Consider the following 144,179-nt stretch of genomic DNA (forward strand, 5'->3'; position numbering starts at 1 on the left):
CAATAGATCACACATAATAAAAGTTGAAAAGATATTCACTTCGGTTATTTAAAGTCATTAATAATGACTCGTTACGGTACATAATTTGTGCATACGCGATACTTTGCGCGTACGACTCTTTGATCATAGACACTGTGGCCATCCTGCAGAAATTTCCGGCTACTTTCGACGTACCGTGTGGTGCTTCCGCATTTGTCTTGATTCCCGGCTTGCCGATCCGTTCGCTGCTACTGTGCCGCGATAAGGACGGAGTGGACGTCGTCGAGGAGAGACCGTGGACCTCGCTGCTCATGGTTCGACGATTCGCTGGCGCTGCTGGATCGACTGTATCGCCTGTCGGTTTTTGCGAGAACGACTGAACGACTGAAACGGTCAGAGACGGTTCTATCGATGTGTTTCGCGAATCCACGAATCGAGTTAAGTTTAATCTACGCGCGATTAAGTACCTGGCGCGCGATCGCTTATCTGCGAGATAAATGACGGGCGAGAAAAATAGCGATACGATGTTGTTTCCCCGAACGCGCCCACGAACAGTCATCTCTTAACGATTATAAAGACAATTTCGATCGTAACAGGATTACACACTGTTCCACTTGTTGATACGTCGCTTGATATTGCTTACCTTCGTGGTCGCTTTTATAGTGCCTGATATTTTGTTGTGCTGCGCTCATCAGAATCTCTTTTTAGAAGCTTGACGTGTAATTCGTGGTATCGCGAGAACGCTTTAATGTCTACTTGAGTTAACAAATTCATTTTGCCATGACAAATTTTTACACGTTGACTAACTTTTATAAAACAGATGTCTAATAAACACATATGATCCGTATCTTTTCTGAAAAGTTTCTTTTATTCTACAATTTTATATATTATTTTAATATTATTTTACGTTTTAGGGACGCGTATCCGTTTTGGAACGATTGATTCAGTTAAAAGCTTTACAATGAATTTCTTTTTTAAAAACTTGAGAAAATTGATTATTTTATAATTGAGAGAATTAATTAAATTAATTCTTCCAATTTTAGGAGATTAGGTCAGATGTTTTGGACTAAACCCTTTTGATCTCGCTCGCGAAATTGCTCGAATCGCGTTACCTGCTGTCGGAGGCATTGTCCGCCGGCTTCTTGCGCGACGACGAACGCACGCTGCTCGTTTCCTCCTATCTCACGCAGATCTGCTCATAAGCATGATCCGAGGACTCCCTCGCGATCTCGGAGCGCGCCGCATGTCCGTTGCCGGTATGCGGCCGGCCGACGAATCCGCCGCCGGTGTTGATGTGCACGTCCACTTTCACTGAAAGCCAAAGCCCCGCTCGGAATATTACGTATCGCACACGAGAAAACTGCCTTCCACAAGAAAACATCACGCTCGAGAAGTTTTCCAGAAAACATCTTGAGCTAAACTCAAACTAAACGATTCGCAAACTTGCGACTAGTAAAAGTTGCCGACAGCTTTGTAGAAATTTATAATTTCTATAGCGCCGCGCGCGAGAGAGAGATCGGAGTTCGACGTTTTATAAAATTTAAATTTCTTTTTTATTTCGATTCTCGCGCTGTGTCGGCGACTTTTACGCGTTTCGCTGGAACTCGCTCGATCCATCGATCGCTGTTTTTATTGCTCTTGCTTATTAAGAGCCAGTGCACAGTAACGGCTTAACGGTATCCGCGGTAAATCGCGCGCGAGTCTTTAACCCGGTTTCGCAGAGCGCGCGTGTTGTTCGCGACGTGTGTGGCTTTTTTCGCTCCCTTGACAATTATCCAAGTATCTCTCTTTCTTCGAGATCAATCTTGCGACAGTCTATCATGCACTAGTCACGTGTCGTTCGTAAAACGAACGATTAAACTTACTGCTTGCAAAGTAAAACGAATAAGCAGTTTCCCATTGTAAAATTAATGCCGATTATCGGGAATCTTATTAAAATTGACGAAGGCTCGCTTAATAGCTGTGATAAATAAGCGGAGAGAATAATTGGCATTTTGTTATCGGCGAATATCGAAAGTGTGTACATATACATATATATGCGTTTATTATGAAGGAAATATATATATTTATTCCGTAATTATTCTGAAATCGATGGAAAACGGCTACGAAAACGTGACTAAAAATTGTATTCTTGTGAGACACTTTTATTACTTTCTATAAAAGTATTTCATGAAATAAAATTCAATGATAATTGGTTAAAGATAACTTCTCTTTAATCTTAATTTTATATGAGTAATTTTATGAGTAAAGATTTCTAATATAGATTTTCTATTATTTATACTTCTATTAATTTCATACTTCTTACTTAATTCTTTAATCCAGTTAATTCACTTCGTATTTAGTTCTATTTCATTTTTCTTATTTTCAATATTTCTAGAACACTGGAATTTAATTAATATAATAGTTCAATTAAGGGGCTACATCTACCTAGAGGCCCGAAAATAGGTCGAAATTCAGAAATTTTTTTTTCAGAAACGATAGTGGGAATAAAACGAATTTTTTTGTACTTAAAGATACATGTTTTGAGAGCTTTAAAAAAAATTTTTATTAAAAAATGTCCAAAAACAAAAAAGTTATGGCCGCCGGCAGATGATAAGTTTTTTTTCGGACACGTTCGGGCGGTGGACACTGTCCAGTTAAAACGGTTGATCTGAAATAAAAAAACCAAAAAGGTTATTCAAGTTAACAATAAAGACGAGTCGTTGACGATCGCCGATTTTTAAAATCGATTTTTTAAACAAAATGGCAACAAATTGAAACTCAGGTATGGAAAATCTATGAAAAAATGTCGTCATTCTTACGTAATTATTAAAAAATAAAGATCAATTTAAAAAAAGTAAGATCGTCAACGACCTTTAAATGTTTCTCAGCGTATTTTGTGTAAATTTTAAAACGATCCATCGAGCGGTTTTCCAGATATGATGTCCACCGGCTTCGAAAACAGAGTTTTGAGAAAAACGCGTTTAAAGTTTCAAGTATGGTTCTACTATTGTTAAGTGAAGAATTTTTAACTTTACCTCTAGTCGTCAATTCCAGGACCATATAAAGTACCCTCAGCAGCAATTGCAGCTTCATGCGAAGAGGATTGTTTTTGTCTGCGAGCAATTCTCCCTTCGCGCGTCGCCTCCTGCACTCGAATTTCAGCTGAATTGATGCGCTCTCGGTCTTGGTTCTCGCAGTGTGTAGCGCAATTTCGGCCAACATCGATATTCAATACCTGCATTATCAGTAAATATATACTAGCACTTTCGTTGAAAGTGCATGCGGCAATATTTGCAGCAATTTGAACGATCGATGCACTGCTGTTCTGAATTTTCGGAGCCATTCGCCAAATAATGTTGTTCAAACTTTCGTTTACATTTTGAGTGAATCCACCGACGCATCTCTCCAATAAATTGTCATCCGAAAGATTTCATATATCGGACGAATTGCTTTGATAACATCGTCGTGAAGTGGCGTTTTATGCTCATAATGCTGAAGAGTTCCTGCGGCTTTCGTTTGCTGCCACGAGCACCACGATTCCGGTCCTTGAGGGCAATTATTTTCTTCGATCTGTCTCGTCTAAACGAAGTAGAAGCTCTTGTTTCTCGAGAAATTTTCATTTTCGATGCCATTATTATCACTTTACGTACGCTTTGAAACTCGAATACAGAACAGAAGAGCAAGTGCGTAAAGTCTACTAGTACGTCTACTCGCTAGCTCAATGGCTTTCGTACTGAATTCTAACGGTCCTCAGCTGAAGGACACAGGTGGGGTCGCTTCCCTAGGCCCCTAAAAGGGACTCTTTTGTCATGAGCAACAATACACAAGATCGAGAAGACAACTGAACCCAAAATACCGCTAGAGCGATATTTTCCATGCGCGCCACCCCTGGCGAAAATTTTTAGTGAGAGAATGTGTTTATATTTGTTTATAAAGAGTTTTATCAATGGTTACACTATTTATGAAGAGTTTTATTGATGTTTACACTGTTTGGAAGCAAGTTGCAAACACTTGGTTAACTCTCTGCTGACAAAACATTTTATAAATACTTAGAAACTATAATGGAAACGTTTGACACTATGTTATTAAACACCACTTAAACATTTTATCCCTGGCAAAAATTATTAGTGAGAGATTGTGTTTATATTTGTTTATGAAGAGTTTTATCAATGGTTACACACTATTTATGAAGAGTTTTATTGATGTTTACACTGTTTCGAAGCACGTTGCAAACCGTCTGCTAACAAACATTTTATAAATATTTAGAAAACTATAATGGAAACGTTTGAGACTATGTTATTAAATGCCACTTAAACACTTTATAAGAAACGCTTTGAAACCATTTACGTTTCTAAATCATAGATGGCATTCAATGGGATCAGTTTCTCTTATTTAAAATACGACGAACGATGTTATAAGAACGATAGATAAATCACGGAACTGCACAACGTGTATTAGTTGTATCGTGGAGTCCACTTTCATAGTAAAGTGTGGCACACTTTTGGATTGATATAACGTTCATATAACCTTATTGTATCTTTATTTTTGAAGACTGATAATAATTAAATAAACATAAAATGTATCTCTAGCGAAAATAATAGATATGTTTATTGAGAGTTTATAAGAAGTTTGAAGGTGTTTTAAGCAGCAGTTCACAGCGCTGCTTAAAACACCTCGTGAACATTTGTAACACTCGAAAAACACCACACAACACTTTCCGAACGCGTATTAAACATAGCCGTGAACATCTCATAAACAATTCCATGTTCAAATTTACATCTCATAAACAATTTAATAAATGTTTTAAAGCACAAATAAAACATCTACTCAACACTTAAGCAAACTTCTTATAAACTTTCAATAAACATATTATTTTCGCCAGGGACGTCAGGTAGCGGAGCTCGAACGCTCGAACGCTCGAACTTGTTTTCTTCGGAATTCTATAACTTCGTCAATTTTACAGATATCGATGTAAAATTTTCAGGATATATTTTCAACACTTGAAACTTTTAGAAAATGCAATAAAAAAATGCAAAAAAAAAAATTTTCTAGGTAGATGTGGCCCCTTAATTAAATCTTCTTTATATACATTGCATTGATATTTATACAATTTTGCTAATGTGAAACCGCGCAACAACAACGTACGAGGCTATACAAGCAATATGTATCTCGAAATATGTTTGAGCACCAGTAAGAGTAGCCGTTCGCTGCTTTCTCCGAGATTTGATAAGTGGCCAGTATAGCGGCGTATTCAATGCGGGCCATTCTCCACGTTAATGAATAAATCGGCGGCGCGTGGAGAGCGATAATATGCAAAATACACGTAATTTCCATTGCAGATCCGGCCGCTGCGTCTTGTTGCGCGATCGCGAATCGCTCGTGACGTATACGCGCCCGCATGTCGACTTGTCGATGGTATCCATCGACGATGAGGATTAACGTTGACGGATTAAGTCGGTCCATTGTTGATACTAAACGAATCATTCAGCATCTGCCAACACCGAGTTATGCGTTTCGCGAGAAGTTTTGTCGATATAATGATATTTGACATTTATAAAGTCAAAGCGTAGCTGTTATTTACAAAGAGTTTTATCGACGAATGTTGGAACTTGTATGAGCGAGTATTGATACATTCCAATAATTTTTTCTTGTATTTTTTTTAACAAGACGCGAATATTTCGCAGAATTAATTTGCACTATTGACGCAGTTAACGATTCAGCTGTTTATTTTGAAATTTAACTAGTTTAGATAATTTGAAAGAGACAATGAGCTATTTTTATCTTTTTTTATCTTTTTTTAAAACGTAATTTATGTTATACTTGTGGCTTATAGGTATATTATCGAACGTCCACGTTATCTATAAATATGTTATTTAAATGTCATTACTATTCGAGCAGAATTATTCGCTGTGGTATCTTTTCCTACGCGTAACGAAATCTTTTTGAAATTGTTAAAATTATATTAAAAATTATTAAATTTAATCCTTACACACTTTATAAAAAAATAAATTTTAGGAAATTACGGTATACATTAGTTTCTCATCTAATAAAATTGGAAATAAAATACTAAAAAGTAACTTTTTCCTAATAATTAATAATATTATTAGGTATTTACTATATGTTTGTCTATCTTTTTCTTTATCTAATTTCTTTTACAATAACTTATATTCGTAACATATAACGTATATTCAATAAGCCTGGCATTCTGCTATCGGATTCTCAGGAAACTGCATGAGCGAATTTATGGGATTAATAAAGGGCCGCTACGAGGCAAAGGAGGATGGTTTTTCTGCCGGTGGTGCATCGCTACATTCCATTATGACTCCGCACGGTCCCGATAAACAATGCTTCGAGGCTGCGTCCAACAGCGAGCTGGTGCCAGAACGGATCGCTGACGATACACAGGCCTTTATGTTCGAGACCTCGTATAGCATGGCCGTGACAGAATGGGCCAGTAAGCTTTGCAATAAGCTGGACGACGACTACTACAAATGCTGGCAGGGTCTACAAAAGCATTTCGATCTCACTGATAAACAGGCCAAAATTGCTTAACAAGTATGTTGAACAACATATCCACGTCTCTATCTTAACGTATTCACGAGGGAGACACTGTTGTCTCAGCTCTTAAAATAAATTTTTTACATCTCTTTTTCTCTCTTATTATTTTTGGACATTTTATTTTAGCAACTCTGTGTCATCTTCGAGAAAAGAAAAAAAAATATTTTGATGATTTATTTTGATGAAAAGAAAAAAACAAGCAAGTGAGAGCTTTTTTTGTTTTTTCTTTCAATAGCAACCAAAAGTCTTTCAGATATTTCTTATTAATAAATTATTATTATTATTGGTAATTATTGATATTTTTGTTATTGAAGGAGTGCGCTTTGCGATCTTTGTCTTCTTTGGTCGCCTCTTTCATGGGGTGTCGCATCCACGAAGATATCGTGCGAAACCTGCAAAGTTATCTGGTGCGTGTAAGCTGGGACTGATTATAAATTCGCCAACATCGCGTATGAAGAGTGTTACCGGGTGCAAGGAACTTTTAATCGCATCTACCTGTTACCGAAGTCAATTCTCGATATGCAATTTGAAAGTATGTTAAATTTATGCATTACTGACATTTAAAAGTATATACTAAAACTTATTTTGTACGGTGATTGTGTACTATAAAAATTTATTAATTATTATACATATCTATATATATAAAGGAAGATGTCCTGACTGACTCACTGACTGACTCATCAACGCCCAGCCCAAACCCCTGAACCGAATTTTTACCAAAAGTATATGAAATAGGGGTAGAATTTTCCGGGGAGTGCCACTATGTGTATGGTTTTTTGTTACCGATTTTCTGGAAACCGGTTTTTTTAATTTATCTAATTTTTCTAATTTTTCGGGAAATAATTGACCGAATCTCAAAGAATTATAGATCAAACAGGGGTAGAATTTTCCGGGGAATGCTATAAAGTGTATAATTTTGACGGAATTGAACTTCAATTGATAAAAAAGTAATATTTTTCAATTTATAACATTTTAGAGAGAGAGAGGAGAGAGAGAGAGAGAGAGAGAGAGAGGGAGAGAGAGAAGAGAGAGAGGGGGAGAGAGAGAGAGAGAGAGAGAGAGAGAGAGAGAGAGAGAGAGAGAGAGAGAGAGAGAGAGAGAGAGAGAGAGAGAGAGAGAGAGAGAGAGAGAGAGAGAGAGAGAGAGAGAGAGAGAGAGAGAGAGAGAGAGAGAGAGAGAGAGAGAGAGAGAGAGAGAGAGAGAGAGAGAGAGAGAGAGAGAGAGAGAGAGAGAGAGAGAGAGAGAGAGAGAGAGAGAGAGAGAGAGAGAGAGAGAGAGAGAGAGACTATTTGCGTGCCTTATTACATATGTCCTCCGGGGCGAAGCCCGGGTAACCAGCTAGTACATTATACTATAAGTGATAGTTAAATATTATCAAATTATTAATTATGCTTTTTAAATTTGCTATGTAAATTGGATAAATTTCTTAGAAGCTAAATGATCACAATTCTATGAAATAAAAACTAGAAAGTATTGATGAAATTATAAAATCTATGGTGTCCTTGTTTTTTTTAATTTTAACGTAGGGAAAACTCATCATGAGTACCGCCGCCCCCGGAGAAGGGCGGACGGTTATGCCGGACTCATACCGGCTAAAAACCCTACGTGTGGCCTTCACTGGTGTCTCGGGGGGCGCCCGGGAACTGGTTATCATTGCATCCGGAACGCCCCTCCACCGGACTCCGACCAGGAGTCCCCTACTCCTCGAGGGCCCATAGGGGCGGGCAAATACCCCGACCCCCTAATGGAACCCTAGAGCCCCCGCCGCGTGCGTCAATGATGGCGCACGGGGCGAGGGTAACCAGTCCTAGTTGCAGCGACGGGGGACCACCACCCCATCGCTGCGCCCCCTAGGGTATTGTGCGGGGGCGGAATCGAGGCTCAGGAATCTCCGCCTGAGCCTCGACCTCCACACGACCCGGGAGGAGGGGGATACGGACTGGCGCCCCCGTGGTGAGAGGAACCAGCCCACCCCTCCCCCGGGCCGCGGCTCAGGGGACCCGGGTTCGGGACTCAAGCCCCGAGACCGGATCCCCCGGCGGACCGAGGGGAGAATCTATGGTGTCCTGGTAAAATGAAGAAAATTACAAAAATGGAATTGGTCAGTTTGACTTCTGAGACGCTCAGTATTTCTAATTTCTTTAACTAATTGATGAATTGTACTAAATTAGCGTAGGTGAATTCAAAATGTAAGATAACTCGGTAATTAACTCCTACAATGACAATTAGAAAGTAATTAATAGATAGAATTTATTTACTTCAGCTTTACAAAATTAGCCAGGAAGGGACTTGGTTTACAATTTAAAACATCTTATCCACACACTCATCCATCCATACCATGCGTACACTAGCTACTCTCTTACGCTAACCTAACTTCTTAAACCTAATCTATCACAGCCTTATTTTTGGCTTAATTTATTTCCTTAGAAAGTAATTAATATTAATATTGTTTTATGAGAATTATTATTGCGTAACTTTGAGTATTAATATCTACGCGATTGTTATCAGAAGTGGTATAATTCTTTATAATGAGATATGTTCTTCTGGATAAATGTTTTTGTAATTTAAATTAATAAGTATCTAATATCTAGTACTATATACTGACTTTGCATAATTAATCAACAGTTAAACATAATTACTTAATAAATTCTAAGATTATATATATATATATATATATATACTACATATATATAGACTACATATAAAGCTAGGTCTAATCAATCAAATCTTAAAGGTAGAAAGGTAGAAAAGACTGAAGAATATAATAGAATTAGAAACAGGCCGATATCTCAAAATTTGTGGAAGTTAGAGCTACCATGGACATTTCTTTAAAAATTTAAAATTTTATAAAGAAAGAACCCCTTTACCGATCAAGCCAAATTCAATACCTTCCTTTAATGATATATCCTCCCTTTAATGATACAACCTTCCTTTAATGATACATTATCGATTAAAAAAAAATTTAGCCCGATACCACGGACATCAAATCTGTACGTGAGCGTATGTATATACACTCGAGTGTGTATATTTCATATTGAAATATTTCATAATAGATTCACAATTTTATGAAACTTGAACTATTCTATCTATAAAATAATTTGATATTAAAATAAAACAAAAAATTTTTGAAGACCATAGTATGTATTATATCAAAGAAGAAGACAAAGATAATATATAATAAAGAAATGTGACATAAAAGACGCTTGGTGCTGCTATATCAATCGAGAGAAACATCTTGATGGTTATAATAAAAATATTTGTTGACGCAGACGAGTGTAAGGAGAGGAGGGGGACTCAGGAATAATGAGTTGGTATAAAGTGCTCAAAACCGAAATGTTGATTGCAAATTAACACTCTTGATATATATTTAAGAATATACGTGACTAGCCGCTTTCAATGGCTGCGTTAGAGCTACTGAACCCTGAACCGCTCGCGTAGATCGTCGCTCGATCAGCCTCGTTCGACGCTTGAGAGACGTCGGCATACTTGCATACTACTTTATCGACAAAAACAAACACGCGTAAAAAACTACATCAAATATTAATAATAATATTCATAGTCACATATGTTAGTAATTAATATTAACATATTATAAATAGTTTATAATACGAAAATGTCTATATATAAGGTTATAATAGTTTTCCGTGAGAAGCAAATCATAAAATTACCATTCCGTGCTCTCTTATACGTCTGTATTACGTAATAGAAAAATCGGGTACAATTTTCGTCGATTTTTCATAAATTTTTTGTAGTTCGTCTGTACTGTAGTTCGCTGCCTTATACATGCCCTTCCGTATCATACTATTAAGAGTGACTCTTATAGGTGAAAATTTAGTTGCGTAGAACAGAAATCTGAAATTATCAAAATTACATAAATGTAGAATGTATAAAATATTCAGGATTGGGAAGTAACGCGTTACTTGTAACGCCGTTACTGTTACAGTTTCTTCTTTTTCGTAACGGACTCGTAACGGCGTTATTTTTTCCTTTTTGTAACTGTAACGGTAACGTAGTTACATTTTTTCAGTAATGGTAACGAATTTAACAGTTCATACTTTTAACGTTACTTTTTAATTTTGATTCTATATTTATGACACAATTTTCGTATATTCGTGTTGTTACCAATCACAAAGCCGTATTAGTATAAGAACAAACTTTTTCGTGTTAAAATTTTTAAACATAAAATTAAGAGTACAAAGAAAGTATAAATTTGGCTGTATTTATATAAATTTAATGAAAACTAAAATTTTTTATTTGCATTTTAAGCATTAAAACATTTCTCTTTAAATTTTTTGTGGTCTTGCGATTTAAAATATAAAATTTTATTACTTTTATTAATATTTTAACAAAAAATATTACAAAAGTAAATTTTTTAGTCTGTGACCTCATTGTAGTATTAAAAAAGTAACGAAAAAAGTAACGAATCGTTACTTTTTAAGTAATGGTAACGATAACGAGTTATTTTTGAGAATCAGTAACTATGGCTGGGGTCCATTTGATGCTACAAATGCTTCGAAGCATTCTTCTTCTCCTTTCATTCAATGGAGAAAGAAGAAGAAAAAGAACGCTTCGAAGCACTTGTAACATCAAATGGACCGCAGCCTATATCAGTTACTAATACAATACTATCCGTTAGGTAACTAGTTACTTTATTGACTCGGTAACGAGTAACGGTAACTAGTTACTTTTAAAAAATAACTTTCTTATCCCTGAAAATATTCGAATTTTATAATACATAGAATTAAAGCTAATATTTTTTATGAATTTTCTCTATATCTTTCTGTTAATTAATTTGATAAATATATTACTTACTTGTAGATCTTATAAAGGATCCACTCTGTGTAATTAAGTGACGCGTATAAATTAGGCATCTTTAGATTTAGCGTGTCTGTGGCGATTAATATCATCACTTTAAAAGGCATATAAAATATTACAGGCCAATAATTTATATGTTCAACAAGACATCTGATTATGTGCTCCCATTCTGGTGTCAATTCCTTAAAATTTGGTATTACCCAATATTGAAAAAGGTCATTCACGCGTTGTTTTATGTTTTCGAGGCTGCCACGGCAAAAGTTGTACCTGGATATATAAAAAATCCAGATTACTTTCTCCCCAACCTAATATACATGTGATTATAACACAGTACACAGTATATATTATAATTGCACTATACATACTCATCTTCCATTCCAAGAAAATATCCATAACATTTCCACATATAGCAGAAAGCCTCCAAGTCTTCGTCGGTATGGTCGTGTATTCCAATATTTTGTGGATAGAGCAAAGGTGCAACTATGAAACAACACTGAGCAAATGAAAAGTCGGCGTTGTTTATACCTTTCGGTTTGTATGGTGATTTGTTGATGATTGTATGACGCTGTCCAAATTTCTCAGGTGACGAAATCGCAGCGAAATCCTTCAGAAGCAATTCACGATCTACACACCATGGATTTGCGAATGTGCACGCAGCAGCAATTTGCTCATTATCCATCTGACACACCTTTCTCCTTATCGCCACATGCTTACTACGTACTACTTGCATATTTGTGTGAGCTTCTGTTCCCTTAATCCAAGGCTCTCCATCATACCAGCTGAACATCCGTTTTACAGACGCTATGTACCTTTGAAATGTATAAAATATATTTATGAAAATGTATAAAGTACTTATTACTTATATTCCTGGTGAAAAATTTCTCATATTTTTCTCATATTTTCACATATTTCTCATATTTTCTCAGAAATTTTGCAAGAATTCGAACTTATGAAAAATTCTGAAAAAATACCTAATCCCAGTTAGAAAGGTGACGTCGATTTGACGTTAATTTGACGTTGAAGAGGTTGACAGCTGGTTAAGTTGAATTGATCGACGTATTCGACATCGAATCATTGTTAATCGACGAACTTTTTGACTAATTATATATGAAATTTTTGAAATACTTTCAGAAATAATTGGATAAAGATTTTCGGAATATTTCAGTACCCGTATGTATGAAAATTTATAATAAATTTTACAGATTTTCTCATATTTATTCAGATTTCTACAAAAATATATTAGCGAAAAATATATTATTTTTATTTTGAGGGAGATTCCAGATTCGAATCCTGGCTGAGGTAACATTTTTCGCAATAAATTCTTTACAGATTTTAAATAATTAAATCGCATCGATTTAATTGTGGGGAGGGAAGGGTGTTTAATGTTCCAACGATAGCTGCGTTTCAAGTCCGGCTATGATCGGCGCGCAGTAAAAAGTTAGAATATAGATGTATTATTAATAATACATATATATGGAAAAAATTAATATTGAGCTGCCTAAGATCTATGCTTAGACCGAAAATGGCTTGTATCTTATTCGATTATTTTTATTTTATCTGATTGTGAGTTTTTATGAAAACGTTCCAATTCGTATAAAAAAATCTGGAAAATTTAGAGTATTCTGAGAAAATTTGAAAATTTTTATAGAAATTCTAATTAATTAATAACATGAAAAATTCTGAGATAATTTTCCACCAGGGATGTTTATATATAAATACAATATTTTAGAAGGATACTTACTTTTGGAATCCTAAATACGGCGTATGGCTATGTTCTCCCAAAATAATTGGCCCTAGTTCTCCTTGAAATGTATAAATATACATCAAGCCCATTATTTTGGATAAGATTATCGCAGTGTAATTTTTTTGGACAAATTTTTGTCCCCTGCGATATTTATCCATATCCATCCATTCAGGTAACTTTTCCAAGGTTCGGTCATCATTTAATTGGCAAAAGAACGCTGGTACGACGCTGTGTAAAGACTGCGGCATATTTGGAAATAATTCTGCTATGTTCTTTTTTATCCAGTCGCATTGTTTTTTTACGGTCCAGGCATCGAAATGATTTGGCAATTTATTTTGAGAATTTACTCCGAATATGTCTTTAAATATCATTACAAGTCCATATTCGTCCAAGTTTTTCGAGCTAGATTTTATATCGTACTGAATATTGGTATTCATCATATTTTATGGATAACGCAACTGTAACACAAGTACAAAACATAAATTTATTGTAAACTTGTAAGTTTGATTATTATATTGTTTTTTAAGGTACATAGAAAAAAATAATATTCTTGATTTGAAAATATCTTTAGTTTCAAGTTCCAACAACGTGGAAATCTTGAAATGAGCCCGGGAAAAAAAATCTCTTATAATAGGTGCTTTCCATTTACATCAAAACTCAGATAATTCTCACTTGTGACGTCGTTCTATCCTTTTTGGGAATTAATGAATAATAAAGACAGAATGACATCACAAGTGAGAATTATCTGAGTTTTGATGTAAATGGAAAGCAACTAATGTCTTATATGATTATATAAGAAGCGATCTTATATGCTCATATATGAATTTTGGCCTGATAAGAATTTATATGGTCATATATGATTATATAAGATTATATAAGGGCATATAAAAAATATCTCTTATAATGTCTTATATGCTCATATAAGAAGCCATCTTATCATATATGAATTTTGGCCTGATAAGAGTTTATATGGTCATATATGATTATATAAGATTATATATAAGGACATATATGGACTTGGTTAGCGGATGTGGACGAATGAGTGTCAGAGAGTGTATGAGTGCGATAATTCTAGCGAATATTTAGAGTAGGCGATAGTTTGTTAAGGTGCCGGGGGCAGGAGAGGGTGAGTTGAGAGGGGTGGAAGCGACGTAATTGAGGGGAAGACGCGAAAAGTGACAAAGAGGAGTATAAGCAAGAATTAAAAAAGGGAGTCAGAATAGGTTAAGTTAAGATAAGGTAGCAACACGCGGTAGGCACGGTTAATTTACAGAGGTAGATAGGCAGGCGAATCGGTGGGACGGGAGGCGACTCGCGGCGGAGAGGGTAGGCGGTACTGGGCAGGCGTGCTTAAGCTCCGTCTACATGCCGAATGAAGTGCAAGGCACAGGCAAAAAGAAGACCGCGAGGGATCTGAAAGGAAGGGAAAGAGCAGATTCGTTGAGCATACTGGATTACGTACGGGGTGGAGATAAAGAGAAAGAGAAGGAACATATCAAGAGGAAACGAGAAGAGAGGGAGAGAATGGCGGATGAAACATTTAAGAAAAGTAATATGATGGATAGAACACCACCAGGTTTGAAGCAGACAGGAGAGGAGAGGGAGATAAAGAAGGAAGAAGGAACACTGATGGGGTTGCTGAGGGAACTTAAAATAGAAATGGTAGGACTGAGGAACGAGATAAAGGAAATAAAAGAAAACTGGGAGCTGAGAGTGGATAGAATGGAGAAGAAGCTGGTAGAGATGGAAAAGAGAATGAAAGTGATGGAGAGATGGAGAGGAGACACCGGAGTTGCTAAAGGAGAAAATATAGAAAAAATAGTGGAGAAAGTAGCGGAATTAGTAAAACAAAATAAAGGAAAAGAAGAGTCGCGAGAAGGGAAGGGGGAGGCAAGGGACGAAATAGGACAAGAAGTCAGAAGATCGAAAAGAATAATAGAAGAAAAAGAGAAAAGAGAGAGAAGGAACAAGATAGTAATAAGAGGGTTGAATACAAACACAAAGTCGAGAAGCATAAAAGACGTAGCTAGGGAATTGCTAGAGCAAGAATTTAAGGTAAAAAATGAGGTAAGAAGTGTTCAAACCGTGGGAATGGAAGGAAGAGAAGTGGTAATAATAGAATTGGAAGACTGGGAAATCAAAGAGAAGCTAATGAAAGAGAAGAAAAAACTAAAGGACAAAGCGGTAGGCAGAATCTATATTGACCATGATCTGACGAAGACGGAGAGAGAGGTACAGAGAAAAATAAAGGAGCGTGCAAGAATAGAGAAAGAAGATGGGAAGATAGTTAAAGTAGGATATAAAAAGATGAGTCAGTCGGGACATTTGCTTATATATATATATATATATATATATATATATATATATTAATACACTAAAAAATAATAGAATAATGTTTCAGTAACGTATTGTTGTATGATTTTCAGGTTTTGATGACAGATCATATGATAAGAGACAGAGTACAAAGACAATGGAAAATACTGCATCAAACAATCACTACAATGTAGGAAAGAAAGATTTTCGTAAGTATAATTTTTGTTGAAATGAGATTTACACAAAAAATTTATAAGTGGCTATCTTGGGTTTATAACTGAGTATATCTATATTTTAGATATCTATGGCTACGTTCAGCGGAAAAGCAGCTCAGTGAGCACTCAGTGAGCTGCTTTTTTCGCTGAACACAACCTATCTATCTGAAAACTGTATAAATAATATATACAATGGTTACATTGTTTCAATACTTTTAGATCCACCACCAGTTGTTGGTTCTGGCTACATTAGACCCGGTGGGTCTAGGAATTATCAAATAGAAGAAGAAAAAGAAGACGACCTAGTTTATATTGAAAGTAATGAGCGAGATTATGAAGATAATGATGTTGTATTAAGTCCGAGCTTGACCTCTAATAAAGGTTAGTATACAAGTAATTTTTATTTTACTTTATATTTTACAATTATTCATGAATTTTTCAAATTGTTAATCTAGTAATTGTAGTTTTATATGTAGGTAAATGTGAGATCAGTATGTTAAAATTATATTGAAATAGTAATGGTAATATTATTTTATTACATTTAGGTCCACAAAATAAAAATATTTCTGAAGATGAAGAATCATGTGATGATGGCGATAATGATAAGGTTAATGCTTCAGTAATGTCGTTAGCAGCAAAGAAGACTAAAATACTAGGACCAAATGACAATTGTAAACGAAGTAAGTATGCGAATAGTTCCTATTTTACTTACGATTATTATCTATATTTGAGTTGTAATGTTATTTATTCTAAAAAAATTTTGCGTCATATTTTTTATTTGTAGTTCAGATTACATTTTTTCATATTTTTAATTTGTAGAATTTCTGAAAATGTTATCTTTTCTTTTCATACATAAATGGAATCTGTTTTGAATGTTTTTTAGAATCAAACAGTCCTACATAATATTTAATTCGAAAAGTAACGGATATGAACGTGAAAATAAATACCATGCTCACGGCCATAAAAAATATTGAACAGCGCGTTGACAAACTTTCAACTGGTACTTTCGAAACGGAAGAAAGACAAAAAATTGATATTTTTCAAGATCTGCCATTGAAGGATAAAAACGATCTTGAAGCGATGGAAACAAAATTAAAAAATAATGCATCTTATCGAAGTGAAATGGTAAGTAAATCAAATGTCTAATTTTTAATATTATAAAATTTCCATACATTCTATACTTTGTACGTTTTTTTTATTGTTTCAAATATTTACAAATATTTCAGACGACACAACTGGCATTTGTATTATGTGAAAACATGAAAACATCATGTTTGCGACTGATGAAACTAATGATTTCTAATGACCTGGCGATGAAGTACAGTTGGTATGGTGCAAAAAAGAAACAAATATTTTCCAAATTAGAAATTTGCAAAATAATTATAAGTAAGTAAAATATTTAAAAACAATTTGTATTTTTTTTATTAATGAATGCTATAATTCCTGTAAAAGTTGAAAGATATGTTCCTAAATATTTTCTAATAATTTATTAATTTATTAATTAATAAAAACATTTATCAATATTGATATATTAAAGTATCTTTTGTGTATATTAGAGATAGAGCATATAATTATTTGTAACTGAATTTAAATTATTAAAAATCTAATAATATTATACAAAAATTAAATTAGCATAGACATATTTGTTCTACTATTTAGAAATAATAAACAATAAAAATGTTATTTTTTCAGGTGTGATACGAAAATCATTTGTTGATGTGACAGAGGACCAAATTTCAGCTCCGATTAAAATATGGTTAGCCCATGCCAAGGAATAACGTATGACGAGAAACAAAGAACAAGAAAAAGAAAACGTGCCTTTGGAAAACGTACGTTAGATTGTAAACGATGCAGTAATTAATATGAATATTTATCTTTTTGCGTAAGAGTCAGATCAGTTTAGTAGCAACATGTTTTCTTTCTTAAAAGTTTTATTTTTTAAATGTTGGTCTTCTTTGTAATATTGTCGAGATGCTGTAGCAACATGTTTCCTTTCTTAAAAGTTTTATTTTTTAAATGTTGGTCTGCAATATTAGTTTTCCGTGTATAGGAATTAAGTGGAAGTGATTGATGGTATAGGATAAAGATGGACGATATTTTCATTCATGATGCGTATCGATACTTTCAGACTGTATCACCCATCTCTAGTATAGGATAAACAAAATAATAATTACTTACGCGACGTAAATGATTATATAGTTTTCCAGATAAATATGTTAATAACTACTCTTAGTTATTTAGAGAGAATCCTAAGGTCATTGCCTCACTGTGCCAGTATTATCAATGCAATTCTGCCGTAGTGACACACTGTCCGCGTTGGTCCAGTTTTGCATAGAGAACTTATTTAATATGGTTTAGCGTAATGCAAAAAAACCAAAAATCTTTAATTTTAGTGTTATATGTAGATAATCGCGTTAGCAAAATATTAAGTATTATTTCGGAGAGGTATTATTCTCATAAGGAAAGTTTCATATTAGGAAATAAGAACCTTTAGTTAAGCGTATGTCACACGCAATCAATTTTACACTGACCGTTAAACGCCTATTTTTCTTACGTCTTACGTTTTTCAGCTAATGCACAACGAGCTGATATACTTACATTTAGAATTATTCACATTTAGATTATCGGAACATTTAAAACGTTGTGTCTGGAGGAGCAGCTTATTTGTTTACTTTTCTAAACGCGAGATTTTATCGCTCCTATTTCACGTGCTGGTTCTCGTTCCCGTAAAACAGATTGCGTGCGACGACGAAGTGTTTGGCTCGCGTACGTTGTAGTCAATTTGTGATACCAATCGTGTATTTGTGCAATATGTACCAACAGCTCAACGAATTTTGCTTCGTCTTCTCATTTTGTAATGGGTATGTTTCGTCGAGAGGATGACATATAGTTAATATATGTATTTTTTTTCCTTGAAAAATATATATTATGTACAGCGACATGTGCACATACGTATGTAACATGATATATGTATACTTATGTATATATATATATGTGTGTGTGTGTGTGTGTGTGTGTGTGTGTGTGTGTGTGTGTGTGTGTGTGTGTGTGTGTGTGTGTGTGTGTGTGTGTGTGTGTGTGTGTGTGTGTACATCTATGTATACTGAAGGATGGTCCGTATATGGAAAGACAACTATATAATTTTGTAACATATATAATACAACACGTATTGAAACATCCACGAACATATGATGCCTTCTCTTGCCATATATGTATCATTCGTATAATTATAACTTGCCGCTTACAGCTGTAAATGCGCTGCAATTACGTTACAAAATTTATAAAGTTATCTTCTATCCGAAATATCAAGATTACTGTCTGACATAACTTACAAGATAATTGCATGTTCGCACTGTAAAAATTGTTTGTCTTAATGTATTATTCAATTGAAAATGTATTCACGAGATATTTGAACGATTGCAGTGTTCTCGAATTTTAAATCACGCTTAATTTTAAAGTACATTTTTCTGTGCAAACGATAACTTACGAGTGAGGACTCAGATTTTTAAATCTTTCTAACAAGTCGTGTGACTATAATACATTTTCCTATCCTTTTGTTTTAAATAAGCGTCATTAGATACACGACATGTAAAAAATGCATACTTTCCTATTTCTTTTTTGTTTACTTATGTGCAATCCTTTTTTAAAAAACGATTATTTTCGCTAGTTTTAAATATGTACTTCATATGTACTCAAATCACTATGTGATTTAAAGTTCGAGAACTGCACTGTAATATTCTATAAGGAAATTGTATGTGACATAAAACAGGCAGTAATCTATTATTCTATAGCAATTCTCTCTATCACGTATGACACTCGAAGTAACATAAGCATTAAACTCTGCGTTATTGCGGTATTAGTTGTCAGTATTAAATATTGTAGTGTGTAACGTACACACATTGGCAATAATTTACAATGCACATATAAATAAAAATCTTTGAATTCTCGGTTTTCAAAATGTTTTTTATAATTACTCCAACAGCCTCAAAAGAGCATAGCTGAATAGTAGTGTTCCAATAGCTATTATTTTTTTTTAAGAAAATTAACTAATTGTAGATTAACTCTATATATGTATAGTTTTAACTGTGTGAAGCAATCGCTTCAGAGAAAATATTTTTCTGTTTAAAATTTTTTATTTAAAATTCTCTGACATCAAAATGAAAATCTTTCAACTCAAGTGGAAAATTCTTCCATGTAATAGAAACTTATTTTCACTTTTTGCAGAGCCATTCGATTAAGGACACAGATTTAGATTTAGAACAAACGTTTTCCTTACCATCTGTTTTAAATCTTGATTTGACTCAAGAGAATAAAAAAAAGCTATTTAAAGAGACAGAAGAAAGCGCATCTATTGAAAAAAACCCTAAGCACAAACAGAGCCGACACATCCTCTCTTTCAAATCGTCTGAAGAATTAACTGCTTTGGTTTGTAATTTTGGTTTACTATTCTCTGTGATATCCATTAGATGGATTTGCTATCCATATTCAGTGATAATAACTTTTTATTTCTTGTATTACATACGCTTTTAGGACTTTGAGAAACTTCTGACAGATCACTCTTTAAAAAGTAATGCTGCTCTTCAGAATTTTGAAAAAAAGGGTATGCTCACTGATGCAGATAGATCTGCTATAACTGAAGCTGTGGCTAATGCCATTCTCCAGCTGAATCACTTGTAAGTATTACAGTTTTCTTAGTTCTTTGACGAAATAAAAATCTGTTAAATTTTATTTTCTCTGACTTTATATAGGCCGACAGCTTCCGAATACAACATTGCAGCAACTAAGCTATGTGAATTGTTTTCGTGTGAAACTAAGGTAAAGTTTACAAGCGAGAAATTATTAATATAATTAAATTTATTCAATTTATTTATTCAATTTATTTATTGTTAATGAATGTCTTTTGTGCAGGAGTCGTATTATTGTCCGCCAGTAGAAAAACATAGAAATGCATCTGGAAAACTTCCCGATAAAGTAAAAAATATAAAATATCAGGTAAAAAAAAAGCTGCTGATTCTTGGGAAACAGAACATTCTCACTCTGAATCTTCTTTTGTCTCGAGTGAAAATCGAATCACTCATCCTGCAAAATTTGCAGGTAATAATTGTAATTGCTCTTTTACTCTTTATTTATAGTTTGTCAAAATTTCTAGCAAGTTTTTGATACTAATAAAAATATCAGATATGTTTAGTAATAAAGAAATCAGATTTATTAGTTAAATATTCAATACAGAAGGAGAATACAATTTTATAGCTAATTTAAGTATGCAAATTGTAGGAAATAATTAAGAGATAGATTCAAAACTTGTTTAATTTTAATATTTTTAGTATTTTTCAGGAAGTTGTGATCCAAACGACTCTACAGTTAAAACTGCAATCGCTCGCTTAAAATATGACAGTATTGAGTCTTGGCCTGAACTTTTGCGCAGTTGGTCAGTGACACATCCTTTGCGCTTTCAGTATCTGAGAGAAACCAGACCGATATCGCAGCTGAATAAGGCAACGTCTTCTGTCCAACAATCGCAAGAGTCTGATGCTTTAGTGAGTAATTATTTCAAAAATTGGGGCGTGCTCGCACTACTTAATGGATATCTACTGGTGAGAAAATTGAATTTATACATGTTTTGAATGTGTGTGTGTGTGTGTGTGTGTGTGTGATGCTCTTTTTTTCTCCTTTCGAATTTATTCCCTTTCAAACATGCTAAATGAATTGATTTGTATATGGTTGTAGATTCAGCAAGATTTTAAAGAATTATATCCTGGAAGAGAAGATGGTTTGATATCAAAGTGGGATTCAACCAAAGAAGTCTTAATTAATCTTCTTAATGCTGAAATTGCTAAATCAGATGAGTATGGCAGGAAATTACTTAAAGATTTGACTGTTACAGATACAGGTATTTATAAAAAGACTGTATTTTGTGGCTCAATTTCTTTTGTTACTTATTTGTAATTATATATTAATTTATATAACTGTTATTAATTTATTTTAACTACATTATTTATGTTTTTCAGGCAAAAATGACGTAATTCTATTTCATTTACTGCCATCACTTTGCTGTAAAAGGACAAGAGGTGCGAACGTAAATATACCATCTGTCGCAGAAGCCAGAAAGGCCTTTATCCTCCGTGTCCTTGGAATTATCATTTATAGAAAATATTTCTATTTTATGATAATAATTAAGTACATAAACTGACTGTTTTCAAAAATATTTTGCAGATTCCGGGGGACTTGAATCGTCAAATCAAGATTCATAGCGAGTGGCTGGCAAATCACGGCCTCAACTTGCAGCCGACGTTAGTATTTGTTGGACCTACTTTATCGAACATTACTGCCAGTTACGTTCAAATAGATACTGTGCGGTATGAGCTTCGTACTCCATTAAAAGCTCTGGACACGTGTTTCAAGGCGTTTCATGCGCTGGACGCTGCATATCAAGAGGAGTGCCGAGCAGTCTGGCTTTTTATTCAGAAGTATTTTTACGATTTGTATCTTAAAGAGGATGATAATATTCCTCGAGTAACAAGTATACTTAGTTCCTTAATTGAATTAGTTTCAAAGAAAATCTAGTGCTTAAGGCTATTCCACGATTTCGTTTTACGTTGCAGAACTTTTCTTATTTTAATAAAATGTATATTTGTAAGAAATATAAGGCATAAATGCCGCGTCTAAAGTCCTCGTCAGGATGCAAGGAAGGTGCGTAGCATACAATATACGAAAGACTAAACGACAGTTGCAATATGTATGCGTTCATTTAATAAATAGCGAATATTTATTTGTAGAACTGTTTTATGTTATCATGGTCAATAATCCCAAATAATAAATAATATAATAATATAACACTGAGAGAAAGGTTTTCTTACTATGTGAACAACCAACATTTTTGCTGCAAGAGCTAATTAATTTTGCAATAATAGCAAAGTTTTACTGAACTTTGCTATTGCAACAAACGGTTTTGCTATTATTGCAAAATTAATTAGCTTTTGCAGCAAAAAATGTTGGTTCACATAGTAATAAAACGTTTCTCTCAGTGACTAATAAGAAAACATTCCATTTAGTATATATTCTTACATTTTAAGAATATCTGATACTTAAGAATATCTTTAGAGGATTTCTCTCTTAAACTAAGAGGATCCTCTTGGCGCTTATTTTAGTGGAAAATATTATAAAGATAAGTGGTATATTCTTAAGATAAGAATACAATTTTTTCGCATCTAACGTATTGAATTATGATGTTAGCTCAGCATTAAATTTTTTAGCTGAAGAAAAAACATAGTTTCATATAAGTCTACGTCGTGGTTCGTAAAATATATTGCTCATTGGTTTCAAATAATGACTGCGCGCCATCCTCTCTTTGCTTTGGGGAAAAATAATATAATAAAACCATAACATTTCTCAAAGAAGCTATAACTTTTTTTTCTGAATTAAAAGTTGGAAAGGATCAAAGTTGGAAACCATTTCAAACATCAGCTGTGATATCCACTACGTCATATATTCAAGTATCAGAATATTTACTGAATAAAGGTTTTGATTTTGTTATGGGTTCGAGATTCAGCCAAGATTGCTTAGAAAATGTTTTTTGCATTGTACGGCAAAAACATCCTACACCAAATTCCATTCAATTTAAAAATGATTTAAAGCTAATCACAATATCACAATATATGGCAAATGTAAGCCACGGCAATTATGAGGAAGATGATCGAACTTTTTTATCAGAGTTTTTAGAAATTTTAGAAAAGAGAAAGACAAAAAAGACTAGAACTAATGATGAAAAGAAGGAAGAAGAAGAGGACGGCAATAAGGAAAATAACTGTAATATCATTAATAATAATAATATTAATGGTAATTATAATAAGCATAATAATAATAGTAATAATAATAACACAAATCTAAATAGTAATCAAAGTATAAAAGTATGATTATACAAGATTCTACACCAACTATCAATGTAACAATTCAACTTAACAATATTGAACAAAATATTTTATGTTATATATTACAATGGATCATAAAAAGGGAAAAATATTGTGCAATATGTGTACAAGCAGTGGGATCAAAAAAAGTACAAGATATATTTATGCCAAATTAACACGTTTAAAACGTATTAGCAACGCCGAGTCATTATATTTTATTAATGAAATTTCATTTAAATTTTTTCTAGCAATGGAACAAATTTTTAGAAACCACTTGCAGAGAGTCTTATCAGATTCAACTCTAAATGCTAAACAATACTTTATATCTCAAATTCAGAAACTCCCTTATTCTATTCCTAATTGTCACAACTTAAAAAATAAATTGATCGTTAGATATTGTCTGTTTAAATTAAGATCATCTTTAATAAATGTAATTTTTTAAATAAACCAAAGGCTGTGAACGTGCAATCTAGTAAAACAATAGCAATGCATATTTATATTAAATAAGTGATGTATACAATTTGATTTTTCTTAATTTAATATTCTTCGTTTTTGCTAATATTCTAATTTTATAAAAAATTATTTTTTATTTTTATATTAAATAAGTGATGTATACAATTTGATTTTTCTTAATTTAATATTCTTCGTTTTTGCTAATAATATAATTTTATAAAAAATTATTTTTTATTTTTATATTAAATAAGTGATGTATACAATTTGATTTTTCTTAATTTAATATTCTTCGTTTTTGTTAATATTCTAATTTTATAAAAAATTATTTTTGTTAAAAAATTGATAATCTTAATCGCATAATATAATTAAATTGTCATACATTAAATTGCCAGTGTCGGGAACTGTTGGCGAGTAATAATCAGAGTTTACTTTATATAACGCAAGTTTATTCGGATTACTATACGATTACAATGATTACACGTGGTCAACCGTGCGACGCCAGAAAGAGAACTGAACTCGAATCTATAAGTATCGAAAAGAATAGATAGGCGTCGGTAATATCGCGACCCGTTAGTTCGAGTGGAGCCACTTCGTATCTCCAACACCTCCCCTCGAAGTCGTAGGCTCCAGCTAGGTTACTCGCGCAACTCAATCATCCCCAAACCATCCTGGCACTGAATGTGTTTATGTCCGGTTAATCCCTTAGTTAATATGTCTGCCGGCATATCATTGGTAGACATATACTGAAGCTCAATCGCGCCCGATGCACAGTGGTCTCGAATGAAATGGTGGCGCAAGTCGATATGTTTGGTTCTCGAATGATGCACACCAGTGCTGTATACCAAACGCTGTGCTCCCTGGTTGTCGTTGAACAGTATGGTCCCATCGCATGGTCCTGCTGTGTCGCGTAATAAACCTTGAAGATAAATCGCTTCTTTGGTGGCCTCCGACATGGCCATATACTCGGCCTCTACACTCGATAGCGCTACAGTTCGTTGCTTTCGAGCTTCCCAACATATTGCTGCTCCTGCTAGGATAAATGCGTATCCAGAATATGATCGCCTGTCAACTGTATTGGCACCCCAGTCTGCGTCAACTACTCCGTACAATGGTATATCTGATTTTTGGTACATCAGACCATGACTCTCGGTGCCCCTCAGGTATCTGAGGATTCTTTTGGCTGCCAGCCAGTGCTCAGTTGAATAATTCGTATTGAATTGACTCAGGAAATTGACCGCGTACGCGATATCTGGCCTCGTAGATACCGCAAGATACATCAATGCTCCAATGAGACGTTGGAAAGGATATTGTCTCATTATCTTCTCATTAGCTCGTGACGGTTTTGTCAGTTGCACATTTGTATCGATTGGAGTCCTCGCTGGTTTGCAATCTTGCATGCCAAAACGCTCCAAGATAGCTTCAGTGTATTGACGCTGTGTTAAGACAACACTATAGTCATTCTCGTCTTGTTGAAATTCGATTCCCAGGCAATGATTCACTGGTCCCAAGTCTTTCATCTCGAATGACTCCGCCAAATTCCGCTTCACCTCTTTCATCCAGCTCGGGTCGTTGGTTGCGATCACAATATCGTCGACATAAATCGCAATTATCATCACGCAGTTTTTCCTTCGCGACGTAAACATACATGAGTCTTGGTTCGTTGGTTGCATACCCATTTGCTTCAGTTTTGACACAAGACGACGATACCATTGCAACCCTGATTGTCGCAATCCATAAAGTGCTTTCTTCAACAAGCATACACTATCTTGATGTGCGTTCAATGCATGTAGCCAGCGTTTTGCAGTTCTTATAATGTCTTCTTTCCTGACTATTTCCGCATCTGAACCTACGTGTTTTCCAGCGATGATCTTCGTCAGTACCTCGCGTAACTGCTCAGGTACCTCCATGTACACGTCCTCTTCTAATTCACCATTGAGGTAGGCGGTTACCACATCCATTTGATGGATTTGCAACCCCAACTCTGTCGACAATGCCGCCAATAATCGAATTGAAGTCGATCTTGCCACGGGAGAATAAGTTTCATGGAAATCCTCCCCTGCACGTTGTGAGCAACCCTTTGCTACAAGACGTACTTTCTTCTTTGTGACTAGTCCACTATCTTTGGTACAGAAAACAAATCTACTACCAATCACTTTTCGCTTTTGTGGTCTTGATACAATTTCCCAAGTGTTGTTACGTATCTGCGCAAGGTATTCATCTTCCATGGCTGTTCTCCAGTCTTCGACGTCGTCGCTTTGCTCCGCTTCTTGCCACGTTGCAGGATCGTGTGTTATTGTTAGGTTACATTCCATAAACGCGTCATCATTGTCTGGAGTCTCACCAGGTAGACCCTCATCATCCGAAACTTCACTATCCTCACCATCGTTTCCGTCATTGTTGTTAGTGGCCTGATATAGTTTTCTCGGCCTTCCAACCGATCCGGTACGCAATAGCATCGGTCTTCCCCTTCCACGTTTCGGTGGTTGAAGCCTCGTTGGTAAAGGAGTAGAGCCTTCCGTTGCCCTTCGTTTAGGCGCTCTAACAATGACATCTTGAGGTACTTCTGTGTGATCCCTTTCCTTGATAGCAACTTGAGGTCCTTCGGCGTGATGCTCCTTTGCTCTGTCCTCAATCAACTCGTCTCCCTGTTCGTGTCCCCTAGTTTCGATTTGGTCAGGTTTCTCGTCCTCAAGAAACTCTTGGTATTCACGATCAAAAGCTGACTCGTTCAAAAATTTCACGTCGCGACTCACGATTACTTTACGCGATTTCGGTAGCCACACGCGATACGCTTTCGATTCGTTTGAGTATCCTACGAAAATACCCTCCTCCGATCTCGAGTCAAATTTTCCTTTTTGGGGATTTTTGTCCGACACGAACACTCTCGAACCAAAGATTTGAAAATATATCACCGTAGGTATTTTTCCCTTCCATACTTTATACGGTACCTGTCCATCCAACGATTTTGTCACGCACCGATTTCTCACATAACACGCAGTATTTACCGCCTCTGCCCAAAACACTGGAGAAACATCCGCTTGACGCATCATGCACCTGGCCATTTCGACCAGCGTCCGATTCTTTCTCTCCGCCACGCCGTTTTGTTGAGGGGTATGCGGTGTTGATAATCGCCTCGCGATACCGTTTTGCTCCAAGAATTGGTCAAATTCCTTGTTGCAGTATTCTGTTCCATTGTCCGACTGCAATGCTTTTATTTTTCTCCCTGTTAAAGTTTCTGCCGCGGCCTTGTATTTTTTAAATGCACTCAAAACATCGCTTTTGTTTTTCACAAAGATAACCTCGCACCAACGCGACCTATCATCGATAAATGTCACAAAGTATTTTGCGCCAGAATGTGACGCAGTTCTCATCGGTCCACACACATCTGAATGTACTATTTCTAATAAGTTTTTCGTACGACCGCCTTCACTTTTCGGAAATGGAGCTCGAGTTTGTTTCTCGCGAATACACACTTCGCATTTTGACATTGTTTGATCGATTTTAAGTTTTAACCCGTGCACAACTCCGCTTTTCGCCATGCTTTTTAAGTCTCGTTCGTTTAAATGTCCCAACTTGTAATGCCACTCGTCGATCTCACTTTTCGTATGATTCACGGACATCGCCACATTATCTCCTTTTCTCGCCGCATCGTTTTCATTTACCGCGTCTTTGCCCCTTCGCACGTAATACAAATTTCCGATTCTATCTGCTCGAAAAATTATTTCTCCGTGCTCACCGGTCACGGTCGCGTCTTTTTCACGAAAATGTACTTCATATCCGCGATCCGTTATTTTTGACACCGATAACAAGTTTGTACGTAAATCCGACACGTAATATACTTTTTCAAAGTTTACATTTGTCTCCCGTTTACCATTACTCACGGCCATTCGCACGTTTCCCGCGCCCGTTATACTCGTTGACTCACTGTTCGCCAAATTCAATGTCTTATACACACTTTCGATTTTCTCGAACTTTGTCTTTTCAGTACACATGTGTGCAGTGCATCCACTGTCCAAGCACCATTCTACACCATTTACGCTCTCGCGATTAAATAGCACCGTCTCAACTGTGTTCAACATCGCCGTGTCCCCGCGCGCGCGTTCCGAACTCACCGATTCATTGTCATTGTCTTCCACCTGTCGTGCACTCACTTGTAAATTCGCAGGATACTTTGCCAGACATCTTTTGGCAATATGACCGGTTTTACCACAACGGAAACATTTAAGTTTTCCTTGTCCCGCACCAGCTTGGCTTTCGGTTTTATTGTTCCTCGAATCTTCACGACTGTCATGTGGCACGCGCGTGTTTTGACGAAACTTTGACCTTCTCGCGTACATAACATTCTGCTCTGTATTGTCGCTCGCTTTTCGCGATTCGTATTCTTCAAGTATTTTCACTCGCAATATCTCGGGATCTGGCAATTCATCTCGTGTCTCAATAGCGCAACGAAAATTTCCAAACGATTCTGGCAGACTGTATAACAATAAGATTGTTAACACTTCCTCGTTGACTACCAAACCGATCTCTTTTAATTTTGCCACTGCCTCGAAAAATTCCGTTAGATGGGTTCGCACATTGTCCCCCTCTTTCAATCGTGACAAAATAATTTTCTTCAAGAGTATCGCTTTTCGCGCCGGTCCCTTCGACTGGAATGTCGATTCGATTTTTAGCCATACTTCTCTAGACGTTTCTAGACCACGGATCACGTTCAACTCCGACGTACTCATCGACAACACGATATCGGCTTTTGCTTTCGCATCTTTATTTGTCCATTCCATCGCATCTGTCCCAGACGACGGCTTCACTTTTGTCCCGTTCACGTAGGCCCATACGTCGTTTTTCACCAGTATAGCTTCCATCTGCATTTTCCACGTATCATAATTTTCGGCAGTTAACGGCTCGATTTTCATAATCGCTGACATTTTAACACCACTTTTACTGTCTTTTATTGTCTCAGTCTTTATCTCGCGATTTCTCTATTTTCGCGTACTGGTTCTCACACTAACGGTCTTCCCGTATACGCGACGCGCGGTACACCGCAACCACGTTTTCGCCGAGTTCTTCACTCGCGACTTTAAATCGAACACTCGCGTTTCATGTACTCTGGGCCCATAACCTGTTGGCGAGTAATAATCAGAGTTTACTTTATATAACGCAAGTTTATTCGGATTACTATACGATTACAATGATTACACGTGGTCAACCGTGCGACGCCAGAAAGAGAACTGAACTCGAATCTATAAGTATCGAAAAGAATAGATAGGCGTCGGTAATATCGCGACCCGTTAGTTCGAGTGGAGCCACTTCGTATCTCCAACAAATTGTTATTTTTCTTTTTCCCTTTACATATAATTTTTCTTTTTTGATAATTCAGAAGACAGCTGCTTAATTTTTTTTTAATTTTAATTAGCCTTTGGCTAGTAAACATCAAAATTAAATTAGTTTATAACAAAAAATGTTGCAATTCGAAATAAATTAAAAATCTTTTTCGATATTTTTGTCTGACATATTTAATGCAGTTAAGGAAGTATTTTTTATACCTGCATGTTTCATTTATTATTAATATTATTTATTAATAATATTCAATTTTCATTAATCAAATTTTTTTGTATTTTCAGGCAAAATTATCACAAGAACTTAAGTATTTGTTATAGCTGCATATGCACAAATTGCATATGCCAACCTCCCTCCCTCCCTCTCTCTCTCTCTCTCTCTCTCTCTCTCTCTCTCTCTCTCTCTCTCTCTCTCTCTCTCTATCTATCTCTTTTAAAACAAGGAACAAGAATAAGAATAAGAATAAGAATAAGAATAAGAATAAGAATAAGAATAAGAATAAGAATAAGAATAAGAATAAGAATAAGAATAAGAATAAAATAAGAATAAGAATAAGAATAAGAATAAGAATAAGAATAAGAATAAGAATAAGAATAAGAATAAGAATAAGAATAAGAATAAGAATAAGAATAAGAATAAGAATAAGAATAAGAATAAGAATAAGAATAAGAATAAGAATAAGAATAAGAATAAGAATAAGAATAAGAATAAGAATAAGAATAAGAATAAGAATAAGAATAAGAATAAGAATAAGAATAAGAATAAGAATAAGAATAAGAATAAGAATAAGAATAAGAATAAGAATAAGAATAAGAATAAGAATAAGAATAAGAATAAGAATAAGAATAAGAATAAGAATAAGAATAAGAATAAGAATAAGAATAAGAATAAGAATAAGAATAAGAATAAGAATAAGAATAAGAATAAGAATAAGAATAAGAATAAGAACTAAGAATAGGAATAAGATCTATCTCTTTCTCTCTCTCTTTTAAAACATTGAACAAAAATATAATAATTATAATGACCCACGAGACGTAGATATAGATAGAAAAGGGGCAATGACATCATGACTCGGGGCGGGAATTGAAAACTTATAATGGTGAGTCGAGTCATGACGTCACTGACTCACTCACTCAGGATATATAGTTTCCTATGCTTTTATTTAGTACTGTTCTTTAATTATATTTCAAAAATGTAGAAAACTAGACTAACTTTAATGTTATTAATTGTACCGAGCGTGTCGTCAGTTTTTTAAAAGCTTTTGTAGAACGAGTCAATTGAAGGACCGCGAAAGTTATTTTTTTGAATAATAATAAGACTTCGAGAATATAGAAGTGATTGATTTTAGTTGTTTAATATTCGCTATTAATATGTCCTCATAATTAAGTTTTTGTAACTATTTCTCTTTTATTTAGTTCTGTTCTTTAATTATATTTCAAAAATGTAGAAAACTAGACTAACTTTAATGTTATTAATTGTACCGAGCGTGTCGTCAGTTTTTTAAAAGCTTTTGTAGAACGAGTCAATTGAAGGACTGCGAAAGTTATTTCTTTGAATAATAATAAGACTTCGAGAATATAGAACTGATTAATTTTAGTTGTTTAATATTCACTATTGCCGTATTGAATCTTTTATCCGAGAAATTCGGATTATGTCGTATAAATTCCGATTATATGATACATATATTTTATAAAATGTAGAAATATATGTGATTTATGTGATATGAACATATATGTATATGATTTATGTGATATCAAATATATATGCAATGTAAAATGAGAGACATTTTTATATCAAAAAGTAGATACTTTATATAAAAATGAATAAAAAGTGTGAAATAACATTTTTGTCTAAAGCTTTGTTTATATATGAATTAAATAATTTCACATTTTTATTTATTTTTTACATAAAATACCTACTTTTTTACCTTACACCTATATATTCCAATTATATATAAATTAATAATATGCTCAAAATATTTTATAAGTATACTGATAATATACCAGGAGATATTCTATAGTATACTCACAATATACAAAAAAATATTCTCTGCAGATCTTCCTGTTCGACACACTTTTTTAAGACCGTGGTTCAAAATCGACTGATGAATTTACCGCCCGTTTACCTTTTTATAGTCTTTTTGTAGCCCTCTCTTATGAGGAGGAAAGTGGGAGGACAAGGAAGTCGGCGGGGGACGAGATCGCGGAGAGGATGGAGGAAAAACTACTGATGGGCACGGACGATGACGAAGCGGATCAGGGGGAGGGGCCGGAGGGTAGGCACTGGAAGGGGAAGGGAGGGTAATAGTAGTATTGTATTACGTAATTTGATTACCGCACGTCCACAGTGTAGATTCTGAATTATAGTGTGAGGAGGAAGGGTTGAAACTTCGGTTGAAACGCAATTTACTTAGGTAATAATTAAAAGACATATGTAACGAAAAAAAATAAATATTTTATTCAAACAGAATAAAATTAGATAACGTTTTTTGTAATTACTAAAATACACATTTAATAACATTTAATAATTTTTAATAAAATGTATACTTGAATAAAATAACAATTTAAATATAAACTTTATTGCATATATGTTTTGTTTTTTTCTCGACTTTTTTAACAGTATTATTTCTTTTTATTTCTAAATTAAGGTGCCTTAATCGAATGTATGTTCTTGTTCGAACCGAGCATGCTAATACATTCCTTGGCGCAGAATTATTTATTTTTTTCGACACAAGGTCCGTCACTCTATCGAAAATGAAAGGTTCCCTCGAGAGTCCATTACCATGGAATGCTAAGAATTCACATTGTAAATCAGGCTTACATCATGCATACGTTCCCATTTTAAATAAATTTAAATAAATTGTAACCTTGCGCTTCCTTGATCTGATCAGACCATGCAAATAATTAATATTTATTTGAAAAACACAAAAAAAATTAAATATAATGCCATGAAAAAGAAGTAAAATAATAGTATTATTTCAAGTATATTTATTAGAATGAGTAATATCACATAAAATATATATATTTTGTACACAAAATTGAATTTAAAGGAATACGTACAATATTTTAGAAATTTAGAAAGTATCTCTCAAAATTGCTGTAGTCTTAATATATAGGATGTAGAAGATATTTAAAATGTATAAAATACAGTAGAAAGTAAAATAAAATTATGAAATGTAACAGATAGCAGATCGCAATAAACAATAGTCGTCTTGTATAAAAAAAACTTTAATTAAGCGAATTGACGTCATAAACATGCTTAAGCATTTCATTTAAATTCAGTGAAGCTATACATTTGGAGACCTACAAGAAGAATGTACCGTGTATCACTTAGGTCTACGAACGTCAAATGATTAAATTAGAGAATCTGTTAGTATAATCGACTCATGTCAAGACGACCGAATAAGTTGACTTGGCGATAACTTTCGTTTGAACGGAAAATATCTAAGTTTCGTTTAGAATCAATTAAAAAATGTGTGTAAAACGAAGAAACCGCATTTATTTTGAGAAGTGCTGATTCACATTCTAATAAATTATGTCACAATTAACTATAATCACGCCACATAACGGACTTTGACATTTGATTCTAAACTAAGGGCCGATATCACAGTCTCCGATTAACGTGATCCTCCGATTAAACTCACTCTGCATCTCTTTCTAACTGTCCCCCTAGAAAGAGACGAAGAGTGAGTTTAATCGGAGGGTCACGTTAATCGGAGACTGTGATATCGGCCCTAACTCTAGAATGGCCTCGCAATAAAAATGAGTGAAAAATAGGAAAATTAGAAAAAATAATTCGATAAACTCGTCTTACAATTAGATAGTGTAGAAGATTATGACAGGTTAAAGGTAGTTTGTAAAATATATACAAAATAAAATTTAATGGAAAGTACAAGATATAAAATATCAATTTATATGAAGTAAAGATTTATGAAAAATTGACAAAAAAAGAAAAGAAGTGAGAATAAGTAAGAACAAGTGCTTCTTTCGTATTATTTCGTGAGAATTTCTACAAAATATTAAACTTATTCAGTATCTTCTTTTGCCTAATTTTTTAAAAAGATATTCTAAAAAAAAATATTATATTGCATATATATATATTTTTTTTTAATATCATATTATATATATTTATAATATAATATTATATATAATTTTAATTTATATATTTTTTAAAATAATTTCCCTGAAAGTAATAATATAGAAACCGTTTTGTGCGGATATCTTTTTCTTTAAATTTATATCGATACAAGATAGATGCGGTTTTTGTAATCATCGTATAATATATGACACGTTTCGTGACATATCTTTTCTTAATTCTTTCATATCTTCTTAATAACTTTGATATAAAAAAAGATTAAAGGCGTTTTTTTGGCCATTACCGTGATCTATCTTTTTTTTGAGGTGATAACATTTTTAATCATTTCCGCGTGACATCGAAAACATGTTCGCATGCGCGTAACTGTACCGCGATATGTGTACGCAATATTGACTATGCGGGCCCAGATACGATTAGCATGCATGCCTTTAAATATGCACGCCAATCGGTCAAGTCCGGAAGTGTGGGAGATATATAATTACATACACACATTCATATATATATTTCGCGCTTGCTTGAATTTCTTCACGTTGACATTCAGAGCACTGGGCAGAAATCACATTGTAACGGTTACGCAACGGAATTGCGAAATACGAGATAGTCGTAAAGAGGTTTCCTACTATGTACATTATAATTTAGGAATTCGGTAAACATGTTTTGGTGAGGTCTGCCGCTCAAACTAAAAAATAATTGCATTTGCATGTATTTTTATTGATAATGTTTCTGAATGTTTTCACAAAATTGTCCCTGTTTGCAGTGACTATAGCAGCGGCTGAGTGCAATTTTGCTACTTTTCCACTTATTCATTATATTATATAAACCAATGGATTCATAGTTCTACTCTACTAGTGATTAGATAACAATTATAATTAACAAATTTATTTTTTAAAACAATTTATATATATATATATATGTATATAATCGGCTTTATAATATCGGCTTTACAGGTTTATTCATTGCATAGTATTATCTCCGACAGCTCCTGCAAGTTTCATCAAAATCGGCGAAAAGCAGCGCGTAGTGTTCCTTTGTTATAGTAATACCGAGTGATGATGGCATAAGCATAGCCATAGTGAACATAAAAGTTCGGTCACTTGATCTGGGTGAGTCACATTTTTTTATGTAGGTACTTGGTATCGCGGTACTACCGTACCGCTTGAATCAAGCGGCTTGATCCTTCAACGATTCTATCTGATTTTAGAGTTTTACACGGTTATTTATATTTAGCTGTAAACATATTCACTCAAAATGTGCGTGAATAATAAATATTTGTAGGTGACATAAACACAAAATTCATGAAAATGCAAATAGGTGCGGAACAAACATGAAGCATGAATGTTTTGTATTTGTATACTTGTCCTATTGGAGCACAAATATTATACTGAAAGATGAATTTGGGTGGACATGCAAAGTTTCGAAAAATCAAAATCACGAAAATTGAAAACTACGACAATGTGCCGAAAGGTCATAATCTCAAAATCTTTGAAATGAGACAATGTCTTGAAAAGTCATAATCTTGAAATATGAAAAATGGGACAATGTATCCGGAAAAATTATAGACCAAAGTGAACATATCGAAATAGCACCGTATCTCGAAATTCAAAAGATAGAGAGTAGACAAAGTATTTCAGAATTGTCTCGACAATTTTTTCAGAAATTTTAAAATTCCACAAGTCAATTGCTATATTTCGATACATTACAATTCTTACAATAAAAAGAAAAGGGAATTTATTTAGTACAGGGTAGGTAGTCCAACAATAAACCAGTAGTACACTACAAACCATTGCGATATTTCGTAAATGTGACATTGCTGTTGATATTCAACGACTCGCATTTAAATCCCTTTTCGGCTTCTCAATTAGTTAGCAGATCGCGCGAAAAACGACTGTTTGAGGCCACATTTTGTAAATTTTGGGTGACAAGAATCTTTTTCACAACACCTCCACGGAAAGTTCGACTTTCCATGCCTGTAGAGAGGGGCGAAAGCGGTCAATTTCACGCCAAGGCGGCATAGCGGGCGGAAAGTAACCACTTTCCTCCCTAGGGAGGAAAGTAACAACTTTCCTCCCTGTTTAGCGGGTGGAAAGTGGTCACTTTCCGCCCTAGGGAGGAAAGTGGTTACTTTCCACCCGCTATGCCGCCTTGGCGTGAAATTAACCACTCTCGCCTCTCTCTAGGCATGGAAGTCGAACTTTCCGTAAAGGTATTGTGAAAAATATCGTGTGCACCTCGGGGCGAAAGCTTTTTCAGACTCGTGTGATTGCCGCCCTCGCCTTTGGCTCGGGCGGCAAACTTCACACTCGTCTGAAAAACGCTACTTTCGCCCCTTGGTGCACAATATACTATTTCGTAAGTTTTACGTATTTTTCATGTTTTTGTAGTTATATCTATTATTTTTTTCATTATTATATAGTTTTGTGTGTGTATTTGGCTTTATAATTCTGTAAGCGACTTTTTTCTATTGCATTATTTTACCGTATTTGAAAGATAGAACATTTTTTTAATTTAAAAGTTGAATGGTTTTAAGAGTATACATATTTTAAAACGAGAAAAAATTTTTATATTTCTATATTTTTCGAAATACCCCGACCACTTAGTATTTTTTATCAATATTTTAAATTTTTTATCATTAAATCGAAGGTAATTTTATTATAAATTCAATCATATATAATAAAGTTATATTTTGAAGAACAATATTCAAAAATTAATCACAAACCCTTTGGTACACAATATTCGTTTCCGTTTATATGCTCTATTCTTCATGCAACACGTTCCGTTCATATCTTCCCGTAATAGAAGATGATGATGACAAATACATTTCGAGGACATTTTATATTTTGTTCGCGCTCGGGATGTGTGCGTGAAGGAATATTATAGCGAGTCGGGAATTAAGTTTAAATTCAGTCTATTAGCAACAGCCCGATTTATTATAAGTCCAGAATTACAGTTCCCCTCAATGTCAATTCGTTCGCATGTCCGCGCGCTCGCAAGTCCAAGAGTCGAATTTCTTTGTCTCCGGAGCCGGCTTCGTAGGATCTCTCTCTCTCTCTCTCTCTCTCTCTCTCTCTCTCTCTCTCTCTCTCTCTCTCTCTCTCTCTCTCTCTCTCTCTCTCTCTCTCTCTCTCTCTCTCTCTTTCTTCAAGGACATCGTATCCTTGAAGACTTCTCTCTGGAAAGATTTCAAACTTTTTTCGAGAAAGATTTTTCCGCGTTATAAAACTCAGTTGTGGTCACCCCACCGATCATTCCTCTGCATCTTTCACCGTGACCGCATGAGCATCGGATGCGCTTAATCTACATTGTATGCGTTTGATCGCGTCGCGGAAGAAGTCGGCCTTGTATAATCGCGATTTTACAAATTAAATAGTTAGGGGCATTAGCTCTATTATTGTCGGTTTTATCTCTATATTTTTCTGTGCGTCTAGATCGTTTATTCGGCGACTATTTTTAAGTGTGCAAATTAGGAATTTATGCATATTGCTTCACATCAATATTTTATTCCGCTTACAAAACTCGTCTTATAAGGAAGCTTGTATTTTATTTGATGCGTAGTTTGCTTCATCAATTCAACTTCATTTATTGCGCTTCCTCTATGAGAAACCCAAATCAATGAATACTAATAATTACGCATCAAATAAAATACAAGCTTCCTTATAAGACGAGTTTTGTAAGCGGAATAAAATATTGATGAAGAAATATGCATAAATTCCAATAAATACTAATAATAATCAATAAGAATCCACTCCTTGATCACCTCAAGCAGAGTTTTTTCCGTGCGGTCTTGCACTGGCACAATAAAATTTTTTTTTGTGCCACGTTTGTATCCACCAAAAATCCACTTTCCCTCGATTATTCGGCCACGATTGTATTTCCTTTTGCCGATTTTTGCTTCGTCTATTTCGACGATTATATTGGGCCCTCCAAGTTTCGCTGAATTCTTTTCGGCCCAATATATGCAAATCTATTATATTTAACATAACAAATTCTATAAATATATATCTATTTAACATATATTTATTGTATATTAAGTATATTAAATTATACTTACTTCTCGGCAAAAAGAAATCCAGTCAACAACCGAGTGCTGAGTAAGTTGTGCAATTCTGTGCACAAAAATATTTGTCTCGGAGGTCTTAACATAATAAAATATGCAGTCATCCTGCATATTGTTTCCAGGCTTAAGTTAGAATTGCTGAACCATGTATCAAATCTAACACTTCCTTTAAATGTGCATTGTTTCTTCACATATTTTTTATGTTTATTTTTCTCATATAATACTTTTCGACAACGAAATGAGAAATTATTTCTGTTTAATTTTAATTTATTATTGCACTTTGGATAATGTATTTTGTTACTTAATTAATTGAACGAACATTCATACTTCTGCAAAAATAAAAAATTATACTTTTCTCTTTTTTTCTTGTTTTACTTCAATTACATCTCACGTTTAATTTCCGCATTGAAAATCGATATCGTTTTAACACACTTTTGCTCTTTATCTTATCAATGTCAGGAAATTTATCTTCCTTTCAGGAATTAGGTTTCTGTTCGCGCTTTTATAATCTGTAGCGATTTGCGTGCTAAAAATACATAACTTATTCCAAAATTGAAAAGAAGTATCGATATATTCGATATTATCACGCTATACGTTCCATTATCTCTCCTCTTTTGAATCATAACCATTCGACGAAGCGAGTCGCTGGATGACTCCGAGTCATCGATGACCCGTCTTGTAGAGTCCGTTCTTGTCGACGACACGCGATGCAAGCAGTAGCAGTACCTGGCATTTCCAGCAGAGCCTTCCTCGCGTCGACGCGCAGTAGCTCGCGACCTCGCGTCCGACAGAAGTGATTGTTGTTGACGGTTGACGCCGCCGTTCCGCGTTCCGCGGTCACGTTAGTCACGTACTTACGTACGGTATTTTGCGTCGTTCGACGTGCGAGTCGCGTGCGAGTCCGGAAACTTTGGGATGGTAATCGGTGCCGCGACGAACATCCGAATTACCGTCGTCGCGATTCCGTCGCGCGGTTGACATGTCGAGGTCGGTGACACGTGCCGTCCACCGAATTGTTGCGCATCGTCGATCGAGCGGGCAATAACCCACAACCCAGAAGAAATGCGAGAGACGGTAAACAACGGCTTCCTCGTCGCCGCGGTCGTCCTGTGTTCCTTGACTGGATACGTCTGGGCCTCGCATTGTTATCCGGACTACTGTCTGGTGCAGAATCTGGTAAGTATATGACTTACTTCAGTCTTCAGTCGTCGGTTCCCAGGTTCCTCCGAAGTATCACATCGGCTGTGGATCTTCTTCTTCTTCTTCTTCTTTTAATTATGGCCGGAAAGCAATACTGCTCAAATAATGGCCAGGGCGAACCACTCGTCGTATAAGCCGCTAGCGGCGTCGTAAAAAAAAGTTGTAGGCCTCGAAAGGCGCCGATACACGGTACTGATAATGATAACACAATGCAGACAGTAACAGTCGCAATACTTTAAAAAAATGTTCCTTTCGGACAAAACACGTTCGAACTGGTCCGTACCCGTTGCGGCTATCGGCTGTGGATACTGTGTAGTGGGTGTCTCGAGGATCACGTGCTTTCTTCGCACGTCAACTCGCAGATAAATTGATTTATTAATAATTATATTAACTCTCTAATTATCAATGACATTAATTCCAGATAAAAATTAGATCGAAGATACGAGCCTTTTTTTTATCGTTTTTATAACTAGAATTGCTCAGATGTTGTCAGGGTGTTATCTTTGGAGCAAAGTACCACTTTGTGTGTCAATATAACAATGTTATATACAGGGTGTCCTTTTTCTTATCTTTTAACAATTATTTTTTTTAATTTAGAGGTAATTTTCCTTCAAAATATCGAGATGCCAATAATTTTCGAGTTATAAAAGAGAGAAAGACCAAAAGACTTTTAACAAATGAATTTTTTTTAGAAAGACTTAATTATAGAATACAAAACTTGAATTAATAGAGGGCAGTGATATAATAACGCGGTTGTTAGCGCGTGTTGTGGGTATACGTTGTTCTTTTTTTAATTAGGGGAGACCGGGGCTATGTATAATATAGAATGAATTACAAAACCGAACGTTTCGGCTCCACTTCAGGCAGGCTATATCTTCAGCGACAATAACAATAGAAAATAAATTTAAAAATCTTATATTCTCAAAAGTTTTTTTTTACAGATTAAATACTACGGAGCTAAAATTATATTTGTCAATTAATTTTTAGGTAAAGTTTTTAATAAAATTGTTATTTGAAGTTTGTCACAAAAGATATAATGTTAAAAATTGAAAAATTACTATAAACGGTGATATTTTCGCAAAAAGGCTAATTCCAAATTAATCTATCTTCCGCCGTTAAAAAAATTAATGGGCGAGTGGTGGACCACCTTGTATAACTTCTGTGAAAATGGCTATTATTCATATAGATATGACTAACGTTGATAATCAATTATTAATTTACTCATGATTGTGAGCAGGTAGATAATAAGAATCGATAAATAACAAAACGCTACTTTTTGCATTATGTAAGTGATCGACGATAAAAGCTGAAACAAAAGTATAGCTTAAAAGTATAGCTGTGTCACATTTAATCTTCATTTTCACCTCGAATTGACTAATTACCAATATCATGTGCAGAAAATTGCAAGACTTTATATCCAGAGTAAATTTATTTCTTCTTTTTTTAGACTCACTTGGGACCATCACCGGATTCCCAATGTGTACTGACAGCAGTACAAAAGGGGGAAGGTAGGAAACGATAATCTATAATAATTTGGGAGAATATCTCTCTCAGATTCGTTAAATATACCTCACGACTTTCTAGGTTGCGCGAAGCTAAGATTTGTGGATGCCGGAAAGCCATCCATGCGGAATGACGCTGCAATTTTCACGTTGTACGCGTATGTGAAAAACTTCGATAACGAAAAGGCGACTGCGTTCAATTTATCAGTCTCGGATATCAATTTTAATAGTAAGGAGACATCAACCGCTCTATCGAGATATTTAACCCGCTCGATATAAATATATATTTTTAATACCTCTCGTTGCCGTATACATTAAGATCTTGTAATCTTTTGTAATTTTTGTAAATCAGGGTTAATCACGCGTTATCAAAACATCCACGACGACGACGAGAACGCGTGCAGGCACATCGAGCTGTACGGGAACGCCAGCCATCCCGCGCCCAAAGACTTGTACGTGTCGTGCCCCTTCTCCGGTGCTGTGTACGAGAGATCCCCGTATCGCTTGGAGTATCTCGCGATCGGAAAACATTACGCGTACAGCAGAAAATACGTATTCCACGTGCCGCAGCACGATTTTATCGGTAGGTCTCTCATTTGTCTCTTTTCCTTTCCGTTTCGCGCGATCGCGTTCGCATAAATCTCTGACCGCGAATCTCTTCCAGAGGATAGTGTCCAGGTCAAAACGTTCACGCCCTTCGTATACATCGACGTGTCGGATCCGTCGGATCCGGCGTTGTACATACAACCGCTCCCGTCGACGTACAACGTGACGCAGTACAAGGCGTGGCTGATTAACAACGACACGAAGTCGACGATCGTTACCGTGATCGTGTCCGCGAGCAAGGACCACGAGCACGTGCGACACAACTTCTCGGCACCGGACGGCATCTATTACGTCAAAGTCGCTGCCCTGCATCCCGAGTGCGGCGAGCACGGATGCGCGAACAGCACGTCGCCCTGTATATACATAAGTAAATGCGATTTAACTCAAAATTTTCTTTTTTTTCTGTTTTTTTTGTTTTTCATTTCCGACTCTTTCTTCCAACGCCGCTAATTAACGTATTCTCACAGAACACGCGTCTCATCGACTGCTGATTATGATAATCAGCTTAATATGGATACCACCTACAATATTGTACGCGCTGTACCACGCGTTCAAGCTGTACAAAAAAAGCGGTGAGATTCTTTTTCCTCTCGTGAATATGTCTGACTCGTTCGCTTTTAGAGTCCCTCTAATCAGAGTCTGGCCAACTTGCAGTTCTGGCAAAATTCTGCGAGAGAGAGAAAGCGATATACATTCATATCGCTTTCTCTTTCTCTTTTATATCTCTTTCTCTTTCTGTTTCTCTTTGCAAGAAATGCCGAACCAATCAAAAGTTGCTACTGTATGGCCAGACTCTGATTAGAGGGACTCTAGTTCGTTTTGATAAATCATTTTTTCTTTTTTTTTCTTTTTAATACAGTTTTGAAGAGAATGACGATAAGGCCGAACTGCTTGCTGGTGTACTCACCGACGCATCCGTCGCACGTGAACGTAATGGAGGAGTTAGCAAAGTACTTACGATACTGTAATATCAATGCCATGATCGACATGTTCGACATCGCACAAACCGTCAGCAAAGTGAGTGATGAAATAAATCGACGATGTAATATTACGACAATTCCTTTCAAAGAGATAGAGATCCACAATTCGATAATGCGAGTTTCATCGATTTATTTAATAATAATTTTTACGGACGCGACAGTTCTCAGCGGGCAGATTCAGCGAAATAATCGTGTAACGTGATCGCAGGACCCGGGACTCTGGTGCAACACCGCGTTTCAGACCGCGGACGTTGTCCTGGTCGTGACGTCTCCGCCGTCGACGTCCGCGAAATTCGACGCGACGATCATTTATCGAAACGTAGACAACCACCTGTTGCGACTGCTGAAGGAGAACTATCCGCGGAGAAACAAGAGGTATTACGCGATACACCTGCCGTACTGCAAGTCGGAGCATTTGCCGGAGGAGGCGCGGCTCTTCAGGAAGTTTTGCATACCCGAGGACCTGACGAAGCTCGTGAAGACGATCCACGGTATCGTCTGTCTGCGATTCTTCCCGTCGTCGGGCCAGGAGCTGCTGGAAAGCATCAAATTCGCCACGGCAAAGATATCCGAGGACGAGACCGCGAACGCGACGAAGAACATCGAGGAGACCGGTGAGTGGCCTTATCGCGATCGACGCTCGATTTTGTTACCGTAGCAACACTTTGCTATCGCTTTGTTCTCTCTGTCTCGTGTATAAGTCCTCGATTTCTATATCAGTGATTGATTTTTCTGTATTTTATTTTTTCCTGCGCTCGATAATGCTATTATTTTATTATTATTGTATCAGCAATTTTACGTTCAGTCGTTCTGAATTTTCTTTAGACGATTTATTGCCACCGATCGTCGTACGAGAGACTGCAAATTGCGATGCCAATCGACCTCCTATCGAAGTCCGAAGGCCTGACACATCGGATAGCGGTGTCATACCTCAGTCTTTCATGACACGTATCGACGAACTGAATCTACTTGGTGAGATTGACGAAGAGAAATCCTTTGTCACTAATTCCGCGAGGAATGATTGCGAGTTTCGCATAGATAAGTTGAACTTGTGATTTTTATCTTTTTTTTTTATATGTGTAGTATGTATAGTTCGTAAGAGATTATTTTCTTATCATTTTCTTATCGATTGATTTTATATGTAACAGTTAATTAGAATAAATAATTTTCCATAAATTTCATCGGCTCGTCTTCAATGTTCTTGCATCCTGAAACTCGACGCACACGGCACACACACATAATTACATTGCATTTTGATTAAAAAATTTTTCCATTATATATAATCATGTTTTATGCCAAATTCATATAAAACAAAAAATATTTAAAAAATGTGCAGTGCCTAACGATAATAATATGAGTAATCGCTTTTTCGTCCTAATCTTTTTTTCTTATAATTTGTTTTATTATCTTCCTCCATTTTTTCTTCTCCAACTTCAAGAAGATCACCATTGCGACAGGAGGACAAGCGCATTGGGAATCAGGTAAGAGTAATATAATGGAATACTCCATTTTGAAGCATCTTTTATATGTTTTTGTGATATATCAGTTACAAGAAAATAATATGGCACAATATTAACCGGCTTGTAACACGCGTGCTCCACATCCTTGTCGTTAACGCCCCGGAGAGTTTAAAAAGGAAACAGGAAAAACATCGAACGCGTAGCCCGTAAACGTGTAGTAGTCGAAATCATACGCAGTCGTGATATATAAAATCTGTACGATAAGTAACTAGGCTAAATCGGTGGGTGGAATGTTGCATCTTATACATAAATACAAAAGGGACGATTCCGTTCCCAGTGAGGTACGGCGAAACACAGTCTTCTTCGGATATGACGTCGCGCTAACCGGAGCCCACACACGCGTCTCGTAAAAAATACTACTCTTACGCCTCGGTCGTTATCACCTCGATCTGCGTGCGATCTGCTGCTTCGTTGTGTCGGACACGCGAAAGGCACAAAAGCTAGTGCGACAATAGAAAGTATCTCGTCTCGAAAGGAAGCGTGACGATTAAAGTTTCGAGTTGAATACGGTGCCGTACAACTTCACAACCACGGATCTATCTATCAAAAAAGATTTGATGGAAGACCAAATGTGCAACTTCTCAAGTTTAAACAGTTAATATCGCTCGTAAATTACGCTTCGGGTGAAAATTTTAAAATTAACTGTGAAAAATGTTGTCTCACTTATTGCACTCCATTGAAGCTTGTACTTTTAACAGAGATTGCTAACGACAGTTATAGGAAACAACTTATGACCCTCAGTTTGGAAAGCTCGACATTCTCAATGAGCAACTATCCTCAAACCTCGTCACAGTTGCATGCTGTGACGTACGGAAGATTTTTAAATGCTGAAAGTACGATGATCTTTTTGAGAAATCGCACGAATGATTGTAATGCGTAACTATTATTCAATAGTATTAAAAGCGGTCTTACCAATGGCGATCAACATACAGCCGACTTTAAGTACATAAAAACACGGCAAATTAATTATTAATTTATACTTGGTATAGCAGCCGTTTTGCGCGATATAGTTTATCTCTAACTTCCTACAGAGCGTTTCGTTCGATCAAGAATTCTTTCAGGAATTCTTTCTGCGATATAATTTAAATCGCGACTTATTCAACTCCACGGAGTTAATATTTGCTTTTACAAATGCAGATTTTCATTCATCCAGCACATCATCGTGTCATCGTCATTTTGCGCAATTCCTTCTCATCCTATCGCGAATCATTCGTTTCCAATTACTCGCACACAATTCTCTTTCACACTTCCTTGTTAAATAAATATTCCTCTCTTTCTCGCATAATTTGTGATCAACAATTGCTCCCTCAATTAGTTACCTTTACTTTCTTTTCATCGTATATCCGCCTCGAGACAACGAAAGCTCGTTGAGACTCAGAAAACTGACGTTTTCTATTTTGAATTTCTCTCATTTGTCAAACGTCCAACGTGAGATTACGTCGATCAATTCGTCACGTTATTGTCGTTCTTGTCGTCGTCGTCCATGCTCCCAAACACCAAGAGATCCTCCGTCTCCGTCGATTTCTTTCCCTGCATATCGATGTAGGACTGAGGACGTTCGTTGGGAGGTGTTCTCAGGTCGTTCTCGCTGTTGCTGGCCACGCTGGTATTTCTCAGCTTTATCGGGCTTTCGTAATGATTGGCATTCAAGCTCGCGGATTGCTCGTTCACGTAGGGCGACTTTATGGATTCCTCGGGGAAGGACGCTATGGACGGCTGCCAGAGCGCCTGCAATTTGTCCACCTTGTCGCACTTGGTGACGGGCTCAGAAGATATCCGGCCGAGGTAGTTGACAGTGTCTGTCCTTAAAGTCCCGTTGGCAGTCCCGTTGTCAATCTGGTCGTTGCTAGAACCTGCAAAAGAGTTGACGAGAACTTTAAGATAATTCGAAATCGCGTATTATTTGAAATAGTTAACCCAGAAACGGGTGCCTGATTTCTTTTTGCATAAATGGTCACCTGGGGTAATTTTTACACTCTAATTTAAAGTCATTGTTATTAATTACATAATTTTAATTATTCTATAATTTATTAGTATTTGAGAATAATATGTATATAGATTTACTCAATATTTTCTGAAAAAAGTAGGGAGAAATAAAAGAATATTTAAAAAACGAAAAAAGCATATTAAAATTATTATGACGTAAGTTTCATTTTTTCGATACTGGAGAGTAAAAATCATCCCAAGCGCCCTTTCTCGGGTTAAACGACTGTTCATGATGATTGAGTCATGAGATCCAAATCAGTGACATTTGAAAATAATTTGGAACTGCCAAAATCCAGAAATTTTTTATCTCTTTGGAGTATTATAAATATTAATAAGGATAACAATATTTCGAATCGATTAATTTTACTTACCACTCGCGGTGCCCAAAATTGGCAGAGACGCAAAGTAGGCTTGATTATGGACGGTTCGTGGATTAAGATCGAGATACTCGACACCATCCTCCAGCATACGCTCCCAGTGGCTGGTTAGTTCCTTGAACGACGGTCGCATGCCGGGCTCTTGATGCCAACAGGACACCATCAACCTGTATCTGAAAAAATATAAAATAATATATCACTCGTTCTATCTACAATCGAATGAAGATGTTTTCTCAGAAGCTGTAAAAGATAGGAAATGACTTTCGTCTTCCGTTTGTGCGATAGAGAGAATGTACTTTTACGACGAGCTTTACGACGAGCTGAAATAGTTAACCTACTTTATTTTAAGTACTGGCACTTTTCCAACGCTTTTCCAAGGGCATAGCTTTGGCAATAGTTTAATTGAAAAGACCACGTGCACGTCACGTTCGAAGGTTCGGTCATTTCTCTTTATTACCATTACTTCATATCACATGTTTATCACTATGTTATTAATTCAGTAATTTGTAGTCACACGGCATATGTATTAAGGTTGACTTCGCAGTACAACGATCTAATCTTCAGAGAAGATGAATGTTTCACATGTGATATGAAGTCACGCTACTATAATCACGAACTCCCTGTGATAATTACGTACGAGTCCCTCGTAATTATGAATATCGCATAAGTAACAGTTACACACAGTCCTAGGTCCTTTGATTTTATCAGCGTTGGTTAGTCAGCTAAGTTAACTTTCAATTAGAACTCGGAAAAAGCTAAGTTTTAAAGAACGTAAATTGCAATTTTCTAAAAAGATAATGAGGAAGAATGTAAGAAGGAGAAGAAGAAGAGCGAGAAAGAAGATAATAATAAAGAATAATTTTCATATACAAAGACAACTATGAAAGAGAAATAGTAGTCGTTATGTTGAAAGCGATCAGCAAAAGTAATTTTTCTGTAAAAGACAATTATAAGAAATATTATTTAATAGGTAGAACTAAATTTCTAAAGTGGGTTTAAGATTGATGATTCTTAAGATTAATGAAAGTTAAAGCGCTCTAAATCACTAGAGGATGAAACGATTGTTAAGCACTTACAACTGTTGCGAGCAATTAGACGGCTTCTCCATGCGGTAGCCCGCCTTCAGCAGATTGTAGAGATTATGTACGTCCACTCCAGGATACGGGGAGGCTCCTAACGTGACTAACTCCCACAAGAGCACGCCGAAGCTCCAAACGTCCGATTTGCTGGTATACACATGGTCAGCCAGGGATTCCGGCGCCATCCATTTTACGGGCACTGCGGGCACAAACCGTAAAACCTTGGATAACGCGAAGTAACAGTCGGGCTCGCGCGAGTCATTAAAGGTGTTTTTCCCGTGAATCCGTCGAGAGAATTACGACCCGGATTACTCCGTCGTGGTTGAATTAGGATCGTTAGTATTAAGCTTGCTAAAATATTGTCTGCACCTCGCAATATTGCACTTTTCAATGCTGAATTACGCTTTTTGTCTAATAGCTTAAATTTATCATTGCGATAAGATTATAATTTATAAGATTTATATGATATTTTTGTGTAGGTTGCATTCGTATTATTGAAGGAACACTGATCTAAATAGTTATTTAAGATATGTTGTTATGATTTACTACGTTATATTTCAATGATGAGAGAATATAACACAAAGTCTGCAAATTGCGAGTCCGGAGTAGAAAATTAATTAGTGGACGATCTCACCTCGTCCCTTGCTTCGCTTCAAATACGCATCGTCTTCATATACATCACGAGTTAGACCAAAGTCCGAGATCTTGCAAACCTTCCCGGCTGCGAGCAAAACATTCCTCGCTGCGAGATCCCGATGCACCAACTGCAATGCGGAGGAAACTTTGATTAATTGCTAATGACTTGACCGAGAGTCGACTTGAGACATTTCACGACTTTGGCATTGCCTTCGAGAGAATTGGAGAGAGAAATGCAATCGAATGCCCTTAAATTTCATTAACTAAGTTCTAAGAAAAGTCAATTTAAATACTGATAGGATTCTATTATCAATTTTCAGTTAACTCTATTATATGTCTTAGACATTCTTAGTTTAAATATTTCGTAAAAACAATAAGTTCAGTGTAATTTAGAAAAAAAAAAGAAAATTCCAGATAATTTAATAGATATTTGGAAATGGTATTATACCTTAATATCGGCCAGATATGCCATCCCTTTGCTTATTTGCCAGGCGAACGAGAGAATATCGCGCGGCGTTATCGTATAGTTCAATGCATTATCGCTGCATTGCGATTCCTCACTGGCGTTGATCGGCGAAGTGGAAAGCAGAGACGTCGGTGCGGGTATTCTACACTCCGACTCCAAGTGCCGGCTGCGCCTCAGATAGTTACTGAAATTTCGTGTAAATTTATCCTATAAGCCGCATTGTCCGGGAAATTGGTGGTCAATAATCCGTCCGTTCCTGAGAAACTTGGATTGCGATGGACAGGGGATGGATCTCCCGGCATGTGCATCACGTCCGCGGAAAAATTTAATTACCGAGAGCAACTGGTTTAAAAGGTTGTTGTCCCCCCCTGGCAGTGGTGGAATTCCATGCGGCGGAATTCCGCATCGCGATAAATTCCCCCAGAGTTATTTCCGCGTTTGTAAGTCCGCCGCGTTCGTTGCAACGTCGTTCATTTAGACGTGTATATGGGGCATTGTTGGCATAAATAGAAGATAAAACTGTTCGACTTTTGATGCTATCTCTCGACTATAACGAGACAATGAAAATACTATGAATACCAAGCAGTAATATCCGTGCGCTATTCGGCTATTTGTTCGTCTTTATACGCTTAACAAAAGAGAAAAATTTCCCTTTAACTTTCTGGAATAATACATTAGTTTAAGTCCTTTGCTAGATCTTTCAAAATATTATCTGTTACAACATATATATTTATAATACATTTATGTAAATTATAATCACATTTATTCTCATATTGCTAAAATAGAAAAAATTTGCAAATATAAGAAATAACAAAATAAACATAAATACAAGATTTCTCTAATTTAATCTTGAAAAATGGGTGTTATTCAGCATCTGAAGAAAGATAGAGTTATCTGCGTGTAAGTTAAAGCTATAATTTCGACAGGCATGACGCACGAATCGCGTCATTCCGCTTCCAGCGGGCGTAGCAGGACTTTTATCGATAAGACCAGAAGCTCGTGAAACGGAAAGGTCATAAATAGCGTCAGGACAGCGACGGTCGGATATATCACGGCGCGCACTTACCGTAAGGAGCCGAATTCGGCGAATTCGATGATGAGATAGACGGGCGCGCCCGTTGTCGTGCAAGCGCCTAGCAGCCGAATCACGTTCGGATGCTGCGCTTCCTTCAACAACTGGTATTCAGACAGTAGATCTGCCAGTTCAGAAGCACACGCGTCCTCCTTCAGGGTCTTTACCGCGACGATCGTGGGACCGGGAATTCCACCGATGTTCATAGCTTTAGCGCGCAAGACGCGCCCGAATTCACCCTCGCCCAGCACCTGTTCGATTTTCAGGAGCGATCGTGGAAATTCCCACTTCGGATCCGGCTGAAATTCCACGCGAAAATTCGGAAGTTAGATATGTTCATGATCAATTTCATATTTTACCACAAGTTCACTCGGATTAACGGATAACGATCTTAATTTCTTTTCTTGAAGTCATATAGAGAAACTTTCAGTCGTTGATAGGCTAACATTTTGACGTTATATCTTTAGACACTTATTCGTTTGACCTATATTTACATCTAATGTCGTGATGTTAGTTTGTTATCTTATTGTAATCACTTTTATTTTACGAGAAAGACTCTATTTTTATATTCGACAACGTTTGGCTAATGTCGTGACAATTCGACCATTGGTTTTGGTCAGATTAATCGTCAAGGCTTTTTCGACCATGGGTTTTGGTCGTTTCTAAATTGTTGTTCTAAATTCACTTTTATTTTAATTTTTGTTTGCTTTCTCTGCAACGCGTGTAGAACAATTCGAGAAATCCTGAACACGAAGATGGAGAACGCTTGCACGATTAATAAATCCTTTCGAGCTTGTTACGATAAGAGCTCTACTACCTCTAATCCAGTGTTACGCCTCGGTGGAACATGTTTCCAGGTTCGTGTCAGACAATATCTGTACGGCATTACTTCGCGCAAGTCGCTTCGCAAAGGACGCGAACGGATACTCAATTAAACGACGGTTCAAGAATGATAATAGGATCACGTAGCTAATGAGAAATACCCCTCTACGAATTAATAGTCACCTTGAATTAGTATTAGCATATTATAATTAGCATATTATCCACTGAGAATTTCGCTACAAGATCTTGGATTAGACATAATTCGTATCCATTAGTTACAGAGATTAGTTTTTAATCATTAAATTGTAATATAAGTCATTAACAGAGATTGTATTTAGAAGGAATAACAAATTGGATATTTTTTTACATTCCGCTTTATTTTGCAAAGAATCGCGATCTCAGGAATCTTTTCTCCCGGCAGTATGATAGAACTTTTTCGGAACGGAATGCTTCTCGATGTATAAATTTTGTAACGTGCTGACTCCGTGATATTCAAAATGATATTACCGTGTTATTTTCGACATCTCCGAAGAATTTTCTTCGAAAGATTGGTATCTATTTTTTATTGAAGTGACAAAAATTCATAGAGACCGTATTTTTGCTTGAAAAATGACATGGCTTTAGCATAGAGTTTCGACCTTTTCAATTTCACAACTTTCAAGCAAGGTTATTGAGTACGTCACGTTTTATACGGTAAACAAGAAGCTAAACAGACCTTGCTGCGCATAAGTAATTTAGCAAACAAACTTGCGTAGAATCTATTTTGAGGAAATTAATTGTTAATTAAAGCAGATTAATTTACGCCCCGATCAAAGAAATTTTGTTATAAAATCACTCCATTCAAAAGTTTGATGATGAAGAATGAAATTTGCATGACGTAAAAATCCTTTCGATGAATTCGCGTGTACATCACGAAAGGGTTTACCTTCGTAAACCTACTGTTCACTGAGCCGCACATGCCATGTTAGAGTCGATCCGACTTCGTTTCGACTTTATTGAATAAAAGTGACTTTATCTCGCTAGTGTCGCTTCAGGAACACGCCTCGCGAAGAATAGAAATATCGTGAATTTTTTCCAACGACAGTTCGCGGCTTTACTTGTCTTATTTTATCGATATTTTTATCGTATTCTTTCATTTGATTGTGGATACTCCAAACAACCGAAAGTGCATCCCTCTTTGTTTTTTTATTTTATTTAAAAAGAACAGAAAAAAGTTTAGGTATGTAATAAATATTATTTCATTAACTTGAAATTTGAATATTGTCCAAAGAAAATAGTAGATTAAATGCGTATAAGATGTATATTATATATTAAATTTTATATTTTGTTGGATTTTATTATTTTACGAGATATGTTTGCATATTCCGAGCTTTTGTGGTATTTGAAGGAGATGCAACGAAGTATATTCGCATTCCACTTTAAAGGGTAAAAGAAGGGATTTTCAGTTGAAAGGTTCTTTTTATTAACTAGACCTTCTTACGAAATAAGAGAAATCTGCATAAAGTAAGATACTTTGTGTTTCAAGAAGATCCTTGACAGTCCTCTGTAAAAAAATTTTGTCGACCCTCATATATATTCTCAAGCGTTGTTAATTACGCCAAACAACTTTAGGAATTGTTCCGAAATGCGGGAGAGATGCCAAGTCGAACTTTAATTTCGGTGTAATTTTGAGGGCAAATATACGAGTGCTAAAAAGTTTCCGTAATCAGGGGGGGGGGGGTGAGCGCAGACGTTAGATAAGAGAGATTCCTTTGCGTATTTTCAAAGTAAATTACAAGTCTCTACGGGCCAAGAGCGATATTCACGATCGTAACGTGAGAAGCGCGCGGTGAAATACGCGATTGCTCGAGATATAGAAAACAACGATGCGAAAAACGACAAGATGAGAAACCGCCGGACTTTTATTTCTAAAAAATAATAAAATGCTGATAAGTCTCTTTTTCCGCGTAATCCCTGATATAATGTGTATAAAATTCGCAAAGTATCACATTCTCATGAAAAATATTCAAGACTTTTTACGAAGAATCTTTGAAGGTGTTCAAAATTTTAGATTAAATCTTAAATTGAAGCAATCTCAATTTCTTATTCCCTCATTAGTAGTCAGCTGGAGCGCCGTATCCTTCCAAGAGAATGCGGGGCATCCAAGAGCAATTCTCCTAAGAATACGCGCATTTATTTTGCGGAAATGCGTCTTCCGCGATTTAACGCGCTTCTAAGAGATGGACGATCGAGCGCGAGCAACGACACTGCTAAACAAATATCCTGAACTTGAAGACCTATAACCGAAAGCTTGACCGAGTTTCCGAGGCGCGTTTAGATTCCGAGAATCAACCCTCTTGAAGTCTCGCGCTTCTCCGTGCGGAAAGCTGAGGGAGCTTATGCGCTTTAGCACGCTGCTTGCGGGATTTACGCGGATGCGCGTCAACACGCGAGCACGCACGTACGACATATCACGTGCAGGAGGCGACTACACGGAGAAAGTCTCTGCAGATCGTGTTGCGCAGTTAAGTACTGACACAGCTGTGCAAAGATGGCGATTTTTACGATTTTTCTTCACGTGAAGGAAATTTATTTAAAAAATAAATAAAAGTGAGAAATTTATTTCCCCCTGTGTTAAAAGTTTCTTTCACGCAAAACTTCTTGGTAGATGTGAAGCTATGATCACTTTATTCGCAACAATATTGAGCGTTGGTGGTTTTATTAAATTTTATTATATATATGTGACTAGAAAAAATTAATAAAAGAAATGAAAAAGAGAAGAGCATTGAATTCATATGTGTTTGTCTCATTCTTGGCATTTTCTTTCTTTTATTTCAAGCGCAACAAATGTGCATGATTGTGAAGAAATTATAATTTCTTTTTTAGTGATAAATGTTCATTGAACTATGTTTGGAAACCTCTCTGCGAATTGCAATATTAATTCACTAGCTCAGACGTGGCGCGATAATCTGGATATGAAGTGGCTTACAGAATAATTGAATATTATTATTCGAGAACTGTTAAAGAACGCCCATTTTATCTTGCATTTTTTGCTGGAAAGTCTGCCGCCGCTAGATAACACCGACGTTAAAGTAATGAGAAAGTTTCTGCAACTTTGCACACTCTGTATCTTAGATAATGTCTATTCGAGAGTAATATATTGAAAAGATCAAAACTCAATATTCACTGTTACAAACGTAAAGTATGTATCTTCTACCGATTATCGTGCTTTTGTAATAAATAAAGAAACAATTTAATTTTTTTTTCCTAATCATAAGTACTTTTTACGACAAGAAATAGAGATTTTATGACACGGAAATCTTCCAATAAAATTATACAAATTTTAATTCAAGATTTTTCACCCCAAGAATGAGGTAAGCCCTATAATTTTCAGGTTTATCTAATTCTTATGCTAAATTTTTCCATTTCTAGTGGATGATATCAGTAGATATTCTGACCGAGGTAAAAGATTTCTTACCGGGGATGTCTTCGGTAACAATAGATGACGATTCGCCGCCGTGAACGTGTCCAAACCGATCAAGAGACCATCGCCGCGATCGATGTAGTCGGACGGCAAAATACCAATACCATTTGCCGCATCGTCCACCCTGTGTTTGCATTCCCGTCGAGCGCCCTTCACCGCCATCCTGGAACGCAGAGCATCGCGATGCGGAAGACGAGCTATGTTGGCTCATGAAGCTATTTTGGTTTGTGGAGTGAAATGGGATAATTGGAGTTGAGCTTACCGTACCCATTATCAATTATGGCAGTGTAAATTACTTTAGCCTTCTCTACGATAGTAATTATTAATTATAATGAGATTACGTTGTATAATTAAATGTAAAATTGAGGTTTTTTTCTTAATAAAAAGTAAAAGAATAAAAAGAAATTATTGCAATAAATATTTGATCACAAGATAAAATATGGCCGGTATTCATAGCGAGATCTTATATATAAGATTGTCTTAAATTCATCTTTAGATACTCCGTAGCCGACAATCTTATATATAAGATCCGACTATGAATACCGGCCATGTTTAATCTTTTTTCTTTTGTTTTGATCGAATCATTTTAAGAGTGTATTAATGCAACTTAGCGGAAGTTAACCCATTGTGGTCACTCTGATGAGAGAGAAATTCTAGTAGACATTGACCCAAATTCGAAAGTTTATAGATAGCTCGCACAGGCTTGTGAGTTTAAATTGCATATACAAGGTATGCCAGCGTCCACAATATCTCTCGCTAATGTAATAGAAATTTATTTGGCAAAAGTTGAATGCTAAATTTTCAGACACATCCAGTTTTAGTTTAAAATTGTCATACAAAAAAATGATAAAAACGCGATATAAAATAACCAATTAAAATATACCTAAAAATTCACTAAAAGAATAAAAGTGAAGGTAACCAATTGCAAGCTGTGAACGTAAAGAGGAAACGTGCTATCGCAACGTGCATATCATTGAAACTTTCCCAATTCCGCTCTTTGCCAGAAACTTTCGAGTTCGACTTTACTTCTGGGCAAGTTAAACAAATATATTCTTTCCTCTCGTGAAAAATTCTCTCGATTTGTATTCTTGCAATGAATTCTTTGATATGTGCCAGAAAGTTATAAAATTCAAAAATATATCTGGTTATATATACATATATAATATAAAGAGAGATAAATTACAGATTTTTAAACGGAATTGACGTTGAGCGACGAACTTACTTTGCATATAACAATCAAACTTTTATGAATGATCAATTCGTGCTATCTGCGCATTACTTCTAGGAATAACGTTTTAAATAATATCTAGGAATAAATTTTATACTTCGGTATTAATAAATATGCATTAATCTCCACAATTATACATTTTCGTTTTACATCTGCGTCTTTTTGTATAATCCCGGAAAGCTTGAGATTAAATAAACCATGTCCAAATCCCGGTTACTACAAGCTTCACAGAGCCCTTAATTCCTTGTAAACATAAGATTCGAACCGATAAGCTCTGCACAAGCCACTGGTCCAGAAGCGATTCACTAAATCCTTTTAAGATCCATGCGGACCAAAAGACTTCTAATAAGATATTGTCACGTTCTACCATCTTACAATCCATCGTAACGATATTAGATTTTCCAAGCAAGTTTTAATATTTCTCTTCCACCGCTATTTTAATTTCAATCTAACAATAAATAAAATAAATCTAATATATATATATTATATAAGTCTAATTAGACTTATCTTATTTATCGTTAGATTAAATATATAAATTTATATCAATTTATATAAGAATAATATGTATATAATAAATTTATTTATATTTTTTCGTGCAAGAGAAAGAGAATGTACTTCTCTTTCTCTTGCAAGAGAAAAATTATGTGTTTCTGTGAAGAAGACTTATATGTATACAACTTTTTATAATGTATACAAAGTCGCATTGGAAATAATTTTATCTGATTTTATAGTGTTATCTTGTATAATTAACTGTTCTGACGTCTTACCTATATCTCCACATCACGAATGACCCCACAATCACGATCAACACAAACAGACTAGCTCCGATGACACCCATCATGCATGTGGGGCCGCACGGTCCGCTGGACGCTGCAAAAGCGTAAAGGACAAAGGTTAGCGCTGCTTGATAAAGTGAAAAATAGGCCGTTTGATGTAAAATTTGATGCAATATTAAGAGGAAAGATCATGTAATTTTTTTTCAACCAAAAACGTTGAAAGTGGAATATTTGATATGATTGGTTGATTTGTTTGAAATATTAGTTTTAAATTTCAATACACACACACACACACACACACACACTCAAAGCTTTTATAAATATTTACGCAACAGTTACACTTAAGCTTCTCTGTGATTTAATATTGCCTGGCACAAATAATTTCTATGAAAAAGAAAATGGGAACAAAGATGCGATAACCGACCTTTTCGCGCGCCCAACACGACAACCTCGTTTCCTCGATCACGTAATTTTCCGGTGCCCAGTCGTTCCTCCCTTGTCGTTCCAGGCACGTCATTTCCTTGCAAAAAGGAGTCCACTCCGCAGGTGCATTGCATTACATCGTTGCAGATGCAAGTATTCAGGCCGCTCTTTATGCCGCGGCCGTCGTTGTTCATGTGAGCGAGAAAAACGTCAGCTAAAAACGCGAATACAACCACTCTTAGATCGATCGAGTGCTTCTCGGAGAAAAGTATAGTAATCCTTCTTTTAAACCCTTAAAGCCCTTTCGATGAAATACTATACTACGACATTACGAAATCCTTTTAAATGAAAGATTTTTGAACGAAAGGACCCAAAAGTGTCTATGTCAAGGTCGAAAATCTAAAACACGGCTCTATATGCTAACATCTTTTCTACATGTATCTCATCTAGAACCTATAGTATCGTTTTAAAATCACTTGGAACTTTAGAGATTCTGAATTTTAGGTTCTTTAAGAAAACTATTTTCTCTTTATTTTTTTATAAAAGCGCTTTAATTGTCGTAAATAATTTGCTATTTGATCATTTATTTTTCACAATACGATGAACCCCCATGCGATGGTGTTGTGACATTTTTTTAACACGGCCGATTTTACTACACTAATCTGATCGACGAAACAACACATGCGACTCACATTCGACGGTGCAGTCTTGCGGACATATATGTGGAACGTTGCGCTCCAGTTCGTCGCATTCGTTGTCCGGACAGTACAACAGATTCGGAGAACAAGTGGAATAATATTCCGACATTTGAGTAGCGTTGTTGCTCCTCCATACGCATCGACGGTTGAAACTGCCCTTGCTACGCATAAATTCATTATTAATGCCTTCTTATGATTATTCACGAGATACGGAAAGAGGTTCATATAAAGTGTTACAAGCTATTTTTTTTTTCAGAATTACTAGGAGTAGCTTCCATTATACGGATTATATTATATTAAACGGTAAAGAAATAATATTCTTAGTCATACATTATTTTATTATAAATTTAATCTTAAATCGATCCGACTAAAATAAATTTAATTTATATTATACTTTTTTAAATTTTTATTTAGAAAAATAAAATATGTGAATTTAATTTGGTAATAAAAATTAATTAGGGAAAGAAGGATATAAAATATAAATTAAAAAAAATTTACAGTAATGAATTAAATAATAATAGACATTTTTTAAACAAACTTCTTTTAGAATTCTAATAATAAGCGATGTTTGTTCCAATATAATATTAAATTGGCATTTTTTAATGCAGGAAACAAACTTAAATGCGAAAACGATAATAATCGTTATTTTATTCTGACAAAGCAAAAGGAAAGAAAGGAATAGAAAAAATAATCCGTCGTATTAACATCTTTTACCTTATCATATCAGAAAACGATAATCGTCAAGAGGAATACAGAAAGCAAGTCAAGTGGAACCTAATGGAGGAGCCATAAACCTGGACGCGCTATCATCCGAAATCGTTACGATGAAATTGTGCCTCGTGGCGATGTGATGTTCTTCCGGGAAAAAGAACGAAAGTAATGACCCAGTCTTCTCATTTATTTCATTGTAGAAAATCACCGTCAATTCCGAGACACAATGATAGTGGAGGTTCGATATGGATTTGCTTTGTATATAGAGATAAAGAGTCGCTATCGGTCAATAGTATTTTTCAAACAATGGCTTCTATATTTATTATTTGAAAACTTATTAATTTTATCTAAATATGCTTTCGCATTTTTCCTCAAACAATATAGACCTCTTGTTAGACTTATCATAAAATAAAAGTAAAATAAAATAAGTAAAAAAAGGTATACAATGAAAGATTTAGTAAATTGAAAATTCTTGATACACATAGAAGCAAGTGGGATTATGCGCCATTTTCCAGCGATGTAATTATAAAGTAAGATATGCAACATTTGTGGAACGCAAGCACTTTGTGGAATGCGCTTCTGCTGTTAAACTCTAGTAGATTTACACCACTTGGAAATTAAAGGAAACGTTCCTGTCGCATAAAATAAGAAACGGTATAACTTGACGAAAGTTCTGCCAATAATTATCTACACGGCAAAATAGCAGACAATTAAAATTAATTATAATCCTAGTAATAATTAACATTATAGAATCTATAGATGATAGATACTAATTATTATCTCGTCTCATATATAATCACAATTCGATCTCTTTAACATTGATTATTATGTTTATAAAAGAAAATTACTTTAATCGTTATTAAAGAGATATTGGATCTTTTAAATGAAATTCCCAAGGATTCTTGTGGTATTTACCATACAAAAGGATTATGGTTGCTCAAAGAGACTTATATGCAGTCTGAGGAAGAATAGATGATACACACCTAAGAACTCCGCTGCCAATTCCGCAGGACTTTTCGCATTTCTCGCGTGTTTCCGCGTTCGCACACAAGTGCATTTCCTCTTGAGCCGATTGCCCGCACGTGACGATCTTCGATTGTAGTACGTCAACCAGATTCACTCGCAACGTCTTGGTCGTAGCAGTACCATTTACTCCGATCCATCTTAATTTCAGTCTGGTGAACAAATCGATATACCGTATTATGCTCACGTGACAAGAAGCTTCGCTCTGGACGGGCAAAATGTCGTTATTCATCGACCCGGCGTGATCGAGACGCAAATCTTCTCAAGACGCCATTAGTTTAATTATTTTTCGCGCTTATAATTTTCATAGTGTTTAATTAAATCAATTTCAAAACTTTGAGAACAAATACATTCCTAATTAAGGCGATAAAAATATAATATAAAGTATCAAAGTTTTTTTTAAATCTTATTGATCTTCTTTTAGTAAAAATACTTAAACGATATAAGTATCTTTAGTTAAGATAAAATTGGCGATGCTCGACACCAATACAAATGTAATACAACTATTTATGTATATAGTGCGGAAAACAGTTGTTTAGATTTAGGTCATACTCGTGCCTGATCAGGTATCTGGATATTTAATTCGTTTCGAAGGATAGGGCACATTTCAATATATAAGTACTGTAACATTTTTAAATATAGGAAATCGACCGACAGAAAATATTGTAATTTCATTTAAGTTCTATAGGTGAGGAACATCTGCGGGATGCTAATAGCATTTTGTTCTTCCTATACAGAAATGGCTATCTGACTACTGAAAATAGTTCCTTCTCGCATGACATCGAGTCATTTATATAGGACATCACGGACAGACTTACTGAACGGTGTTGTTGGGCTCGGATCGTAGCTTAGTTTCATTGGACACATAAATGATGCCGTCCCGTTGGGTGACGTTGAAGGCGCCCGAACCGTTCAGGACGAAAGTTATCGAAGGATGTGGCTTCGTGGTGGGTTGCGCCACGCGTAGATATCTGGGCGAAATCCGGGCTATCTTCACATTCGACGGATACGAGAACGTTGCGACAGTTGACGGTGTTACGGTTGTTAAAGCTTGATGTACCGGCCCCGAGAAAGTTATGCTGATGTTCACCTAAATAAAAGAAAATAAGAATTATTGTCGAGCCAATCCAAATAAGATTTTAAGAAAAAAAAAATTAAATACTTATATATTATTATATTATTTTGTATTATAATTACTTTTATTTTTTATTAATATCTAATTATTACGTTTCTAATTAAATTTGACTTATTTATTATCTCATTTTTTATCAAGCGACTTTTTATGATGCTATTATACAAGTATTGATTTTTTAAATGTTTAATAATGTAAAAATACTCTTATACTTGGAAGCTTTTCTTGTAATAAGAGCTTACATAATGATTAATGATGCGAGAAGGATTAGCTTGCTCACCAGAGGATCTCAAAAAAGTATAACGAGAAGAAATATTATTGCTTTGAATTGCTCTGAATAAGCTCCTCATTTTATTTCTATCAATGTAATTTTGTATATTTCTATATAATTTTTAATATAATAATTTTTATTATATTATATTAATTATTTTTTTAAATATTGACTAAATTATTTCGTTTACAATATTATAAGTTGTAATTATTTTAAAAATAGCTAAAAGACTTTTTTATCACGTCTAAGGCGTGCGATGTATTGTTACATTAAAGCCGGTTCTACAATACGTCGCAAACGATGGCAACTGCTAGTTGAAAAGTGTTATTTCTGATTGCCGATTGCCAGTTAATGTCGCCAAAAAAGTTAAAAGTTCGCCAACTCTCTTTTGACAACCGCAATTGACAAGCGCAACATGGAAATAACACTTTTCAACTAGCAGTTGCCACGTTTGCGACGTATTGTAGAACCGGCTTAAAAGAGATTAAGAAAATTCGCCACGTTTAGAAAGGATCTCGAAAGAAACTCAAATGATATTTTACCGCAAAAGCTCGATATTAAAGACCACCGCAGGTGCGACTGCTACGTGACTCTCTTATTAGAATTTATCATCCATTTCTTGGGATACCCATGGAACGATTATAGCGGAAAGAGTGTTCATGGTACTTAAACGCACGTATACCAATCTTTTCTAAAGCGACGCGTAGGAACTACGAATAAAACCTTATTGCAGTTTGTTTGTTACAAAAAATTCTGTCTAATATTAATTTATATTTTTAATGTTAATAACGTCAAGAAACAAGTTTTGATTATTCGTTTAAGAAGAAATAAGGAAGGGAGAAAGTTTAATAACTTCCAACGCGTGTTTAATGAGAGCGATTTGCAAGGATTTGCGTTTCCAGGTGGGCTAAAGACCAGCGTTCAACTGCAAGAGCGTTAGGGTATCGCGTTTCACGAGGAAAGACGTGATTACCCAGGAGGATCGGCGATACTTCAGACACGGCCTGATTTAAGGGTCACGGGACATATATCAAGAGCAGGTCGCCGAGGTCGCTTGGATATCGGCGTCAAGATTTATTTTCTCGCGTGGTTTCAATTTAAACAGCTAGTCGTGCGCAGCGCGGATGATATAGGGTATCCATTAAAGGTGCACGACGAGCGCGGCTCTCGAATTAGAACGAATACCATCCGATTATTATTATCGCTTTCACATACCGTTCTACAATCATTATTCTCTTTCCAATTACATATTCAGGATGACGTATGTTCCGCATGTGTGACACTGGGATACTGCCGTGTGAGTGGCAATTTAACATCAACGATGCAAATATCAAGAGTAGGATATGTTTAATAATTATATTATTGACAAGTCGAAAAAAGATTTTTTGATGAATCTGTCGATTTGCAGTAAAAAATGAATGTAACTCTCTCTTAATATTTAACATTACATAGATATTTGAGGTAAATTTGAAAAATAAAATTTTATTTTTCAACGTGATTAACTTGTATATTAAATAGTTTTGCAATTAAATTCATCATGTTAGGAAAAAAATCTCTGGTATATGCTATCTTACATGCAATTACATGTAATCTTGAATTCATTCAAGATTTTTTAGGACCCTTTTTGCTTGCTGTTAATTGTCACGTACTCTGTATAAATCGACTAAAAATTCTGCTAAATGGGAATGATTAAACATTCCTTTCATGAAAACGATGAGCAAAATATTTGCATTCTACGTACGCGGAACAATGCATTTATTCGCGCTTTATGCCGCAATTCCCGAAGCTTCCTTGCGAATTTCATCACATCGAGCGGTCAGTCAGATTATCTCCGACCGAACGAATGTTCTTTTTCCGAGGACGGAAAAATTTCCGAAAAGTCCGTTCATTCGTTTGTCAGGAAAAACATCAGCGAGAGCCGCGTTAACGACAATCGCATTATTCGAAAACGAAGCTCGGCAATAAGTGACTTTACACCCACACATCAATTTCAGATGGCGGACGCGGGTATTTAATCCACGATTAGCCACCTCCGCGAAATCAATGCCGCACCCAAGGAACCTCTAACAAGGCGAGATTTCACTACCTAATTGTTTAATGGCCTCCGATTATATGGCGAGAGGCGAGGATTACGGATGCAAGGCGCACGACTAATGGCCATTAATGAGTCCTTATCTTTCGCGGCTTCCTTGATACAAGCTTGGATCGATGTCGTTTCGTGCCGATCGGGAGTGGACTCGACAGAAATGAGAGGAAATTCGCATTTAAAGAGGCTTGCATTTATGAAAATATAAATACGCACCTTTGAGAGAGAAAGCGAGAGTATCAGAATTAATTTAGTTTCGAAATTAACAAATAAGAGATCGATTAGGTATTTTTATCTGAAAAAGAGCTTTGTCTCGAAAAGGATTAAGGATTAACAGTTGTTCAATTTATATATAAATTTCTAGTATTGCACAATTTTATCTCGCTGTAGCAACCAAACGTACGGCAGTCGTTATCCGATTATCGGAGAGATTTTTATTTGCTCTAAATGAGTGGAAATAATGAAAATTTCATGGATGAAAATTTCACGTTTCGCGTGAAGTAATCATATAGATCTAACTCGGAGATATCACGGGTGTCTTGGTCTTCTCCTATATTAAACCAGGCTCTCCGCGAGTTATGAGATCAGTACGGTGCACTTCCGCCTCGAGTTTTGCCAGTGCCGTTCACTGGCAAAATGACATACGGCGGTGAGATATCGGGGGACCTCTGCCGATATTGCGAAATTTATCGACGCGAACTTTTTTAATCGAACAACAGATTCCCAGCGCGGCATGCTGCGCGTGTTCTCTTCGTTCATTTCGACGAATGGACGAGTGCATTACGAAAAGCTCTGATTTGATTATCTGATGCAACAGTCAATTTTTAACAAATTGCATTTTATTGAATTGCAAATATTATTCTTTTTTGTAAGTTTGAGCTAGGATTTATCTTGTTAGTATTAATAAGAATCTAATTTCCTTATCTTCAAACTATAAACTGTTTGAATACGTGCGAAGAAGTAAAATAAAAAATCCTTCTAAGCCTGCAAACTGTAAGATCAGAGAAATTATAGAGGCAGAGTACTTTGGAGTGTTCCGACCTTTAAAGTGCATTGAGGAAAGTTAAGGAACTAGGCTTTTACTCTGCCACATGCTACCATGCTCGGAATCGGCTCTTAAGTTACTTGGCCACTACTGTCCTTTGACACATTGCAAATGGAGCGAATGCTTCAAGTAGCTTGCGAGTGTCAGCGACATAGAATCGATATTGACTCACCGAATTCGCCCCGTATCCCGCGAGAAGCGACTCATCCGTGACCTGAAGAACTACGCGATACGGCGATTTCGGCAGCAATGTCTTCTTGGCGTAGATCACTGGAAAACACGTGGAACGAGTTCCCGATTACGAGAGGACGATACATTTATCAAATGGAATAAAATATAAAATAAAGTGCGAAATGAGGACGGTGCACGATACTCACTGGAAAAAATGGCGGTGGAAGGCGCTTGATTCGGGCGCGTGTGATGCTCGATCGGCAGGATGTTGTAAATCAAGTTCAACGCATTGGAGGTATCATCAAGTAGGTGAACGCTGTACTGGTTGCTGGTCACCGTATCCGCATCCTTCACGACCAAACGGTTCTCGTCTACCAATCTAGAGTTCTGTAACATAAATATTCACTGTTAAATATTGAAGTTGAAGGATAAAATTTAAACCAATACCTTTAGTTAAATAACATTTTGTTATTTTTAACTACCATGCGTGTCGAAATTTATTATTTTTAACTCCATTATTTATTTAAATTAACATTGGCTGTGTTCAGCAGAGAAAACTCCATTGCAACTGTTGTAAAATTTGTGAATCTGATTGGTGTATGCTTTTAATTTTGACCGAAGCTAAGAGTATACACCAATCAAATTCACAAATTTTACAACAGTTGCAAAACAGCTTCCTCTGCTGGACGCAGTCATTGTTTTAGTTAAATTAACGACATATTGAATAGGAGCAGTAACGACGTACAGATAATTAAAATAACTCAAATTGAGTATAATTTGGTATTATAAATTTAACAGTTCTGTAAATATTGCTTATAAGGTTCCCGTTTACGAATCTAGAACAATGTAACTGTAACATAAATATTTTTTTTCATAATGCTTCAAGTCACAAATGTAAGTATCGTACCATATTATAATGGATTTAACGGCGTAAATTTTTTATTAATATCCACATAATTTGCATCTATTATTTTTATATATAAATAATCTTTATTATTTCAATAATTTTTTGTTATAATTTATTTATTCTATAATTATAAAGAAAATGTTCGGTTTTATTATACTTTTACAATATTTAGAAAAGTGGAGAAAGCTATTTTTTAGCGTGACGATTTTTTTCAATCTTTAATAGTGTTAGATTGCCTCAGTAACTGTTTTAAGTATTTTCACTGCACTTAACGAAACAACGCGAGATTTCGATTAATCGATCGAACTTTGCTCATTAAAGTCTCCAACTAGGTTCGTAGAAAATCCTCAGATATTTCAGTATTCGAACGAAACAATTGCTTCTTCATGGAAGTGAAATAAACAATAAAAAGTAACAGCTGAATGAAAGGAAAAAAAGATGTTTACCGAGGATTGTGAAAAGTGGAGAAGGAAAAAGAGGATTTGACGCGTTGGAGAGAGGTATCCCGAGAGAGGTTTAATCAAGATCAATCCCAGAAGCTATTCCTCTCTCGTCGTAGGTATACTTCATCACTCTCGCATGTCTTTTGTAATATTCGTCGCACTTGGCGTTTCCTTTTTATTATGCATGTCGCGTTGAAAACAACGCCGTAATTACGCGAACAATGAGCGCTTGATTAAGTCTCTTTTCCGACGTGATGATGTTGTGGTTGAAAAACGCGATTTATTCGCTGAAATTTGCCAAATAAAATGCGGGTGTTGAACATGTTAATAGAAAAGATAAGGGCAATTAAAGTTATTCACGCAAAAAGATAAATTCTTATTCGACGATTTTTATTTATATTTTATTATTATTTTTTATGATATTCTTGTAAAAATGTAATTTAGGCACAATATCTTATATTACTCTTTTTAATTTTTACACTTTGTATATGTTTATTCACAAATAAAGGCGCCATTTAAAATTTGAGTCAATAACAATTTAAATTTTCTTTTAATAAAAGATAACAAAAAGAATGGATATTGTCAAATTCATAATTAGATTAGAATTAGAACATAGACCGGGCGGGATTTCGATATATCAGCGGCGCCCTTATGCTCCGCTGACGATAAATCTATGACTTCCTTAATACCAGGAAGTTAATTGGTCCAAAGCTACTCGAACAATCGTGGCAAGCGCTAATTTAGAACGTTGGCTCGATTTCGCTCTTTGATACTGTAAAGTTACCTTGGAGAAGTCCGGAAGTGTTATAGCGATGGAAGTTTCGCCTTGCACCGTCGGAGGATTGTCGTCTTCATCCAGGATGTCGATGGTGAGGACGTCCGTTTGCACGTATTGCATCCCGGTTTTTTGTTCCCAAACGACACATCTCACTTGGATCTTGACGTGAGGTCCAGGTCCTCCCGGAGGTCCAATAACATCTCGGTCTAAGGATGCGTTCGCAAATAATTCACCGTCGACTATGTGAAAATAGTCTGTTCCTAAAAGACGAGAATAAAACTTATCTTATTGTTCCTATAACGGCATGCATCAAATTCAATATCAAATGCAGTAACATGTACGTTATTTAAAAGTGTTCTGCAGTAGCAAAGCATCTATATCGTTAACATAAATTAACATAATCGAAGAGGTTCTAAGAAAGTTTCATGGTGCAAGCGCCAAATTTATCAGATACATATGAATCTAATAAAAAGATATTGTTATAATATTTGATAACAAAAAGTTCTAAGTTCTAATATATGTATATGTATTATTTTAATATGTTACTATTCAAATTAATACATAAGCGTTACTTTTATATTTTACAATCATAATTTTGGATATTGGGATATCAAAGTTATTATTAATATTGCAATACTGACGCACGCGCGTGCACGTGTGTAAATATATTTATTTCGCAGTTTTATATAAAAATTTAATGTTTATGTTCCACTATTGTTTGATTAAACTCTCTCTCCCAAAAAGTTGCATTTGAAATATGGCGCTTGCAACATTTTCCCGGTAACCACTTCTATTGTATTCAGCGGACGAAAAATAAAATTTAAACCGTCGGTGAAGAGATTCGGGGGTTTGATATATGATTCGACGCACACAAACAGAGCCGCAGGTTTCTGTTGTTACGTATTATTATGTCACTGTAATAGTAACGACGTCTTCAGCGAGTTTTAATGACGACAGTTTTGCGCTGATCCGACGGCAGCTTTAGCGTTGCACACTGCCACGAACAGTTGTGGCACGATTTATTCGTATTTTACGTCGAATGACTCCAATTAATCACCGTTTCGTTGCTTTCCCGGCTTTGTCAGTGAAAAATGCTCGACCCTTGATGGAGAATTTATCTCTCGTAAATATGAACCTGACGGTTCAACGAAGATCGCTAGGGCGACAATACGATTTATCGAAAACACTTTAACTAAAGAAGATAAAGATCTCTATAACGCGAGGAGAATTAAGTTTCTGAATTCCTCATGAATGAGTTTTACCTTACGCTAGATACCTACATCAGAAATTGAGAATTTGTGGATAAATTAATGTTTAAAATTTAAATTATTTTTATTCATATAAATAAAGTAATCGAATGTGTCTGGAATTATACGAGACGAGATTGGATTTGAAAGGATTGAAGCTGAAAGGATTGAGATGTCACTGAAGATACTTGCCATTCAATAATTCATATCCGGTGACGTCAAATTCGGAACACATGTAACTGTTTATCTTCGGGGCAAACCTGCCAATCACGGTGACCGGTTGATTCTCGTAAATCTTGTATCTCGACGTGTTCCAGAAGCACATGTCCTACAACACTAGCAACAATGTAGACCAACACCTCCGATAAAATATATCTCGACGCTTTAACCAGTTTAACCCGTTAATGGTCGTTTATCTTCTTGTATCGCAAAGCGATCAAGTGAAACAAATGCCTACGACTATTTATGATGTTTTTCTATTCACTGTATATAATAAATAGATTGTTATTTAATTCTTTTATTATCAAAATCAGTTTTTATTATTTATGGCTTTCGGTACAAGTTCATTGACTATTGCAATGATTAATGGGTTAGATGGGTCACTCGCGCGAATATTCGGAAGAAAGTAGAAATTTATCACATCAATTTACCTGCACGAAATCTGCACAATTGATTGTTTTTCCCGTCACCGGTACTGGTTGCACTTTTATTTCCAGCACCGCTTCGCCAAAATTCTTTTCCGTCGCTTTAATAACGATATCGAGAGCGCCTTACAACATAAAAATAAAAAAACTACTTTAGCTAAGATTATACATATTATCTTTCTACAACGTTAGATAAAATTTTCTTAGGAAATAATAAATAAATAAAAGTGTACCTACCATTTTTCGGAATACTCGCTAGTCTGACTATCCTATGGTCAAGGTAAACTACAGACGGATCCCGCGGCATGAGGATCTGATACTCCACATCTAGCGATCTGCTGGAGTCATTCCGGAGGGTCCTAAGGTCGATTACATATATCCCGGTGACCTGCGTCCAACCGAATTTGCTATGAGCTAAGTACGGTAACCTTAGAGTGAGGTTGGATTGCGGGAAGTAAAGTCCTGAAACACAAAGAAGGAAATACACTTGACCATTTCTTAAAGGTGGCCTCTCTTTCTGCAATTTTTCCGGATTTTCCGGATTTTCCGGATAGGATCTTTCAGATTGCGCTTTAGGCTGACTTATATCGGATATCGTTCCCGAAAGTTGTCGCACCCGGAACAATGGCTCCTTGCTCGTAAATTCTCCCGTGAAACGAACTCAATGGCTCGTCGGAAGACTCGGAAGCGTAGGAGGGTACGGCCGAATTTCGAGAAGCGAATGGTGGTAAATGGCAGTAAATGGTATGTACGATATATAGTGGCGTAGTAACTCTAGTTTCGCTGACGATTTTGCTGACGATTTTTCGCGCACACGTCTCACAGTTACTTGGTACACGGAAACGTCACGACCGTCACGTACATCTTGCGGCTGTTTGCCGTCGTTGCTGCGTTGAAGGTTTGACAGGTGCAGCGCGGATATATCGGCAAACAGAAAGAGAAGAAAATAAGAGAGAGAGAGAACGGTTTTTATTAAATTCTTTTTATTTAGAACAATGTGATAACGGTTTTATTAATTATTCTTATTAATTCTGTTTTTCTAAGAACGATATTAGCAATATTTTGTTTATTACATTACAAAGAACAAATCGCGAATCGAAAAGAATATTTCCAAGCGGCTCTATTATATAAATATTTGCTCTATTTCTTCTACGTGTGGAACCGAGGGCGATTTGGATTTAAAAAGTGCAAGAAACGTGAGATTAAAATCTGTTGTTGAATGGAAATTCAATAATGTTGCGAAAGCTTGCTTAGCGTTTAAATAAACGAAGATTGCCGTTTATCTGGATCCAATTTTGTTATTTTATGTAAAGAGAAAGAGGCGAATAAATCATATCGTATAGAAAAGTCTATCTCTCTAATGTATATTTTATAGCGGTAAGAGAATTTGCATTTTTGCCGAAAAGTGAATATTCAAGCGATAGTTTTTCGCGTCTTCGTTTGAAATATTACGAAAATAATTTCGCGGAAGTGAAAGGAGGACTGACCGAGTATTTCCTCGCATTCGTGATACCGCAAGGATTCTTTTTGCAAGCTTTTCCGACATAAGAACTTCGGTATGTGCATGCAGGACCTGCATCTCTGAACGGCTGAAGCGTGTTCAGCCGCAAAAATGTGCTTCGCTGAATAAAATATATGCCGTGAGACTATCTAAATGTCGTCTGGCGTAAGACATACGTTACGATATACACGTCGGAGCCGATCGTCTGGCGGTTTTTACGTTTGAGCTTACGTCGAACACGCTCTGGAGATCGCCGCCGCGCCGCGCGCCGCTACACGTTCGGCGAATAAATTATGTCGCGAGAGGCGACTTTTCCTCTCATGCCTCCTGTTATGCGTTATAAATTATATGGGCGATAAGCGCCCGCGAGAAACAGAGAAAATTCTTTCTACCGCACACGCAATTTCAGATCTGAGATATGGAAAAATATAACAATGTGATAGAGGCTGTTTGTCTCGAAAGCGATGTAAGTCTAATCTTAGAGCGTATATGCATTTCAGAGAAATGTAGATGTAAAAGAAATGTGATGCGTTCTGTATTTATTTTAGCAAAATTGAAATTAAATCTGCAGTTAGGAAATTAAAAATGTCTATTTTTATATGTAAAACAAACGTCGAAAACACAGACATGTTATTCCTGAAATAGAAAAGTATTTGGTCAGTATTCATGCGAGAAACTAGGAAAGTCGTTCTGGTTCTGTTTCTTACGGTTCGGTGGGTTTCTCCTTATTCGATGAGTATTTCCAATTTCGACTGGAATGGACATTCGTCGATAGTCCATATACTCAGAGATAAGAGTCTGTATCGACTCGATCATGCTAGGGGAACGGCCGAGGGATATTTTGTCGCTCTTGTGAAATGATGATATTACTCCCCTAAGTGCAACTGTCAAGGAGGATCGAGGGATTTTAGAGATAGTACAGACGTTACATATTTATAACGACATTTTATACGTACTGACAGGATTTTATAATGTCTTTTGTATAAATAGGAATATACGTAAAATATACATAATATTGTATAAAGCAATATTATTTTATCGTTTATATATATAATACTTATTCTCAATCTAAATTTTTTTGCACACACATACATACACACACACACACATCTTATTATTACATTTATTTAATTAATTTATTAAATTTGTGTTTAAATTGTGTTTATGTATTTTCTATTCTTTGTTAAATCAGTCTTTCTTATTTGATAAACTTTACTTCAAAAATAATTTTAATAGAAAAATAAAAATTCAGATCTTTTTGAGTATATTTGTAAATTTCTTTCGTCATATTTCGTAGTGTAAGATAATTTGAAACATACATTAAACAAGTTGGAGTTAATTGAGGAGTTACTGAAGAATTGCCGCAATTCAAATTTCAAACTCGATTTTAGCTTATAAGTTAATCTCAAAGAGATTACTGCGAGGTCGCGTTAACTGTTGAAACAACAATCCTATTTTCCAATGGATGGCGACATCTAATTTCGGTATTTACGAGGGCAGGTTCAATGTCGAGAGGGGGAGACATTACCGAGGTTCTCTGCACCGGAACCTTCGCGTGCGGCCATCGTTGTCGGCTTGGAGGAACGAACCTCCCGCTTGGTGTCAAGGTGAGCGTGCAATCAATATATGCCGGAGCGGTTGTTAATTTTAATCCATGGATCGCGTGTGCGGTTAGATACAGACGGAACGATTACGAGCACTTTTACAACCCGCCCTTCCTCCCACGCAAGTTCCTCGACATACACCATCCTCGAAAGATATCTCTCAGACACACACGGTGTATAGTGTGTTCCAAAACTATCAATTTTAATTATAGATTTATTAAGAACTCGGAAGATTTTTTTGCGATTGAAATATCTAAATAATCAAGAGTTTTCGAATTGGAAATCATAATAAGAGCAAAAAACTTTTTCGTAAATTATATTATCGCGAAACAATCTCAGTGCAAGATCTTTCATTATAAATTTATTATAAATAAAATTATAAATAAGATTCACTTGAGTTTTTCAAAATTTCATACTTTTTAGAATTTTATAAAACTTAATGTTTTAGAATTTCTTAAAGATATGAAATATTATTCAAAATATAAATTTTTTTAAATATCTTCTTGTTAATTTTATTTAAGAGAAAGCTATTTTTAATATTAAAAATCAGCGACAAATAATGGTCACTCTCGAAAAATTCTTTCTAAGCAATAGTTAATTTCTTTACACGTGCTCATGTTTAGTACGTCTAGCCAGATGCTAATTTGCTGTGTAAGCAAGTGTGTAAATTACCATATGTATACTGTCTTCTCCTCCCACTGTATTGTCGATAAAACATATTCAGCATGGGTCCTTAATTTGAATAATAATTTCCTATTTCTCATTGGAACGAGAACAATTAATTCTGCGACATGAAAACAAAGACCGATGTTCTGCGTATCCTCTTTATACTCTTGAGTTGGAGAATAAAATTGATTGATTTTTCTTCTCCAAGATACAGACATAAATTTCAATAAAATTGGAATGCTATTTAAGAAATATTTTATTAACTTTATAAAATTTTAAAATATAAAACGGCGAAATATATAAAACCTAATGCGATATAAAATAATAATTTAAAAAAAACCGATAAATAGGAAGAAACACGGTAAATGGAATTTCTTCCAGCACTTTCATTTTAAGATACTCACACGGATCTTGGGCATTATACTACGGTGCTTTATCGCTGAATAAATCCCACTCTATCACGAAACATGTACCTAAGTTGCACATGCATTTAGGTACACCCGGTGCAGACCGTCTGTAGCCTAGGTGCGATCGACCGTAGGGGAGTTCTTCGCGTGTTAAACGTCGCACGGAGCAGCGTTTGCATATTCAAGAGTGGATAACGCCGCCAAGACAGATACGTCTCACAGACGTCTCCTTCTGTGTCTTTTCTGTAATTGAATTCTCGGCACCGAATATCAGGCACCCTCATTGAAACGTGGGGACAACATATTTACATATTCGAGATACCACCTTATATAATAGAATACATGTTACATAATAAATTTATATATTATATATATAGAAAAATTTAAATATAAATAAATAAAATTAATATTTCAAGCTTTAAAAAGATATAAAGTCAATAATATATATAAAATAAATACATTTAAGATAATAATAGATAAACTGTAAGATAACAATAAAAATTTTCTTTCAGTCTGTATCCCCATGCAAATAAAAATCAAATTATCAAAGAAACCTATTGCTAGCATCGGTTTTACTTAGATATATTTATCGGCAAGTCCATTAAACATGCGAATTTCAGACGTAGTTTGCGGGTTCTACTGAGAATACCGCGTACTTGGAATTCCGCGTACGATCATTTTCGCAATGGATGGATTCGATCTGCGCTTATGTGAGCCGTAAATCAGCTACGAATCTTGGGGAATCAGCTGTACGAAATAAGCTTCCTTGATAAATGTCCACTAATAACCGGACGCTATCGTGTAAGTATAATGGCGCATCGCATTTAGCCCTATAAACAGTGACAATTCTGTGACAGGTTTCTCCTGTAATTGTGGAACAAAGTCTAATGAACATTCGGCTGCCACATTTCTCATTATCCCTTTCGATCGATTCAACATTTTCGGATGATATTGGACGAGTTAGGGCGTAGGGGGGGTTAATTTGCATTTCAATGCGGTCGTTAAGATTCATTCAACACAAATATTACTTAAAAGGGAAATTCTATTGTGAATGTTACTTTACACGTTAAACAATTAATAATATCATAGTTACGATTTTTCCTTGGATTTTATGATTCTTTTATCCAATATGCGCGAGTTTTTATAGACCATTTGATTTAACGATTATTTTATCTACTACTCTTTATTTTGCGAATTGTGATAGTGCGATATTTACGCGCTTAAGGCCGAAGCACAGACTTTTGCATAACGCATAATGCATAAGCATAAGAAAATGGAAATTGGTTTATTTCCTTATGCACATGTAGGTACATATGGATCAATCAATTTTTTTATGCTTATGCATTATGCGTTATGCAAAAGTCTGTGCTTCGACCTTCATACTTAATTCCGACGCTGTTGACTGCCACCGCTTGTTCTCGAAGGTTCTCCGCGCTTTTTAGATAAAAGTGAGCGTAGTTTCGAGGAGTCGTAAAAATAGCGTGGTCGGCAGTGTAATTTTTCGAGGTGGCAATGAAAATAAAAGGGGCCTCGCCTAGTAGATGAAGTAGGTGCGCGGTATTTCTGCCGCCTGTCTACGATAATGACATTCTGTAACCCCGCTTTATTGCTCTGACGGCGGAACGTTAATCCCGGGGATTCTCCACGGATGCCCGGAATTGTTTATTCCGCGGTCCAAGCCCACCCCGAGACATACAAACGACACCGTGGGTTTATTAAACCATTTTACCCGACGTGTCTATGGCGTCGTCCGTCTCTCGACGCATGCTCGTCCCCGTTCCGGAAAATCGAGATCCACCTGACTTTCGTCGGGGATTAGGAATGAATTATATATATCGTCATCCAAGCTTCCCTAGAACGGTCGCAATTTCACTCGATCATACATACTGGAGTAAGAAGTTTAAGCAAGAAAGATGGCGAGACTTCTATAGAGTCTGAATTAAAAAAGTAATCGAAATTTGGAAGATAAAAAACTTGTGACTTTAGTTTCAAAGATAAAAGTAATAATACAATAATTTTTATTATGTTGCATATTTTTTTAAATTATGTGTATTTTTTTAACACATTCTTTTATTTAAAATATCTTTCTTATATGATAATGTCTTTATAGAGTAAGATTCAAATATGATTGTATGGTTAAAGTTTCAAGATGAAAGTTATATTATAAAACTTTGCACGTTAATAACGTGCCAGGATAATGTGTATGTTTCAAAGTACTGCAGCTTTAAACGTTTGCAATGATGTGTTATCGTGGTGAAAGAAAAGCTGATCATATTCATGGAAAGCTTCTTCTACTTAAAAAAGTTTTTGCTCGGAAAAAAAGAACATTGCAACGCTCGTATTCTTAAGTGCTAGGTTGTCGATATGACTTAAGAGACGGGAGCGCTTAGGGCTTTCGACACCGAGCGACGAAAGTGGCGGATGAGCTTGGCTTATGCCGCTTATACAATTTTCTACACCACGACATTTCATCGTCATAATGTCGGAAGGACGTATATCAAGCGTCTATTCGTTCGTATAATTTTTACACCAACCCGATAGATTCATGAAATGTATATTAGGTTGAAGTTCGCAGCGCAAACACTGTTATTGACTTGGCAAGAAAATTTCCTTGATTTTTCTTTCAGAGGCGGAGAGGCATGATTGAAGAGCTTATTTCCAAACCGTCTTAAATCCTATTAATACATGAAATTCATGTATTAATCATGTTTTTCCTATCTTAAACTATATTTTGTTAGAATTTAGATTCAAAACAGCTGAAAAATATATTCCTTTTAAAAGTTAAAAAGAGAGAGAATTAGGAAATCTTTAATTATTTTAAAATATAAATATCTGATTTATATGAAGCAATTTTTTGTACTTTATTTTTCACATTGTTATATCATATAAAGTTATAAAATATGGTATATCATTTGTAATACAAAATATATTATTTCCTGAAATTTTATTCACAAATAACAGGGAATACTTTTTAAATAAATTTCCTTCTGTTCTCTTGTATAGAAATATGGTGAGATACAAATATCTGTTCTTACATATCGAGGCGTTCCATTGTACGTATTTCACGAGAGACATATCCTGACGTTCGCGCGCTTCATCTTCTTTACTGTTCTGCTGTTCTTATCACACTTCGTCTAATATCGCTATAAAGATGTCACAATAAACGCCGCAAAAATGAAGTAAGCCAGCTATAAAGATGCATTATCACCATCTTAATTTTAATGGGAGATATATAGACATTTAAAGACGATGTACTCTAAATTTCGATCTCAATATACAGACTTATCTGCTTGCTTGCGCGACGCGTGAAGAAGGAAGATGGAGATATGTGTGAGAATGTACTGTGACACTTACTACGTTTACGCGAGCGTTACTTCTGTAGTAACTTACGATAATTTCTTCGCGTAAACGGGATTTTGTAGTAACTTACGATAATTTACTCCGCGTAAACGAGTGAATTATCGTAAGTTACTACAGAAGTAACGCTCGCGTAAACGTAGTAACTGACACAGATATAAGCATAACGCGTAACTTTATTTAACTGAAAATATAACAATGGATAACAGAAAACAACAAAATTTAAATGAGATTTAGAGAATTTAGAGAGAAACCGAATGGCGAGAGTGTTCCGGATCGAAATCGCTAATGTTTACATTTTCGTTTACCGTAATTTAGTTACGACTTCTCTCGACCGAAAAGACTGACCGATATTGACTGATAACTGCCCGACGAATGACCGATGACTGGCAAATGTAAGAAAGTTCCGAGGTTTTTTACACTCGCCAAGAACAAAAAGTATGCCAGAGACTCCGGGCCCTTGGCTACAGCGAGCGGAAAGATCGGCTTCGCGGAATTAATTGTTGTGATTGAGTTTTTGATGCACCACTAGCGAGATAACGGTTTTTGTTTGGTCCCGTTTTGATTCCGCTTGAAATCAACACGCGTCCAATTGATTGCCCAAGAGGCTTTACCGATGAAGCTCCGAGAACGGCTCAAGTTTTGTCATGAGGCATAAACAGAGAGAAGAAAATTGATAAGAATGTCGGTGCCTCTGATAAGTCTAGCGCTAATTTTAAAGCTATCGTAATCTCGAACACTGCTACTGAAGACATTAATTTTCACTTTTTCGCCATTAAATATTATCCATATTAATATAAAATTGAAATGATTTAATTTACTACAATCACAGAATTATTAATAAGAGGATGCATTTATTCTCTCTTTATTTGAATAAATAACTCAAGTATAAATATTTATTTAAGTAAAAATATTCAAAAATCTCATTACATTAAATTATACGAGCAATATTGGTCTTACAATTAACATATAGGAAAATTAAATTGATCAGTAGAGCGCTAATTGGCGCTGTAATCGAACTAAGAACTGGCGCAGCAAACGGCGCAAGCTGCTGTACGAATTTCGATGGCAAACTATCAGTTAATCTCCAGCTAATGGCTCGTACAAGCCGACTTTGAGAAGTTCGATTGCGGCGGATAATTACGGCGCGCGGAGTGTCGAAGTTGGACATCGAAGCGGCTTAAGCTTCGTGCATAATGTAGGAGAGATAGAGAGAATCGAGCGCGAGAATCTGTCCGGGCCGATCGATGCAGTCTATGCGGGCGATACGCTCGTATAATGCTAACGCACGTACGCACGCACGCACGCATGCATGGATGCATCCACGAACGCAGGTATACGCGGGAGATCGTTATACGTAGAAACCCCGTATTTGCACATCGAATTACAATTCCCGAAAATAGAGAACGTGAACATGATACGAGCAGCCGTACAACGTAGCGTCCCTCGCACCTCGATCTCGAGAAGGCCCTTTTTCCCCCTGAACCACGCAATCGTGCCGATTGACGTTTCGGCGCACTTCGGTTTCCAAATTACAGAATAACATTCTTCTTTTTTGTTCTTCTTTCCTCAAATATCTTCGCTGCTAAATTACGCAAATTCCGTTTCCGTTCTTTTTTAATTCATAAAAACGAATATATTATAGATTGTTTTTATACATTGCATTATCGAAGAATTTCAAGCGGTATTTTTCGCTTCACAAAATGTGAAAGATACGCCATCGTTCGCTCGATCGTTTGTGTATGAAGAAACACACGAAGAATATCTTGATATTTAATACCGACGATCCGTTAAAGCTGACGTATTGATGCGCAGACGACAGACCGATGCGATATAGAACACGTGTGTCAATAGGTCTCGAGGTAGGAGGCTGGAGGGAAGAAAGCGGCTGGCTATTGTCGTGACACTTGGCAAAGGAGATGATCCTGGCGCGATGCACGCGACTGGCGAGCACTATAGATCCCGAAGCGGAGACACCTGCGTGCATGCGACGCCGATAAATAACGAGGGCCGTCTGTTATCCCGTTTCTTTTCTCCCTCCTATGTTTCCCTCATTTTCCCGCTTTTATCCCGATGGCCGACCTCTCTCCATCCCGATCACCGAAATAGCTTTAACTATATTTAGAACACTTCGACACACACACAGACACACACACACACACACACACACACACACGGAACTACGAAAAACTCCGCGGTTGTCGGGCATCCGCACCTTTTAAGAGACGAACTTACGACCTCGTTAACATCGACACGTTAATATCCGGCATGGTGTGTTAATGCCGTACGTTCTGTAACGAATGTGGCGAGAAATAAAACCGTAAACACTTGCGACTCGTTATTGCGTTATATAGCGATGGCCCTACTCCATTTGGCCAACGAACGTGATTTTATATCGGGGAAAGGGTTGTTGAAAAGGACGTTGTAATCCAAGATCGGCCACTATAGTTCCTTAGACCATTGGGAATTTTAATTTTGCACGTCAAATTTTAATATAACATTAGTGTTCGCTTTATTACAAATATTTAAAGAATTTTTTGATATATATTAAGGAAAAAGAATTTGTGGCAAGTTATTCTTTTCATAATAGATAACTTTATTTAATTATGTATCCGTGGTATTTATTGCGGAAAGCGATAATTTCGAGTTTATCGAGTTTACGAGAAGTCGGATGCGGGAAATCCATAAATTTCGCATATATCCATTATCCCAATGAGTTGGCGCATATGTTTCTGCTTCATACATTTCTAACAAATAACTAATAGCTTATCATAAATTTGCGTTTATAGTTACCTATAATTACCTTGAGACATTAATAACGAGAAATCACATATATCTCTATAATTAAAATCAATCATCTACGTATAGCCTCACCAAATTACATTATAAATAAATTAGTTAACTCCATGATTTATAAAATATTTTTGTGAATAATCGAGAGATAATAGTCACACAAAAACACGCTTTATCGCTTATTCTAAATTATATTTTAGATTCAGTATTTCCGTTTTAATATAAAAATTAAAATGACTCTCTGGCAACACCTCTCATGTCTCCTTACAGTGCCAGACTAGAGTCAATAAGCTCAACAGGGTCTTCTTTCCCCGCTAATTTTTCCAAGCCCGTTCCCTTGGCAGTGGTTTCGCTAGATAGTAGATAGGGACAGTGGGAATCTCGTTAATCCATTCATGCGCGTCACTAATTAGATGACGAGGCATTTGGCTACCTTAAGAGAGTCATAGTAATTTTAATTCATTTAATTTATAAGATTATTATTGAGAAGCATATTTTATTTATTTTACACACACAGTTGTATTGTAATATTTATCATTAATATCATATTAATTATAGCTATATCCTAGTTGCTGACCACCACGATATTCTGTCGGTAAGGATATTATTAATTTTACATTCATGTTGCTCAGGTAATCGGCCTTATCATCCGCGGTGAATAATACTGCGGGCGATATCGTAATGCCGTGCTTAAGTAATTCGCTTACCGTGTACGCGATGTACATTAAATTTTATGGTATACGGCAGGCCGTGTTAATGGCGCGACGAGCAACGATGCACCTGGCTATATTTCGCGGCAACAAATAAACTTTTCCAAGAATTGTGCATTACAGAGTAACAAAATCAACTCGGAAATAGCTTCTTCGAGATATTCTCGAGGTATTCTTCCCCGCCAGAGCACGAACACGTAAAGGTCATACAGTTTCTTTTTCTTCCGACGCGTCCCAATTTCGCTCACACGACGAGTAGTTGGTTACTCATTAAAACGAAATTTTTCCTTTTTCCCCACCCGTGTGATGTTCATCTCGCTGCTCTTCGCTAACATCTATTTCTCGCGGCATTTATTTTCAGCCAACGAGATAAATTCGTGTGTGTGTGTGTGTGTGTGTGATACAATTTTAGTTAGATTAAAAAATATATTGCGTAATATATCGTTCGAGATTTATGCTCTCCATTGCATCTATTTTGCATTGTTGACAGTGAGAAGAATAAAATTAAATGATCGCCTGAAAAATATTTTCGATAGGTATCGCAAGATAAACGAGAGGATTAGTGAAGTAAATCAACGTAATTTATAGATGTAAATCGTGATAATAAATATTAACTTGTTGATTTTCGATCGTGCAGTCACCGCGGAAATTTTTTTCACATTGAACACCACTCTTGATGAAAACGCAATTATAGTGAAAGTTTGAAATTAATATTCTTTAATTAATTCATGTAACAGGATTCCTCATATCAGGATTCCTGGTGTATCTACGTCTACGTACCTATAGATCGTATTATTTTCTAATAGTCGTAAAGATGATTACGCCAGCTTTAGGAGCTTGTGCGATTAAACTTGTATGCCAGCCGAGTCTCGCTCTTCGTTAAATACGCGGCGGGCGTAATTTCTGTACGCCCGGAACTGTAGCGGAACTAATTCGCGGCGTTCCTTTCCCGTGCTGTACGGCGAATAAATTAGGCAGATAAATTATGAACAAGGACGATTGTTCTCGTGGAACGCGCGTTAGTTTGTATCGGATCGATCGGATCGCGTCGCAATTGCACATCGCGTTAATTATCGGAACAGGAATTCGCGTGCGCAGGTTAGTGCCGATGATAATCGATTTTTCCTCGCCCATCCTTCTAACGAACGGCGGATATAATTGCTTTTAACTCGACTTTTATGTTCCATTCTTGGCCTCACAACTAAGCTAAGTTTACCCAGAGACCGAGCGCACACCGGCGCGCTTTTACCGCGGCAATAAGGTGCCGAAGGCTTAATCAAAGTCTCGGTAAACATGGCCCAGTTTTCATATCGCGATCGCCCGACGACCAACACGCGCGACTGCTTCCTTAATTTTGTTCCCCGAGCTCAGTAGACAATGGTTAATTAATGTCTAATACCATTAACACTACGTTAACTTTAACATCGAAATTTTAACGGCGAACATTGAATAATGTTAAAACATTGAAATACCGTGCTTCTTCGCATAAATGCTCTCTTATTTTGGATAATTAATAAATAATAAATATTACACTTAACCATATTTTCGTATAATCAATTTTACTTGTTTATCATCATTTTATCTAACCATATTTTAATATACATTTTTGTACAAATCGATTTGTATTTTGATATTAAATTTTTATTATATCCATTTTCATATACTATAAAAATTGAGAGAAGTATGACATAAATTTCGGCGGAAAATGCATATCTTTCCTCTGAGAGGCAAATGCTAATTTATATATCAAATTTATTACAATTAAGTTTAACACCTCGTAGAAACTGGTAACCACAATTGACTTTTTGTTATTTACTCGGAAAATTTTCGAGTAAATAACTGCAACTTCTCGAGGAAAGCTCTGAACTTTCCACGTAAATATATATCTATAAGATAATATTGCGTCTTCCGATTGCAACGTTATACATGTAGAATTGAAACGAGCACGTAAAAGCCACCGGTGCGAGATAAAATGCGTTGTCTCGCAACCGCACGGATGCAATATTCCTCACGATATTTCAACGTACGCACTATTTCACGTCTATGCATTTCATATTAATGCAAACGGCTGCAGTTAAAATCAGATCATGTGTAGAATAAATAGTATATAAACCAACCAAAGTATAATTTGAAAGCTTGGCAAATTTATAACGGGTTTAATATTCACAAAATATCTCTATACATATTTGATCTGTACTTTATACCTATATTTTTTTTTTCGTAATAATCGTAAATGTAAACTTGAAAAAATAAATGTTCCGCTGTAATAAAAATATCGGTGCAGTGAATTTCAGCGAATGCAATGTACTCGATATATCGCATACATAATTAAATACAATTATCGATTATAAAAAGGATGACTTGCCACAAATTCTTCTTCTTTAATGTATATTGAAATTTTTTAAAAATATTACATAAAACTTTGATATATCTACAGAAGCGTTCGTAAAATAAAAAAACGATTAAAACGATAAACCGCGAGGGGTATGCCAATATATTGCCACGTGCCATACGTGTGATGTACGAGCGATGTAAGGAATGAGAAGGGATGGGAAAGGGAAGACACGTCTCGCTCGTGGAGGATAAGCGCGGAGCATCGGCAAGTTATGTATTTATACGGCACGAAAATACGGCGCTGAGCTCGAGATTTGAAAACATTCACCAGCGCGTATCGGTATGTCGCACGCGGGAAAGCCGTTGTTTTTTTCGCGCCGCGCGACTTCTCGGAATCCGAGTCTCGGGCATGGGGGAGCGCGGGACGTGGTCGGGACGCCGCGCCGCGCCACCTTGAGCTTGAGCTTGAGTGGCGGCCGGCGCGCGAGCGCGTCGTCATTCGTCATTCGTCATACGAAGACGAACGCTCGGCCGCGTCGCATGCCTGCGAGGATCGAGCCACGTTATTTCACGTTTCGCTCGCATCCCGAAGCCACGCAGTTCTAAATTGGACGAATTGCCGCTATCATCACACGTACGTGTGTCGTTTCATCTCGGTCGATTACTGCATTTGATAATTTCGCGAGAAAGCTTATCTCGTTACAACTCGCCGAAGAATTAAGTACCGCAAATCACATCGGATTAATTATTATCTATACATATTTCTTTAATTATCTATATACGGTAATTTGCTACATCTGTTGGGTTTTGAAACGAAAAACACGATAATACAATACATCAAATCGCGCAGTTTGCCGAAAATATCGAGTGGCCCGAAGTTGATCGCATTAATCGTCTGCATTATTCATTTTTATATATTTCTTTGTAAATAAAATTGCAACTTTTTACATATTGTCTGTAATTCGTTAAAGACAAAGATATCGAGCGGCTGAAATTCCAACGGTCAATATCCTTATTAAATATCTCAATAAGCCGCCGAAGAATTTTTATCCCTATAAAAATAATGCCGGTAGAAGCGAGCCGTCGAAGAATTTCTACCGATAAAAGTGAGCTAAGCTTAAATCGCGCAGTAAAAACATTCGATTGAAACTTTCATACGTTACGCACTCATCGAAAGGGAATACACACATCGTGCCGGAGCTCTCGATTAATTCAATTCTTCGAACTATTGACTCTTCTATCACGATATATCGATAAAACGTAAAAATCGCCAAAGGAAATTACTTACCGCGCGAGAGGGGTTCCTTCGCCGCGTAGCAGCGTGAAATTAGGCGCACTGGCGTGACGTCACGCGGCATTATAACGGCCGGCCATTTCGCGCCGAGCGTCCCCGGGCTCCGGTTCAGGATCGCGAATGCTCCGCTTCCCCGCGTCCCTCTCGACCGTGTCCCGAGTGAATATTGTGCGAGGACTGCGAGGGTGAGTCAGGTGAGTGCTGAATCTAGCGACGGGCCGTTGTTTCGAGGCATTAATCCAGCCGGTGGTGCTGGCCGCCCGCGCGCGCGGGATCGCGTCCTACTTCCTCGTTCCTCGTCGGCGTCCGTGAAAGCGGATCCCTGATCCCATCGCCGGACTCCGATACGTATATGTATATATGTATGTCGACTCGCGTATATATCTCGCGTTAATCGCTCGCGAGCGTTATCGATACGTCGAGGGATAAAGAGCGTTGATGGTAGCGTCGACGGATTGCCGCAACGGATTCGCCGAAGCAGGCAGGTAATTGCGTCGCTCGCTCGAGATAGTCGAGATACCAGGACGTTGCGAGTGGTCAGTGCACGCGTCCGCGATGACACTTTTTGAATCTCGACGTCGCGCCGGTTGAAAATGATAAATCGAGAATGCCGAGCTCTGATCCACGGACGATATTTCGCGTCGTGCGTTCGCTCGAAACAAGGGGGTTAGATTAACGGCAGGATAATTTCGCTTATTCTGTACGTATCGTTTGTGATCTTCGTATACTCATTCGCGAGTATATGTTCGAAGGATGTTACAGTATTTAGGTCTTTGTTTCAGGTGGTGATTCAAGTTAGCGGAATTACGCGGATTCGGAGATGCATCGCGTCGCAGTACGATAAGTAAACGTCGGGGACACCGTGTAGAATAACGGACGATTGACATAGTGTGAAGTCAGTGAAGTGATTAGTGTGTGTATGCGAATCGTGTGATCAAATGGCGATTAGCAAGGAAAAACGGAGCAGCGACCAGATTACGGGATACAGGACGGAGCAGAGAGCCAGCGGAGAGTCGGAGAGCGGAGCAATGCAGTGGCGCGGGCGGCGCATCGACACTGGTGAGTAAGTTTATTTATCGTTGCAGGTTGCTCGGAAAATAATGGCCAGCCATTATTTTTAGAAAACGATAAAAAGATGTATTATTTATATACGTGGGTATATGTGTGTATGACTTAGAAATATTATTATAAGATATTGTTAAAGAGAAATAAAAATTATGGAGCAAAGTTGATCAAGTAATATAGAGATATTATATTGTTCATACATTGTTTTACATTGTTAGAAATATAAGATTGTAAAGTACTTTAGGGAAAATTAAAATAAGAAGCAATATTAAAAAATAAAATTATTTTATTCGTAATGAATAAAAAGATTTTTTTAAATCTTAGGAAAGAAATATATGTGTAGAATCAATAATTAAAAATAGAGAATTTATGAATCATATTAAATATAAAATCTCTCTAAAAGATTATGAGAAATGTGAAATGTGAACAAAAATTTTTCAAACAATATCTAAAATTAATTTATGAGAAACTAATATTTACCTTACGATAAATAATAAAATGGCACTGTCGGCAGTTTAAAATTGGGCAGATTAAATTCGATCATTATTTTCCGAGCAATAGTGTTAAATATCGCCAATATTTGGGATCTGGTTAATTTATTTCTCTTTACTTTCCCTTGAATTTATGTAATATATTTATATGTGGCTATTGTTTATCTGAAGCGCGAATGAAAATAGGTGCTCCAGATTTGGCTTGCATAGCTAAAGATGCCGGTGTTGTTTTCACGATCATTAAATCACAATGCCTCCCTTCATTTTATGCAACATATATTTTCTCTTAATTAATTCACAGCTGCAGATTACGCGTAACCAGATTTCAGCATTATTTCAAGCATATGTAGTAACCATTTGAAGTAGAGAAAATACTTTTTTACATATATTTGTGTCCCAAAACAAATTTTCATTATTTATCACAATTGCAAACCCGTTTTATACAGTCACTTATATTTTGTAATATTTTAAAGATATAGAAATTCTATATTTTAAAAATTTACAGGAAACGTTCTATTTTAAAAATATAAAATTTCCATTTTAAAATATAGAAAAATAGAGGAATATTGATATATATTTTTTAAGAAATGTTGTAATCTGCATTTGGATATATTTTTACGGTATTCGGTGACAATTTTACATATTCCTTGACTGACATTTCTTATGTAACGTTTTTGCCTTCTGATCTTTAACATCTCGAGGTATTTGCTTGAGACACGATGTAGGCGTCGGGAAACAAAACGTTGTTCGTTCTCAGAATAGCAGACGGTGACAATCGACGTCGTTTGAATTTCTCGACACTCGTTAGGAGTCATTAGTTCGTTGTGGCATTAAGATCTAATCCCCCTGTATCCGCGGAATGACAAATTGTATCATAAATTCAAGGGAAACTGAACAAGAGGTAAATTAAGTGAATTTTATATTTAGCCCTATTGTATTACTTTATTTTATGTACTTTGCAAATATTACTGAATCTTTAATTTGAAGCAGAGAACGAATATCTCATTTTATATAATACCGTATAATTGCGAGAAATATAACCATATTTCCTTGTATAATACAATTTATACAAATATACGTGAGAATCATATAGTCGTTTGCACATAAAGTTATTTTGAAGTTACAAAACAGGAATAAGATTCTCTTATTTGTTGAGAATTATTATAACTCCCTCTCTCTTTAAAAATTAATGATCTAATTATGATTATTTGAGAGGATGAGAAAAGATTTCTATTTCTCTCTCGAGTTCAGACCTGCGAAATTTCGCTCGTAGTTATAGAACATTCACGACGCCGATACAATTTAAACGAATATACGTGAGAATCACGTAGTCGTTTATATAAATGAAGTTATATTAAGAAGTTACAAAACAGGAATAAGATTCTCTTATTTTTTGAGAATTATTATTACAACTTTCTTTTTCATAAAAAATTAATGATCTAATTAGGATTATTTGGGAGGATGAGGAAAGAGTTCCGTTTCTCTCTCTATCGAGTTCAGATTTGCGAAATTTCGCTCGTAGTTAGAACATTCACGACGCCCGCGCCGTTACAATTTAAACGAATATACGTGAGAATCACGTAGTCGTTTGCATAAATGAAGTTATTGCGAAGTTACAAAACAGGGATAAGATTTTCTTATTTTTTGAGAATTATTATTACAACTTTCTTTTTCTTAAAAAATTAATGAGTTAATTAGGATTATTTGGGAGGAAAGAGTTCCGTTTCTCTCTCTCTCTCTCTATATATCGAGTCGAGAGCTGCGAAATTTCGCTCGTAGTTGGAACCATTCGCGACCGCGACGCCGAGATGCATTAATCTGTGGGAGAAAGCTGTCCCAGGATGCAGACTTCGCGTGTCCCGGGGTATACTTTAACGTGGACAAGCGTGTCGTTTCGGGGAATTTAGTTCCTCCCCCGGACGCAGGCAGGCCCGTCCTCTTCGTCGTCCGTGGCTATATCGAGGTGGACGGATACGTCGCAGAGGGCGATGTTGACAGACCCCGGGGGTAACGTATGCGCGCGACAGTTTTCTGTTTGCTCTGGCATATACGTTTCGCACGATAATGTTGCGGATGCGCCGCGAAAATGATACGGTAAACAACGAGACGCGCGACCATGCTAATTCCGCCGGCATTATGCTCGTGCCAACGCGCAACGCACCGAGCTTAGGTCGAGCGAACTCAATCAGTCCTCCGTAACGCTCGGACGAGCGATAGCTATCCATTAACAGTTTTGCTCTCTTTTGGTGCCGGATTTCATGTCTCTAACCCACGCGAAAAATATATATTTTCGTGGCACGAGAGAAATTCTCTCTAACAATGTGTTTGTAAAGGGTATAATAAACCAAATTATAATGTGCAGTCTCATAAACTTTTATAACACTCTGTAATTTTTTATTAATCGTTATGTCGTCTCTCTCTCTCTCTCTCTCTCTCTCTCTCTCTCTCTCTCTCTCTCTCTCTCTCTCTCTCTCTCTCTCTCTCTCTCATGCAATATATATATTTTTCGTTATTTTTTTTATTAAAAGCTCCTATCGCTTTGACCTTTCGTTTAAACTCTGTTCACGATTGAATTGTAAATAGTAGCTTATCGATGCAAACAGTAATGTAATATGTATCTACGTCGACAATTGATATTTAGGGCGATTGGCTGATATCGAAATGGTCAACCGTTACATATCAGAGATCGAGATCGGCGATGTTTTTCCATTGTGCCGCGTTATCGCAATTTAATATATAATACGAAATATTTAATATTAATCTTTTTACCAGAGCACATTTTTCAATTAAAATTCTTGAACACAAAGGTCGCAGTGGAAAATTTTAGAAACAAAAGAAAAAAAGATATAGAAGATTTCGCATAAAAATAAATAATTCTACGCAGACTTTATCATTGTTATGTCATATGCTGAGCCGAGCTTGCTTAAGTTTCAACATTTCGTAAAATATTCCGCGCAGGATGCTTAAAAATCACGGCGCGCTTCATATTCATATATTTTATTTTGTATTCCTTTTATTTTGCCGAAATGCGAGCGACGAGAGTGCAGGAGTTTCCGTATCCTCCGATATTCGAAGGTGCGAATATTTTTGCTCGTTTCATGATTCATGTCTGCTCGTTCCCGCGGGGACGAGCATTCGTGTTTACAAATGAGATTAATTCTCGGCGGCTCCTCTCGCATCCGCGCTGCGGGATTTATATCCCTTCGTCGCGCTAGTGGTGCGAGTCGATCTTCGATCGGACGTGCGCGGTGCCGTTCTCGTCTCCAATATTGCCTGCGTAAATATTAGAAAGATGCGGATTGTTTGTGCGGCTATATATATATGTATATAATATATATAGCCGCGACACTGACTATACATGTGGCTTATCGCGGATTTTTCCAGCACGCTAAATCCTTTCATTGAAAGGAACGAGATTTAACGCTTCAAAGATATCTAAAACGGTCGCTATTGAGGACTTTCTTAGCATACTAAATCCTTCTTTTGAGAAGAAAGAGATCTAACAGTTATTGTGATCGTTGTTATACCTCTATTGTGATTGTGGAAATTATACCCGCCAATGGAAAAGTAAATTTTAATGATGCTCGAACCCTCTAGAGTCCCTCTAATAAGAGTTGGGACATCTTGAGTTTCGGCAAAATAAGAGAGAAAGAGAAAGCAATATACAAGCGATATATTTATATCTCTTTCTCTCTTATATCTCTTTCTCTTTCTGTTTCTCGTGCTTTTGCCGAAAATGCGAACCAATCAACAGTTGCAGCTCCGTGTCGCGACTCTTATTTTTCTAGAATCCTCTATCCGTGTATCTCACTTTCATTTAAAAACCAACTTTTTGAGAAATTTATCAATATTACGATGATATATAATTATAATGTTTATTGACTATTACAAAATTAATTATGTATTACTAATGATGTTATTCAATTAATGAAGATTTCAATTTTCATAATTAATGTCATCTTGAATAGAAAGTCCAGTTAATTAATTTCGATCGATTTCCATGTTAACGTTATCATTATTATTCCACCATTACTGCTTTTCCTGCCAATTTGTTCACGTAGTTGACGGTAACCCAGATTGCGCGAAACTTTGTTCGCGGCGTGTATCAGGTCACCGAAGTGTAGCTATGCCTTTTTTAATCACCATGCATGTGTCGGCTGAGATACACTACTTGTGTCGCGCCGGGTAGCGCGAAAATGGATGATTTCCGCTGGGAAAACCGTGCAATAAGAGTGATAAGGGCAACAACAGGGAAAACGCTGAGGAAGCCTAACGAAGAAATTAATGGTCTATTATGAAGCACACGACAGCCGTGAACATTTGAGGCTTAAACGGATTTACCGTGGAAATTCTCGAAGATAGAGCCTGCGACAGACAAGATACAGGGTGATCGAAATAAAATGCAATCCATATTTTACGACAGTTAAATGTTATACAAAAAAGTATATTATTTATAAAATTAATCTCTTTAATATCTTCCGTCCAAATCAACAACCGCATAACTGAAAGATTTAAAGTAACCATAAATCAATAAAATCTGTATTTAAATATGGATGTTTTGACTACCCCGTATAGAAGCGCCAGGTGGAACATTGAGAGAATTCTGTTTGCCTCTTAAGTCGGCCCAGCATTTACATAGATGCCAACACGTGAAAAATACAGCTGCGAATACATTTTCGTACTTCCCTCGCGTATCGTTCTTCCCATCCCGTTGTCACAGACTCGATTCATATCAGACTTTTAAATTGGGATGAATTTAAATAATAATTCATTGTCGTCGATCATCCCATATATTCGAATAGTTAAAATGCGTTTGTTATAAACTGTTACATTTGTCATCTACATAAACCATTATATTAATGTTTCATTAATTATTTAATTATCCTTTGATTACTTAACATTCATTACAATTTAAGCAGACACATAAACAATGAAGAACCATTTTCTGTTATTTGTCCACTACCGTCGTTTATTAATTGTTGATATAATAAATGCTGCTTGCATAGACTATTGATCGTCTGCAAAAACTCGATCGCTCGTTTCGTGACGACATATTCTCGTCGCGTCTTACAATTCGTTTTACTATTTCGCGACGTCCCATTTAAAGTGGAAACGTCCGGCTGCTAAAGGTTAGATGTTACGAGACAATAAAGGTTACTACATTTTCTACCGATAATGTCTAGACAAGCTATATCGCGTGCGATATTTGCAACCATTAATAACGCCCATTTGCTTAATTTAAAAAAATCTAGGCAAGAGAAAAAAATTAGATACTCAAAACGGTACGTGACTCGACTTCCCATAAGGAAAAATTTTATGGGAAAATATTTACCTGCTTCGCGATAGATTTATCGGACCCACACCCGAATTTTATCTCGTAAGATATACCTACATTATCGTAATCGTATCTTGTATACGACGCATTTTCTACGTTAAAGTTAAAGTTTATATAAGACGTTTACTTATATACGGTATATAAGTAAACGTCTTATATAAACTTTAACTTTAACGTAGAAAATGCGTTGTTATGTTGCAAATGTTATATATAAAATAATTAAATAATAAAAATTTTTAACGCACTAATATTGCATAAATAAATTAATGCAATACTTATATGTTAAATATTGCCTTTCATATTTAAAGAAATTAATGCATGTTGGAAAATATATTATTTACAATGAAATAATTTCTTTTACTTATGGCATAATATGGCATAAAGGATTAATAGGGAGTAATTGAAACTGTAGCATATTTTCAATTTGCGTAATAAATATGATACGTGACGCGGAGGCGTTAATATTATTATTCTGAAATTTGACATTTGACTTTGTACGTGCGAAATCATATCTTGCGTACACAGTTAATTAGTAACAAATGTCAGCGGTCGGTTGTCGCCAACATGGTTAGCGCGTACCGTGTGTGGTGTGTCACACGTGTGTTTTTGGTATGTGGGTTACGGGGTGTGGCGACAGCCACCCCTCTTGTGGGACCGACAGGATGGATTTTTACCTACATACGTGTCTTTGACTCTTTTCGCGCGGGGCGGCGATAGTCAGATTAAATTACAACGGTGCGTTGTAACGGGCATTCGTGTCGAGGGAGGCGAGTCCCTCGATTACATTATCGCGCCGGTCCCATTACATCGTGTTAATAATACCGTATTCATTATGAGCGCGATGCGACGCAAACAATGCTCACTTGGAGTCACGTAATCGCCGTTATGACTGTCGGGCGTGTTTTCACAGAGTCGGCGTTATTTTCCGGAAAACGCTCTATTTCGACGCGGCCCAGATAACAGTCGCATGTTAACGATCCTATAAAATGCTTCCAATTTTCGCTGAGGCGATTGTACCGTTTCATGATTACGCGAACGAAAACGGTATCGTAAAGTACTGCCTGTACGTGTCTGTAACGCGTGTATTATAGGACCGCTCGCGATGCGTTCACGCTATATAGATGTCGAACACGAAAGAGCAAGGTGGCGATACGATGATTACTGATTAACCCCTTGATGTACCTTAGAGATCAAAGAAATCCGTATAAAAGTCACGGTGCGTGTAACCTCGTTATCGTAATATAGATGCAACTTTTGAGATATCGACTTATTGATGGCTTCGTATTATTCTGCACTTATCAGATTGTACTGCATGAATGATACATGAAATTTATGTCTTATGCGTTAGAGTCAAGTGGGCGAATAAAGTGGCGCGATAATCATTAACAGTTTCAAAGTTAATATTTTTTCCTGATTGTTGTATAAATCATATTCGGGACATGTTTTCTGATTCTTTTCTAGTAATTACGCATACACACCGTTGAATAGCGGAGCACTAAAGTCAGAAGTTTATTGTGTAATTAAGGTATACAAGATTATCGCGTAACCGCCAAATTATACAAGACATAGATGGCGATTGAGCGTGGAGTCTCGTTACTGGCGCTATTATGTCGGATATCTCCCCGTCTTCGCTCGTTACGCGCGAAGCTTTATTAAATTAATGGACGCGTTGTCCTTTGTGTCACCGCAGCACTACGACGCGCATTAATATTCTTCGGATGTGCGGTGTGGCAAGCTTTGAGAAGCAACGTGAAAGAGATAGAAATCGATATTCTAGTCACCGTATTATAACGCGAAGAATATTTCAATTTCATAAGCACATCTACTGTGTGTCATACACGAGAGATAAGCGCTCGCGATTACGTTTAATGGACACACGCGGTCGTGGGTGGTACAATTTTATGTTTCGTGAAATGTCACGGTAAGGCCAAGGTACGCGATGGAATTCTTCGTGTTTTACTGTTTTATACCGTGATCAATTTACAAGTACTCGATACGTCTGTGGCTGTATACGTAGGTACGACTAAAGTGTTTGTTCGATTCGGGGTACTGTTAAGTTATAATAATAATAATGCACAGCTTGATGCGAATTTGATGAGAAAAGATTAGAAATACGCGGAAAAGCACACAGGATCGTCGAGGTTAAGGCCAGGCATTTGCATGTTCTAACAATGCCTCGAGCTTTGTTTTCTGCTATACCTATAGTATAAAATACGTATGTGTGCGTGTATGCATTGCGAATGCAGGATATACCGGTCGATATACGTCCGTATTGTGTGTGCAACGGTCAGAATAATAGTCGTAAAACAATTATTTGGTTCACCCAAATCATCAATTCTTCCTTCAACATTTTATCTCGGCATTTTCTGGCCCGCATCATTAATTAACTATTCATGAAATTCGCGAAATATATGTTTAAACATGTAACTGTGATACACAATCTACAATTGATAAACAAATGACTTATTAGTCTTAAAATTGTAAGAATTAAAAAGCTACCCTTGATGATATTTCATTACGTTCAAAATGGTGCTATCTACTTTAAGCTTATCATTTTTTTAATTTTAAGCTTTTAAGATTTTTTTATTCCCTCCATTACATTTGTTTAACGTGATGAATATCGTTAAGTCTCTTAATTTTTTATAAAATTGTCTGACTTCGTTCTATATCTGTCTAATTAAATCTACGCCGACTTTTTTACCAAAAAGAAAAGCGGTCATATCTCTGAATTATTTTAAAACAGTAAAATATAAAAGATAATATTTTATAAAGCATATTTCCATGGAAACACGTTCGTGACATGAATAATCCCAGCCTACTTTTGCTCGAAAGTGTAATTTGCCAGACGTTTCTTTAACATTTGTTTCGTGATAGAGGTATTAATTTAATTAAATGTCGCACACACATCGTAATTATAATTGTTGCTTAACGCATGATTAAATTACCATGCAGCATTTTTGCATTACTTAATGTGCATTATTTCGCGTGCTTCGCAAAACACAAATCGTGAAAATGACTGCGGAATAATTGCGTCCGTTAACAACACATGGATGTACTTCATGGCAATTTATCTACGATAATGGAGCATGTTGAGATACACTCAGTTTTGTGGGGAGAAAAGGTGCGATTTGGAACACTCCGTATATCCTTGACACTCTGATGCAGTTTCTTCTAGGACTCGAATCCTTTCGGTTGTTTCTGGTCATTAGTTCACTGGGAGGGAACAGTTGTCGGGCAATGATTCATAGAAAGCACTCGAGAACAGTTGAGACGGTAAAATAGCTCGCAGTTTCGAGGAAATTTCGTATTTGCACAAATGTTATTTGTTTGTTTCATTCATCTTTAAGGATGCAAGCGATTAATATAGGAAATACTCTACCAATCAAACTCATCTTGATTGAAATCGATCGGTTGAATCATATCGAAACATGCAATTTAGAATTGGCTGAACTATATAGTCGAAATATATAATTTAGAGTCAATTGCAGAAATCGAATCACAAGAGAGAAAAAATATTGTACTTTAGCGATCTTAAAAGTTATGTCTCCTTTTGTTCAAATTTTCATTATTACTCGTATATATTTTTTAGATTATTAGAAGAAATCTTAAAATATCTTTAACTTCAAGTTGCTAAACCTGTAGTTTTCGTCAAGCAAACTTGATCGTAGTAATACCTTCTTACACCGCCTAATGGCGGGCGCTGGAAATCGATTCTTACGTGCGCATAATGCACACGCGCCCTTTGATTAGGTTGCAGCGAGGGTGAGGGCTGCTTTCAGGACTCGTCTTGATTAACGATTTCGATGCGGCACGCGATGTTTGATTTTCTTATTTCTGTTTCTATAGTTGTAACGTGCATTAATTTTCGATTGTTATCGACAAATTGTGAGGGAATTTACAATTCGAAGTTCGGTAAAGATTGGAGCGATTACCACCAACCTTTTATAATATATTGTATTCATGATAAAATCGATAACATTAAATGAAATAGCTTTTATTGTATAAAGGAATATGAGAAGAATACATATATTTTTTTATGAATTTCAATTAATGTGTTATTACGAGTTTTACATAAACCAATTAATTTGTTCTTTACAAGTCCTACTTAAAACAGCTTATTATCGTGCAGCTACGAGTCTAATCAGATGGTGAAATAATCTTAACAAATTCTCAGAGATCCCACGCTTTAGAAAGTTAATTTAGGAGAGTAAAAACAGTTTTCCTTTTGAACCTGGCAACTGTAATGCCGCCGTGAAATATATTGCCGCAAACGGAGTCTGTAACTTTGCGGCGAGAAGACCCACGCCAGACGTTTTGCACCGCTGCGTGTTCTGCCGCGTCATTAATAGGGAGTCTCGCCGTTCTCATTACTATTCATGGTATACGATGACTTGACGCGCAAATGTGAAGCGTCGTGCCTCGCGACGATGACAAACGATTAAATTTTCTTTCCACTACTCTCGAGTCATCCAATCGCTTATTGATATTTTGGAAAATTTATATTTTGGAAAAGGATTTGTCACTACATCGAAATATTCGGTCATTGAAGCATTATCGTGTGGAAAACTGTTATTATAAGACTTCAACTCGAATACGTTACTATAAATCACATTAGAGTTATTTATGTAATAAATAAATAAAATTACTAAAAAGACAAGTTATATCCCAGTGGATTATATTACATTTTATAATGCGCAAATTTATTTTAATTATATAACATTCTTATTTATACTATTTTTTCAAAAAAATTGCGGATACATTTTCCAAATGACATTTTGCAATTCACGCTCACATTGCTTTCGGCTTGACGTGTCCTTTTTATTCCCACAATCGCCCACCGCTACACGTGATAGCGTTAATTAATTACTCGCATAAATACCGACACACGCGTGGGTGTCGTTTACGTCGGATTAACATTCATACGCGACGCTTCATCGTCAGGACGCGGCGGAGTTTCGATTATCGATCCTAGGCAACCTAGTGGCCGTATGACATCGCGGACGCTATAGTTCGGCCCGCAAATAAAAGGCTATTATTGCGGCGGGGCGATAAACGTTGGGCGTGAATGACGCGCGTGCTTCGAAAGGTTTCACGTCGCGCGACGATTTGTACTTATCGAACTTTCGCGCGGGGCTTTATCGATGGTATCATGAAGGGCCCCTTTCAGGATCCCGTCAACAGTGAACGCTATTGTACGACAGGACCGCAGCCACGATCTAGAGTTCTAGTTTCGACATGCGAATATATCGCGTGTGTCACGTTACTTGAAAAGTTCACAGAAGCCAGAATCGCCGAAGAATATCGCACCGAAATTACGCCGCTCTCTATTTTTGGCCGAAATATACGTGCGAAATGCTAATATCTCCCGTCGCGTTATCCCATCGCGCGCGATAACTTATCTCAACCAAACTCTGCTGCGCCTATCTTTTTGCGTCGGAAACTGTATGCTTATCCGCTTGTCCGTATATTTCGTGGCCCTGTATCACGCCGTGTTAGGTTTCATATTTCTCACGTGTGTGCGTGTCGAGCGCTGCATATTTTACACTTTTCTCATTCGTGGCATTTCGTTAGCTCGCCATTACAAATTGCACCCGATATACTAACTCGTGCGCTTGGCGTTAAAAAATGCACACTTCTTCACCTATCTCCGCGGAACATCATTAGCCCTCGCGCATTTAGCTTCCTGTCGTCCAATGTATTTCGATCGCGTGTGCTTGCTTTGCTAAATTACACATTCGCATGAGTCTTGTTCTTATAATTAATTTTTGAAAATGACGCGGTGTCTCGTCGAGAATTCTGACTTTTCGCCTCATAAACTTTCGTTATTTAGTTAGAACGCCCATTATATTCGGGACGAAAGTAACGGGGACGGTCGCCGGTTAGAAGAAGTGAATTATAGTTTTTCGCGATGGTGACCTTGATGCGAAAACGCCGGCCGCGGAAACGCAGCCAAGGTCGCGGCTCGCCATTGAATGGCGCATTCAATGTCAATGAAGCCCGCGACGCGACTTTCTTCGACGAAATCGATGCCAAATTTCGTACTGCTCGGCCGGACGGCGAATGCAATAGCGTGACGCGAGCAATAAACCGGCGCAGTCTTGCCATGCTAGAGTTCTGCACAGCGTCGTGGGCTGCGTGGGGTGGGACCAACCCCGCCGCGTTCACTCTCGTCGTATCCTCCCTCTACGTTAATGCGTCGGGGCCACGGCAAGAAAAGGAGCAAAAAAGCCGCATCTGCGGGAAACCGTCGATACCAAACATCGTCGGATCCCCTTAATATAGTACGATAGTATCAAATAGGGTCTACAACCCGCAAGTTTCTTGAAAATTGAACTTGATTAAAAAAAAATGCTTCCTTTCATGCAGTCGCGAGCAATCGAGCTTTTTTTTATAGTTGTGTATACAATGCAGCTAATGGACAATGGAGAGATGTTTAATTGCTTTGAACTTTAAACTATGACGTCAACTTCCCAGAGAATATTTCTGACTCTAAAGCCTTGTGTCCACAATACTAGAAATCGCTCCAAGATCTCGGACGGAGAAAAAATTGACCAATCATGTTTAAACAATTCAGCAATTGACCAATGCGATTGGTTAATTCTTTTTCCGTCCGCGATCTCGGAGTGATTTCTAGCATTGTAGACACAAGACTTAAAAAAAGGCCCGGTTCCACCAACGTTACTTAACTTTAACCTTAGCTTAACTCAATCTTCGTCTCTTTCTAAGGGGGACAGTTAGAAAGAGACGAAGAGTGAGTTAAGCTAAGGTTAAAGTTAAGTGACGTGGGTGGAACCGAGCCTAAAGGTATCCTACATGGCTTTTAGTGGCACGGTAAACCCTTTTTATTGCTTAAACAATATTTTTCTAATATTTTAGAGCAGGTATAATTTTTAAAAATAATAGAAAGTTAAAATAATATAGTTTGATCTATATTTTTTTGGAAATATAAATCTCGTTTTTAAAAAAGATTTTAAGAGATATTTACTATTTATTGATATTTTTTTAGAGATCCGAAGTATATGTTACAGGGTTGGAATATACAAATATACCTTTTATTTGATTTATTTTTGGGATTATGCCAAGACTACACTTGAAAAAGGATTGCCCTTCAGAGATTATAATTGCGATAGGCCATACGGAGAACTGTCGCACGACTCGATCTTGTCACGCGTGACGTATCAACCTGAATGGTTGGCAAAAAATACAGTTGTATGCGGAAGGCCGGTATCGATTCTCGCGGTTCATCGGAGCCGTGCACGTGAGAATACGCGGTCGGCACGCGACACCGAGATCGTTGCATGATCAAATACAAATGTTAACTTTTACGTAGCATTGTTACGAAATCGTTCAACGAGGTATGCTGTTCGTGACTTTTGCCTCGATGTCCTCAGGCTCAATCGCCGTCGGCACTTCAGCAGGCTTTGTAAAACGTTACTCTGTTTTATATCAAACATAAAACTGCACAAAAGAAAGAGTCTAAAAAGATAAGATTTTCATCGCGACATAATAGCGCTTTTGAATATGAAAATATATCAATATGAAAAAGTAATATTTAAACATATTATGAATGGCATAATACTAATGACATAATGCCTGATGAAATAGTTAAGATTATTAGTAATTTTACAAGTTATATATATATAATCATAGAAAATCTCAACAATAAATCCCTCCCTCCCCGTGATTAAATCAATTTAATTTAATTATCTAAAAACTGCAAAGAATTTATTGCGAAAAATACCTTCACGGAATGAGGGAGGTTCCAGGTTCGAATCCTGGCTGAGGTAATATTTTTCGCAATAAATTCTTTGCAGTTTTTAGATAATTAAATTAAATTGATTTAATCACGGGGAGGGAGGGATTTATGTGTTCCAACAATAACTGTGTTTCAAGTCCGACTGTGATCGGTGCGCAGTTTAAAAAGTTGGAATATATATGTATATGTATAATTATAAATAATACATATACACAGAAATTAATATTGAGCTGCCTAAGATCTAAGCTTAGACCGAAAATGGCTTGTATTCTTATTCGATTGTATATCATATCTTGTTTTCTCTTATTAATTAATAACAGACTTAATTTTATTAATTTTATTTATTGAATTCAACTTTGTAGTTTCTTTGCGGATTTTAATTAGTAATTTTTTTAGACCTCGAATAGTTTCGTAGATTTTAGTTACCGTGCTTAACGTGACTTATAGCACCTGAAGGGCGAACCGACCCTGCCGGTGCACCTGGAGCTGCGTTCTGCGAACGCGTTATCGTTAGCCCCTATCAATGCACCCTTGCCCGAGACCCTTTTTCGCGCTCGCGCGGCTCTGTACGCGAAATCGATAGTCCTGCAGGCGTGCGTGAGAAATCGAGCAAAGACCGACGGACGAGGCCTGTCTGCAACTTGTGGCGTTTACGAGCGCCTACCGTCTCCCGCGCGTTAATGAAATTCACGCATTGTCTTGTGACATGCCGCTTCCTGGGAATTACATAGAATATTATATTCCACAAACGCGTATAGTGTAAGAATTGAATTAGAGCGAGTCGCTTGGAGCGATGTGTTCCCGGTGTTGCAAAGAGATGGCAATTTAACAGCGACTTGTTAAGCTTACAACTAAATGCGAGCTCGGCTTTGCGCATCGCTGAAAACGTCAGTGCAATATTATCATCTTGTAGTTTACATTGTACAATTACAATGTTATAACTATCACATCTCGCGATAGCGCAACATTATAATATTATAATTACAATTTAATAATGGTAACATTATAATGTTATCAGATCGTTATGTCGCTACGATATTTTAGAACATGATATTACAACAACGGGGTTGCAGAATAAAACCTTTTGCTTCCATCACTGACGTTTACCAACGAGCCGCGAGCCGGGGATAATTGGATGAGCACGGCAGCATCGATGCATTAGGAAAACGCGGCGCATCTGCCACACGGAGAATTATGTTCCAAGTGCAAAGGTTAATCTCATAGCCACCCTCCCAATTTCCGCTCTCCAATTAGAGATTGGTCTAATATAGGATGATCTTAGGTCAACTAGGTTGTCATCTAGAGCTTCCCTTTATACGACATAATTGCCATTAACCCTGAGAATTCTGATTTTTGATTGTATTATTCTGAGACCGCGATATAATTGAACAGAGATTGGTTCTGTAAAATTGAAATTGCTATAATTACGCCTAAATAAGTTAGACGTTTATTGTGAAGAATTTATCGACGGGATTTTGGGCGGATTGTTTCTATAAAAAAATTAAACGCGGAAAGTTTTGGCATATCTGTTAACGTTTAATGGCTATGTTATACTTAACGCGAGATTCGATAACGGCGCGTCTGGTTATTAATTTTGATGCGTCACTCGTCAGCCGTTTTAGCCAACAAATATTGCGTGACGGTGTTTCGACATAGGATTGCAAATAAGACATAGCAATTTAGCATACAATGACGCGAGTTAATTAATTAATCATGGATCTGGCGCGACTTAAAGATTCGGTTAAAACTACTCGTACTATAAAAGATCGCTTGTATTCTATCGTCTGTTATTGTTGTTTTAAAAATTATATTATTATCGCTATTTTACGGTATCTAGCTAAAAAATATATCAATATGAGGCGGTCAACAGCCTGGGATTCTTGTTATATTGGATTTATTGGTTACGATATTAAATCATAAATAACCAGAAATAATGTATTTTTGATGTTCTCATAAATTTCATACGAAATTATTACTTTATTATCTTTTGTTATTTAATAAATTATAAATTATAAATGAAAGAAGAAGTTTCCCGAAACTGAGAAATAATCAAGAGACATGGTAGTGTTTCGCGCCAAGTACACGCGCAGCGCGAGACTCAATTATACCGCCGTGTATATTTACGAGTACGATTATTATTTTCGTCGGACAAATATAGTTCAGAGACTATGTGGCAAAAAAGATTATTGTATAAATATAAAATAATCTTGAAACTTTCTGCTTGCGATCTAAACTTATCACTGCGAATGCAAAATTACTTCAATTTGTCATAGTGAAAGATGATGTTTGCGGTATAAGATGCACAGATGAAATCTGTCTTAATAATGTTTGCAAAATTCTTTAGGACGTACCTGAAACCACTGATATCCTTATTATCAACGAGGATAACAGTAAAGTCACGAACTGCAGTCCAAGTCTCTTCATGATGGATGACACACGTCTTTCGTTCGATCAATTGCAAAAATCACTTTGACATCGTAGTCACTGCGGCTTGAAATTGCACTGATTCGGCGAAGTTATTCTCTCGCCAAAATGCACCGCTGCGTCCGTTACATCCGTCTTCCTGTCAAGTGAAAGAAATTAAAATTATAATTCAAATAATTGTAATTTCATTGCAAAGCAAAATGCGGTATAGAAAGTGAACAATGATAGAACAACCGCGATTGATTTTCGCGAAACAATGAATGAAGTTCTCTTTGGTGCAGAGATGTACAGGGTGTCCCGCCAAGGAATGTCAATATTTTGGAAGATAGTAATGGCGATTGTTTTGGAAAACGAAATAAAAGAGAATGTATAAATACGATTTCGAGCACTTACTGTAAATTCTGAATTAAAGAGAAAATAAAACGTTATTGTTTGTCACGTGAAATCTTATTGTACATTAGATTGACATTTTGAGTCTCGCTGAATAATTAACACTGTTAATTATTTCCGTTCCGATTTTTAAATCAACGTACTCCGTAAAAATCTCATTTATTCATTCTGGATAAATATCTTTGCTCCAAGTAATCGGTACTGTCAGATCTCAAAATAAATTTCTTTATGGTACACCCTGGATATCGGTGATTTTTGCGCGTTTATAAAAATGTATGCTACCCCTGCATGCTTTCTGCACCGAAGTTAACGGAAAAGTGCTAATGATATCGTTAATGAAAACAATGCCGGTTATTGTTAAGCCGACGCACAATCATACCTCCTCGCGAAATCCGTTATACTTCCGACCGTGGCCGTGCGACAACCGGAACAATGCGGAGCGGCGCTGATCTCGGAAGGTTGAAACGGTTTTTTACCGCGTCAAATCGGTGTCTCATTTTTCGATATCGCGTTTTGACGGTTTTCGTTGGAGACGTAAATATCGTAAAGGGAAAAGAGGCGGTATCCAGACGTCGCGACGTTACGGCGTTGCGGCCAATACTAAAACGACGTTGGGACACCCGCCGTTATCAGACACAATTTTCCACTCGTGCGCACGCGCCCCCGAGGAACCCGATGGGGCTGCTGAAGCGGTGCGGGGTGACGCGGAGCGACAATGTCGAGGGAATCCCCTATGGCCGCACTGGGAATAGGTGCGACTTCTCTTTTGCACGTCGTTCGTAGACTCAGGACTTACGCTCGTATTTCGATTATTACTGCCTCGGTACGCAGTAACGATTTCGATGAACGGTTTTACGAAGTGCGAGTGCATTCGAGCCACTTTGATTTGAAGCAGAAATAGTTCGATCTGCAGCGAAAATGTTTTAAGAAATTTAATTTAAAGAAATTTAATAGTCAAATGTAAATTAAATTAAACAAAAATTGAAATAAAAATTGATAAAATAATGAATTAAAAGTTAAATTTTATTAGCGATATTTTCAAGAAAAAATTTTATGAAGTAATGAACAATTTTATATAATGATAACAATACGAAAAATATACTATATAAAAATAGTTAAATCTCTTATATATTGATAAATATTAGAAGATAAGAATACCTATATTTAGAAAGATGATGAATATTTTACAATTATCTCACAAATTACTAATCATTTACAATCAATTATTTGAATAAGAAGTGCAAAATATAAACTTGTTACAAATTTATGAAGGCAAGAATATATATTTTTTAAATACGTTATATTATTACAATTCGTGATAATTATCACTATTTTATTGAACGTATTACATTTAAGAGCCATTTTTTATATATATATATATATATATATATACATATATATATATTTTTATTTTGTCTCTTATATCAATTTTTAAAGTACATACAATTGTGTTTCGTATTGATCGCATTCTGTCTCATCTGCGATAGGTTACATTATTCACCTTTCTCCTAATTCAGTTAGAACATCGATTTGGCGCTAGGCTCACTCAGTTTCTCACTTGCTTCCCGTAAACAGGAGGACTCGTGAAATCGTAGATGTTAGTACTCCCTTCATGCCGAGCCTGTAGTTAGGGGAATGCCGCCGTGTTTCTCCCCTATTTTTCTTAGGACGCTTAGACGCGTGACATGCGTTTGATTTAGAGCACGACGTTTAGACGCCGGCGTTTTTTCAGTCTCGCGGACGTTTCATTCGCGATGAAAAGCGTCTTTATGATTTAGCGACTTTCTCGTCGACGAATATACTTAAGTAAATGCTCCTTCCTGCTCAGTGTCGTCATCATATTTTTGAGGATCCCTCGCGGGATATTAAAATAATCTGTAATTCTTATATATAAGTTATATTATATTATATAAGATATTTGCTCCTTTTACTGCATTAAATGACGCTAAACACAATGATCATATTTTATTTTAAAAACTACTTATTTCAAAACTTTATTTGAAACATATTTAAGAAAATAATAAGTAACAAGTTTAAAAGCAAAAATAAACAACGAGTTTTTGAAGAATATTAAAATCAAATGTATCAAATATTTTCTTCAATATTATTGATTCTAGAAACTTAGGATAAATTCTTTTATATATTGTTCATGACCGATACTGGGGGATACTTGTCTCTTATTTTCTTATTGCTCAAGACGTTACTGCAATTTCTTCCGCATGTTTTAGCGAAGATTGCGCGTTGTCGTTTTGCTTCGCGAAGTTCGTAAAATGTTAAATCAATCGGGATAGTAGAAGTAAATGTCCAGCATATGATTTACGATTTATACAACGAAGTCGTCGCTGGTGACCTTTGAATGATGCATTTGCTTTGCGTTTACGATATGTATCTTGCTATATAATACATCTTGTCACGAATCGAATGCTGCAAAACTGCGAATAGAAAATTCGGTACGATTTATAGATGTCTTTTATTCTTGAGATAAGATCGCGAGAAAAATTGATAGTTTTCTTATGAAATTTGACGCAATATATTAGAAAAGTTGTAGACAAATAGAAACTGTATTTTGGTAATTTTTACTAATTTATTAAGTCAATCTAATCGTTATTATTATCATGTAAATTTCACGATTTACTGCATGATTTCGCGATTTTCAATGCATAAGAATAACAAATTATGAAATTTAGCATAAATTACACACTTAAGTTGTGGCAGAAGTCACTTTTTCCGAATTAGAAATTCTTTAAAAAATTTTATTTTATTATTCCAAAAACTTTTCTGGTTCTGACATCATTAATGCATATCGAAATAATATTATTTCCCTGAATTTAATTTCTAGTATTTCTGATTGACGTGATTGAAAAATTCTTTATATATAAAACGCCGTTCCCTACAGAGAAAATTGACATAATGACCAAGTGGTTGATTGGCTCTATACATATATTCGACGCCACGAGGTCCTTGTTAGAATGGTATAGTCAAAAGATTAGAGTCCCCCGTCTCGTGTAATCCGTGTGTTTCTACATAATTCTTGCCACGTGCGTCTGTTTTATATCTTTATATGACTGCATCGCAGCATAATTATTATGACGGCAAAATGACGTACATTTGAAGCAATGAGGATAATTTTATGTGTTAAAAAGATTGCAAAAATGATCAGAAGATATTGACTATCGATGAAAAATTGTTTATATGAATTATATTTGATAATCGTAAATCATCATTTCTCATATATCTCCAACTTTAACTGTTTTTCCTGCTAAAAATTTATATTGAATTCTTATGATTTATTATAATATTTACACTTATAGTATCCCTAACTCCCGCATAATTATATTTAATATTATAACCTATTTACAACTAATAATTAAAGTTGTAACTATCTGAAAATATTTAATTAAAACCTCCCCCATTTTTCATTACGCCAAGATTCAGAAGTTTTAGTGCGCTTGCTATTTAAGTCGAACAATAGATTCTGAGAATCTGCTTTCTTTGTGTTGATCCGTTATACGCAATATCTCAGGATTAGTGTCCAGCATCCATGCGATGACTGCAACGCACGACACGAGTTCGTTTATTAATCGATACAGCGATCATAACATTTTATTTGTCGCGACGTCGATGACAGCGCGAACGATATGACGAGTATATTATCGCATTTCTATCTTCCCACGAGTGGGACGCTGACGATCGCATCGTGAAATTTTTATCTGTATGCACGCTGCACTAAAAGATAAAACTCACCCCGTGAAATAGTCGCGTAGATTGTAGCGTAGTAACGTTGTTTGCCATCTGGTATTACGGCTGGTCAAGTCGCAAGCTTTCGATTCTCGTCATATCTTTCCAATTTCACTTCAGATAGGATAGACGTATCGAAAATATCATTTACTAGAAAATATTAAATAATTGAGTTTTTCAATTAAATAAACAATTAAATAAACTTTCGATAATTTCTCAAATAATAAAAATTTTATTTTGATTTTCAATAATTTTCGAAATTTTTTATCTTCTGAAAGATTGCATCATTCTTTTCATAAACAGCTGCGAGAGATATTTGTGGAAAATAAAATTCAGTTGTTTCCGTAATACAATCATAATGCATGATGGATGCGACATAAAATCTTGCTAGAATTGTTTGCGTCATCTCGCGTCATCTCAGATTGCGCGTATCGAAAAGCTTATATATTCCCGAGTACTTCAACTCGAAGGAGATCCTGTATCCGAGAAACATGTTTTGAGCAAGAAAATGGAGTGCCCCTTGCATCGTAGTAATGGCCGGTCTGGGATAGCGCGCGCGAGGGGTGCATTTCAATTGATCCACCGTTATCGCGCGAGGAGGGTTCGTTGACCAACATTATCGTATATAACGAAGCGCACGCGAAGTCTCGGTGTGCGCTTGCTTGGAATGTCCTTGAAGAGCAATCGCTTCTCCATTAAGGTCACCGACGTTATTAGTTCTACTATAGGCATGCTTGATTATAATTAATTGATGCAATTGAGCAAAAAGGAGCTAATGAGTTTCTCTGATTAGTTTTAAATCTTAAGTGCTCGAAGATAATGTATACAGAATTTATAATATACCTAACAGATTTCGTTGATTGTTCAACGAAATCAATGTTAACTCTGTTTATTCTTTCTTCTAAATTTCTTATAATTATTTCAAATTGATTACTTAAAATCTATCGGAAATTAGCCGTAGAACAATAGTATATTGAAGATGTTAATTACCTTTTAATCTTTAATTGCCTACCATTACAGCAATGACCATTTTTTTGGTTTCTACTATCTACGGTTCGAAGAAGATGCGTGACTTTTGTAGGAAACACCTTTCATGTATATTAAATTATATATAATGGATCATCTGTCTTTTGTCTCAAAACAGAAGTTTTGTGCTTAATGGTTCCGAAATTTCTGAAGGGTTGTTCATTTTCATGATTCATTCAGCAAACGCATTCGACTTCTCGATTGTCCGAAGAAAAATCAATATCTAGAGAATGATTCTCTGTTCCCTTCTTTCATTACGCTTTAATTTCTCCCTTCAACGAGATTAGGATGTCTATTCGCAGCATTGAATAGTGTTTTTGATGAACAGAAATTTTCTTTGAATCTTTTACTTTTGTATTATGACATTCCCGAGTTTCTCGTTCATTTAACGAGCGAGAAAAATGTGCGATTATAAATTGATGCTTACTGACAAAACAAAAAACGCAGGCGGACGAAATTTTTTGTGCGTCGTTAAAAGCAGAAAGGTCATTAGTCTCGCTAATCTCGATTGCTGCGAATATATAGGGTGGATGCAAATTATTGTGGAGGAACGTTAATTACCACACTAAACTAATTACTATGTTTTACGCGATTTCCTGCGACGAGCTTGCGAAGATAAACAGGACATTTCTCGATGTATCGAGCTTTAATTCTTCTACGAACTTCGTTTAACTACTTTCGATAAAAATTACCGTTATTTATTTACTTCACAACGAACAAAGGCAACTTTTGTTATTTTCTGTTTTATTTTATTCAATTTTACAAATGTACTATAATTATACATCGATAATTTTCTTCCTGCAGCATCTTATTTTCGCTGGAATATCTGTTTCGTAGAACAATTCGTTCATCTATTGTTTGTGTGACATGAAAAATTATATTTATTGATCAGAATTTGATTTGAGTATACGTTATGCATTATTAGGCAAATGAGATGAATAACGATGGTTGCCTTGCGTCTGTGACTGGCAGTCTGTGATTTATCGATATGGCTGCAAGGATACTGATGATGTCACATGTTATTGCTTCATTGTGTATAACGCGATGTCCCAGCGGAAGATGTGGTGCGCTCTCGTTGTCTAGACCGAGAAATCCCGATGAGTCAGAGTGGCGGAATCATCCCCCGAGAAGAGTAGTTCGCTGCATCCTTTTCACAACAGCCCACAGTAGGAAAATTAATCCTTTGATGCTTGGAATAAAGAGGATAAGTCAGAACATTCTGTTATTCACAGAAGACCAAAATTATCACACTGAATACGTTTTATTGTATTCGATATAATTATATTTTAAAATATAAAATTCTTTTCTTTGTCAGTGAAAATTAATAAGAGGAAATTCTTTGACCAAACTGACGTTTAATCGTAATATTAAATTATTCTCGACGTTTCGACACTCGTTTTGTGTCCTTATCAAGAGTTAACTATCTCATACTAGAAATTAGCCGCACAACAAATTTTCCTTGCAGTTTAACACTTTGTCAAAATTTCAATATGAAGGAGCCGCGATCCATCCTTATCGTGCGATGTAGCACCAAATTAATATAATCGGAACGGAGACATGTAAGAAGCGTCGTTCCGAGTCGAAGGACGGAGTCAAACTTAATGTAATATTACGATTAAACGTCAGTTTGGTCAAAGAATTTCCTCTTATTAATTATATTTTATTTATATTAATTTAGTTAACTGAATATTAATTTAGATTAATATCTTTAATTATTTTCGAAATTATTAAATGCTAATATAGTATTTTTTAATACAATAGAACATAACACGTTATTACACAAAAGAGAAAATATCTTTTTTCTCGTTGTTTGAATTATACCTCAAAGTGAACCGAATTAAAAGAGCTAAGTCCCTTTGAAGCATTAAGAGTAAAATCAGCTTGATGTATAAACCTCGGAAGAAAAATTATAATCCCCAAATGACAAATGTGAGGTAATGGGTTAAAAATTCATTTGTCGCTTGGAAAAATCGTTTTACCGAGCCATGTAAAATCCTGAGAAATTGTTTAAAAGAACAATATCATATCCTGAAAGTTTATGAATAAATCTAAGAGTTGAGGGTGCATAAGTTCGGAAGGTACTTACATAATGAAATTTCCGGGTAGTGTATTTTTATCTCTCCTTTCTGTTGATATAAGTACCGCGGTTCTTCAAGGCTTTATATTCTCATTAATTTTGAAAAAAAAAATAATATCTTATAACGCGATGATGGCTTTCCAAACATCGCGTCCTTGATGAACTGATCCATTTTTCTGATTTCAAAATGCTTTTCAAAATATCTTTTACCGAATTATTACCAGCTGTTCTGCTTCTACTATTGATGTTTACGAGTTAAAGATATATTGCATTTTTAACGACCGGCGGTATTGTAAGCTTTATTTATGATTTGTAATGGATTTGTATATGTACTTGTAATATTTATGATAACGAAGTACTTGGAAAACCAATAACAGATCTCTCAATTTAATGTAGCATGCAGTTTAATTTCGTGACTTAATTTGTTGTGGCATTCGAAGGCAGTTTTTGAATATTCAGCGACGTTAATCGATAATCTGCAGAGGAAAATTATTCAATTTTTCGCCAAATATAATTCGCAAAATTTATAGTTAGCAGGATCGAATCGGAAACATGCATAGGCCACGAATTTCGGTATTCGAATTTTTTATATTGCTCAGCTTTCCCGGAATTTCGCAAATATGCGGACGGGAAATGGCTATAATACATATAGAATTACGCTCGCAGTCGCATCGGGATAATTCCGATATTGTTATCAAGCCTTTATATTCCGTTTTTATGCCGACACATCTACGTTGTTCTGAGGGGGAATCCGTGTGCTTTATTAAATTTATTAGAATTTATTTTATTAAAATTAACTGAGGATTAATCGATCCTTTGCTTTTTAACAAAATGGACCAGAAAATATAATTAATATTATATCTGTGGACATTGTACTTTCTGCGTAATATTTTCCACTATTTACATTGCAATGCCGTGGGCCGCGAAATTATCGATGGTGAAATCTAACAATTTTATCTGCGCATCTTTGGGATAAAACGTGATACATATTCCAGCGAGGCGCGAGCGTAACCATGATGGCAGGATCGAATGTAATTTGAAGGGAAATACTACGAGGTGAAATCTTCGGCACACACATAATTGATTGGCGATAAGCAACGTGAAATGTCAGCATACGCGTCACGATGTCATGTCGTCAGGAAATGATCCCCTATGGATCGTCTTTATCGTAAGACACATTTACCATATTATCGTGATAAGATCGTACGAAACTCGGGGATCGATTAGTTACGCAGGCGAACGCGGCGAACCGTCGGCATTGCGCCGCAGAGTAAAAATGCTAATTTCCCGAATGACGAGGTTTGTCGATCGCGTCCGCATGCATTGTTACGGACAAGTGCGTTGCACGCGATGAATTATTCATGGCGAAATAGAGGTGCGGGGGCGCCAAGCTTAATACTACGCTTGATTCTACCACCGATAAGAGCGCGGATTTTATTTCATAATCGGGGAGGTTGCAAGACCGTGTACTTTTAAGAATGTGCGTGAATATATTCATTCGGCGTTCTTAAAGCGGCCGAAATTTTCGTGAAATGAAGGGGAAATTATTCGACTCCCTGTTTCGGCTTACTTGTTTATAACACGATTTCATAGTAGATGCGGTGTGAAACCGCATTAAACGATTAATAAGATTATGATAAATAGAAACGAATTTAATTTCTGAAAATGTCTAAATATATTTTAGAAGTTGTATTTTTGATATTTTGTTTTAAAAAGATGAGAGTATTTTTAAAAACTTTGTAAATATCTTTGTTTGTTGAGAATAATACGAGAAAAAAATAGTTTGTTGAAATTTTGCATAACATTTCTGAACTTGTTGCTTCGGAAATGCGATTTATTAGCCGCGCAATATTTGCAAACTGCATAAACTGCGTTTGTAGAGGATCAGCGAAGAAATAAATTGAATGAGAAAATTTATACATAACTATAGTTTCAGAGTTTTTATTCTCGAATGCTTCTCGGACAAGTTGCGGAAAGCTCGATCGCGCGCGAATAAAGTTACTTGTTTTATAAAAACTCTTTTTTGCGCGGAAAAATTCTGACGAGATAAATCGCCGTGTCAGCTTCGTGTTATTTTTCATCTGCATGGCCAGTTTACTGCCGGGGTCGGCTACAGTGAAGGGGTTGACTTGCACTCAACTTGGCATTGATGCAGGTGTTAAACAGCACTTTACCACGAGAATTTAATTACAAATTCTCTCTCTCTTTCTCTCTCTCTCTCTCTCTCTCTCTCTCTCTCTCTCTCTCTCTCTCTCTCTCTCTCTCTCTCTTTCTCTTGTTACTCTATTTTTTTTCTGTAGGGAGAAGATGGAGGATGAAAAAAGAGGATCGGGATGAGATAGCTATGTAGGTGAGGTATGAGATGGTATGTTCGTCTTAATCTCGCGGATGTTTTAATGAAAATTAAAATGTAGTTCGCGCCTCTGTATATATAGTTGTAGTTTTTGCGTGTATTTCACTCTAATGTTTCATTATCCGAGGAATACTTACTCGCGTTCCTGCTTTTATCGCAGCAAATGCACTTTTTATGTTGGAGCAAATGGAAGATTTTTACGCGAGTAATGGATTATATTAATTCGATATATTAAATCTATTATTGAGAATTATATATACTACTGAGGAGCAGAATATTTTCCAAAAATATATAATCACATGTTTACTATATTTATTAGTTTTTCTACGCAATTGTGTTTTATACAAGAATGAAATAAACGAATTTTGATTGAGTATTTATTAATATTGTCCAGAATCTCTAATTCTAATTTTATGTATGTCTTGAATTTATTGTCTACTGAGATAAAATTAATTCTACATATGCATTTGAGGGTCAAGCTGTTTTTCAAAAAGCTGCATTCCCAAGAAAACGAGAATCCACAGTCAGTAAACACGTGTATATCGTGCATGGCGGCCGGTAAAATGGCTGCAAGTAGATAAGGTATCAGTATTCGGTACTTTTACTCAACCGATAATACAAAGGTATCAAACGGCCCTGAAGTTCGAAAATAGCGAATACCTACTCCAGGTATTCTATTATATCATCCATGGAGTATATGTGTCGGAAACTAATAGTAATTTTTAACATCCCTGTCCGGTTCACATCAGAGGGCATGAAGAGTATATTTTGATGCTACCTCCAAGGGATAACGGAACCGCATACTTATTTAAGCTGCTTAGCTAACCCACAGATCCGAGCACAATACATTGCGGACACTCACATATATTTACGCATTATATGCTCTTATTATCTATTACACACGATTTTATATAATCGCGTATAATAAACACTTGAGCAAAATTAGAAATAAGATGCAATTTAGCTTAAGAACAATAAGAAGACTAGAAAACAAGATATATGTATATATGGTATTTGACAAAGATGCAGAAAGAGAAAGAGAGAAAGAGAGAGCAGGCTAGTGAAAGCTGAAATTTATTTTTTATTTATATTTTTTAATTAAAAAAAATATCGTTTGTATCGGTACAATAAAGGATTTTAAAAAATTACTTCAATTTAGAATTTATTTAAAATTCAATATAACAGATATGACAATCGTCGCATAACAATTTATCCAAATTATACTCTATGGAACGCTTAATTTGCGAAAAACAAAATATTTATTTTACGAAAATCATAACGTCACAGGCTAACCAATTTATATCACAGTTAATATACGCTTGTACAAACATCTTCATTCGTTATATATTTGCCTTTAATTAACGCATTTAATAAAGCAGCCGTGATATTTATCGCGATAAAATATTAATGACACATCATGACTATTACATGACTCAAAATGAATAACACATATTAAACGCAACAGAGATTAAATCGAAGATAAAATTGCCGAAGTTATCAATGATGCATGGACTTGTTTAAATAATGATGCGGGATGAGTTTCACACAAGTATCGTTCAGTATATAATCCTATAAAATAAATCATGAAATTATTGTTTACCACGTAGACCGCCACACAAATTTGTAAATTTCCAAATAACGTGAAATTCTAGCGCTTATGTCAATTTTGTATAATCAAATAATAACGCATTAATTTCATTTTTAAACAGAATGAAAGGTTAAATTATGATATAATAAATTGTCAGAAATACCTGATAATTGTAAATTTAGCATTTATAATTACCATTAAAACCCAGTATTATACAGGGTGTTTTATTTCGTATGTCAATTATCTCAGAAAATATTGGTTTATTGGAAAAATGTTTCAGATAAAAGTTAGAGGGTTTGAAGGGGACCAATAGACGATTTTATTAGATTTTAGGTCCGGGACCCGTGTTGAGCCCAGTAGAGCTCAAATCAAATTTTTTAAATAAAAACCCCATTTTTTATTGTATCATCTTTTTCTACTAATTGATTTGAACAACTTTTGTCTGAAACATTTTTTCATTTGCTTATACTTTTTGAGATATTCAAAGAAAACTTGGTAACTTTCTCAATATTTAGCTTACGATATCTCGATAATTGTTTGTCAGAGGGAAAAGTGGTACAAGACTTTTTAACTTGATTTGGTCTTAAGAATATGCTGTTGCAATAGTAGTCCAATTTTTTAAAATATTTGTGTATACATCTCCTTGGAGCTTTCATGTTGGAGGGTTCAGAGAGGGCCTAACACAGGCCTGCGGGACGCAAAATCTAATAAGATCGTTTATTGGCCCTTTCTGAACCCTCCAACTTTTATCTGAAACATTTTTCCAATACTTTCTGAGATAATTGGCGGAGATAATTAGTGCACGAAATAAAACTCACCCTGTATAATATTATAGCGTGTATAATTTCATAGATGTAAAAAATTACTATTGTAAGTTAGAACTGAATTTTCGTAGATAACGCGTTGCTCTTTCAAGATATTACAATTTTATTTGAATTTTGGTCCTTCAGACAACTCTCGACATTCGTGTAAGCTAGAAACGTACGGAAAGCTCTTAATCCCTGGGTAGCATTAAACATTCTTTGGGACCGCGTTATCCCCGGAGTTATCCCGAAAGGGTTAAGTGACGAATAACTGTACGGCTTACGTTAATTCCGCGGTGGTGGCTGCCCTATATATCGCACGATTGCGCCAAACCAGAGGAAACTGCGTACAAGTTCGGATGTTTATGCTTCGAGCAAAACCGAGAAGTGCAGCTCCAGCGAAGTAACTCTCGCCTTACCGCCGCTATGGCAATAAGCATGCGCTATATGGTTCCCTCATGCATATTCGGCAAAGGTAAACTTTACGGTGAATTTGCCTCTCGGCCTGTTCCGCGCACAACTAGCTAATTAACTATCGCGCCGGATAACTTTCGATAACCACGACTGTCCGCGGCGGTGTCTCACAGCTTACACGTAATCAACCTGTCGTCGTAATCCGCGACGCGATGTTCATGCAGGTTGACGTAAGTCTCTCGTTACCGAGCGACGTTGAGGAACTTTGAATAATTCCGAACAAATCGGAAGTGCAAAATGCTTTCCAATTCAAATGTGACTTCCTAAATCCCGTGGACGAAACTAAAAGCAGCTTACCCAAATATGTAAAATTTGCGAATAGAAAGATGGAAAATATGGGTAAAATAAGACGCTAGATCGCTTCTGATCCTCTTTAGAATGAAATGTTAATTATATGTTATAAAGAGAAACTTTAAAAGTTTAATGAAAAATTGAAACATAAAATGACGTGGAAGGAATAAAGTTCGTTTCGTATGTTATTAAAGATTATTTCGGGTCAAAGAATATAACGATCTTTTAAGAAGCCCATTATCAAGTGCGTATCACGTACATATAAAATATAAATGAAGATGGCTGTGCTAGGATTAAAAACGCTATTCGGTAGGTGATATTTTCACAATCGTAAAAAGTAATATTATATTCGCATTTGCGTTTCTTGTTTCTGACGCTATAAACTTTTATGAAGGTAAATTACTGTCGGGAAGCGTAACGCCGGGAAAGATTTTTCTAAACAAGGTACATGAAACGTTTCCATAAAAGTCGGAAGTACTTGTTTTATTGTGAGTCATTAAATATTGCGTTGTTCGGCTGAGAAGTATCGGGAAAGGATAAAAGAAGAGACAGTCGTAAAGTTCTATAAAAAATTATATTACATCTACTTTCGACGAGAAAGAAAGAGAGGCAGATTTATTTAACGTTGAATTTGTTACTATATTTTTCTAAATTCTTTCTCCGATAAATTATATTTTAAATAAATATCACAGCCTAGAGCAACCGAGAGCTTTTCCAAGCAACTACACATTTAATTGAATATTTACAATTCTGTGGATATGCGGATGATTTCGAAGTATTTGTGTGTTGCGCTCTTTACGCTTTCGATATTTCGCTAACTTCAGCAGGTTTCGCTGGCGATTCTTTCACGGGTTGCGGAAAGAATAGAGATACGCAGAAGCAGACTGCGAAAAGAAAATATATTAGAAAAGAAATTAGGTTAAACTCTATCAGAGAATTAGAATTAATTTTACTTATCTAATTAAGTCAAGTAAAAATATTTGAGAAAAATAATTGAGAGATCTTAAAAAATGTAATAGATAAATCTCATCTATTAAGGTAAACGTCCCAGTGGCCGGACACGTACCAGTGTCCGACCATATTGGAGAAAAATATTTACTATTTATTTGAACAATTAAAAATAAAAATAATAATAAATATTAAAAAACTTTAATATTTAACAATTCATTGGGAAAAAGCTTATTTTTATTTTTAATTGTTCAAATAAATAGTAAATATTTTTCTCCAATATGGTCGGACACTGGTACGTGTCCGGCCATTGATAGGACGTTTATTTTATTTATGATATGACACGATTCGTATATAGAAAGGATTAAACTGTTGAGCGTTGCATTGATCGTACCGGCGAAAAAACAACCTAATCCCATGAAAGCGATGATGCATTCCGTATCCAGAAGCGCGGAGAAAATCATATTTCCCACGATAGCGGCAATATTTCCAATGATTACGAGGATGCTGGTGCTCGTGGCTCTGCAACAAAAAGATCAATTTCCGTCGACCGATTATATTTATCTTTCGCGACGATGTATCTCCGTTTCTCGCATTAACGGATACGGACGTTGATAAGCGGACGAATCGTGGATTGCGCTCGATAAGTCCCGAGATTGCTGCCGTTCGCGCGTTCGCCACATCTGCCACGTGGTTGCACGTGGCGCAATTAATTCCATCGGAATTACACGGGGATGCGCGGGCGAGAGTGCAGAGGATACGGTCGCGTGCGTCAAAGAGACGCGCTTATATATTCGCGCGGCATTACCTTAATGGGACGGGAATAACGTCGACATTCACCGCGGTAACGATATTACCCGCTATTCTTGTCGTCACGATAACCGCCGCCGCCAGCGTCAGCATATACGGCGGAGACTGCGCCCAATTTATTCCAAAACTGCTTGCCACCGATATCAGGAGGGCCGTGACTGCAAGAATGGTGTTGTACACGTTAATTTATGGATTATTCCCGCGGAACAGCCGTCCCATAGACTACATTTAGCCATTTCTACGCCTAGCTAGAGTATGTAAAAAATACGCAAAAAAACATTGACATTCTCTTGAAAAGGAAAGAAATATTTTTATGTGACTCAGTGACTACACTTATTGCACTCGTTTTTAATATAAGATAATTTATATTAATTTCTCTAACAAAATATATTGCTTACAGGATGAAACTTTTTAAGTTTGACACAGTAAATGTAATGATACAATATCTTACGCATTATGATCTGTTTCCGAAGCTTGGTAGTCATTATAAATCCGGCGAGAAATGAGAATAAAACGGCTGACGATGCGATGATGGTGGAATTTTGATAAACCGAGGGATTGATAGTCCACTGAAAAAGGACCACGGCGTTAAAATTGCTATATTACATAAATTCTATTGAGGAAAATTGTTAATGAGGCTCGCAGTTTGCGGTTAATTGACGATCCGTTAATTAAAAACACTGCGGCTTTACTCCAAGATTGATATTTTAATATTGATTTGACGATAATTAGATTATCGGCAAGGTTCGTCTCTTGGCGTCGCGCGATTTTTACCAACCCTGAAACACGCGTCGTCAAAGTTCGAGCAATTCAGATATTGCCTGCCCGGTAAAGCCGCGCGACGGTCCAGCATCTCACACATGGTCGGCTGCCTTTCCTCCGGTGTCCAATTCTCCGCGTCGAAGTTGTTGAGAATGATAAAGAGATGCGGCACCCACAGCCTCATCGTGTTGAATCTACGCAATCGAACAATATTCGTCATCGCTTTCGAGTATTATCACGTCGAGAAGCGTCCAGGGCACTGAGCCTTATCCAAACTTACCCGAGCATACTTCCAAATTGGAGAAAACTTACGAAGCAGAAGGCGGGCAGGTAGGCCGTTGTCGTCAGTAGTACCTTCGTGTTGTACAGCGAGATGCGCATCCTCTCGAGGCTCGTCTCGAGCACGGGACGCGCCAATTGCGTCTTTTGCCGAACGAACAACGCTTTTATCTGCAACGGGAAGGGAGGCGACGAGATGAAAGGCGCCCTTTTCTCGGCTCACCGAGTGAACTATGCGTCCGATTTGTGCACCGCTATCTAAATGCAGTGGCGGCAGCGGCATAGAATATGAATGCACAGACATACAGCATAAGATAGGGAAATAATGTATGATACATAAAGTATATGAACGGTATAAATTTATCATTGTTTTCATTATCAAGATCTGAATAAATAGATCTACGAAATGGTGATTTATTGTCCAAAAGGTTTCGCGATAAAAAGAAGGGCAAAATTTAAATTCGCTCGGGGTGTGTGTAGTGACGCCCAGTACCGACCCTGCCTTCATTCGCCTGGAAAATACGATTTGCGCCTTTCTCTACTTCCGTTTCCGCTTTACGCCGCTTTCTCGCTCTTTTTCTCTTCGCTGCGGACGTGCCATAAATAAAACGTGTCGTTTGTATCTAGCCGAGGTGCTATGAAGTCGCGAAGGATATCTCCCGGTCATTTGTTAGAGCCCGAAATAACGAGTTTTGCTCGATAAGCCGGTAAAAAGTTAATAACGCCCCGAATAATGCAATATTTTTGTTGCTCGAGTCAGAAATAAAAATGGCATTTTGCTGTGTATCCTGTCAAAAAACGGCCAATAACGAGTGCAGCAATATGTTCAATGTACAATGTTTACTTGACAAATATAGAAAATAATAAAAACTAAAAAATCTCTGTAGAGATCAAACTTTTTAAATTAGGTTTTAGCGTGTTTCGGCTGAAGGTTAATAAAAATGAATAGTCCGATCTGGAAGATCAAAAGTACAGGGAAAAATAAGACATCTAGAATTAAAAGTTAAATCGTTTTACGCGTTATTTGACTTACCGGGAACGTATCCGCAGGTTGCCTAGTGTTCATACAATACATCCTTCTAAGCAATTTCAGAGCAGCATCTGACCTGCCAATTGCCATGAGATACTTAGGGCTTTCCGGCAACATGGTCGCCGTCACGAGGCCGACGACGGGTGATATTGAGCAGATCAGTAGGTATATACGCCAAGAGTCGTAATCTTGGCCAAGAATGCCGATGTGCCAGTCCAACGGTAGTATCGTGAAGCCCAGAGCTGTCGAGTCGTACGTTTAATTATTGGGACAAATCCATGTTGTGTCTTTATTAATTTTTTTTCTCCCCAAGAAGTATATGAGCGATCTTCCGATTTTTCGATCTTTCGCGTTGTCTTCTTTGTGATAGGTGACAATGAGAAGTCTTAATCGTACAGAAAATTAGTCCTTCAGTCCAAAACTAATTGATTTATTTCTTAAAGTTTTGCAATCTCGATAGCTCGCGTATTCAGCCGGAACTATTCGGTGTCAATGTGATTCACCGTACGCGTTGTTAAATAAAGTTTGCTGGTTATTATATACAGAACGTCGCGATAGTGACACGTAATCTAGTTTCGAACTAGTTTCGCCAACCTCGGCAACAAGAGAACTGAGATCGCTTCTGAATCCTTTTCACATGAGTCATCCAAATATTATAGTTACGTTTATAAGACATATTAACAGTGCAAATAAAATAAACAGTAGACGCAATAATAAATAAAAATTGTTACGATTACGTGGATGCTTATCATGTACGAGGGTAAGTTAATAATTATCCACGCACTATTTATTAGAACAATATTAGAGAATGTACAATTACATTATTTTTCAACATAATCCTCTTTTCAATGCTCCAGCGTTCCACAAGCTTGCATATACCCTCGAAAAAAAAAAGTTTTTGGTTTGTCCCTCAGCTATGTATGCAATGCATCGTTTCTTGCACATGTTGGTCTGTGGCAAATCGACGACCTCTCTTAAGAGAGATTTCCTTAGAATCTTTAAGTGGACCAAACAAATGGTAATCCGAGGGAGCGAGATCTGGATTGTATAGGTTTGCTTTTTATTGCTACATGGACTGTACTAAAACTTTCCTTTTTTCGCTATTTCAAATATATCTATACCTATCTCACTTTAAGTACAGAGAGTGTACACTTGTTTAACTATAAAAAACAGATCTTATGTAGCGTTTGAACGTTACAGATCTTATGTAACGTTTGAACAGTGTGTGGATAGCAGTATATGCATTGTCATGCAACAACAACCAACGCATGTGCGAGAAACGGTGCATACATGGCTGAGGACAAACCAAGCATTTTATTTTCGAGGGTATATGCAAGCTTGTGGAAAGCTAAAACATTGAAAAGCAAAAAGACTATGTTGAAGAATGATGTAATTGTATATTCTCTGCTATTGTTCTAATAAATTATGGAAATAGAGTGCGGATAATTACTGACTCTCCCTCGTATATAAAGTTTATATATTTTACAACTATGTATGTATATTTCTTTCTAAGTTTTCTCCAACTTCGATATAGCTTTTATCTTTACACGCGTCGTTTATTTGCTTGTGCGAGAAATATATCGTTATTGATAAGTAGGTAGGTAGATGCATTAAACGCTATATCATGCGATCGCGTGTTTACCTGCTGGTACGATGTTCGCCACCGCGAAGAGGAATCCCGTCCATGTGGTGAAGCGGGGCTTGTACTTCGCGGAATGAAATTCCGTTAGATACGTCATCACCATCGCCAATGGACCGCCTACACTGTAAATCATAGATTGCGCGTTACATTTTATCAGGCGTAAGATTTGCGAAGAGAGAAGGTTGCGCAATAAACCTTAAGGCTAAAAAAGGATGTGCCTGATTTATTTTCAAGAATTTTAGAAGAAAATTCGATTAACGTAGAAAATATTACTTTGTTAATCAGAAATAGATGTCGATGTTAAATGTTTGACTAATTAGAATTCTTTAAGTAGAAATTCCAGAAATAATTTTTCGTCAAAATATTTAACACGAATAAATAGTAAATATTCTTTTCAGAATAAGAGAATAAAACGATCATAAAACAGTTGTGCTTTAAGAGATTTTTAAACAAAAATTCTTGGTAGCTTTCTTAGAAGAAATACTTACAAGATTCCGCTGATAAATTTGACTAGTAGAAATACATAGTATGATTGTACACCACTGCTTACAATGTTCAAAATCGAATCACCGAATAATGCGAGGATGAACAGTGTTTTCATACTTATGTAGGGCGTTATGTAGTCCCATATAAAACCAGTTGTTATCATAGCTGTAAAAAATCAGTAATATCACAATATATAATATAAATTAAACTCTGTAAAATAAAGAGATATTTTGTAAAATTATATTTTAATAGAGATATAAGATTATAAGTTAATTGCGATAAAGAATCTATAACATGATAATAATGTCCAATATAGTATTTTACTGTTTTAAAAGGGTTTGTAAAGAAATTGAATTTTTGATGCTAAATTGCTATATCTTTTAGTATAGTAATCTTTTAAAAAATTATTACGATTCTATAGATTGTTAGTATCAAATTTATACAGGATTATTATGATTACTTCAATTGATCCTAATTTAAATTTATGTACCTATGTAAGGAAATGCAACTAATACACCTTTGCGAAAGAACGTGATGAGTTGGAGATCGCATTCGGCCGATGCCAAGATAAATGCGCCGGAAGTGGTGTCAAAAGTGGCGGTCCACGCGATTGGCAACACCGCCAGTAACAACAATACATTAAATAACCCATAGCCTGAGACAAGAAAATTAAATAAGATTTAAAAATAAGTAAAAATGGTTATGTATTTGAAATGACGTTAGAGATCTTACCGGTCGTAGAGATGGCTCTATCGAAATCGGCGGGTTCGTTAGTACTATCTGAAAACCGAAAAGCGAGTGAGTTTGCGAAATGAGACCTCGTATCTACATTGTGAATTATGTAACAAACGACGCAGTTAAAATATATGAAAGAATCTAGATACAGAGATATTTACGTGCAGAAAGTACCATCTGGTTACAGATAAGACGAAGAAAGAAGAAAACGAAGGATCGTATTCAGTAGTTTTTTTGAAAATAGTTACGATATGCTACACACCACCACAAAGTTGCCGGCGAGAACGTGACTTATCTAGTATATGTCATTGAGAAAATAGATATTAAAATGTCTGCTTGTACTTACAATTAAATACTTATAATATATGAAACTCGTCTAAAATTCATGCATAACACGTACATTATACATACAATTTGCGATAACTATGTCCGCATATCGTTTCTGCAAAGTGATATGTTAATCACAGACGAGCATAGAAATCTATACAATGTTTTCAATCTATACAGAAATTTACACTTATATACACAGAAGTAGATCTGTTAGAAAAGAGACTAATTAGTAAAATTATATTTTCTCTTAATATCTCACTGTTCGGTAATCTGGATAGGAACTCGTGGGATGACTCTCATTTGCTCCTATGTACTCCACTTCGTTAACTCACTATGCAGAATTACTTCGACTTCGAAGTATATTGGGTTAACACTACCGGATGTAACGCAAGAAGGGCTTCGGGCTCTCACCGGTTGTCGTGGCGATCTTGTCATGATCCCGGTCACTAGTGGGCATATCCGACGCGACGAGCTGAAGAGACGACTGTACTCGACGTGATGAAGTTCGTCCCGCTTCTCTCAGGACGAAAATAGAAACCCCAGTCGATTTAGGTAGCTCGTTCTTCGCCAGATGCTCCTTGTTGCTCTCGAACAGAACTAATTGCGCCAAGTATCCGGCCGTGTGCGTTCACTTTGGATAGAAAAGCAAATGTACTTTGCGAGAATGTGCTCAGATATGCATTTTTTTTATCGGTGCAATCCGCGGTGGGATACGATTCTACGCGTGCGATCGGACTATAAAACGCGATCGCTCTTTCTGGCGAGTTTCCCGCTCGCGTAACCCGCTAATAAAATCGGGTTAAACGATTCAATTGTTACGGATGTGTCTCAGCTGTTTCTTATTAATGAATCAAGCGTCTTGAAAGTCAGTCGATTTATAATTTAGATTAAATATTGATTTTTAAATTTAATTTATTTATATATATATTAAAAATAATAAAATATAAAAATTGTAGACATTTTATTAATTTAAATTTTTTATTTATTATTAATTATTATTTTTACATTTTTTATTTTATGAAAATGAGTAAAAATATTGCGATAAAAAGTGTAATGTAAAACTTTCATTTATTTATTTATTTATTTTGAAATTATATTTGAGAGAACTATTTAATTTAACGAAATGATATTGATAAGATCATTATATATTTGCATTTTAAAATAATTGTGAAAATTTTTATTTTTATAAAAACGATTATTTAAATTGTCTTATTTGTTTCACAATATCTGTCGTTATCAAAGCTGTCATAATAACGTAAACCCTATTAACCGCGTTAAGACAGTCTCATATTACTCATATTAATTGAAGAATTTAAAACGACTATTTCTTATCTAATTTTTAGTAATTTAATTGTAACGTTACTTATGCACATATATATATATATATATATATATACACAATACGTTACAATCCCAAGATCGACTCTCTGCCCGGACTAGACGGGCAAGGTGCGAAAGCGTCGCATACATGATTCCATGATTGTATTACACCTTAAAGTATAAAGTGTCGCATACGTAGTTGTATTACGTCTTAAAGTATAAGCGGCATAAAAGACTAAACAGAAACAATGCTCCACGCTTCAATTTTGTTCGTTACTGTTTCTCTCTTGTTTGTAAGACTGGCAAATAATAAATATTGTAAATCAGTGTTTCTCCTCTCTCTCTCTCTCTCTCTCTCTCTCTCTCTCTCTCTCTCTCTCTCTCTCTCTCTCTCTCTCTCTCTCTCTCTCTCTCTCTCTCTCTCTCTCTCTCTCTCTCTCTCTCTCTCTCTTCTCAAAGTTTGCGTTTATGAGCTAATCTAAGCGAGCGGGAAAGATTGATCCGGAAGCAATAATCAGTGAATCCTAGAAATCTCTAGATATGATTAGAAAAAAAGATTAGAAACATCTGTTAGTAACTATTATTGAACATATGGTCTTATTTTTATAACTTTAGAGAAAAATTCTCTCATAAGATTGTATAAATTTTCATTTCATAGAAAAAGCGTGCAGAAAGCATGTAGAAAAAGCAATTAATCGAAAAGTTATATTAACATATCTACAGCCACACGTTATAAAAAAGCAAAAGTACTATTATAAAACGGTCTATGATTTTTTGAGTTTTTATTGTTCAGTATTCATGTTCACTCGATTTCGACAAAAGGAAGAAAGAAAATTTCTATCATGTAATTAATCGCGAGTATAAGCTTTTAAGTGCTTTTAATCTCTTTTGTTCTTTGATCGAATGTTATTAGAAAAACAAAACGGATCTATATTAAAATGAATGGAACTTATTTGTGAGAACGCGAACAATTTAAAAATAGGAAGAAATGATAACATAGAACTCAGCGGAATTCGTGGTGAAGGAAATATATCGATGAGTGATGGCTGGGTATCACAATGCGATTCTCACTTTCAATTTCTCGTGAAAAAGAAATAGCGTGCGATTAACACATCGCATGTGACACACTTATCACGATTAACACATCACATATTACACAGTTACTATCCAAATACACTCATTTACCGCTGGTGTGAATTACTACACATGTGTATGTTGATGTTCGCGTTTTTTTATTTGCTACCTTAATTATCAAGATATGACTGGCAAAAGAAGTAGTCGTTGATCGTTATTTGCATTTATTCATGCAAGAAGTTTGCGTTTCTCTGATTAGATAACAAGATAACACTATAGACGAATACCACACTTAAATTTGTTTCATTACCATAAATGAAATAAAACTTCTTTAAAGAAGTCAATAGTTATATATATTTATTTGCGTCAATACTTATTGTTGCATTCTTTAATTTAAATTTATTTCATAATGCCTAAAAAAATAATAATAATAACAGTAATAATAAGCATCGAAGAAGATATTGACCTAATATGTCATTATTATATACATCTACAAATTTTTATATACTTATACATATATTTTAATGCATCAGGTTGCTTTAAATGGCCATTACAATTCAGAAGAATGTCTTCTGAAGCAATCATGATCCATATCGCTTGATGAGATTTTCTCTAGAGGAACGGTTAGATTATTAATGTAAAAAAAGAGTCCAGAAAAGAAACTAGTTTTTCTTTCTCCGCGCTCATTTCATCGCAAAGGCAGGGCTTATCATTTCCAGTTTCAGGCCATGCAAACTTTATGTCGGTAGAAACGGAAATGGATATTTGATCCGGCAGTGTCGCGCACTGATCTTTGATCACCGACTAGTTCTCTCGGTGGTATTCGACCCAGTTGACAAGGATGCAAGAGTGCCACACCGGGTTCAAATTGGATTCAACATAGTCTTCTCTTTAGTCCGTAACCGATTATTTTCGCTTAATAGCGAGAGAAGTAAACATATAAATTGTCGGCAATTGTAGAAAAAACTCTTGTACAAGACAATTCCAGCATTTTTCCACTATCATTGCTAGATTTTAAGTAGATTCTGTTTTACTAGATTAGGTCTGTGAAGCTGAAAGTAGATCCCGCATTATCTGACATCGGTATTTTTACCTTTTTATCACAATAGAAATGTATACATTATATGATGAAATGTATACACTTGCTAAATAGATCACACTAAAGTTCTGTCTTAGTTTTACATGCAATAAAAAGCGATTAAGTATCTGTGAAGTAAATTAAGTGCAAAATAAAAGTTTATAAACTAACCTTACGCAGTAAGCGATACACACCAAATCTTTAATTTAACGTGTTATGACACCTTGTACTACGTTGCCGCTTTGTACATTAACTTAAGGATGCAGCAGCTAGTAATTCCGCTATACTGTCCGCTCAGTTGTCACACTTAATAGGCTAGATATCATGATGGTTTATTGCCTCACTTTTCACAATATATCCGCACTTTCTCTATATCTTTTAAAAAAGTTTTTATACCACAAGCTCTTAATGGAATTGGTGTAGAAACAGGAAATGATTATTTATATAACTGATATAGCACAGATATGGCTATAACTTTTAATGTTCGCAGTTTAGATAACATCGCTTTTACCACGAAAGTACGTTTGTGACATTCGATAAAATACTCAGCAAAAATAGAGACAAATGTGATTTCAATAAAAAACACCGCACACCGCGTTCTGACAGCTAATAAAATACTATGGTCTTTCGATGACGCGGTTAATTCGTCAAAAAACCTACATCACTCGGCTTTACGCGTGTCGCCCGTGTACGTTCACTGTCGTATTTATTTCGGAATCACTGCACGCGCAGGTGCACGACGACGAGAAATCAGGTACTTGCATCGCATACACGGCATATTAATAACGCCGATATCATCTGATAGCGCGGTGAGCGACAGAAATTTTTTCTCGTTCCTGGAAAGTTATCGTGAAAGGATATTATACTTTTTATTTTTAGTTCTTAATTGACATGATGTCAATTAAGAAAAGCTGTTATCGACAGCATAATTCGATCTCCTTGACTTAAAAATTATGATAAAATAAATGTTAAATAAATATTTTTGGAATATCTGTATATATCTATATTGAAACATTTATTCGATAGCATATACAAAAAAAGTGATAAAAAGATATACAATATTCTGCAATATTGTCGGTTAATGATAATTGTTACTGATATCGACAATCTGTGAAAATAGCGTGCTATTAGTGGCCATTGTGGTTTCATTTACGAATTGTAATTGTTTGGAGCATTTGGACTATCAATTTCCAATTTGGAAATCCAATTGAGAACTTTCTTTTCCAATAAACTATACAAAACATAGCTAAAATTGTGTTAAAGTGTGTTAATTCAAATTTAGATGAGCTATTTTCCTATTATTATTATTATTATTATGGATAGGAAAAAAACTCTTATATTATACGTTGTCATATATAAATATGGTTCAATTAATCTTATCTGGATTCAATTACATTGCCTCTTATTTTTCATGTTTCTTGCTTACATTCTCCTTTTCTTATTATATCTTAAATATATCTATTATTGATTTATTGCCATCACTATTATTTAAAATTGTATATATTTTCTATTAAACACATAATCACTATTAAACATACAATCACAACAAGCATCAATTCGTATTAATTTATTAGAACTAAAAAGAGCTGGATAATTTTGAAGCAGAAACACGAGACGATGCGAGAAGTAATGTAAATGATCTCGGCGTTGAAGTTGGACGGTAATTCGGGTAATTTCGAAGTCAAGTGCAGTTTAACCGGACAAGCGTAACACGCTTATTGTTAAGCGTTATCGCCACGAAGCAAGCGACGTAAACGAAGCGGTCTCGTAACTAGTCAGATACTTTTGCTGCAAACCGTCTAAAGTCGAATAAACAGCTGCCATTGCCACCCACACGTCAATCCCTCACCCTCCACCCTCCACCTTCTACCCTCCTCCATCGTGCCGCCCTCTGCCCGTTCGCTCGCTTGATGGGGCAACTCACTTAATGAGTTTCTCGGGATATTCGATGCGGAATGCGGGCTCTATTCAAACTTATTCGGCTTTCGCAACACCCTGCTCTCGGATTCTTGCAGGGATGCTGCTACGCCGAAAGAGCGGTAACGATATCTCATTTCTCTAGTAAGTCTAGTATCTACTTAACTCTCTCTCGACTTGTTACTCATATTCGTCGGATTTACTTAACTTCTTACTCGTTGAGAAACTGTGACATTTTGGATGTCACATAGGAAGGAAATTGTGTAAAAACGGTTTAACACCGTAATTATCTGCAAATATATAGATTAGAAATTTGAAATGTAAACTCTAACTCTGGACAAAATTCAAAAAGTGAAAAAAATGTGAAAAAAAACCGAGAGAGAAAGAGAAAGATTATAAATCGAAAGTAAAAGGAATATTACGTTATTCCTTTTCTTTGAATTTGGGAAAGCGAAAGACAAACTTTGTGTTTGAAACCCCTCCAATGAGTTCTCCCATCTCAGATTGACGAGTTGGAGGACCGAGCTCTTCGAAACCGTGATCCCGTGTTTGCGAGTAAATTCGCGCGATCCTCCTCGCACATCGAACACCGAAGGAAAGGAAAGGAAACGGAAAGTTTGCGCGTGCACTTAAGCTAGCGAATGGAATGGAACTCGGAAAATCCGTTGTTGCGCGCGCGCGCGCGCGCGAGAGAGAGAGAGAGAGAGAGAGAGAGAGAGAGAGAGAGAGAGAGAGAGAGAGAGAGAGAGAGAGAGAGAGTTATTTCCGAATGGATTATATGAAGTAGTATCTTTCGATGGTATCACGTGCGCGAATAGAATCTATAACATTTCACAAAATAATCTATCATGGGAGATCGCAAATATTTCCAGCAATTTTCAAAAATATTTATAGCTCGCAGCAGATTGATAGCTCACAATCTGGTAACGCACGCGAAACTCAATTTTTTTCCGTACAAAGTTAGTACTTACACGTTGGGATTTTATATTTATCCCATAATGATGTTAACGATACTCAAATCAATATATTATGCAGAACAATATTGGATATTTATTTGTTTATGCTAAACTAACGCAATTGTGATATTAATATGATATTAGGTAAAACGATCTATAATTTGTGTTAGATTTTAAGATAAAATTTTATTTTTAATTTTTTGTGTCGTATATAAAATTTACATATATAATTATAGTTTTAATATACGTATATATAAAGTGTATATTAAGATACATATTTTAATATTACATTTTATATATGTATGTATTCTGATTTTTCAAATGTTTTCAAATGTATTATATAATATTGCGAAAAATATCAGCCAGAGTTTGAACTTAGCGTTTTTCTCTCTAATTGATTGTATGTGTATAACATAATGATTTAACTTATTATTATTATTTTATATTTATGTTACGTGTATATATGGTACGTCACAGTAATTTTAATGTGCTTCTTTCTTTCGTTTTTTAAATATTTTTTTCGTTTCTCCTTACTTTTTTTCAGAAAATGTTAAGTAAATTTATACACATATTGTCCTCAAATACTAGTAAATTATAGAAGAATAAAAAATATGCAATATGTAATTAATGACTTTCAATTGAGGTAGAAAAATCACCCCAAGTGATCATTTATACAAAAAAAAGGTGTTCTCGGATTAATCTTGAGTACATTTTGATCTTTTTATCTTTCGTTTTTATTTACGTCGATTATACCACGAATCGCACGTGATAGGAATGTATTAAAATAACTCTGCTCATTCATCTTTGTTGGCAAATCTATCGCATCGCACGAGACTTCTCCCCCCTCTCTCTCTTTCTCTCTCTCTCTCTCTCTCAATTCAATGCCAAAGATATCCTTATAAATAATCAGAAGTTATCTTTCCGCACTCCATCAGGGATATCTCCGTGCTTATTTAATCTTTAATCTTTCTGATTTCGGCGAACAACCCCCCAACGTGAGTCGTTCCATGAACGAAGTTCTGATCGAACTTCTTAATCGAAGTTCCACGTGTGGACCGTGTGGTTTTCTTCGGTTATCTACCCAGACCATTCCCTAGACGACAAATCGGTGTACGTTTGGGAAACAAACACGAGAATCATTACGTTATTAACAATGGCCACGCGTGTCTCAGATGTGACGTAACCGCCTGCTGACGTAAACACGAGCGTGGGTGATACGCGATACGCAAGTGATCAGAAGATAGAGAAATATACGATTTTGAACTTTTAGATTGCCATGTTTCTAGAAAGTTCTAAAAAGACCACAATCGGTATTTTTCTCCATTCATCTGTTACCGACGACGTGGTGACGCTGATTAGGTACCTACTCGTGATCGGAAGGATGCAATTTCGCTACGATGCATGGCGCGTATAATTGCCGTATCAATTATCTTCTGCGGTGTCACGTGCTCTCCGTACTCTGTATATTGTTTCGTACTAATTGTGCGATTCATACACACAGCAGAGGATGAGAGTTAGAAGCGACTTAAAGATATAGCTTCGATGTAATATAATTAACGTTTAACTGGGTTAATTACGCGTAATTTGCACAATTATTTGTTATGATATGGTAATAATCATTTTATTATTTATTTAATTAACTTTCTAAATTCCTTTTCTCGAAAACAAGGCCTTATTTGATGGAAAAAAAAATTAGTCTATTATTTTGACTTATTTTAATCTTCCCCTTCCCGATTGTATTTTGGCCCATTTGAAAATACTATCTTATTTTAGTAGGGCATACGTATATTCTATTACGTCTTTTAATAGACGCAATTTTTTATTCTTTTTTCACTTTTTAAAAGCGAAAATAAACAAGTCCGAAATACATATGTGATAGACTTGTTGTAACAAGACTTGCTGTAAAAAAATCGTATATAAAGGTGTTTACTACTGTCTCGTTAAATTACTTTATGCCTCATATTTGACATACGCGCTGCCGTTGTTTTTGTTACGGACCCCCCTCGATTCATCTCGTACAATAATATGCACCCTCACGGACACTGGACGTAGGTCTTAGTCCATCAATCCCGCTAAATGACGGCCTTTGGTAGGTAGACACACGGGAGGGTTATACAGCGGATGCCATCCAATATCCGCGGGTCTTGCGTGAGATCCCTCGATCCTTGCGGCACGTGCACTAACCGACGACTTAATGGAGCCTAGACCATACGGCGTCACCATGTGCCGTCTGTAATTTCTATGCGTTCGCATACGTCGACGTTATATCTCTGTATAATACACATCATATGTAGCATCCACAATTATACGACATCCATGATTATATTCGCGGCTAGCGAGAGCTGTAAAGCGGAAATATGAATGTAATTAATACGAAACAGATTCCAATTTCTGACGAGGAAGAAGTGAGAGATTTCAATAGCGCTTTGAGATCAGAGACGAATAAAAAACAGAAGCTTTTGTTGGAAGATTTGAGAAGACTTTCTTTATAGTTTCAATATCATATTGTCGAGGTCCATAACATTAAGGAATCGCCGTAAAGAAACTATTTACCGAATGCTTAATGATTCCTTCGTCGACATTTCTCACGAGAGATATCGAAGCTCGCTGAAGTATAAGTGTGGGGTTGTGAAAGAAGTATGGCGACGATGAAAAAGTCAGAGGCCTCCGGGCTCGCCGGCTCTCGTAAAAACGCGGAAACGTTCGAAAGAGGCCACGTACGTGCTCTTCAGGATGGCAATATACCTTTTCGCGATCTTCCACGAAACTCCCGTACGTTTCGGTTACTGGGTACTCTCGGAAGCGCATCGGGGTGACGGTGCGGAAGTACGAAGTGCCGCCCTTAAGTCATTTATTTACGGTTACTATCGCGGAAGTTTATCATTGCGGTCTTGTATATGCTGCGATGTGTTACGCATACGTTCGCCTAATATTGGGGATACGGTCACGCGTGATTTCTTCATTTTCCTTGAAATAATTTTCTTTAGTTTGAATAATACCATACTGCGAAATATGTGTACCTATCTCAATGTGTACTTAAAATTAAATATAGAGTAATTGCATTCATTTTATCAATATCTTCCTATTAACTGAAGTTGATAGATTCCTTAATATTATTATGTATAAAAAATAATATCAAGTCTCTTGCTATGTTTTAATATTTTCGTTTAGTCTATTTAAAGTCTTTTGGCACTTTTACTATCTGTTACTTTTTTTTCATAAAAGATAATAGGAGAAATTTTATTCCCACAAATTGCGTACCGAGTATTAATTAAAATGAATGAGGCTAAAAATTTTTCTAAAAAATTATTTAAAGGCGATATGTTATGCATATATGACGTGTGAGGATTAATGGGAGGAGTTAAGTTGATACAAAAAAGAAAAGGTTTAGGATATAAAGGAACGGTATATCTGACTTACTCGCGGTTTGTCATTGACTGTTATCTCGAGTCGAGCCACAGAAAATTCAATTCCATTCTGGAGCTCGCGGGCGAGTTTATGAGGCTAACGAACCGGTAGATATCGAATTATGGGAAGGAGGAAGGGACAACAAGGAGGATAGAAAAGATCTTCGGCAGGATCTACGGACGAAATTGGTTTACACCAGTGATAAACGTGTTTCGTTGCCATCCACTATTGCTGACGACAGAGTGCGACCGTATTCAGCAATAAATATAGTTATATAGACCATCTTCGAGAGACTGTATTATAGAAAAATATAGTAGCGGTATAGTACCAAACGTATTTTACGTTCACAGATAGAAAATATCCCGTATTTCTTGAATGACTATTTTATTTTGTTTGCGTTATTCTTAACTTTTGGTAAAAATTTTTAGAATTTAGGCTGTTTAATTTCAATCAAATTTGATTTTTAGCTGAATTTAAAGTTTTATTGTCAAAGCATTTTATGCTAAAATTGGAACAAATTAAATCAGGTAAATAAACCCTAAGGTTAAGGTAAGTTTAATTTCAAATTTCACGATATCAAAATATTTAATCTTGTAGATAAAAAGAAGAAAAGATAATAAAAGGTAATAAAAGATTTTTTGAGGGTAAAATTTTTGTTGAAGGTAAAAATTAATTTAGAATTCACTTAGCACGATATTTAAATATTTAACTCTGAATTCACTTAATTTTTCAAGTAAAATCATGTCCGAAATGGTCATTTGTGTAACAGTGACTGCGTGGACATTCCGTATAATACTATGTCGTATCTCAATTTTGCTTATTCTCCGCTTCGATCTGTCCGAATCAGCGGTGAAGCGCCTTAATTGTCTGCCGTTGCCGACGGACGAATGTGGCGTGGAACGTTCGTATCGGGACACGAGATGGCTTGAAAAGTAGGGGAAAAGCAATCAGCGAAAATTTCACGAGTGGAATTTTCGCTTTTTCGGATCCCAGCCCAGTTGCGACTCCCGTGAGATTCTCCCGAGATAATTGTTCGGTATACAACGCGTTCTGCTTCGTAACCATTTCTCGTGTTGAAATTGATTGCGTGCGAAATAATAAATTCCGCGCGCTAATTGCGACAGTGAAGTGTATTTAAATCATGTACGGCCGAAGTACGTGGACTTCGAATCGGATCGTTCAGTATAATTGCGGCAATAGAATGTAGATGTGTAATTATTATTTTTCTTTATTGTTTATGTCGAAGACGGTTAAATTTAAAGGATTCTCTGTTGTGATTATCTTCTGTTTTACATTTACACATTTAATATATTTATATTGCTCTGTGTAAAAGTAATTATAATTTGTACATGTTACAACAATATTTTGAGATTAATTAAATAGTAATACATGATCACAATTACCATTTAATTGCAGAAGTAGGATATGATAATTGATAGCATAGTATTTTATGATTGATGTTTTGCATCATTATCATTTCAATGTGTTGCAATCTAATTATTAATATCGCTATATGAATAACGTAATATAATTAATGTGACTAACAAGTATTTTATAGCAAATATTAAAAGAGACAATACGATAAAAATTTCGTTTAGAAAAATAATTGTTTACATATTCACTAGAAATCTATGAAGGGATAGTTACGTAGCTTTCGGGACACGGTGTACATGAATTCATTATCGTAGGTACCCATGGCGTTTGTAAAGTCTGGCAAGTAGTATACGTATAATATTGCGGCTTGCGCTAGGCGTGCGCAGCATTGCGTCGGCAAATCCGCAGACTCCATTGATGTAAGCAAATATTGGAAACACGTCGGCTTTTGGTGCTAACGTCAAAAGCTAATGATACAAAGACAAACTAGTCGTGCGCTAATCCGCTCTCGCGCTCCTCCTGCTCTTCCTCCTTCTCTTTCCTTTCGAAAACCAGATCCCGCGGTAATTCACGCGGAGCCATAAGGCTCTCTGAATTTCGAAACCCAGATGCTATCCGCATTTCAGTTCTCCCTTTGGTCGTAAGATAATCTCGGATACATTTGCGAAAAACAGTCGTATATACAGTAAACATTACCAGATGCTATAAATATATTACATTTGACTCGATCTCGTACAGGCCGTTACAGTTGTATTTGCCAATTTACATATGCAGGATTTTTCTTTCATGTTGAGATTTCCAACACTGCCATTAAATCAATTTAAGGGAGATTTTGGACAAAGCTTCTCCTCTTTAGTACAGTAGATATGTAACATAACATGATTTTAGGAAAAATACTTTTACATTTTAAATTTTTCTTCACACAGAAATAATTTATTTAATAAACTTTTTTATTTATTTATTTTTATCGAAACAGAGAAAATAACGCGCGGTGCTTTTTCTATTGCATCAATAATCTTTTCATAAATCCTTCACAATTTTTCCTTGTATTTCGTTCAGTTCTTTGCCTTTCATCTTCAATCTTTTACTATTCAGCGTCTAAAAGGAAACTCTTTTACAATGCAATATTCTGCTTGTTTGTTCGTGAATCTCTTTTAATGGAATTTGTTATTAGTTATCTTATTGAAGACGCTTTACTTTCAGAAACAGCGCTTGAAAATCTTATTTTCCCTTTCAATTATACGCGCGCATCGCATTGAAAATTTGTATTTCCGTTTTTCTATTACTCATGGCATTCTCATGGACAGCTTCATACATCTTTTTTTATATACACACATTCACGCCCATGCACAAATTTTTTTCAGTCTTTTTTTTCAAATTTTATTTGCACAAACACAATTACTTAAAATGTGTGTTTGATTGCAATAACTGATACAAACTTGCAGTATTGTTTGAATATACATCTTTTTCAAGTCCCAAAAGAAAAATCTGAAGTTTTTGAGAAAAAGGTATTTCGAGAACGAATTAAGTTTTCAGTTTGATTTTCTTGGTTGAATTAACGCGTTCATGACTACTATCGTCTTTTCTTGGAAAATCGCATAAATCGTAATGCGACCGGCGGCTTTGACGAGCAAGCGATTATCCGGGGGGGGGGAAAAGCCGAGAAGAAAAGCAAGTGAGTGGCGAAGGGCCGCCCATGGCGAAAGAAATTCCCGAAGATTCCTCTCGAAGGCGATGCCACCACGGTAACCCATTTTACCAGTCGCCCCGTGCTACCTACACTTCCTCGCGTTTTCCCCTCGTTCCTCGAATTCTTCCGTTTGTTTGCGCCGACGTGTACGCGACATGTACGAGGTACGAGATACGTCGCGCACAGGAAGCACGCGCGCTACACTTGCAACGTTACACGGGTACTCGTTGGAGCGAGAGATATTCGAGGTAGCCAATTTATTTTCCTGGCTGATTCTTCAAAGAAACTCCTTCGCTTGGTATGTCGTCGCTCTTCGGGACGACGAAGTGTCCTGACGCGTCCCCGCTGTAAAGACACCTCTCATACAATACAGTAGCTTTTCCTTTCTTCTCTTCCGATAAGAATTGAATCCTTCTATCGAGAGCACCGGTATTCGATTAAGACAATATGGTTCTTGAAAGAATTTCAGATTCTTTTTAAAAAATGCAAGATAATTGTGTGATACAAGGTGTCTCAATTATATCCCTTGTAACTTGTGCGAAGTATATAAACTTTGACATTTTTATTGTAACAAGAGACTATCACAACAAAATTTTGTCTAAAAGAAAATTTTTTAGTTTCTTAAATTATCTAATTAGAATATTGAATTAAAACTTAATAAAAATGTAAAGGGTTTTTCTACTATTTAGGATTCGAAGATCACGCTGCAAACTTTGCACACTGTGTATATTGTACGCTATAACCCCAAAAGGACGAGGCAATTTACAGTCTATCGGTGCGATAATACCGTTATTCTGACGAGGACTAAAACTTCAATGGGACATTATGCGCGGGAGTGAGGCGGCGGAGTGCGAGACGTTGCCGAAGTCGGAGGTGGAGTAACTGAACTCTGACAAGACCTCGCGGGAGTGCGATCTTTCCTCTCCGAGTTTCAGCCGTCGACTTTCGCCCGCGAATTTACATACAGGCCCTCCTTCGCGCCGCGCGCCGCCCCGTTCTAACCATGTAAGAGTTATTCCAATGGTGTCGACCGCCTTTCGTCGTCAAGTAGTTCACTAGTATTCATCGCGAGATGAAAACTTGAAAGATTGCTGAAACGAGTTGAAATGTTACTTTTACAAAGCGGATATCTTTCGATTAATAATATTCCATTTATAGAAGCAATCCTGAATATATCAAGTTTCAGATACAAATTAATTGCAATTCTTAACATTCGCAAATCGATTTTTAATTTTCTCTATGAATGTTATAATATGTGCGACATTCCAGTGATTTCCAATCATCAAATTATTTGTATTTCATCGTTGTATTTCAATAATTTTACGAAGTTTCGATTGAATAGAATTTTTAAAACAAAATGTAATTATTTTAGTAATATCGAAAAATTGTAAGTATTCTCAAATAGAACCAGATGTCTTTCGGGCACATGCAGGTTCTCAAAGAGTCCTGTTTATTTCTCGCACAAGAACAGTCCTTAGACTTCCTTAGGCTTCTTATCTCTATGCCTCACACTTTTTTTACACTCTTTTTCACACTCTTTTATGATGAACTACAGAGAAGATGGAGGCTGAGTGCCGGGTCGGTGCTGTGAAACAACTCGGAGGTGAAAAACGAGGAAAGAGAGGAAAATCTCTCCCTCACTTTGTTTTCCGTGAGCGCGTCGTAAAGCGTTAATTAAATTACGTTCTCGTAGAAAGAGTGAGAGAGTGAGAAGGGAGAGAGGCTCTCTTTAAAACTCGCCGGTCGAAGTTGGCCGGCCGTCGTTTTGAGAAAAGCTGACAGAATTCGTTTGATATCCCCGCGGACCGATTCCCCTCAGGAAAAAAGGTGACGGAAGGGGAGGGGGAGGAGACTCTAAATTAAGAAGTTGAAATTTTTCCGAAGCCCTCCATTATTTAAAGCTCGAGACGTTTCGAACCGGCAACCGTGAGATGCGACATCGCGTGTCGTTAAAGAAAATTTTTCGCGTTTGCGGTGGAGGGTTATGCGCCATCATCGATGAGCACGTAGCATCTTCCCGAGTGTATCACCGTTCTCGAACACGTGACGGGAAAATTCTTTCATACTTTATACAGGCGAGCATAGGCTTGTCCATCTGTCTGTTTCCTTCCAGGCTTCCCTTTCGTTCTATCGTTATGTTTGGTTCATATTTTATACTTTTTATAGCCGTGCGCCGGTACATCGAAAACAGTCGCCTACCTGGTAGACGCTCGCACAAAGTTCCGTGAAAATATCGGGAAATAAAACGTAGTACACCACGAGCATTGCAAAATTTTTTTTTCGATGATAGATTTATTCTTTGAAGAATTTATAGCACATATATTTTTTTTAGCGAAAAAAACTTGATAATATTTTCTCTACAGTTTTTAATGTTTGATGTAGAATATTTTTATGTTAATAATTAAATTAAGTGTAAGCTTAATTTATTTCCAGTTTATTTCATATTTTTAATCAGATTTAGCTAAAACTAGTAGAGCTTAATGCAATTCCCAATTGCCAGTAAAATTTCATAAGTTAATATAGTTCTGTTACCCATTTACATTCAGAAAATTTAATTTCTTGAAATTAGATTAAACTCATTAATTTATTAAAACTAAAAAATTCAACTTAAATTTAAATTTGACTTGATCATTATTTTTTCATGTTAACTGACATCAACGTTGGAAGAACCGCTATTGTTTTTAGTTCACCTTTTTATGTTTCGGCAAAAGCGAACGACTTCTGAAACATCTCGTGCACTATTCTTCGGCAAACCCGTTTCGCGTCGAAATTCCTCCTTTTTCCATAGGTCCTCTGTCTTTACTTGGCAATTACCGTAACTCTCTTTATCTACCGGCGACTCTCGTCTATTCTCCCTCGATCCATGGCTCGCAGGAGCCTCTTTTTCCCCAGACTAAGTCGTAGAATCTAGAACAGCCCTTTCCAGGGACTGGGACATTCGATGGGGGGTGCACCGCTCCCTCGGGAACGACGTTCACGCCATTTGCTATTGCCTCCGGGGTACCACGCTAATGTCCCCCTTAAAGGGAAGGAATCGTCGTTCGTTTCGTCGTAGACGAGGTCGAACGCCGAAATTTATTTCACCTCCGTTCGCAAACTTTGTTGGGGTTCATCTCTCGTCTAGAGTTAATGTATTGACAAGGCGAAATGTAATTTAATCAGCAATTGAAACACCCATATCAAGTTCTTACAAATATTATTCAAAAACAGTATTTTTCACAATTTATTTAAATAGTTTTTAGCAATATAAATTTCATACTTTTTGTAGAAATTATTCTATATAGAATAAATAATAATAAAGATAACAGCAATAATATTTAAATGAAAATTACTTGTAATTTACTTACTATTAATAATAGTAAATGTGTTAAATATTAAATAGTATTTTATATTAATATAAAAAATCTTATTGAATTTGTATAGATTGAATCAGAGCATAATGAATATACGTAAGATTTCTTTTATGGGACTTTTACATAAATATAAAAATATCTAATACACTTAAGAGTATTTAATTTAATTTATTATTAAGTATATTTATTATTAAGTATTATAAAGACAATCTCTTTTTTGTGTTTGCTCGAAATTTTGGTTCGCGGAGTTACGCTCCGTTAACAATCGCTAATTCGACTAGACACCACTTGTCATCGTCAATTGCGGGTTTTCCATTCGCTTTGATAGCTCGTACTTGTGTTTCTCTTTGATTCGTCAGTTTAGCGGACGCGTGTGTTCGGCGACTCGAAATTAATGCATGTGCATATTTCGAGATGATTTTGTGAGGTGTGCACGCCTCTGAGTTTCATTCTCCTGTGGCTTGTATAGCTAAAGCTGCTCTTTATTAAATCAGCTCTTCAACTTATACTTCATTTGCTAGTGGCAGTTGAGGATTTTAACCTTAGCTTATTAAAATTAATGAGATGTATGCGTGCGAGTTTAAATGAAGTGGTACAAATTGGATTATCCAATTATGTTTCGGTTTACATTCCGCAAAAGTAATTCGAAAGATTTTATCCTTTAAATATATGAAATAGATTCATAAAAAAGTGTAAGTAATTATCTGCAAATAGTCAATATAATAAGAAAACACTTACAAAAGATGAATTTTTTAAACTCAAACGTCCTCGTCCTCGAAACGAAGATATACAGGACATCTCAGAATTCTCGATCTTAATAGGTTCTTTTCAACTTCATTGAGAGGTGCTTCAAAGCGCGCTCTCACTTATCAGAATATTTATCAGGGCAAAAATTTGTCAGCTTTCCAGTACGATAATATTTTTCCGATCATATTAATCAAATGAAAATATTATTGTAGACAGTGCAATAATTTATCTGTTCAAAAGCCGTAACAGGCAATATGTAACTTCCACAAAAAACTTTCCCTCTGTTTGCAAATATAGCATAAAGTAATCAGAAGTCATTTTTTGCTTATGTCGACAAAATATTTCGGTGAATTGCCGAATTGATTCGGGCGAATTTTCGTAATCTGCCGGACCGCCCATTTTCCGGAGCCATGAAACGAAGCGTATGCACGATTCAAACGAAGCCTTGAACGAAGCCTCGCTTTTTTTCCGTCAATCCGGAAAATCGCTACGTCTGCCTTTTCGACCAATCGCAGCTGTAAGTCGCGATGGAATGCGAACGAGATGGGCTTTAAACCGGAAGAAGGTAGCGTGAAATTGGAAGGGCCGCGCCAGCTAACTCGAGGACGAAACAGACGAGCGAGAGAGCGAGCGGGCGAAGGCGGTAATGAATTCCAGCACACCTTTTGGCGAGAGAACTCCTCTCGCCGAACGGAAACTTGCTGAGAGAATGGAAATTCTCGTGGAATCACGCGATTCCTGAATATTCCGCGACGTAGGCTCCCAGACTCTTCCTCGGAGTAAGTCTCGCTTTGAGTACACTAACGCGAGTATTGCACGACGTCGCATTCGCATTCGTCACGACTCTGCCTCTGGAAGTTGGCGTATTCGGTGCTGTTTGGTTACTCTGTAACCTAGCGAGAAATTCTCATAATAATTAATAATAACCCCAACCGCAATAAGGAATTATTTAGTTAATCCTTTTATTACACTTTTGATAATATAAAATAAATAAACGGGATATTTTTCAGTCATCGACCTAATTGTAACTATTTCTTCGAAATGTACCAATAATTTTGTGAGACCTTTATGATATTTTATTATATTAATAGATAGTCCTTTACCCCTCTTATTTTTAACTTTATCTTTTACAACTTATTTTATCTGATTGGCTGACCTCTATCACTTTTTGTCTAATTCCTTCTTCCTTATTCTCCCCTATCTCTGTCATAAAATCTATAAAATGTTTTGAATATTCCTTTGAACATCCTCCATACTTTAGTGCAAAGTGACAAATATTGTGAAAGCTTAGCAGTTAGAAAATCAATTTGACATGCTTAATTACTTGCGGTTTAGCTCTGTATATTTTGTGCTTCAAATATTGAGATATTTACTTGTCAATGCGAGGCATAAAAGGAAACTTACGAGCTCTTTATGACTCGTTTGCCGACGACGCATTCAAAGTTACACGACAATGTGCTTACACTAGCGGAATAAGCGGGTCATCGGACCGTTCGCAGCGCACCCACGAACGACTGTTTCACAAACAGTTGTATAAAGGACTCATGCGAAGTGGAGTGGCATGCATGTGCAAAAATGACGAGGCGACGCAACGTTACATTTTAGGGGAGCCGTTATTCTGCGTGTAATACGAACACCATGCGTATCCTTCGATGCGCTTTTCCAGTGCATTCTGTAAAAATGGAAACCGCTTAATGTGTAGGTAATCTTGCAAGCCAAAAGTTGCAAGCGTATTGCATCCGAAATTTTAAACCGTATTTTTGCAGTTCTCAAATTTTAAAATATTATAAGCAGTTCTTCCGTTAATTAAAAAGAAGATTTAATCCACTAATTTATATTCATTTAATTTATATTGATAATGCAACTTAATAAAATATTAATAACGATAAATATTTGCAAATTAGTAGATTATACCGTGAATTTCTGTCATTATTCTGACCAATCCGAAATTAATATCGAGCTTCACCACTGTGGCAATCGTAGCGTATATTTGGTTAAATAACGGCTCATTCGCATTTCGTTGGCAAATCATTAACCTTCTCTCAAATTACCGCAACAACAACCTAGAACGATCGTAATTGTGAATTCAATTTGGCAGCGTGTCCGCGGTCGTTTTATCGTTATTTCTTTACGATTCTCGGCTGTTCGAGAAGGTGCTGCCTCGCCTGCCTCGAATGCTTTCTATTCTGTATCGCAGAACGAGAGATCCTTCAGACATCTTGAGTATCTATCCTATCTCATTCAAGTGCCAATCGTTTTTGAAAAGCTCGATCGCTCATTCGACTTGGATCGCCAGTTCTAACCGATATACCAGATCTGGCAGACATTGCTCGCTAATTATTTGTGTGTCTACTCAAATTAAATCTTATCTATAATAGCGTTCTCTCCGGATGTTTCCTTTTCTCATGAAAAATAAGATAAAGTTAAGGCTATATAGACGTCTATTAATTAAAATTGAGATGTTTTAACACGTTTAATTGACAACAACTTAATTTTTCAAATGTTCTACATGAATATTACATTATTAATAATTTTGAATGATGAAATAATTAATCGTTATTTTGTAAGTTTTATTTGGTAGCTATTAACTTTGTTGACTAATTGCTACATTTTTTTAAATTAGAATTTTTACATTATTTTAATTACAAAAAGATTAGCGCATATGATTCGCGGAGTGCCGGAGCGGGAGAATGAAGAGCTCGCGCTCTTCTCTTCCCCCGATATCGTTCGCCTTCTTTTTCCGGAAGCGTAAGAGGCGCGTAACATCGCGCAGATTTTCCATTACCTCTTCCGCCTGAGCGATCGCGCTTCCTCTCTTCTTCCGCGCGAACTCCGTTTCTTGCGTACCCTGCGGCGACCGGAGAAGTGGAGAAAAAAATGTTAAATTTCCTCTATCCTCGCTCGCGCGAAAATTTCTCGCGTTTTCTCATTACGATGCTCGCCTCCTTTTCTCACGACTCATTCCACCTGCTAGGAATATTTCACCACGTCGATATACCTAATAGATCTTTTACAGATCGATAAACGAGAAGCAGCGAAACAAAATAATTGTATACATTTATATACAATTATATACGAACAATTTCTGTGTAATATTAAGTACGATCGTCGTAAATGAATTCAGATGGATTTCTACATCAGGCATTGCATATTATGTCAATATTGTGACGCTTGCGGTATCCGATTGCGTCTTCGGCATCTCGTATTACATTAGGAATCCCAGCTCAGAGGACAGCGTCATCGCGTTAGTATCGATGTCCTTTGACGGATCCATCGACGGTATAGAGCCCTTACAACGTATTCCGAGCTCGACAGAAATGCCACCCGATCTACGGCTCTGTGTAAATGCGCGTATCGCCCCAGTGTATACACTATGGACTCTCGAGCGTGGCGGGACACACTCGATGGCCCTCACGGCAGCCGTGGTTCTGGTCAGCAAGATCCGTGAAGGCTGAATAAACGGCCTTTCCCTTCCCTCCCTCCGTCGCGAGGATACCAACTGTTCCCGTGGGCTTATCGATAAAGCGTGAACGTAATCGGAGGTCACTTACCAGTCGCCACGATCACGTTAACCGATTTCCGAAATCGTATCGCGATTTTCCGCGGCACTTCTGGCGCGAGTAATCCCGTGTGTAAAATATTGAGTATACAACAAAGCGATAATAATCGATTATATATATACATATATACAATATATTTCAGAGAGTACGAGATTTAATCCAATCAAGTACATACAATTAATTAGATTCTGTTTGCTTATATTAGCATGGGAGAAAAATTTCAATCTTTTCTCTCTTTGTACGATCGTGAACTGGATTTTATATTCAATATTTTCACATACGCTTTTATATCGCGAAATGAGAAAAATGGGAACTGTTCGTTCAATTTCAAATTTCCTATAGAAGGAAAAAAATTAGTATTTGCTTAACGGTAAAAAATTATGTGCGTTATGAAGGTATAAGAGTTAAATTTATGGCTGATAGATACAGAAAGTTTCATTGCTGGACCGAAAGAGATGAAAGAAAACTGAACATCAGAACAGCTGTCCATTTTTATAAAAAATGTTATCGGAAACATTCAACGCAATTTTTATTTTATATTTTTTCTATACTTTTCAATTTATCTAATAGGTATTCGGTTTATTTAGTTTTTATATTAAAGAAAACAAACAATCAATCTATTGCACTTTTGTGAATTTATTCGTCATTCATCTGTTATTTGTGACTTATTAATTGAAAGGATAAACTTGGCTAGTTCCAAGCTTTTTGCAATATTATTATCTAAAATCTCCAGATTTAATCAGCTTTTCTCGTAGCAGCACATACTACTATTTGTACCTTTTAAGAAAATGCGATAGAAAAGTTCAACGTTAAGATTCGAGATATCGATCCCGGACTTAGCATCGCTAAGTGCTTCGTTCGAAAGGGTGCGACTGGATACTATGCAATTTGAATAAACAGTATGCAGCGCCGAGACATCTCCATTAGACGTCGATATTTGGGTAGGTAGGGGCCGTAGGGAAAGAGAGTCGTCAGAGGATAGGGAGAGAAGAGAGTGCGGAGAATAGCTGTGAAACGTAAATTGCGGAAGACGTGCTACGAAACAAAGGCCGTGGACTAGAAAGCGCGAAGAGACTTACTCGGACGTTCGCACGACATTCACCGCATTTGACGAACGAGCGCAAGGTATAAGGTGTCCCGAAAAGAGTGGAAAGTTCGGTATTAGAAATTTACGATTCGACAAACTTAAGAAGATAATCTTTTATTCACGAAGATTTAGTCGACGAATTAGAGAGTGTTAGGAAGTCTTTATAACTTGCAAATAAAGACTTCAGCTTTGAGAATAATGAATTAATGAATATTTAGTTTTAAGAGAATTATATTTCTTAAAATACAAAACTAATCTTGTCTTAACAAAGTTCTCTACTTTAAATTTAATGAAAATAGTTGCTAATTTTTATAGATTGAATTTCTAAATGTTACTCAATGCTTCTGTAAAGTATTTATTATATTTATAATGCTAAATATTAATTTTCTTTTTTAAGTAAAAAATTGCAACATTTTAGTTTTACTTGAATTAATAACTATTCGTGTGACTTAAAAAGATGGAATATAAATCAAAGGAAATAAAACTCAGTGGATTTTTTAAAATTCCGATAATCCATAAAAGGTCAGAAGCTTATCTGAGATGAAATTTTAACAAAACTTTCATCGAAAAAAATTGTCCAAATTGATTGAAGCGTGCATCTGTACCGTGACATCTTTTCTAGGACATCGTGCACGTAAGCAGATTATATATAAAATATAAGCAATTAAGCCGATTGGAACTTTTTTCGAGTATACGACAAGATCGACGCCATTCGGAGCCGGGCGAATCCGATTAAACCTTATAGATTCTTGCTTCTCCACCCGTCTCCCGTTAGAAGGGCGTTTCATTACGCCGCTCGGACGGCTTGGATAATGCAAATAAGTCGAAAGCGGTATTACCGTAGCTCCGAAGCGTTGTCCGAGGCAACAAATTAAAACAACGAGGCAGCGCGCAATGCGGGAGTTAGGAACGCGCGAGATTTAAGGCAGTTGCGACTCGACATCCGACTCGCTTCGCTCGGTATATGTGATAGCCGACCGCTGCATTTAATATTCCCTCAAATTTCGTTCCGTTCTTTACATATTCGCATGCTGAATACCGCGATATTTTTTGCAGAATTAAATGGAATCGCATCGCATATAACATTTGCGACAGATTACGTACATCCAACAGTATCTCATATCCTCTCAGTGAAAGCAGGGATAAGTAAAAAGTATTAGAGAAAGACTTTCTACACAATGTCTGTCAACACAATGAAATTAGGAAAACTCAGTTTCTCCGTGTTGTTAGAATTTTATCATACTCCTTCTTCCTCTTACATTTCCTAATAAAAGAACGCTTTTTATTTTCAACAGAATTTTCTTAAGAACTGAAATTGAGATTTCATTTATTGTGAATTATTTTCATAGTTTTTTTTTAATTACTATGAGGGGTAGAGAGAGAGAGAGAGAGAGAGAGAGAGAGAGAGAGAGAGAGAGAGAGAGAGAGAGAGAGAGAGAGAGAGAGAGAGAGAGAGGGGGGGGGATTAATATATGCGATTTTTTATTTGACTCATCTGATACTCCGGGGAAATTTTACAGATATCCGAGCCACCGTAAAACAAAGTTAAGCACCACCGATACCAAGTGCTTAGGAGAAAATAATAAATCAGGCAAAGAAAAAAACGGGCGCGCGGGGAAACGATCGGGGGAACGTAAAGAGGAAGTTTCACTAGCCATAAAAATTAACGTTACACCGCGTGCTTATAATGGAATTCACCGGCCACGAGGCGATTCCTCGTGAGAGTTACGACTCTCATTGGGTGCCCAACATTGACTTTACTTTGCATAAAATTACCGCGAAACGATTAATTGGAACCAGCGAGCATTTAATGCGGTCCTTTTTCGCACGAGGAAAAACGCATTTTTACCGCGAAAGACCTATCCTGTTCATAAATATGCACAATCGTTAACGAATTTTCAAAGTTGAAAGCTGAAAGTGTTTTGTTTCCTCAGCATTCCGACGCATCCAAGGTTCGATTATTACGACATCAATGAAAACAGTTTTCTTACGCGAGATTAGCAACTTGTCGGCGCGTTAAACATCGATTATCCGATATAATCGATTCTGCGCGCGTTTCGCCCAACTACCAAAATTTCCGGCCGTTGCTCCAGATATACGAGTTATCGAGTTCATAATTAACGGCGTCTCCGACAGCCGCGCGTACCGAGGCGCAATACACAGGCTAGGGGCGCGTCGTGCGCGGAATCGGTGTATTGTCAAGGAAACTTTGGCGTGTAAAAGTTCTCCTACTCAGGCTGCAACTAAGTCAGGCCGATAATACAGCGGCACGGTGCGTAGAATTACGAACAGCGGCGATAATAACGACGGAGAACCGAGACATCTTCAGCTTTCGAAAAGCAACCATAAATCGAGCAACGAAACGTTTGAATTAAGTAGTCGAAACATTAAAATATATTTTGTAAAAATTATGGATGAAATTAATCTCTAAAATCTTACAAATCCAAGATACTACGGATTCACAAAGTTTCTTAATATCTTTCAATCAAGAACATCAGCTTAATCAAATGTTCCGTAATATTCTTCTAATCTATTCAATTTATTTCTTTTATTCGAGAATTCTTTAAATACAAGATTCAACTGCACTCGGCGTAATTTGCTACTAAAGGCAATAGTAAAGCCGTGATGTTGTTGTTCGTGGGTGGTGACTATGCTCGCAAAGGAAGGGTGGCAACTGAGAAGAGCCGAGAGACTCGACTGTGAAAAGGGCGATGTACGGGGCGAGAGCGGGGCGAGGAAAGAGGAGAGAAAGACCCGCAAAGGCAGACGGAGAACTGTCAGCAAACTGCATTTACCATTGTTACTTCAAAGACGCGCCCGGCATTGTGCCCTCCGCGCCCTAACTTTCCTTAACGATCCTGCGGGCTCGCGCTCGTGTTTTCCCTAAATACGACGAAACTCGGAGATAAGCCGAAATCAGTTAAGGCGTCACGTGAACCCCCTTCAACCGACTTATCCCCTATCCGTACTTCGCCGTTTGCTTGCCGGGCCAGGAATCGTTTAATCTCGGCGAAAGGAGGCAACACGAAGAGTTTACTAACTCCTCGACCGTTCGGGATATCCAATTCGCGTTCCTTCGCCATGATCTTTGAGCACTTCATTGTCCCGCGAAACAACGCGTGCGCTTGACCCAGTGTCTTTAGCCGGGGAGAGCGAAGGGAGCGAAACTTTTGGAGAACGCGTCAAAACATGCGGTTACTGAGCTCTCACTGTTGAAGAGGTACCATTGTTGCCTGGTGAAGCCGAAATGTTATAAAGAAAGTCGAGTTGAAGTTTTATAAGTGGGGTTGGAGTATACTACTTTCGCACCTTTTCTAATGAACGAAACGTAGATTAAACTTCTCTATATAAAATTTTAAAGGAAAAAAATTTTTTAAATTGAAAATATCACTGCAAGATTGAAAATAACTATGTAATCATGTTTAAAGAGAAAAAGACGTTGTTAATAGCTTTGATTTTATAGAAAAGATGTGATTCTCGAAAGAATTATTTTTTTATATTAGATTTTTCTTTTTAAAATAAAGCATTTTCTTGAACATTTGTCTTGCCATCAAAAGTAATGAAAATGTACTTAAGATTCAACAAATTCTATCAAATCTGGTCCTTTTACTCATAAGGATATATTTATTAATGTAAGAATATATTGTTATCGATATATCTTATGTCGATGGAAATGTCGTTTCAACCGAATTGCGCAACTTCGACGATAAGCAAACTAACTAAACGCAGAAGTAAGTGCGAGTTCCGTGAAAATTAGCGAAATCGCTGAGCGAAGGGATTCACCACCGGTTACGATCCATTCCGAATTTACTTCCGATCGTACTTCGCGATGCGAAAGTTCCGCAAGCGAGACCGTCGTTAAATTAAACGCCCGTGCACACGCGTAATGGTGGGCGTTCGATGGAATTTCGACCGTGAGATAGCCTTCGTGTTCTTCATCCTGACTTCACTTATCTAACGAAAGCTGGAAAAAGCCTCTCTCTATTGTCTCTCATTTCGTATGCATTGCGAAATTTTCTAAGATTTTCGTTCATTACGTCGTTCATCATTTTCTGGAAATATCGGATAAGCGAAGATAATGCAACACCGATGAAGTTACAAGGGCGGTCCCATCGAAAAATCTGCTTTCCACTCGCGTCTTTCTGCTTCGCATTTATCATGCATTTGCTTTTCATGTTTTTTTACAGATTTCTTTCGTAAGGAGATTTTTCCGGACTACACCAAACTAGCTTCATTATGCGATATCGTTTTTATCGACTATTGTGTATTAGGTACCTACCTCAATTATATTTGTCATGTACGCATATCAGTTTACGCTTGCAATCAATTTCCAATAATGTGAATGCAAGCGAAAAGAAGATCAAACGGACACTTT

General features: G+C 36.3%; 5 protein-coding genes and 3 long non-coding RNA genes across 15 annotated transcripts; 3 read left to right on the top strand and 5 right to left on the bottom strand.

Moving 5' to 3' along the window:
• Window positions 1-2,493: 2,493 nt before the first annotated feature.
• LOC139781816 (uncharacterized) lies at window positions 2,494-3,349 on the bottom strand. The gene is made up of 2 exons (XR_011720688.1): window positions 2,997-3,349; window positions 2,494-2,629 (listed from the first exon to the last, which is right to left on the bottom strand). It is a non-coding gene; the product is annotated as an uncharacterized lncRNA (long non-coding RNA).
• Window positions 3,350-4,022: 673 nt separating this feature from the next.
• On the top strand, window positions 4,023-7,183 carry LOC139781815 (uncharacterized). Its single transcript, XR_011720687.1, has 2 exons — window positions 4,023-6,516; window positions 6,834-7,183. It is a non-coding gene; the product is annotated as an uncharacterized lncRNA (long non-coding RNA).
• A 1,561-nt stretch (window positions 7,184-8,744) lies between these two features.
• Window positions 8,745-13,536, bottom strand: LOC139781812 (uncharacterized). 3 transcript variants are annotated; one of them, XM_071720706.1, is made up of 5 exons: window positions 13,076-13,536; window positions 11,700-12,143; window positions 11,332-11,601; window positions 10,188-10,371; window positions 8,745-10,012 (listed from the first exon to the last, which is right to left on the bottom strand). In XM_071720706.1, exons 1-4 carry the CDS (start codon window positions 13,516-13,518, stop codon window positions 10,215-10,217), a joined length of 1,314 nt encoding a protein of 437 aa, XP_071576807.1. In that variant the 5' UTR covers window positions 13,519-13,536; the 3' UTR covers window positions 8,745-10,012; window positions 10,188-10,214. The 3 variants fall into 3 exon arrangements, with proteins under 3 accessions (XP_071576807.1, XP_071576806.1, XP_071576805.1); XM_071720705.1 differs by having other exon boundaries at window positions 8,745-10,015; XM_071720704.1 differs by having other exon boundaries at window positions 8,745-10,371.
• A 169-nt stretch (window positions 13,537-13,705) lies between these two features.
• LOC139781813 (uncharacterized) lies at window positions 13,706-22,531 on the top strand. Its single transcript, XM_071720707.1, has 14 exons — window positions 13,706-14,204; window positions 15,505-15,600; window positions 15,826-15,987; window positions 16,152-16,286; window positions 16,490-16,731; window positions 16,833-16,992; window positions 17,299-17,435; window positions 19,831-20,031; window positions 20,137-20,279; window positions 20,355-20,700; window positions 20,931-21,200; window positions 21,334-21,496; window positions 21,615-21,674; window positions 21,820-22,531. The coding sequence occupies exons 10-14, from the start codon at window positions 20,500-20,502 to the stop codon at window positions 21,855-21,857; spliced, it is 732 nt and encodes a 243-aa protein (XP_071576808.1). The 5' UTR covers window positions 13,706-14,204; window positions 15,505-15,600; window positions 15,826-15,987; window positions 16,152-16,286; window positions 16,490-16,731; window positions 16,833-16,992; window positions 17,299-17,435; window positions 19,831-20,031; window positions 20,137-20,279; window positions 20,355-20,499; the 3' UTR covers window positions 21,858-22,531.
• A 13,770-nt stretch (window positions 22,532-36,301) lies between these two features.
• On the bottom strand, window positions 36,302-38,160 carry LOC139781819 (uncharacterized). Its single transcript, XR_011720689.1, has 2 exons — window positions 37,444-38,160; window positions 36,302-37,356 (listed from the first exon to the last, which is right to left on the bottom strand). It is a non-coding gene; the product is annotated as an uncharacterized lncRNA (long non-coding RNA).
• An 82-nt stretch (window positions 38,161-38,242) lies between these two features.
• LOC139781818 (uncharacterized) lies at window positions 38,243-42,918 on the top strand. Its single transcript, XM_071720717.1, has 9 exons — window positions 38,243-38,625; window positions 40,097-40,157; window positions 40,234-40,380; window positions 40,504-40,734; window positions 40,816-41,124; window positions 41,225-41,329; window positions 41,617-41,774; window positions 41,946-42,351; window positions 42,563-42,918. Exons 1-9 carry the CDS (start codon window positions 38,512-38,514, stop codon window positions 42,790-42,792), a joined length of 1,761 nt encoding a protein of 586 aa, XP_071576818.1. The 5' UTR covers window positions 38,243-38,511; the 3' UTR covers window positions 42,793-42,918.
• A 323-nt stretch (window positions 42,919-43,241) lies between these two features.
• Ret (Ret oncogene) lies at window positions 43,242-99,477 on the bottom strand. The gene is made up of 20 exons (XM_071720716.1): window positions 99,248-99,477; window positions 98,406-98,617; window positions 66,979-67,203; window positions 66,748-66,866; window positions 66,290-66,425; window positions 64,857-65,110; window positions 62,929-63,109; window positions 62,724-62,821; window positions 58,836-59,107; window positions 57,978-58,169; window positions 56,278-56,444; window positions 55,587-55,799; window positions 55,154-55,256; window positions 53,153-53,321; window positions 48,868-49,172; window positions 47,784-47,985; window positions 47,334-47,463; window positions 46,697-46,898; window positions 45,615-45,793; window positions 43,242-45,110 (listed from the first exon to the last, which is right to left on the bottom strand). The coding sequence occupies exons 2-20, from the start codon at window positions 98,476-98,478 to the stop codon at window positions 44,701-44,703; spliced, it is 3,630 nt and encodes a 1,209-aa protein (XP_071576817.1). The 5' UTR covers window positions 98,479-98,617; window positions 99,248-99,477; the 3' UTR covers window positions 43,242-44,700.
• Window positions 99,478-111,686: 12,209 nt separating this feature from the next.
• Window positions 111,687-122,437, bottom strand: LOC139781814 (putative transporter SVOPL). 6 transcript variants are annotated; one of them, XM_071720713.1, is made up of 14 exons: window positions 118,500-118,623; window positions 118,322-118,352; window positions 118,072-118,205; window positions 117,908-117,955; window positions 117,666-117,830; window positions 117,178-117,340; window positions 116,690-116,811; window positions 115,051-115,289; window positions 114,019-114,188; window positions 113,755-113,932; window positions 113,428-113,545; window positions 112,975-113,134; window positions 112,561-112,688; window positions 111,687-112,102 (listed from the first exon to the last, which is right to left on the bottom strand). In XM_071720713.1, the coding sequence occupies exons 3-14, from the start codon at window positions 118,085-118,087 to the stop codon at window positions 112,014-112,016; spliced, it is 1,596 nt and encodes a 531-aa protein (XP_071576814.1). In that variant the 5' UTR covers window positions 118,088-118,205; window positions 118,322-118,352; window positions 118,500-118,623; the 3' UTR covers window positions 111,687-112,013. The 6 variants fall into 6 exon arrangements, with proteins under 6 accessions (XP_071576814.1, XP_071576812.1, XP_071576810.1 ...); XM_071720711.1 differs by having other exon boundaries at window positions 118,311-118,352; XM_071720709.1 differs by lacking the exons at window positions 118,072-118,205; window positions 118,322-118,352; window positions 118,500-118,623 and adding exons at window positions 118,652-118,871; window positions 121,884-122,437.
• Window positions 122,438-144,179: the final 21,742 nt, after the last annotated feature.

The sequence above is a fragment of the Temnothorax nylanderi genome, unplaced genomic scaffold (assembly GCF_030848795.1).
Source record: "Temnothorax nylanderi isolate EJ_2023f unplaced genomic scaffold, tnyl_v1.0 TNYL_tig0365_pilon, whole genome shotgun sequence".
Taxonomy (NCBI): Eukaryota; Metazoa; Arthropoda; class Insecta; order Hymenoptera; family Formicidae; genus Temnothorax; species Temnothorax nylanderi.

What these genes read in the sequence shown, in the direction of transcription:
- LOC139781818 (XM_071720717.1), top strand. Translation starts at nt 38,512, where the DNA reads ATGCGAGAGACGGTAAACAACGGCTTCCTCGTCGCCGCGGTCGTCCTG. An exon ending in AGCAGTACAAAAGGGGGAAG is followed by an intron (nt 40,158 to 40,233) that starts GTAGGAAACGAT and finishes ACGACTTTCTAG; the next exon opens with GTTGCGCGAAGCTAAGATTT. An exon ending in CAAGCTGTACAAAAAAAGCG is followed by an intron (nt 41,330 to 41,616) that starts GTGAGATTCTTT and finishes TTTTTAATACAG; the next exon opens with TTTTGAAGAGAATGACGATA.
- Ret (XM_071720716.1), bottom strand. Translation starts at nt 98,478, where the DNA reads ATGAAGAGACTTGGACTGCAGTTCGTGACTTTACTGTTATCCTCGTTG. An exon ending in ATTGGCAGCGGAGTTCTTAG is followed by an intron (nt 56,445 to 57,977) that starts GTGTGTATCATC and finishes ATTTATGCGTAG; the next exon opens with CAAGGGCAGTTTCAACCGTC. An exon ending in TGTTACCGAAGACATCCCCG is followed by an intron (nt 49,173 to 53,152) that starts GTAAGAAATCTT and finishes GTGGAATTTCAG; the next exon opens with CCGGATCCGAAGTGGGAATT.
- LOC139781814 (XM_071720709.1), bottom strand. Translation starts at nt 118,697, where the DNA reads ATGCCCACTAGTGACCGGGATCATGACAAGATCGCCACGACAACCG. An exon ending in CAAGATCGCCACGACAACCG is followed by an intron (nt 117,956 to 118,651) that starts GTGAGAGCCCGA and finishes TTCGGTTTTCAG; the next exon opens with ATAGTACTAACGAACCCGCC. An exon ending in AGTTGCATTTCCTTACATAG is followed by an intron (nt 117,341 to 117,665) that starts GTACATAAATTT and finishes GATTTTTTACAG; the next exon opens with CTATGATAACAACTGGTTTT.
- LOC139781812 (XM_071720706.1), bottom strand. Translation starts at nt 13,518, where the DNA reads ATGATGAATACCAATATTCAGTACGATATAAAATCTAGCTCGAAAAAC. An exon ending in CCGTATTTAGGATTCCAAAA is followed by an intron (nt 12,144 to 13,075) that starts GTAAGTATCCTT and finishes TACATTTCAAAG; the next exon opens with GTACATAGCGTCTGTAAAAC. An exon ending in ATCCTTTATAAGATCTACAA is followed by an intron (nt 10,372 to 11,331) that starts GTAAGTAATATA and finishes TGATAATTTCAG; the next exon opens with ATTTCTGTTCTACGCAACTA.
- LOC139781813 (XM_071720707.1), top strand. Translation starts at nt 20,500, where the DNA reads ATGTCTTTTGTGCAGGAGTCGTATTATTGTCCGCCAGTAGAAAAACAT. An exon ending in TCATCCTGCAAAATTTGCAG is followed by an intron (nt 20,701 to 20,930) that starts GTAATAATTGTA and finishes TAATATTTTTAG; the next exon opens with TATTTTTCAGGAAGTTGTGA. An exon ending in TACTTAATGGATATCTACTG is followed by an intron (nt 21,201 to 21,333) that starts GTGAGAAAATTG and finishes ATATGGTTGTAG; the next exon opens with ATTCAGCAAGATTTTAAAGA.